At 46.1% G+C, this 144,179-nt stretch overlaps 2 protein-coding genes across 3 annotated transcripts; one reads left to right on the top strand and one right to left on the bottom strand.

The window, feature by feature from the left end:
* The first annotated feature begins 1,977 nt into the window (after positions 1–1,977).
* Positions 1,978–12,209, top strand: SERPINH1 (serpin family H member 1). 2 transcript variants are annotated; one of them, XM_060303725.2, is made up of 6 exons: positions 2,017–2,113; positions 3,583–3,626; positions 6,091–6,746; positions 7,935–8,033; positions 8,148–8,380; positions 11,180–12,209. In XM_060303725.2, exons 3-6 carry the CDS (start codon positions 6,125–6,127, stop codon positions 11,480–11,482), a joined length of 1,257 nt encoding a protein of 418 aa, XP_060159708.1. In that variant the 5' UTR covers positions 2,017–2,113; positions 3,583–3,626; positions 6,091–6,124; the 3' UTR covers positions 11,483–12,209. The 2 variants fall into 2 exon arrangements, with proteins under 2 accessions (XP_030691910.1, XP_060159708.1); XM_030836050.2 differs by lacking the exon at positions 3,583–3,626 and having other exon boundaries at positions 1,978–2,113.
* Positions 12,210–24,781: 12,572 nt separating this feature from the next.
* Positions 24,782–113,546, bottom strand: MAP6 (microtubule associated protein 6). Its single transcript, XM_030836048.2, has 4 exons — positions 111,878–113,546; positions 53,915–54,128; positions 51,412–51,608; positions 24,782–25,908 (listed from the first exon to the last, which is right to left on the bottom strand). Exons 1-4 carry the CDS (start codon positions 112,792–112,794, stop codon positions 24,927–24,929), a joined length of 2,310 nt encoding a protein of 769 aa, XP_030691908.2. The 5' UTR covers positions 112,795–113,546; the 3' UTR covers positions 24,782–24,926.
* Between the last annotated feature and the right edge of the window lie 30,633 nt (positions 113,547–144,179).

A 144,179-nucleotide genomic window follows, 5' to 3' on the forward strand; every position in this document is an offset into this window, starting at 1 on the left:
TTGATGGACCCTTAGCTGACTGGCCAATTACCACCTGAGGGCCAAGCTGGGGGTGGGGTAGAGGGTGGAGTTGGGCCTGGGACCCAGGCGATTTTCTCAGTTTCCTTGAATAGCAAGGACTTATTCTTAAAAACAATACACAGATGAGGCAGAGGGAAGTACATGAAAACCAGGACAGCTGCACCAAAGAGATGGACACTGCCCTGAGGCGAAGAGATTTTGCCAACAATCAGACCTGTCCTAAGAAAAGGATACTGGTCTGCCTCCGAGGGAGGTGAGCTCCCTGTTCTTGGAGGAACCTGGGTGCTTGCCTTTTTGGGGTACTGCAGAGAGGACTTCCGCTAGGGGCTACAGACAGGAATCCATGACCTCTGAGATGCCTTGCAGCCCAGAGTCCTCAATACTTTTATTCTAAGATTCTTTGACTCTGAGAGTAAACATTCTAAGATTCCTTGTATGAATTCAAAGATTTCATGGGGATATCATATTCTGTGATGACTACCTTAAGGTTCAAGTGATCTCTGATTCTTTGACGCTGATTCGAAGAATCTGAAGCTCTTGGGATCTAAGGTTTCCCACAATCCTTGTAATCAGACTTTGAACCTAAGCCAGACTGAGAAGTTAGTCACTCCCACCACTGGGGTAGCCAGAAAGTGCCCTCCCCTCACCTCTGCTGCCAGGGACCTGGATGATTCATCTTTTGGGTGCTGGGCTTCCTTTGCTCCCCAAGATCCAGAGATGCACCTGGAAGCAAGAAGATATTCAGCACAGTTTGTTGATTGAATGAATGAGTGCGTGAGTGAAGTGTCTGTCCCTTCCTCTCCATACTGGGGTCCATGGGTTATCTATGATTTCCCTATTAAAGATCTGGGGGAGGGAGGGGGATGTCCTAAATCATCCTCTACCTTCTCAAGTTCCCTACTAAGATGTGCATACCCCCCTCAGAATGTTCATCCTAAGGGCAGGGACTTTGTCCTGTTCTTGGTTGTGTCTTCTGCACCTGGAACGGAAATGAATACCCCAGCTTAGCTCAGAGCTCAAGAGGCTATCAACTGGGGAAGGGTGGGGCAAGAGGAGTTGATAGTGAGACCTGTGGGAGAGGACCCAGACAGGGAGGGGGCAGGGACGACCAAGGACAGAGACACAGAGACAGAGACAGACAAGGAAAGGAAGCAAGGAATGACATTTCACAAAGGAACTGAGGCCCAGAAAGGAAAGTAACTTCTTTAGGGGCACACAGTATATTAGTTAGTTGACAGCCAGGGTTTTCTTCCTGTGCACCCCTCCAGGCCCAGGCAGACCATGTGGTGTTTCCCTGGTGTCTCCAATACTTTCCTAGGTGAGGGTCAGGTACTGGGACTGGCCCGACCACTCTTCCTGTTGGGTTGGCCACTGAGGTTGAGCTCCAAGGTGTTCAGGATAAACTGCACATGGAGAAGGGTGCTGCCTCCCAACCTCTGACCACCTCCCCTGAGAGGAAGGAGAGGGGCCCTGACTGAGGAGGGGGTGTGTAGGGGAACCCAATTAAGTTTCAGCTCAAAAATGAAGGAATGGATCCACTTGGAGGCAGAGCTGCTGCAGGGAAAGGGGTGCTGGAAGGAATGTGCAATCAGGGGTAGCTGGCTTGTGCAAAGAGCCTTGGGGTGTTAGGGGGCTCCTCTCCGGGGAGTTGGACCCTGGAGACCCATGTCCCCTCCAGCTAAGTGTTCCGAGCTCCCACTAGGGTGCAGAGTCTCAGCTGAATCAAAGGATGCCTGCTCGCTCTGCAGTCGTGCGGGCCCCGGGCGCCCAGCCTCAAGGCAGGGGCTCCCCGGGTGCCGCGACCCCGTCCGATGAGGGGGGCAGTAGGACCCAGGGGCCGGGTGACTGCCCGCAGAGGGAGAGGCGGGAGCCGGGGCGGTTTGGGGGAGGTCTTTGGCTTTTTTTGGCGGAGCCGGGGCGCCCTCCGGAAGCTTTTCTAACTTTCCAGAAGTTTCTCGGGACGGGAGGGAGGTGGGGTGGGGGAACGCCATATATAGATCTGGAGAGCGGGGGCGCGGCGGAGAGTGGAATCCGTTCGCGGCTCGAGTGCGGCACTGTGACTGCGGTCCCGGCGCCAGCACAGCCCGGCCAGGTGAGGGGCGGGGGCGGGGGCGGCCCGGGTGGGGCGGGAGCGGCCGGGGAGAGCGGCGGGAGCTTTGGGGGTGCTCAAGAAAACGAGAGGGGAGAGCGGCCCGCGGGAGGGTTTAGGGGCCACTCCAGAGCCCGCAAACTGGAGTCCCTGGCACTTTGGGGACAGCTGGAGGGTTCGGCATGGAGAACCCGGGGCTGCGGGGTGATGGCGGAGCGAGCCCGAGGGCCAGAGCAGAGATCAGAGCCGGGATGGGGAGTCGGGGCACTCAGAGGGCCCGGAAAAAGTGCAGGGTTCCGCAGAAGTGTGGGGCAGGGGTGCTGGTGGCAGAGAGGAAACAGTGGGGCTGGGAGCCGGGATGCTGAGGCTCGTCCCTCTGCAGGATCAAGGAGGGAGAAGATGGGGTCTGGAATGCCTTCCAGCAGGGACAGGGAGGCCAGGCTGGCTTTGCATGTCGGGGTGCCTCCAGTTGTGGGGTTGAGGCCCAAGGGCCAGTGGACCACCCTCCTCACAGGCTTGCTGGGGGCGCATCTGAGCCTCCTGAGGTAGGGTGGTAGGAAAAGGAGGTGAAATAGCCTTGACTTTTACTTGGCTCTTGGGGTCCCCATGGTTTGGGAGGAGTCCCCCACCGCGGCTCCATTTCTGATCGGCAGCCAGCACCAGTCTCCCCCACTTCCCTCCAAAAAGGGGTGCGTCCTCCCACAGAAGGGACAAGGGGGCGCTCCCTAGAAGGCTTTGAGTCACCCACTCTAATTCTGTCCACCGCCACCTGGTTCCTGGAGTAACTGCAGGGTTAAGGCTACTTAAGAGGCCGGGGTTCCCTGCCCCCAGCTTAGGGACATTCCTGAGACGGCTGGAGTGGTGGAAGAAGAATGAAACCGCTTCCAGCGTGACCAGAAAGGCCTGGCCCCTCCTCTTCCCGGGCTTCCGGCTGGTCCCGCTGGTCTGCAGGGCCCGGATGGAGGCCGGATGGAGACCGAAGGAAAATCAGGGGGCTTTGGTTCCCTGGAAGTCTCTGGCTGGGACCACACCCTACTGTCCTCTGGCAGTTCATCTGCCCATCCCCCCTTCCTGAGGCCTCCGCGTCCCCTCCTTTTGTCTCTGGTCACCGGGATTCCCAGCAGAAATGTTTTTTCACGGGCTGTGTAACAGGACACCACATCCAGCCCTCCAGAGGGGCTCTGTGGGTGCTTCTGGGAGGAAGGAGCCCTGTGCTAGGAAGCCTGACCCCCACTGATCCTTGGTGGACTGGAGGTGGCTCCCTGCCCGCTCTCTGGCCTCAGTTTCTCCCACTGTTTGGTGAAGTGAAGGACCTCCAAGGTCATTGTAGATCTGGGACTGGTTACCTCTTCCTTCTGCCAGGGGCAGTGCAGACAGGGTTCCATATGGGGGCTGGGCCTACCAGGCCCCCTCCTCACCACCACGCCAGCTCTGCCCTATCCCATCCTCCTCACTCTTCTGTTTTCTTTCAGAATGAAAAAGGCAGGCATTGACCTCCCCCTGAGGCAGTTTCAAGGTACTTTAGCCCTCCTCAAGTGTTCGAGAGCCCTTCTGGTGGTCCCCCCCCAGCATCTGCTTCCCTTCCCTCTACTTACAAAAATCTGGAACCCAGTCTCAACTTGGCCTGGCTAGCTGTGGGCACAGCCCTTGGTTCTGGGCTCGTGTATTTTTCTTTATGGGAGTATAAATCTTCTAACCTTAGCCTAAGGGCTAGGATTTCTCTGTAGCAACAGGGGCTGGGCTGTGGGAGGCTGGCTTGCTTGCAGTGACTTGCCTTCCTCCGTTCCTACTGCTGGGTTAACAGGGCAGCCCTTCTCCATAGCTGCACATCTCCCTGCAGAGAGTGACGTTGCGGGCTGGAAGCTAGGGCCAGGGAGGCTCCGTGGCACCCCCTGGGACCTGAACCCAGGCCTCCCGCTTCCCGAATAGGAAGCCCCCCTCTGCAGGCGGGTGCAGATAATTCAGTTTCCAGCCTGCCACGTCACCCGGCGCAGGAGCGCAGCTGTGTGGCTGCCTGAGGAATCCCAAACTAGTCATTTGGAGCTTTCTTAAAAAGCCCCTCCCAGCCCTTTAAGGTCCTGGTTGGCTGGGGGTGGGGCTGTCAAGACAGTGCCTGCCACGTGGCAAGGCTGTGAACTAGACTCCGAGACTGTCTCTCAAGGGGATGCTGGTGGCCTCTGCAGAGGTCCCAGCTCTGGCATCAGCTGTCTGGACTAAAGGCGGCCTTTGAATAGGATGACCATATATATGCCTGTTGTCCTGGCCTAATAATTAGTAGTGTCCCATTTTACACTCTTAAGTGTCTTTTTTTGTACAATAATTATATGGCCGCTCTGCCTTTGAGGCTCCAGGCCTGGTGGGGAAGTAGCTAGGGCTGGGAGGAAGGCGGGCTGGGCCCTGAGATATTCCCTTCCCAATCCGTTCTTTAGGGTGAAATTCTGTCTTACCTCTGCAATCCATACTCTAGGCTACAGATCTCTTTGATACCGCCCCCCAGGCAGCTGCGGGGCTCAGTGGCCTTCCCTCCTCCCACCACCTCTCCCCATGTACCTTTTGCTTCTCCTCTGCACCGCACCTCCAAGGAGGTGGCAGCCCAGGGAGGGGGGCCTTGGCTTGGTTCACAGGATGGCTGCAGCAGTAGAGTCTTCGCAGAAAGCCAGTGCTCCCCAGGCAGGTTCAAGGCCTGAGGGTCGTCCACCAGGATTCTGAGTTTTCCGTCTTCTTGAGGACCATGAGATGGAATCTGCCAGAGCCATGGGATCACCGCGGCTCCTTCCAAACCTTCCCTTTGCCATGTCACCTCCTCTTCCCTTGTGCTGCCTGGAGAAGCGGAAATGACCTCAGATTGGAGGAGTGTGGAAATAAGTCCATGTGGAGAGACTGTCCTGATGGGAGGCCCCAGAGAGGGGAGAGGGGCTTGTCCTAGGGGCCACTGCTACTGCTGTGGTTTGAGGAGGGGACCTGAGGGCAATCTTGAAGCCACAGAGTAGATAGGCACGTGTGGTGATGACTGTCAGATGGGAGGGAAGAATGGAATCTGAGGTGGCCCAGCTTCCTGGGAGAATGAACACACATCTGGCCACCAGCCTCTGGTGAAGGGGTGTCGGTGTCATTGTTCCTTTGAGCTGTGACTTACCCTCTCCCTTAGTATCCTTCCTCTCAGGAAACCTTCCCCCCCACACACCCGCCGGCTCCCCCCGCTTTTGTCCTGGGGATTTCACATCCGCTCCAGGGGCTGTGGGCAGACGGGCAGGCAAGTCCCTGCCGAGACAGAAGCCTGGGCATGGAGACCTAGACCCATACAACTTGGAAAATGGCGCCTGAGGCTCAGAGAGGGGAGCACACACACATGCACACAGGCGAACTCAAGGTCACCCTTGGGGCAGCAGAGCAGAGCATCTGGACTCTCTCATTTAATGAGTGAACCAACTGGCGACTCATTAACATCCCAGGGCAGGAGGAAAGGCATTCGGGGAGGAGCAGGCCTGTACCTCCACCCCACATGACATCCTTTGTGCAGGCCCCTGAGTTTCATGCAGACCCTGAGCCCATCTACCACTTTTTTTTTTCCCCACTGGAAAAGGGCCCCAGGGTTGTATGAGATCAGAGCTAATAACTAAAGGCCCCAGGTTTGGGCAAGTGGCCCTGGTTTTTGTTCATTAAGGAACAGCTGAGGCCTCTTGTGTGCCAGGCACTGGGGATATAGACAGAAGCCAGACTAGCTAGGTTTCCTACCCTCCTGGAGGTCACAGACTAATTAGGGATGGAAACAGTACATAACAAACATAAGTCTAAATGTTAAGTTCAGTGCAAGAAATCAATAGAGCTGAGGTGGGGATTTGCCTGCTTTGGCTAGGGAGTCAAAGAAGGCCTCTGAGAGAGTGGGCAGACGGAGACCCCCAATCTGGGCAACCCGGAGTTAGGTCCGGGCTCCCTAGAAATAGGGCTTCAGGGCCACCCTCTCTCTGCCACCCTCACAGGTCCTCCGTGGTGCTCACACCCCGCCTCCCAGCCATGCGTGCCCTTCTGCTCGTCAGCACCTTCTGCCTACTGGCCAGGGCCCTGGCCGCCGAGGTGAAGAAACCCGCGGCTACAGCAGCTCCCGGACCGGCTGAGAAGCTGAGCCCCAAGGCGGCCACGTTTGCTGAGCGCAGCGCCGGCCTGGCCTTCAGCCTGTACCAGGCCATGGCCAAGGACCAGGCGGTGGAGAACATCCTGCTGTCGCCTGTGGTGGTGGCCTCGTCCCTGGGGCTAGTGTCGCTGGGCGGCAAGGCGGCCACGGCGTCACAGGCCAAGGCGGTGCTGAGCGCCGAGCAGCTGCGCGACGAGGAGGTGCACGCGGGCCTGGGCGAGCTGCTGCGCTCGCTCAGCAACAGCACGGCGCGCAACGTGACGTGGAAGCTGGGCAGCCGCCTGTATGGGCCCAGCTCGGTGAGCTTCGCAGAGGACTTCGTGCGCAGCAGCAAGCAGCACTACAATTGCGAGCACTCCAAGATCAACTTCCGCGACAAGCGCAGCGCCCTGCAGTCCATCAACGAGTGGGCGGCGCAGACCACCGACGGCAAGCTGCCCGAGGTCACCAAAGACGTGGAGCGCACCGACGGCGCGCTGCTGGTCAATGCTATGTTCTTCAAGCGTGAGTCCGGAGGGGCGGGGCAGGGCGCGGTGGGGCGGGGCCTCCTCTCCCCGGAGCCCCGCCCCTGGCAAATCAGGTCAGTGTTCCCGTGCTGAGCACCACAGCTGGGGCTCCTTCAGTCCTCATTAACAACCTGTGGACCCAGAGGGAGGCACTGTTACTGAACTCTTGTTACATACGAGACACTAGATTCAGAGAGGTGTAGTGTTGTGTCTAAAGGAACGGGACAGAGATGCAAGCCCCACTGAAGGACTCCGTAAGATGTGCTCCTGCCGTGTTTCATCACATCAGAGTGTTGTTGTCTTGGAATCAAATTTAGTAATCAGTTCTATCTCAGTTATGAGCTGGAGAAAGGCTCCACATCTGTGATCATTACTAACCCTCAAAGCAACTTTGGGGGCAGGTGGTGTTACCTACATTTCACAGGTAAGGAAACTGAGGCTCAGCTAGGAGGAGAGAGCCCGGACTCAGGTCCAGGTGCATCTTGAATTGAAGATTCGATTTGGGCTTAATGTGTATTTTTGAGTACCTATATGGATAGCACTCTTCCTCTCACGGCATGCTGTGAGGATGAGGTGACCCCTCTTTTACAAATGAAGGGACCAAGATAGGGGTGAAAGGTCTTGCAGCCAGTTGGTGACTGAGACTGAATTTGAATACACGTCTGTATGTGACATAGGGCAGGGCTCATGCCACTGTCACGTATTCATGGTTTTTTTGGGTCGTTTTGGGGGGCACAGAGACAGGGCTTGCAGACAAGAATGAAGGGTGGTCTTGGGGCATCCCCTGCCCGGGGCACAGACCTCAGTTAGCAGGTGGGGTGGGAAGTCTAGCTCAGCGCATGTTACGCAAATGCCTGACAGCTGTCAGGGCGGAGGTGGACGTGGTGGTAGCTAAGCTGAGGGTCCTCCTTCTGAAGGCACCCCCTGTCATGTGGAAACAGGTAGGCCCTAAATGTAGAGAGCCGTATCTTCAGGCAGCATGTCCTGGGGCCAAGACCCACACCCCCAGAGCAGGGAACATGTACTCTGTGGGCTGGGTGCTCGGGGGGAGGTGGGCCGCAGCTGAGCCCAGAAGACTTTAACAAAGGCCTTGAGCAGGGAAAAATCCAGGGTATGCAGTTGAGGGGAGTGTCTTGACAAGATGGGGGCATCTATTTCTGACCTTGTGTCCTACTTCCCACTACAGCACACTGGGATGAGAGATTCCACCACAAGATGGTGGACAATCGAGGCTTCATGGTGACCCGTTCCTATACCGTGGGCGTCACCATGATGCACCGAACAGGTAGGTGCCTTGCAGGGCGGGGTTGGGGGGGCGAAGTGGGGGCTTGAGGGTGCTTGGGGCCTGGCCCGCCCCCGCCCCACAGTGTTCCCAGAGCCGCTTCTGCTCTTCTCCCAGGTCTCTACAACTACTATGATGACGAGAAGGAGAAGCTGCAAATCGTGGAGATGCCCCTGGCGCACAAGCTCTCCAGCCTCATCATCATCATGCCCCACCACGTGGAGCCCCTGGAGCGCCTTGAGAAGCTGCTGACCGAAGAGCAGCTGAAGACCTGGATGGGGAAGATTCAGAAGAAGGCTGTTGCCATCTCCCTGCCCAAGGGTGTGGTAGAGGTGACCCACGACCTGCAGGTGAGGGATGGCCCAACTCAAGGGCCTACAGGGCTTGGAGGGGGGCATGGCTCATGGGGCAACCATTCACCAGCTCAGCAGGTCTGTCCTGAGCCCCTCTGGCTGTCCAGGCAGTACTGGGCTGTGTTGGGGGAGGAGGCATGGTCCCTGCCCTTGGGAAGATGGTGATAACATCAATAGCTAAATATTGGGTTGGCCAAAAAGTTCGTTCAGGTTTTTCTGTAACACCGTATGGAAAACCCAAACGAACTTTTTGGCCAACCCAATATAATTGAGCACGTGCTGTATGCTAGGCACTCTGCCTAAGCACTTTGCATGTATTAAACTCTTAATTCTCAAAACAACTTTATTAGGTAGGACTATCAACCTTATCTTACAGATGAGGAAAGTGAGGCTCAGGAAAGTTAAATAACGTATCCAAATTCACACAGTCAATAACTCAGACGTTTTTGCAGGCATGCCTCATTTTATTGTGCTTCGCTTTACTGCGTTTTTTTACAAACTGAAAACATATGGCAATCCTGCGTCAAACAAGTCTATTGGCTCCATTTTCCAACAGCATTTGCTCGCTTCGTGCCTCTGTGTCACGTTTCAGTAATTCTCGCAATATTTCAAACCCTCCACCAGCAAAAAGATTGACTCCCTGAAGGCTCAGATGATGGTTAGCATTTTTTAGCAATAAAGTATTTTTAATTAAGGTATGTACATTGATTTTTTAAGACATAATACTATTGCAGAGTTAATAGACTACAGTATAGTGTAAACATAACTTTTATATGCACCGGGAAACCAAAAAGTTCGTGTGACTCACTTTATTGCAATATTCACTTTATTGTGGTGGTCTGGAACTGAACCCGCAGTATCTCTGGGGTATGCGTGTATAGACTGTTCAAGCTGGAGGATTGTCCCCCATGCAGTAATAAGACTAATAATGGCTTTCAGCTCTGAGTCACTTGGCTGGAAACTTAACCAAACCCGCTCAACATCATTTCTCCCTCATGACCACCCTGGGTGGTGGGCAGCGGCTCAGAGAGAAGCAGTGACTCGCTAAGGTCACCCTGGCTAGTAAGCAGTGGAGCTGCAGTTAGTTCTCAAGGTGAAAACTCAGGGTGGCCTTTTTGTCAATCAGGAGAGAAAGATTTTTTCCTCTACTCGAAAGGGAAAACTTTCATCTCATTCCTTCCTTGGATTCCAGAAATGATTCCTTGGCAGGTCTCTCACCTACAGAATTGTTTCAGACTTGTTGCTGAGAGAGCGTGGAGAGAGAAAGCTTGAGATGAGATGGGGCTTAGGCTCCAAACTGGAGACTAGTGGAACTTGTGTGGTCTGTACTGTAGACGGCACTGAGGGTTTCCAGAGGAGCCACCTGTCTCCCTCTTGCGCTTGTCCTGACTCTACCCCAGCCCTTTCTCCTGCAGTTGCTGTCATCTGACTCCCTTTCTTTCTCCCGTGTTTTCCTGGCACCCTGGCTGGACACACTACCCGCTATCCTGCAATAGATTGAGTTGGGAAATTCCAAGAGGGTGATTTGTGCAAAGTCAAGGGGACTGGAATAGCTGGGCCTAGAATGCCTGTCTCAGGACACCCTGACTCTCAGATCCCTAGGTCTCGTGCCCGTTTGGCCATGCTGGGGAAGTGCACTGTCCCGCAGAAGCCTGGGCCCTGATGGCTGCTGTTCACTCAGCCGACAGTCCTTTACTGCCACCTCTTCTGCACTGAGAGCCAGGGAGAGCCCTGAATATGGGCCCTGCCTTGAGGGAGCTCTGAGCCAGGTGGGAGAGACAGACAGGACCACACACTGATAGCCAGAGGGAGGCCAGGGGTGCTGAGGCCCAGAGAGGCGCGGCTCCAGTCTTGTGGGATAGGGAAGCCTTCCCGGAAGACGTGGAGTCTAAAGGGACCTACAGAGACAGGGTAGCCACTGAGATGCCATCGAGGATGCAGTTTCAGGGAGGCTGTTGAGTGGAGAGCGGAGTGGGACATACTGAGGGTTAAGGCTGCAGTGCAAGCACAGGTCACAGGAAAGAGCTTGTCCTTGGCTTCCAGGGTGCGGAGTCTTAGAAGAGTGTGTGTGTGTGTGTGTGTGTGTGTGTGCGTTTTGACTTTTTACTATGGAAATGTATAAAGATATATTAAAGAGAGATTAGTATCAGGAACCCTCATGCATCCGTCACCCAACATCGACCATCGTCAGCTCATGACCAATAAGGATTCATTTATACACACCCATTCCTCACCCATCAGATTATTTTGAAGCAAATCCCAGATATCATATCACTCTGGAAAGGTTTTAAGCCCCAGAGTGATGTGGTCATAGCTGTCCTTAGGATAAGTCTTTCTCAAACGAGTATGTCAAGAATTACCTGGAGAGTTGGTTCAAAAGGTTCCCAGCCCACCCCCAGAGATTGTGATTCCGTGGCTCTGGGCTGGAGCCAGGGAATGTGCGCTTCGTGTAAGCCCCTGGGTCACGCTGATGCTGGCGACCCACCACCCACAGTCTGAGAAGCACAGGTCAAGGTGGCTCAGCGGGGCCAGGCATAGATTCTGCCTTTTCCCCCTGGGCCTTAGTTTCCTCATCTGTGACGTGGTGATTGGAAGCTGTTGCAGGGTTTTCATGAGAATTAGGAAAGCAGTGCTTGGCAGTGCCCACGCCATGTCTGGCACACAGAAGGTGGCAGGGAGTGGTCATCTCTGCTCTGAGGGAAGAGACGGGAGGAGACGGCAGGCGGTGTGGGTGGAGGGTGAGGGTCTAGGAGCCTTACCCACCGTGGCCTCACCGGCACTCACCTGGTCCTGCAGAAACACCTGGCTGGGCTGGGTCTGACTGAGGCCATCGACAAGAACAAGGCAGACCTGTCTCGCATGTCCGGCAAGAAGGACCTGTACCTGGCCAGTGTTTTCCACGCCACCGCCTTCGAGTGGGACACAGACGGCAACCCCTTCGACCAGGACATCTATGGGCGTGAGGAGCTGCGCAGCCCCAAGCTCTTCTACGCTGACCACCCCTTCATCTTCCTGGTTCGAGACACCCAGAGCGGCTCCCTGCTGTTCATCGGGCGCCTGGTCCGGCCCAAGGGTGACAAGATGCGAGACGAGTTGTAGGGCCCCAGGGTGGGTGTGGGATGGCACGGGGCAGCGGGAGGCTCCTGAGACACATGGGTGCTATGGGGGTGGGGAGCTGAGGTACTGACCTTGGATGGTCCATGGGGTGGGGGTGGGAAAACAGGGGGGCTGGCTGTGTCTGAGCAGACCTTCCCAGCCAGGATTCACTCTGCCTGGACACAGGCCCCCAGATGTCAGGATGCTGAGCCCAGAGACCCCACATCCTGTGGGAGCTGGGCAGTAGTCGTGGAGCCCTGCTCTCGGCCCTGGGATCCAGGCTGCCTCGGTCAGTGTTCATATTTATAGCTGTGTGCTTTCTCATCTGTGAGACAGAATCGAGCTGGGGATTTAGCCAAGCCCTCATGGAATGGGGGCCCTCTTCCTGATACCACCACCACCTCAGCCCCTCCCCGGCTCCCTCCCAATCTTCTGACTTCCCTCAACTATAAAACTAGGTGCTGCAGCCCCTGGGACATGTACCTGCCCCCTGCCCCTGCCCCCCCCATGGGTCTGACCCCAGTGAGGGGGTCGGGTATAGCTTATGGGGGGGCAGGGGGAGCTCTTGGGCAGACTCCAGTCAGGCATCATGGGGATGAACATTTTTTTTTCCCTTTTATAGATTTTCAAAGATGGGGAGGAAAGGGGGGAAATGAGCCTTTGTTGCTGTCAAACAAAGATCTTATTTGTACAATTGTTTTTTTTCAATAAAATTTTCCAGTGAAATTTTGTCAGAGCATGGAAGGAGATTGGATCAGAGATTCCCATCTCATTCTTCCCCGGGGAAAAGGGCTCCTTCTGTTAAGCCACGTTTGCTACTAATAGCCCTTGTCAGGCCCTGAAATCCTGGCAGATGATACCATGTGGCAGGCCCACTATGTGCTGAATTGGAAATTGTTTTGGCTCGGGCTACCCTGGAGAGATGGTGGCTGCAGGGCCGGAGTGACAGTGCTGGACCTGGAGCCCAGACTCTGCTGTCCTGCTGTGCAGGGCCCCAGGGTCCCAGTCTTCAGCCCCCTAGGCTTTCACTTAAAGCTGACCTCATCCACATCCAGGGCCAGAGGGCACAAGCTCAGGCTGCCCAGCTGGGCAGGACTTTGTGAAGAAGGAGCTTGTGGGAACCTTGCTCTGTGTTTGGGTTTGCAGCAGGAGATGAGGGACCTGATAACAGTCCTCACACTGGTTACTTTTCATGGTCCTTGGGGCTCCTGACATCACAGCTCAGGGAGGGAGAGGGCAAGTGGGATGCACAGGACAGAAGACCAGTGGCCAGGGAGGCAGAGGAACAGAGGAAACTGGATTCATGTCCCATCTCTGCTGTTTGCTGGCTGTGTGAATTTGGGAAGGTCACTACCTCTCTCTGGGCACCTCTCCAGCTTCTGTTTGCCAACAACTCTGCCCTGGGGGTTGTTGGTCCGAGGAGGGAATCCCTGCCTGGCTGGGCAACCTAGTTGGAGTCCTCCAAGGTGTGAATGGGGCTGCAGAAGGGCCAGCTGATTCACTCCCATTATTACCATAATGCAACACAACTGTTTAGAACTCCAGGTCTGTTCTGTGCTGTGAACCCAATAAATTAGATCTCTGCCCTCAGGAGGCTTCATCTAGAAGTGGAGACGTAGGGACAGTGACAAGTATGCTCGGTACACACCGTGTTCCAGTCCCCTGGATCATTCTGTTCCCAGACATGCCACACTTACTCTCCTGCCTCAGGGCCTTTGCACTAGCTGTTCTTTCTGGCAAGTGGTTCTTCTAGATCTTTGCAAGCCTGCTTTTTTGTCGTCCAGAACTCGGCCTAAATGTCATCTACTCCACAAGGGCCTTCCCTAACCACCCAGTATAAGCAGCTCCTCCACAACATCAGTTTCTTTACTATGTTTTCTTGTTTTACTGACTCAGTGCTCCTAAATTATCCACCTATTGACACATTTGGTCTGTCCCCACTACTAGAATGGAAGCTCCACGAGAATAGGGACGATGACTTTTTTAAAAAAATTTTATTTATTTATTTTTGGCTGCATGCGGGCTTTCTCTAGTTGCGACGAGCGGGGGCTACTCTTCGTTGCAGTGCACGGGCTTCTCATTGCGGTGGCTTCTCTTGTTGCGGAGCACGGGCTCTAGGTGCGTGGGCTTCAGTAGTTGTGGCATGTGGGCTCAGTAGTTGTAGGTCACAGCCTCTAGAGCGCAGGCTCAGTAATTGTGGCACATGGGCTTAGTTGCCCATGGGCATGTGGGATCTTCCCGGACCAGGGATCGAACCCACGTCCCCTGAGTTGGCAGGCAGATTCTTAACCACTGCGCCCATGTCTTGTTCATCACTGTATGTCCTGCACTCAAATTCAGTGTCATACACACATAAGGCACTCAAAACATTTTAGTAAGTGAAAGAGCTGTGTTAGAAGGGCACCAGGGCTTCGGGAATCCAGAAGGGTGCTATGGGTGGGTGCCATGACTGCCATGGGGAGATCAAGGAAGACTCCCAGGAGGAAGTGCCATGTAGGCTGCCTTGAAGGGTAAGTAGGCATTTCTTGATCAGAAAAATGATTTTAATAATACCAGCTGGTCCTTCCTTTGTATTTTGCTTCTACTATGTGCCGAACACCATGTTGGTCACTTGATATATATAAATTTTATCCCAGCCTCCTAACGGCTTGGCTAGGTAGGGATTATTCCCATTTTACAGGTGAGATAACCGAGGCTGCGAGAGGTTAAGTGACCTGCCTGAGGCTCCACAGCCAGTGGGGCTGAGTTGGGAAATGCTCCTAGCCAGCTGGAGAGTTGTTCTTCCTCCATGACACACAGAAAGGGCAGGAGAGGAACTGGCCAGATTTTAACAGGAAAGGTACATAACCTCAGTCTGTATACGTTGTCCAACTTAGTCCCCACAATAGCCCAGTTAGGTGGGAAGTCTTCCTACTCACACAGGTATAGTTCAGAGATGGGGAGACTGGACTAGAAGCTGGGACTCCGGGACCCAACGCTCAGCCTGCAACAGCTTCCCCACCGGGTGGGCATGGGCAGTGAAGGAAGGCAGGGCTGAGTGTGGGGCTGCCCAGATGACACAAAGGGGGCCCTGAGGCCACCTGCCTCCATCTGGGCACAGGCGGGAGGGTGGTGGGAGGTCTGTGCTCCCACCTCAGTGAGGGGTGGGGTTGCTGGTGTGAAGGGTGGCAGGGCAGGTGGTGGAGGTGGATAGGTCAAGGTTGGGCTGGGGCTGGACCAGCCACGTCGGCACCCTTGATGGCCCATCACAGCTCTGTGTGGAGGTTTCTTGCCACCTGGAGGCCACTGAAGGGACCTCCTTGTTATTTCCACCACTGTGCTTGTTAAAAGTCTCAGAAAGATGATGACCCTGCTGCACTGTGTGGGTCTTGGATGTGAGTGCAAGTGTGGGGAGATGGGGATTAACTTTTACTGAGCACCGACTATGTGCCCTGCACTGCCGGGTACACATGAGGGAAGCTCTTAATTCTTAGAGCTTCCCTCAGGGGTAGCTATTACCATCCCAAGTTATAGAAGAGAAAACTGGGGTTTAGAGAATAACGTGACCAGCCCAAGGCCACCTAGCAGGTCAGTGACGGAGCCTGGCACGTATGGGAGTGCAGGTCAGCTGGCTGTGGAGGAGAGAGGTGGTCGATACGCGTGAGCTCCGTGCTCCACGGTTTACAGGAGGCGGTCAGTAACCAATGGGATTCTATATAATCTTTACTCCAGTCCCCGCAGCTAAAGCCGCCTTGAGAGTAGCCCTTGTCTGCCCACGCCCTGGCCACATCCCCAAACCCAGCACAACGCCTGGCACATAGGAGGTGCCTAATAAATGCTCATTCAAAGGAAGTGGTCCAGTGGGTGCTCTGGTGCTTAGCAACAGAGGCATTGGAGCCTGGCAGACCAGACTGGAAGCCCAGTTCTGCCACTCCTAGCTGTGTGGCCTTGGGCCAGATACTTAACCTCCCTGAGCTTCAGTTTCCTCACTAGTAAGATGGGAATGACAATAGCAAGTACCTCATAGAGCTGTGGTGAGAACGAAATGAGGTAACCCATGGTACCTGGCAAATAATATGTGGCCGAGAAATATTAACTATTAATAAGAGAAGGTAAATCAAGATCGTACTGCAGAGCTGGGATTTGAACCCAGATCTCCACAACTTTAAAGCCTGATTCTTTCCATCATGCCATACAACCTGGGGGTCAGGCAGAGCTGAAGTGGTCAGGGAAGACTTCCTGGAAGAAGAGGTGCTAGAGGTTGGTAGGAAAGAGGGGAAGAGGCATTCTGGAAGAGAGGCCCAGCGTGAACAGAGGTGCGGCCGCTGGAAGGGCCATGGGAGCTTGGGACACAGCGAGGGGCCCAGGGGAGGTGGGGGTGAGATAGAGGGAGGCCTGGCTGCCAGGTGCTGGGCTGAACTGCTCTGAGAGGGGCTGGGAGGAGGCGGCTGACGGGGAGGCCCCGAGGTCAGTGAACGCTTCTGCAGGAGCAGAGCAGTTGGTTTTGCCACTCCCACCCCTCCAATTTCCCTCCTTTTCCCACAGCCCCCGCTTGACTTATCCCCTCCCCTGGACTTTCCTCCCTCTCCTTTTGCTCATGTGGCCTCTTCTGCTGGTATCATGCCTCCCCCTACCTCTGCCAGTGGAGCCCTCCTCATCCTTCAAAGCCTATCTCAAAGGTTACCGACTCTCCAGAGACCCTTCCTGGGCCCCTGTCAGAAGCGCAGCTGCCTCTGTGCTCCCAGAGCTCTGGGGAAGCATCTCTGGGCGCACGCACCACATTTTCCCTGCAGGTGCTCTCTGGGGGACTTGGTCCTTCAATACCTCTTGCTGTCACCTTTCTTCCTCTCTCTCTGTGACATGGACATGTCTGCTCAGCTCCCCTACGTGCCTACCGCCAGGGTTTCATTTGTGGGGGGAGCACGGAGTCCACATGTCCAGGCATGAGCTGATCCACCTGGCTGTCCCAGCAAGAAGTAGAAAGTGTTCTGACACTTCAAACACACCTACTGAGAAGCGGCCAGCTCTCAGACTTCCTTTTGTTTTTCATGTCATTCCTCTGTCTTGGTGTAAACCAGAGATGACAAACTCAACAGGGGAGCCGAGAGGAGGCCCAACAGGAGGGGAGAGCTAAGCTGTGTTATATAACTTACCAAGACAGGAGTTTGATGCTGCCGTCAACAAATTACATTGTCAGTTTGTCAGCTGAATTCCCAGTGCTGCTAGATCTCAGGTGAAATTTAGGGCACTGATCTCAGGGAGGGAATTAGAGGCCATATGGCAGGATTTGGATGATTTAGAGCTCCCCTAGCTCCAGTAAATCCCCGTGCAGCACCAGCTGCCTTGCCTGAAGACCTTGAAGTGACCTTGTCTTGGAAGTTACCCTGCAAAGTGTTCTAGTTGTTTATTGCAGAGAAACAAGCCACTCCACACTTAGTGGCTTAAAATGACAATTCACTCTTTTTCACAGTTCTGCGGGGCGGCTGAGCAGTCCTTCTACTGGTCTTGTCTGGGTTCGCTCGGGTGACTGTATCCACTGGACGCTGGGCTCAGCTGGGATGGCTGGGCGCTGAGCCTCTCTCTTATGTGTGCCTGCATCCCCGTCTTCTTCCTGGCACAGTGGTGGCCTCAGGATTCTGAGAGGATGAAGGCGGGAGCTAAGCCTCTGAGGCCTGGGCTCTGCAGCTTATATCATGTCGCTTCCATCACACCCTGTTGGTCAAAGCAAGTCACGAGGCCAGCCTGGATTCGAGGGGTGAAAAAGAGACTTCACGTCTGGATGGAAAGAGCAGCGAAATATCATGGGCATGATTTCAATCTACCCCACAGGGGGAGGCCAAGTCTCTTCACGCACCAATCCCATTGTCTCCAGTCCCATAACTGGGATTAGACACTTTCCTGTCTCAGAAGACTAGTTCCAGAGTCAGATGGGGGAGGAGGAAGCAGCCACATCAGAAGAATTGCAAGATTTTGCTAATTTATATCACCAAGGAGTCTGGATGATATATGTGGGAACGTTTTCTGTGGGTGCTAGTGCATGGAGGCAGGAACACAGTTTTCACTGGGCTGGATTTATTAATATGGGTACATTTACCTCAGATTCTAGAGTCAGTGTGCCAGTTTGAGCACCTAGGAGTGGTTTTCATTGTTTGCTTAGCTGGTTGACTGAAACCTGGATTCAACTGAGGCCTATGCTTAATTGATATTGAAATGCCAGAATTCCTTGCTTTAACATAGAGGAAGGAATCCAGTGCTAAGGCAGGGAGCAATCTTGATGTGGATTTACCCTGTGTGACCCACTCACATACTCCCAAGCCAAGTTCCACACTCCCGACTTCCCCTTATAGAGCCTGGAGGAAATTCCCTTCGCCAAGGCATGAAGAAACATGTTAGTGAGGGGAGCATCTCTGAAACATGATGCAGTACTTGTTCTCTGCAGGCTAGGGATACTAGTGAAAGACACTGCCACAGAAATGGGCTCCATGATTTTAGTGGAAATGATGGGATCCCAGGGGAGCAGAGCACAGACAGCAGCACGTGGCCATCTGGGACGTCAGATGCCAAGTGGTACTCAGAATGGTCTAACCCACAGATGTCTTTAGCAAAGACTAATTGTTTAAGGGCCAAATAGGACCAAAGGGACCAAATGGATAGGCAGCCTCTAAGTCCTCCTTAATGTATAACAGAAACAACAAAGCAAAACAACAAACAAAACCCTCCAGGCCTGGTAGCAGAAGCCTGATTTGACCCACTATGAAAGAGAACTTTGGTCCCTCACCCAAAGCCCCTTGAATGGAAGAGAGGTCAGTACCCTTCAGAGCGGCCCCTTCAATAGCACCCCAGATACATACTGTAAATCTTCCTTTTAGCAGCCTACCTTCCACAAAAGGCCCTAGGCCATTTGCCAGAGAACTGTGCTCTGTGAAAGGAAAATACACAGGCTTTTCAGGGATTAGCAGACCTTGAGCTTATCTAATGCTAATTCCTGAGGACATAGAAAGCCACTGTGTAAAGGCTCAGGTGCATCAGGTGACAACTGGAGCTTTGACTCAAGTCCAGGCATGGTGCCTGGACTCATCCTGCAATTGTATTTTTAGTTTCAGGGTGTATAATTGAAATTTACAGCACACATGAGCCTCTAGACCTGTGGAATAAGGGCCATTATGGTAGAAAGGGCCAAGTGGAAGCTTCTGGAACTTTTTCTTCTTACCAATCAATAAACTGGTACAGATCTGGGAGAATCACAGAAATTTGTGCCCTCATCAAAACTTGAGAGATGTAGGCTGGTTTCTATTACATCCCACTTAATTTACTTCTTTGGTCTGTGCAGAAGGCACAGGTCTTGGAGAATGACAGCGAATTATCATAAGCTTACTCAGATGATTCCAGAAGCTACTATTCTAGGTATGGTCTTTTTATGGGAGCAAATACACATATATTTTGTTACTTAATGTGAAACTATTTATCTGAAAAAGAATTTTTTTTTAAACTTCCTCTGTGGAAAATACCAGAAGCAGCTTTCTTTTTCTTGGCAGGGACAGCAATACAGCTTTCTCATCTTGTCTTGAAACTCCCCAAGTCTCTGATTCTCTGTTACAATGTAACCTGTGGGGATTTTGACCATCCTCCCATAATACACAACATCATACTTGTCTGCTACACTGATTACATCATGTTCCTAGGATTCAGAGAGTGGAAAGTAGCAGGTACTTTAGATGCATTGATAAGATACAAATGTGCTGAGAATGGGAGATGAATCCCGTAAGAACACAGGGCCCTGCCCCCTGAGTGACGTTTCTGGGTGTTCAGTGGTCTGGATCGTGCCAGGAAACATATATTAGTCAGGGTTCTCCAGAGAAACAGAATCAATAGAAGATACAGCTATAGATATGTGTATATAGAGATAGATACAAAGAGATGTATTATAAGGAATTGACTCACAGGATTATGGAGGCTGAGAAGTCTTGTGATCTTCTGTTTGTAAGCTGGAGACCTAGGAGAGCCAGTGGTATAGTTCCAGTCCAAGTTTGAAGGTCTGAAAAGCAGGAGAGCTGATGGTGTTTAGTTCCAGCCTGAAGGCAGGGGAAGACCAATGTCCTCGCTTGAAGACAGCCAGGCAGAGAGCAAATTCTCCCTTACTCAGCCTTTTATTCTGTTTCAACAAATTAGATGAGGCCCACCCACACTGGGGAGGCCAATCTGCTTTACTCAGTCTACAGATCCAATGTTAATCTCATTCCTTACAAACACACCCAGAATAATGTTTGACCAAATATCTTGGCACCCAATGGCCCAGTCAAGTTGATACATAAAACTGTCACATCCTGAAAAGTGAAAGGAATTTGCTGTTTTCTGTCCCTAGTAGTAAGAAAGAAGCACACTCGTTGGGCTTCTGTGTATTTTGGTGGCAATGTATGTCACATTTTGGTGTTCCGCTCTGATTTATGGAGTAACTAGTAAGAACCAAACTGAGTTCATCCTCCTGCCCAAACCTTCCGTTTCCTGTTTTCCTATTCATCCACCCAACACATAGTTATTACATATCTATTGGGTGTGTAGGCAAGAATGGAAGATTCTGTAATAGACAAAGAAATCACTGCTATAATAAAAATGATGGACAAGACCAAGTGTTGACAAGAATGTGGAGAAACTAGAACGTTTCATGTGTTGCTGGTGAGAATATAAGATGGTGCAGCCCTTGCCCCCCCAAGAATCAGGTCTAAGCTCACAGAGGATGTTAAACTGGATGGGCTGAGATGGAGAGGGGGGAAAAGTGTAGGTGCTTTGATGGATGAAGGGGTAGACTGGCCTGACTTGGGAATGGGGGTGTGTAGAAAGGGCAGGGAGCTGGGGGGTCTGGATTATGGGGCCTCTGAGGGATGGGCTCAGATGTGGATGGCTACAGGAGTATCTGGGGAATGGCACTAACACCACACAACCTGGGCAGGCTTTGGGAGCTCCGCAGCCAAACATGGTGCAGGGGGTGTGGGGCTGCCAGTGCCCTTCTGGCTGGGCTGGGGCAGCCATAGTGACAACCTATGTGTCTTCTCAGGATGGCCTAAGCCTCCTGGACCTAGGGACAGGGTGAGGCTCTAGGAAAATGACTAATATTAGAGTTCCTGCCCACCCTGGCAGTGAGAGGAGGGGCTCCAACTTGATTTAATTTGATTTATCAGAATAAAGAAATGCCTCATTTCTTACACCCTGAGTGCCATCATGTAATTCACATACAGAATTACAAACTGTGATATATGTGACGTAAGAGGGGGTGGCCATAGAGATAGAGAAAAGAAGGCAGATTCACCATTTATTTAGCTGGTAGAGGGCGCAGGTCTTAGTGACAGATTGGAAGTGGAGGGCTGGTAATTGGTGCAAAAAAATATTTCCAGGTTTCGGACTGAGAATGGCGTGCATTCCCCATCCCCTTCCTCTAGGTGATCCATCCTCGCCGCGACAAAGACAAAGACTACGGAAGGTGCCGCTGTAGTACGATTTGGCCCCATGGTCTGCCCTGAATCCGCACGCACCGCCTCCTCATTACACAAAAATGCCAAAAGGTGTCCAGGCAGTGCGGGGGTGTCCCCGGCAGGTGTTCAGGGCGGGGATCACTGTGCGAGGAGTAAAGTCGCAGTCTTTCCTTGGATCCGCCACAAGGGGCTCCAGCGAGGCCTCAGCCCAGCTCCAAGAGGGCCCCCCAGACCCGCCTTCGGGGGGCGCGCGCCCGCGGGTCCCCAGGCTTCTCTAGCCAGCCCGCTTCTAGGCCCTGGCCCGACCCCGCGCCGAGAAGCTCCGGCAACTGGGCCCGGAGCCCAGACGGGGAAACTGACCTGGCCGCATGGGCAAGACGGCGTGCGCGTGCGAGGACGGCCGCGGCTGGGGACTGGGGCTCAGCGCCGCCCGCCCGGGGGGTATGTCGGATCCCCAGCTGTCAGATTCAGAGCCGGGAGCCTGGTTAACGGCTCTTTGGGCGGAGCCTGGGCATCTTCGGGATCCGAGTTTCGGATGCCGGCGCGCTTCCGAGGCCGCTCCGCGGGGAAGGGGCGCCGCCCTCTCTTCCTTCCCTCAGGCAGCCGCGTCTGGGTGGGGTTACAGGCCGCGGCCCGCCGGGGTCCTTTATCTGGATTCGCCAGGCCGCCGAGGGGCGGGATTGAGAGGGGTGGAGACGGCGCGTGCTGGGGAGGGGCTGGGAAATGGCTGCAGCTGGGAAGAACCAGGCTTAGGATGAAGTCTGCATCTGAGAAGGGCCAAGAGCATCTAGTTCATTTCCCGCCTTTCGCCGCCCCAGCCCAGGGCGGGGACCTGAGCCTACCACCTCTGTCACTGGGCCTTCTTCCAATGCAGTAGAGAGCTGGGCGTGATGCAGGTGAGGCGGTGGCCTGCAGCTCAAGCCTGAGCTGGAGGTTTTCTGCCTCAGTATCACCTCTTATCATCAGAGCCACTTTATCATCAGGAGGAAATTGAGGGGGCTGGCGCTGGGCTGGAGGCCGACCTGCTTCCGCCACTGCCGCCTCTCGGTCATCTGCACTCTCTCCCTCAGCTTTGGACCCTGGGCATCGCTCTCCTTATTGAATCACTCCTGGCACCGCAGGCCCTGGTCTCTCCTTACAGCTTTGGGCGAGACCTTCCTCAGCTTCCTTTGTGCCCTTCTCTTCCTACCTTTAAAAAGTCATCAGAGCCTTGGGCTGGGCCCACTTCTCTTTCCATTCTGACAGTGTCCCTGAGGGAGCTCAGCCTCCCCATGTGGGGCTGACCCCCACACATTGTTTCCAGGCAGCTGTCTCTTCAGAGGGGGAGCCCTGGTAGCCAGTGGCTTTCTGGACATTTGCCCCTGGATGTTGCCCATCACAGAGAGAGCACCATCTATGTGGCCCGTGGGAATGTGTGTGCCACGGGACCAGGTGTGTGGGTCAGGGAGAACTGAAAGGAGGGGCGTGGTGTCCGTACACAATACTTCTTTAGCCTCAGCGTGGTCTTTTCTTATCCGCAGGGCCCTATTAGAATTCACATGGCAGCAAACTGTGTTGGGTGAGCCAGGAAGAATCCTCATGGTGTGTGTGTGTGTGTGTGTGTGTGTGTGTGTGTGTGTGTGTGTGTGTGTGTGTGTGTGTGTGTGTGTGTGTGTGTGTGTGTGTGTGTGTGTGTGTGTGTGTGTGTGTGTGTGTTATAGAGGTGGCTTGTGGGGCAGAAAACACTGGTGCTGTTGGGAGTGGGGTGAGGAGGCGGGACTGGGGCCTGTTGCTCAGAAAACTTCACCATTTGGAAGTCATCAGTACTTCCTGTGATTTCTCTGTTAGAACCACGCTGAGCTTCTTAAAAAAGAGACCTTTAAAAAGGGTTAGTGTTCATAATGGGTCTCAAAGGTCTTAAAGGGGTAGGAGTGTTCCTTGGGAGCCAGCTTTGGTGGGGTCAACAGGTGGAGCTCTCCCCACACCCCCAGGCCCCTGAGGGCTCTGGGTTTTAAAGGGGAGGCTACTGTGACCCACACCAGTGGGATCCTAGCAGGGCCCATCTCTGAGCAAGTCTGAGCCTTAGCCCCCAGCTTCTTCCCAGTAACACGCTCACAGCCTACAGGACTGACTCCCTGACTCCCTCCCTGAGGTCCTGGGGTTCAGAAAATTGGTCACCCCTCCCTGGTCTCCGTTGTCTGCCCCAGAGGCCTGCTACACCCTTTGGTCAGGCCCTCGTGAAAATCAGGTTTCTTTGATTCAAGGACTTCCAGAGGGGGCTTACCCTGGCCCTCCCAGCCACATCCATGATACCCCTTCCAACCCCTGCTGCCTGGGCTGTCTCTACTTCATAGCCACTTTCTCTGAGAAGGCTTCCTGGATGCCCCTACTAGATTTTCTTTCTTCACTGTCCTCTCAAAGCCAGGCCTTTAGTTGTCCTAGGGCCTCATCCCACGCCACCTTTATTGTCATAAGACTGGAACTTCTGTACCACAGTGACCTCATGCCCAGCACTGAGCGAGGCACAAAGTGAGTGCTGAGGACAAGTCAACTGCAGGCATGAATGAGTGGGGGACTTCAGGCGTTGTTTTAAAAGCCCTGGCTGAGCTGTCCTGGATACTGAATGAGGACGAGCAAATGTTAGGTTCTGCCCTCATGAGTGTCCCGGGACCCTTCTGATCAGAGGCCTGGTTTACTCAAGAAGCATGACCCCTGGAGGACCTTTAGGACTGAGCCCTTGGCAAACAACTGTCATCCAGGGTTATCCTGGGCACCTGGGTCCCTGCTCCTGTCTCCTCTGCAGGTTTCAACTCTGAACAGTCAGCTGCTGCAGTTTGGTCCCTGTTGGGTACCTAGGCTTTCATGGAAACTGACCTGTGAAATACTAGAGCTCTTAAAACCCTCAAAGTTTCCTGGGTTCTAGCAGTGTCTTTTGTTTTAATGAGGGGACTCTTGGTGGCTTCTGGATCACTTCAGGATGGGGGCTGGTCACCAGAAAGACCAAGTCACGATTAGAAGCTTGGAATTTTCAGCCCCACCTTCCATCCTCTGGGAAGGGGAGAGGGGCTGGAGATTGAGTTAATCATTGATTATGCCAGCATGATGAAACCTTCATAAAAATCCCCAGAGTCTGAGGTTCGGAGACCTTCTGGGTTGCTGGGGGCACTGGCAGGGTGGTGTGCTTGGCAAGGGCAGGGAGGCTCCGTGCCCCTTCCCCTGTACCTTACCCTATGCATCTCTTCCATCTGGATGTATTCTTTATCCTTTGAGGATAAATCAGTAAACATAAGTACGTGTTTCCCAGAGTTCTGTGAGCCATTCTGGCAAATTATTGAACCCAAGCAGGGGGTTGTGGGAATGCTGATTTATAGCAAGTCAGTCAGAAGTACAGGTGATAGCCTGGGACTTGCAATTGGCATCTGAAGTTGGGGGGGGTGCGGGGGGACAGGCCTGTGGGACTGAGCCCTTCACCTGTGGGAGCTGACGCTGTCTCTAGGTAGATAGCGTCAGAATTGATTTCAATGTAGGGCCCCCCAGTTGGTGTTAGATAATTGCTTGATGTGAGGGACCTCCTCCACCCCCCCCCACCACCTCTGGTGTCAGAAGTGAAGTGTGGTCACAGAGTGAGAGTAAAAGGGAAACATGTGTGTCCCGCCCACACCCTCACGATGGGGTCCTGTCCTCAGTCTCAAGCAACTCCCACCCACTCCCATCTCATAGCGACAGCTCACAGGAGCTGGGAATTTCTCAGATGGCCCGGTTGGATGAATGCAGAGCCCTGAATGCCCACCCTCAAATGTGCATGGCGCGCACACACACACACACACACACACACACACACACACACTCAAATGAAGCCAGACAGGGAGAGGGACACTGCTGAGCCAGAGGGACAAGTTTTATTAGATTCCAGCAAGACTATACAATACATGTTTCATGCAGATTAAATAAGTGTCTTTGCCGCCCCTGAGAGGGAGCATCTTCATTGCTAGCTCCTTCTTTGGCATGTCGAGGGGTGAGCGTCAAGGAGAACTCTCAACATATTCTGCATAGGGCACAGTTGGGATCATGACTGGGGGTGGAGGTGGTACAGTGGGCAGCTGAGGGCTCCTGAGACCTTGAATCTTCAGAGGCTCAGGGACCACAGGACCTTGGTCCTTTGCTGGTGGTGGCACCAGAGGACCTTGATCTTTCAGAGGCACTGGGGGTATAGGAACTTGATTCTTCACAGGCTCTGGGACCACGGGGCCTTGATCCTTGACTAGTTCTGGACCTTGATTCTTCACAGGTTCTGCAATTACAGCATCGTGATCCTTTAGGAGCTCTGGGGCCCCTCCACCTTGATCTGTGACTGGCTCTGGGACCACTGAACCTTGATTCTTTCCAGACTCAGAGAGCACAGAAACTTCACTCTTCACAGGTGCTGTGACCATGGCACTTTGATCCTGCGGTTGCTCTGGGACCATAGAACCTTGATCCTTGACAAGTGCTGGGCCCATGGGGCCTTTGCCCACAGGTTCAGGGGCCGTGGGGCCTTGATTCTTGACAGGTGCTTGGACCCCAGGGCCTTGATCCTTGACAGGTGCTGGGGCCACGGGGCCTTGATCCTTCAGAAGCTCTGGTACCACGGAACCTTGATCTTTACCTCTTGCTGGAACCATAGGACTTTGATTCTCTAGAGGCACTGGGGCCAAGGAATCTTGGTCCTTGACTGGTGCTGAGATCACAGAACCTTCTTTCTTTAAAGGCTCAGGGACCACGTGATCTTGATCCTTAACTGAGGCAGGGACTATGGGGCCTAGATCCTTCAGAGACCCCGGGACCACAGGAGGTTGATCCTTCGGAGGCTCTGGGACTGTGGGGTCTTGACCCTTTGAAGGCGTTTGGATCACAGGACCTTGATCTTTCAGAGGCCCAGGGCCCACGGGACCTTGATCTTTGTCTGGTTCTGTGGTTACAGGACCTTGACTCTTACGTGAATCACTGGTGGGTTCGACCTGGTTCCTGCAGAGGAGAGAGAGGTGGTCACTGTGAGGGCCAGTGCTCAGGCCAAGGACAGGGCAGAGCACAGATTGCCTGATAAGTCTTGGCCTAGTGGAGCCTGGGCAGGGCAGCTCTTGCTGGAGAGTCAGGAGGAGAACCTGATCTCCACGTCCTTAGTACAGAATGTGGGGCTGGGTGAGGAGCAGGCTTGGGAATTGGTCATTCAATGTGCTTGCCAATTGATTATAACCTGCGCGTGGCACGGAGGGCAGCCCCTGGGTGACAGCGGCAGCACCGTAGCGGGACTCAGAGTCCCCAGTGAGCGTCCTAGCAGCCTGTCCACCCCACACTCCACAGGACACGCTTCCTTCCTCCAGAATATCTGGGCCCATCCTGGGGGCCCATCTTAGCTATCCTCTCAGAGGACCCTACAGGCTAGGGTGCTCCTGTTCTCAGGGCCTTCCCAGACTCCTTCCCTCCCCAACCCCCTAGTTAAGTGCTGAGTGGGGAGGGGCAAAGGGTCCAAGGCATGCATGAAAGAAAGAGGGAATGTTCCTCTTCCCCACCTCCCTGAAAAGGGAAAACGTAAAAACGTATTTTATCACCGACATTGCTTACGACAGCCAGCCGGCTGGGGTGACAATAAAAAGCAGACCAGCTTTTAATTGGTTTTATTATTGCTTTTAAATTCTCTATAAACAATGCTCCCCATTGTCGCCTGTATCACATTTGGTAGGTGACTGGCTGGGACTCCCCGTTCAGGCAGTGAAGAGGCCCTGCTCCCCTCGCTCTGTCCCCACTCTGGCTCCCTCTACTCTCCCTGGGCCCTTGCCCTCACTTACTCCAAGGCTCTGGGGCTGATTTCCCGGCAACCAAGAGTCCAGGCCTCTCATCAGAACCCTCACAGGCTGCTCCACCTGCCTCACCGTGGACCCCCGCCCCACCTCTCGGCCCACCCACATCATGGAGAGCAGGTGACATCACTGACACCAAGGGCAAATGTTGCCACACTCAGACCACCCCAGTCAAGATGAGAGTGCATCCTCCTGCCCTGCAGGCTGGGCTCAGCCAGTGTCACAAGCCTATGCACACTTACAGCACATTCTACTTTCCAAATCACTTCTTTCCAAAGCTCATTTCAGCAACCCAGCAATCCTGTGAAGCTCAAAGGGAGGATTAATTACCCTTACTTGTATGATATACAGATGAAGGAACTGAAGTCGAGTGGGCAAGTGATATGGGAAGTGAGGAGACCTGCATGGACTGTAAAGTCTGGGTCTTTCCACTCCCGGGGCCTGTGCTCCTTCCCTTATAGCACCTGCCACATAGTAGGTGCTCAATCTTCGTTGTTATTATTACTCTTTTACACATTGCAGTCAAGTCTTTATGCTTAAAATCATTTCAGTATTTTAACAGTTCCTATAGTTTAAAGCTGGTCCAGTAAGACTTCTACTTGGTAACACTTTCTTAGCTCATTATGGTTTCGTCTCTCTGGGCCCCAAGTGTGTCATCTATTTCATTGGGTAAAATGATATTGACTCAAATTTATGATGATGAGAAATTATGTACATAGAGCACCTTGTACCATATTACTATGTAATCTTATAATTATTTTTCTATTTACTTACACACATCTGGACTATTTTTATTCTGACATGTCATCCTGATCCAGAAGCTTTTTACTATATTTAGCACCTTGAGCCCTTAGGAACTGACATCTCTCAGAAGAGTACACAGTGCCCCGGGCAGCCTGTGCATCCAGTCCCTCTTGATGTCTCTGAGCATCACAGTGGACAGAGAGGGGCCGGGGTGGCTTGCTCGTTCAGCACATCACAGAGCACAGCTGTCCCAGCCACGTGAACCCAGCTGGCTGCCATCAGTAGGACCTTAGTGTCTGTGGAGGGAGCCAGGCAAGGCCACGAAAAACATGCAGAATCCAAGGATGGCATTAAAATACTTCTAATACCTGGTGGTTGGCCAGAAAGGAAAACTAAAAACCTAATTCAGAATAGAATCCAGCAGGACACTGATTAGATGAATCCTATCTGCGAGTAAACAACTTGGGTAGAGTCATCCTGAAAGGGGTGATGAAGCTGAGACAGGAGACAAAAGAGGTGACCAGGGTTTAACTTGATCTCAGGAGCTTGGGTTGCAAAACCTATCCCATTGGCAGGACATGGACTCAGTGTCCCCTGCTGGCACGGAGATTTAAAAGAGGGCCAGACCCACAGCACGGGGTGCAAAGTACAGTTTCCCGATGTTTGGGGCACTGGCTCCCATGCCCTGCCTCATTTTTCTGAATGAGCATTCTCAGCCAGCTGTGAACTAACCTTAAATTTGCTCAGATATACACCCCTATGTTGCTCTGGTTAGTAAACTTGTTTCCTTAGTAAGTAAGTGTCTTTAATCATGGAAATTTTAGAAAAAAGATTAGAAATGATAAATTAAATCAAATCTATATATTACCTTTTTTGGGTATTAAATTTAGGAAAAATCTCTGTAGATTTAGTTTGAAAGTATTTGTAATGTTTAAAATAATTTGGCATATTATATCTAACAGATTAGCTTTGTGATTCCTATAAAAAAGGTGTAATTTAAAAATTAATTTAGACTTGATTTTAAGTTGAAAGATATAAGTTAACTGTCCTGAAGCTCTCATACTGTAAAGAAGCCAAGTCTGGACTTTTGGAAAAGCCACTTGGAAAGGCTATATGGAGAAAGCAAGAGGTACCCAGCCAGTTCCCAGCTGCTCTAACCCCCAGGCGTTCAACTCACCCCAGTTGATACACTGGAAATTTTAGGCAAGGCCGTGTGGCTGACAGGGTCTTGGTGCTCTGGCCGGGTGTCAGGCCTGTGCCTCTGAAGTGGGGGAGCCAAGTTCAGGACATTGGTCTACCAGAGACCTCCCAGCTCCATGTAACATCAAACGGCAAAAGCTCTCCCAGAGATTTCCATCTCAATGCTGAGACCCAGCTCCACTCAATGACCAGCAAGCTACAGTGCTGGACACCCCATGCCAAACAACTAGCAAGACAGGAACACAAACCCACCCATTAGCAGAGAGGCTGCCTAAAATCAGAATAGGGTCACAGACACCCCAAAACACACCACTGGACATGGTCCTGCTCACCAGAAAGATCCAGCATCATCCACCAGAACACAGGCACCAGACCCTCCAGCACGAAGCCTATACAACCCACTGAACCAACCTTAGCCGCTGGGGGCAGACACCAAAAACAACGGGAACTACGAACCTTCAGACTGCGAAAAGGAGACCCCAAACACAGTAAGTTAAGCAAAATGAAAAGACAGAGAAACACACAGCAGATGAAGGAGCAACGTAAAAACCCATCAGACCAAACAAATGAAGAGGAAATAGGCAGTCTACCTGAAAAAGAATTCAGAGTAATGAGAGTAAAGATGATCCAAAATCTTGGAAATAGAATGGAGAAAATATAAGAAACATTTAACAAGGACCTACAAGAACTAAAGAGCAAACAAACGATGATGAACAACACAATAAATGAAATTAAACATTTTCTAGAAGAAATCAATAGAACAATAACCGAGGCAGAAAAACGGATAAGTGACCTGGAAGATAAAATAGTGGAAATAACTACTGCAGAGCAGAATAAAGAAAAAAGAATGAAAAGAATTGAGGACAGTCTTAGTAATTCCTGGGACAACATTAAACTCACTGATATTCGAATTATAGGGGTCCCAGAAGAAGAAGAGAAAATAAAAGGACTGAGAAAATATTTGAAGAGATTATAATTGAAAACTTCCCTAATATGGAAAAGAAATTGTCAATCAAGTCCAAGAAGCACAGAGAGTCCCATACAGGATAAATCCAAGGAGAAACACACCAAGACACATATTAATCAAACTATAAACAATTAAATACAAAGAAAAAATATTAAAAGCAGCAAGGGAAAAACAACAAATAACATACAACGGAATCCCCATAAGGTTAACAGCTGATCTTTCAGCAGAAACTCTGCAAGCCAGAAGGGAGTGGCAGGACATATTTAAAGTGATGAAAGGGAAAAACATACAACCAAGATTACTCTTCCCAGCAAGGATCTCATTCAGATTAAACAGAGAAATTAAAATCTTTACAGACAAGCAAAAGCTAAGAGAATTCAGCACCACCAAACCAGCTTTACAACAAACGCTAAAGGAACTTCTCTAGGCAGGAACCACAAGAGAAGGAAAAGACCTACAATAACAAACTCAAAGCAATTAAGAAAATGGTAATAGGAACATACGTATCAATAATTACCTTAAATGTAAATGGATTAAATGCTCCCACCAAAAGACATAGACTGGCTGAATGGATACAAAAACAAGACCCATATATATGCTGTCTACAAGTGACCCACGTCAGACATAGGGACACATACAGACTGAAAGTGGGGGGAAAAGGATATTCCATGTAAATGGAATTCAAAAGAAAGCTGGAGTAGCAAGTCTCATATCAGACAAAATAGACTTTAAAATTAAAACTATTACAAGAGACAAAGAAGGACACTACATAATGATCAAGGGATCAATCCAAGAAGAAGAAGATATAACAGTTGTAAATATTTATGCACCCGACATAGGAGCACATCAATACATAAGGAAAATGCTAACAGCTGTAAAAGGGGAAATCAACAGTAACACAATCATAGTAGGGGACTTTAACACCCCACTTTCACCAATGGACAGATCATCTAAAATGAAAATAAGTAAGGAAACACAAGCTTTAAATGATACATTAAACAAGATGGACTTAATTGATATTTATAGGACATTCCATCCAAAAACAGCAGAATACACTTTCTTAAATGCTCATGGAACATTCTCCAGGATAGATCATATCTTGGGTCACATAGCAAGCCTTGGTAAATTTAAGAAAATCAAGTATCTTTTCCGACCACAACGCTGAGACTAGATATCAATTACAGGAAAAAATCTGTAAAAAATACAAACACATGGAGGCTACACAATACACTACTAAATAACCAAGAGATCACTGAAGAAATCAAAGAGGAAATCAAAAAATACCTAGAAACAAATGACAATGAAAACACAACGACCCAAACCCATGGGATGCAGCAAAAGCAGTTCTAAGAGGGAATTTTATAGCAATACAATCCTACCTCAAGAAATAAGAAACATCTCAAATAAACAACCTAACCTTACACCTAAAGCAATTAGATAAGGAACAAAAAAACTCCAAAGTTAGCAGAGGGAAAGAAGTCATAAAGATCAGATCAGAAATGAATGAAAAAGAAATGAAGGAAACAGTAGCAAAGATCAATAAAACTAAAAGCTGGTTCTTTGAGAAGATAAACAAAATTGATACACCATTAGCCAGACTCATCAAGAAAAATGGGGAGAAGACTCAAATCAATAGAATTAGAAATGAAAAAGGAGAAGTAACAACTGACACTGCAGAAATACAAAGGATCATGAGAGATTACTACAAGCAACTATATGCCAATAAAATGGACAACCTGGAAGAAATGGACACATTCTTAGAAAAGCACAACCCTCTGAAACTGAACCAGGAAGAAATAGAAAATATAAACAGACCAATCACAAGTGTTGAAATTGAGACTGTGATTAAAAATCTTCCAACAAACAAAAGGCCAGGACCAGATGCCTTCACAAGCGAATTCTATCAAACATTTAGAGAAGAGCTAACACCTATCCTTCTCAAACTCTTCCAAAATATAGCAGAGGGAGGAACACTCCCAAAGTCATTCTACAAGGTCACCATCACCGTGATACCAAAACCAGACAAAGATGTCACAAAGAAAGAAAACTACAGGCCAATATCACTGATGAACATAGATGCAAAAATCCTCAACAAAGTACTAGCAAACAGAATCCAACAGCACATTAAAAGGAGCATACACCATGATCAAGTGGGGTTTATCCCAGGAATGCAAGGATTCTTCAATATACACAAATCAATCAATGTGATAAACCATATTAACGAATTGAAGGAGAAAAACCATATGATCATCTCAATAGATGCAGAAAAAGCTTTTGAGAAAATTCATCACTCATTTATGATAAAAAAAAAAAACTCTCCAGAAAATAGGCATAGAGGGAACTTACCTGAACATAATAGAGGCCATATATGACAAACCCACAGCCAACATCGTCCTCAGTGGTGAAAAACTGAAACCATTTCCTCTAAGATCAGGAACAAGACAAGGTTGTCCACTCTCACCACTATTATTCAACATAGTTTTGGAAGCTTTAGTCACAGCAATCAGAGAAGAAAAAGAAATAAAAAGAATCCAAATCGGAAAAGAAGTAAAGCTGTCACTGCTTGCAGATGACATGATACTATATATAGAGAATCCTAAAGATGCTACCAGAAAAATATTAGAGCAAATCAATGAATTTGGTAAAGTAGCAGGACACAAAATTAATGCACAGAAATCTCTTGCATTCCTATATACTAATGATGAAAAATCTGAAAGAGAAATTAAGGAAACACTCCCATTTACCACTGTAACAAAAAGAATACAATACCTAGGAATAAACCTACTTAAGGAGACAAAACACCTGTATGCAGAAAACTATAAGACACTGCTGAAGGAAATTAAAGATGATACAAACAGATGGAGAGATATACCATGTTCTTGGATTGGAAGAATCAACATTTTGAAAATGACTATACTACCGAAAGCAATCTACAGATTCAATGCAATCCCTATCAAACTGCCAATGGCATTTTTCACAGAACTAGAACAAAAAGTTTCACAATTTGTATGGGAACACAAAAGACCCTGAATTGCCAAAGCAATTTTGAGAACAAAAAACGGAGCTGGAGGAATCAGGCTCCCTGACTTCAGACTATACTACAAAGCTACAGTAATCAAGACAGCATGGTACTGGCACAAAAACAGATATATAGATCAATGGAACAGGATAGAAAGCCCAGAGATAAACCCACGCACATATGGTCACCTTATTTTTGATAAAGGAGACAAGAATATACAATGGAGAAAAGACAGCCTCTTCAATAAGTGGTGCTTGGGAAAACTGGACAGCTACATGTAAAAGAATGAAATTAGAACACTCCCTAACACCATACACAAAAATAAGCTCAGAATGGATCAAAGACCTAAATATAAGGCCAGACACTATATAACTCTAAGAGGAAAACATAGGCATAACACTCTTTGACATAAATCACAGCAAGATCCTTTTTGACCCACCTCTTAGAGAAATGGAAATGAAAACAAAAATAAACAAATGGAACCTAATGAAACTTCAAAGCTTTTGCACAGCAAAGGAAACCATAAACAAGATGAAAAGACAACCATCAGAATGAGAGAAAATAATTGCAAATGAAGCAACTGATAAGGATTAATCTCCAAAATTTACTCCAAAATCTCTAAAATCTCCATATTGAGCTTGTGCAGCTCAATATCAAAAAAACAAACAACCCAATCCAAACATGGGCAGAAGACCTAAATAGACATTTCTCCAAAGAAGACATACAGATGGCCAACAAACACATGAAAGGATGCTCAACATCACTAATCATTAGAGAAATGCAAATCAAAACTACAATGAGGTATCACCTCCCATCAGTCAGAATGGTCATCATCAAAGCATTTACAAACAATAAATGCTGGAGAGGGTGTGGAGAAAAGGGAACTCTCTTGCACTGTTGTTGGGAATGTAAATTAATGCAGCCACTATGGAGAACAGTATGGAGGTTCCTTAAAAAACTAAAAATAGAACTACCATACGACCCAGCAATCCCACTACTGGGCATATACCCTGAGAAACCATAATTCAAAAAGAGTCATGTACCACAATGTTCATTGCAGCTCTATTTACAAGAGCCAGGACATGAAAGCAACCTAAGTGTCCATCGACAGATGAATGGATAAAGAAGATGTGACACATATATACAATAGAATATTACTCAGCCATAAAAAGAAACGAAATTGTGTTATTCGTAGTGAGGTGGATGGACCTAGAGTCTGTCATACAGAGTGAAGTATGTCAGAAAGAGAAAAACAAATACCGTATGCTAACACATATATATGGAATCTTAAAAAAAAATGGTTCTGAAGAAACCAAGGGCAGGACAGGAATAAAGACACAGATGTAGAGAATGGACTTGAGGACATGGGGAGGGGAAAGGGTAAGCTGGCATCAAGTGAGAGAGTGGCATGGACATATATACAATACCAAATGTGCAATAATAGATAGCTAGTGGGAAGTGCCGCATAGCACAGGGAGATCAGCTCGGTGCTTTGTGACCACTGAGAGGGGTGGGATAGGGATGGTGGGAGGGAGACGCAAGAGGGAGGAGATATGGGAACATATGTATATGTATAGCTGATTCACTTTGTTATAAAGCAGAAACAAACACACCATTGTAAAGCAATTATACTCCAATAAAGATGTTGAAAAAAAAAGAAAGATATAAGACAATTTTATAAATTTTGTAAACAATGATGGAACTTTTATTACAGCCTAGTAGTAAACATATTTTTAAGCTTAGTTTATTTTAAATTACTTACAATTTATTTAAAAATATTTAGGGGAATTGAATTAAGTTATAAAATCCTCCTTAAAAGAGTTTGTTAAATTTTACTAGATTTTTAAGTTTGTTACTTTTATAAATTAAGCTCTTGTTTTTAAAACGAATGCAGCCTTGGTTGGTTTTCCTGTGAACAAAACCACTCTCAAGGGCAACATAAAACTCTCATTGACACTGACTGGCCATCACTTCATTCCATGGTGGCCTGCCAGGCTCCCCATCTGTAAAATGTCCCACCACTCACAGTGCCATCTGTGTGAATGAGACAGAGCCACTCCCCCAGGGTGGAAGCCGATGCGTGGTAGGTGAGTGGAGATGGGCTGGGTTCAGTTCCACTCAGCCCACAGGCCAGCTGCCCAGGGGCCCAGCCCAACCTGCACAGAGTCTGAGTCTGGTGCCTTGAGCCAGCTGCAGATCTTCTCAAGACAGCATATGAGACAGGTTCCTTTCACCTCCCAGCCTGTGTACCCTCTTAGAAACTAGAACGACCTGCTGGCTTTCTCTTGGTTTCTGTGCTGCTAATTGCCTGCCAGACCTTGGGCAATTACTCAACCACAATAGACCTCAGTTTCCTCATCTGTAAAATGGGGATAGCAATACAAATGTCAGGGACAACTACGACAGAGGATTAGATGATCCTGTTGGGCAGGGATCTGAAATGATAATTTGTGACATCTATAGAGTGCTTTTGTGCCTTACATGAATAAGTCCATAACCATAATAACTATGTAAGAGTTTATCAGATGATCACGCGCTCATCACTTTAGCTCACTGGAGCCTCCTGGCAGCCCTGGAAGAAGGCAGGGAAGGTGGTGGACAGCCCTGCAGCCTCACCCTCCTGCACTGTCCTCTGGCCACCCCATGATGCTGTTTTGTTTCTGCTGCCTGGATTGCCCTCTTTAACCCACTTTTCCTGTCTGTCCCTGATGGCTTGGCTCAGATCCCACCTTACAAGGTCTTCCTGGATGCACCTCTCCAAATTAGTTTTGTCTGTCTCTCCCTTGCAGCACCATTTTACAGTCTCTCCCCACATTCATAGATACCCTAATCGCATGTCAGTTTTCCCCCCATTCGACTGTGAACTCCCTGAAGCCAGGGGCCATCCACCTGGCCTGCAGCCCCAATGCTCAGCACAGTACCTGGAGCAAAGAAGGTCAAACAGAAAGATGTACAAATTATTGTTGCTGAAACCTGGTTCATCATCTATCCCATGGCCCCAGCCAGAAACTCAGAGTCATCCTAGATACTTTCGACTCCCTCAAAACCTTCACCCAATCCATCAGGAGCCATCTGTTCCGGCACCTAACATTTATTTCCTGAATATTCACATTTCTTTCCCTCCCTCCCTTCCCCCACCAGCTGCGCCATCATCTCTGTGGACCACTGTCACCGTCCCCTAACTGGTATCCCTGGCCCCTCCTCCAATCCATTCTTCATACAGAAATCAGGATGACCTTTCAAAAAAGCAAATCCTTCCCCAGCTGAGGACTCTTCAAGGTTTCGCCTTGCACTGAGAATAAAGAGGTTTTACCCTGTTCCATGGCCTCACCTCGCTGACCAGCCTGCTCCCACCGTCTCCCAGCTCTCTATGCCCCGGCCTTCCATGCTCTGCTCCTTTCCATTTACAGCTTTTGCACATGCTGTTGTCTCCTCCTGTGACCTTCTCTTGCTTCCTCTTCTCCTGTTCATACTACTCATCCTCCGTCTTTCAGCTCCCCTTCCCAGGGAAGCAGATGTGACCAGGCCCCTGCTACAGGCTCTCCTAGTCCCTGACACTTTCTTTCATATCCCTTATCACAGCTAATTACTTGCATTCTTTTCCATTAATGTTTCTCCTACTAGACTGGAGCTTCAAAGGGCAGGACCATGTCAATTTCGTAAATCATTGTACCTAAAACAGTACCTGACCCAGGGAAAGCCCTGACTAGATACTTGTCGAATGAATGAATAAATGAGAGACTTTTCTGTGCCAGGCTCTGTCCTATCTGCAAAATGTAGCGTTCCAAGGTTACATGAGACAACCAAAGTCTTAGGAACTTAGTTTTCTGCCCTTCTTCCTGTTTCCATGGTGACAGGCAATGCCTCCTGGGTACACACACGCTGACCTTGGATCCAAGCTTTATTAGAGTCTGTAAACAGGATTACCAAGCGCTGCCCGAGACTATCTGGAGAAAGGCTGATTCTTGCCATTGCACACAGTTCTAATCCCATAATCCACCTGGTTTTTTTTCTTCTCAGACTCTCCTGATGCACCATCACAGCAGCCCAGAGCTGGGGCAGTGCTCCTGGTGTAGGGCCCTGTTCAGAAATCAGGACCTATAGACCCTGTCCTTGAACCCCCTGCTTCCACAGCTTAGAAAAGCCCTGAGAAAGCAAGAAACTCATATTTCCTGAGCAATAACCATGTGCCAGGCTCGGTGCTGGGTATTTTAACCTAGGTCATTTCTTGGACGGTATAGAGCAGGCTGCTGGAGGAGAAAATGCACTGACTGTGCTCGAGGCCAGAAGAGCTGGGTTCGAAGGCTGACTCAACTCCATCCTAGCCATGGTGTCATCATGGGCATCCAGGCTGCAACGTTTCAGTTTCCTTAATCTATAAAATGGGGATTACAGTGCCCACCTTCCAGGGAGGATTCATTTATGGAAACACTCATGGCATGACCCCTGGAATACAGGTGATATTTAGTATTAACTAAATGTTAGTTAGTTAGTTAACTAAATGTTAGTTAGGGACTTGGTGATCTGGTCCAATGTCTCGCTCTACAGATGGGAAACTAGGCCCAGAGTGGGCAAGCAGCTCTCCCAAAGCCACACAGCTAGAAATAGCAGGTCCAGGACTAAACAGAGACCTCTCAAAATCTCACTGGGTGGGTAGAAGGGATGGAGCAAACTCACTTGAAACAAAGATGGGCAGGAGGTGCTGAGAGGGGCCCTGCAGGAGGAGGGGGGACGGTGGGCCGGGCGATTTCACAGCTTTGTCTCCTCCTGTCTGCCTCCAAGGGCCCTGGACAGGCACCCACGTTTCCTAGACACAGACAGAGCTCCCAACACATTATAAGAGATGCAGTTACCCGAGGGGGGGTGTCAAGGAAACCGTCTTTGAAAGGCTTGTTATTCTTATGAAGAATTGCAGGAGACAAGGCCTTCTCAAAACAAGAACTCGCGCCCCGCCCCTCCCCCCCCACGGGACTCTGTGGCCTCTATTCTAGCGATTATCATGGTGTTCGGTAATTGCCTGCCTCTCCCCCTAGCTCATGGCCTGCGTTTTGTTCATCTCTGCATCGTCAGTACCTAGTGTCTGGCTCACAGTACCTGGCAGCTATCTGTGGGAGTAATGGGTGGCTGGCATATAGCTTTTTCTCTTTATTCTATTTGATGTTTTTTTCTCTTTTATCCATTCATTGGACAAAGTCGGCTGAGCCTGCGCTCTGGGTTAGGTCCTCTGCTGGGGGAACAGGTGGGAATGAGCCCGGGGCCCTGACTTGCGGAGCCCCCCGTGTGGGGTGCACACCACGAACACTGTAAAGCTACCAGTGCACCAGGACCATCAGCGCTGGCCACAAGCCCTCACCTGCCTGAGTTTCTCCAACCGGAGAGGCCTGAAAGTCCTTTCAGTGCGAAGACGTCACTTTGCTCGAGAAGTCCTTTCTCTCTGGGCCCTGAAAGCACAACTCCGCAGAGACACTTCAAAGGCGCCCAGGCTGAAAGGACAGACCTGGGGGTCATCGGGTCTCCTGAACTTGTGCTGCTGTCTCCCGCTGGCTGGCCCCAGCCTCTGCCTGCGCTGCCCCGGTGCGGGGGTGGGGGTGGGGTGGGGTCAGGGCCACACAGCCGGGTGAGGCAGCCCACCCTCTGTAGACTGGACCCTGAACAGAAGCCTGTATTTCTGTCAGCTCCACTCCCTGTGTCCCTGCCCTGATCCGGGTTCTGTGCTGTGGGGCCACCCTTCCAGAGAATGCCATGCTGCCTGACCCAGGACTGATATCTGAAGATACTCCTGGCTTCTCTGGGCAACGCATGTCCCCCAACAGCTCAGAGCCCTCACCGTTCTGACTGCTCTCCTCGCTGCACATCTCCGTTGGCTCCCCTCCCTTGGAAAGTGTGCCCCCAGAACTGAAAGGGATGTCGCAGTTACGGTCTCCAAGAAGCAGCACCCACCGCCTCCGCCCTGGCACCTCTACCGATACGGCCCTCGGCAGCTCTCTCTAAGGCACGTCAGTGCTGTTGCCCAGCACCACTGCCCATCTGCCTAGTAACGCCCTCAGCAACCAAAGGTTCAGGTCCGGGGTTACTCCCTCAGGGAGATCACCCTGACCCTCCGCCTCCAGGGGTCGAGTACTCCCTCTCCTGTGTCCCCGTAACCCCCCTCTGTCCCCATCCCCTCGCCCCATCACAGCAGCCTCCATCAGATGAGCTGCCTACCATTCTGTAGCTGCCTCTCCAGACTGGGGCTCTTTAGGGCAGAGACCGTGTCTGCCTCACTCTCTTTCCTCTGTCTTTCCCTCCCTCCCTCTCTCCTTCCCCACCCTTCGCCCTCCCCTCCTCTTTACTCCCTCCATCTTTCCACAAACATTTAATAAATGCCTACTCAGTGCCAGGCTACTGACGAGAGTGGAGAGCCAGAGCACCCTGGCATAGGGCTGGCACATACAGGAGGCTTGCACCCCAAATGGGAAGATTAAAAACAAAAACTCACACAAGATCAAATTCTAACAACTGCATTTACAAGACACACAAATGCTTTCCTATTCTTAACTGCCTTAGCACCTTTTTTGTCCTCCCAAACTGTAACCTCTCTTTCTGGTTTTCTAAGAGGACTTTACATTCAATGTGGCACATTGTATTCTCACAGCAGCCCGTCACCCAGGCAGACAGGGGTCACTCGTGCCCCCATTTTCCAGAGGTGGAAGCGGGGCTCTGAAGGGTCACATAGTGAGTCGGTGGCAACGTCAAGACCTTAACTGAGGATGACAGACTTTTGGTCAAGCTCTTTCCTTTTTACAACAGTATCCCTCAGGGGTGTGACTTCAACCATAGAGATTCCAAATTTGTCTGCTGAGGTCTGAACTGGGTCTGGCTTGACATGACTCTGACTGGTTCTGCCTGGTCCAGGAGGCTGGAGCCATTGACCTCTGCAGGTCCCCAGTTTCGAGCTCCCAACTGTTTCTCCTGAGAGTTGCCCCTCTGGGACTCCAACAACCAGTCCCCCTTTGCCTCAGCCCTTCCCGCATCCACTACGTGAGGACCTCCCTGGTTTACCTCCTGGTGTTCAGCAGACCCTGGCAAAGAAAATCGTCTCAGAAAACAGGGGCATCCTGGTCTAAGAGTGCCCATCTGCACCCACACCTGTAAACCCTACCTGTATGGCTGCCAGCCAGGCTACCAGCCCGGGGCTACAAAGGGAGTCCACCCACATGTGGCTCATTTGCACAGGAAGAGCAGCTAGGACCATGGCTAAAAAAATGCCTGCCAACACAAGGCTTAATTCTGGGTGGAGGGGCGTGGGTAGGAGGTAGTAACTGTGCTGATCAAACTCAGCATCTGTGACCTTCATCTGACTCACTTTCCAAAGATGATGAGAATACTTAGGGTCACTGAAGGTTTTGGAGCAAGGAAGAGAGAGGATGAAGAGACTGCCCTTTCAGGAATTCTTTACAGTAGGAATCCTAGAGATGGTCCCAAGTACTGGACAAGGAATGGGTTTCAGTCACCCAAACCAGGCTCCAAATCCTGGCTCACCACTTACAAGTTGTGTGACTTTGTTATTTAATCACCTAGTCTTGACTTGTTTATCTGTGAATGGGGATGATGCCTACAACAGACTCTCTAGCCCTATTGTGAGGATTAAATGCGAACAACTGTGTAAAGGTCAAATAAATGCTCCTTCCCTTCCCCTAGGTTGTGCCACCTCTGCATTTTACAGAAGTGGCACCAGACAGCTGGGGCAGATTCCTAGTTCGGATTTTTCTCCACCACTCCAGGTCCCCTGTGGGAAGATGTGTTCTCCTGAAGTACAGGGAGATGGTTGCAGTACATAGCTAGATAGTTTTGTTTTCTGCCCTGTGTTGTTGTTGCTTTTTCTTTCTTTCTTTAAAAATTTTTTACTTTATTTATTTTTTGGCCACGCCATGCGTGGCATGTGGGATCTTAGTTCCCTGACCAGGGATCGAACCCATGCCCCCTGCAGTGGAAGCACGGAGTCTTAACCACTGGACCACCAGGGAAGTCCCTGCGTTTTCCTTTTTACATTTTTGCTGGTAAATACCTTTTCTGGATATAACCTCCTAAGAACTAAATAAATTCCCATTTGTATAAAAAATATTTTAAAAGCTCCCTTGGTTGTTTTAACACCAAGAAGGCAAAGTCAGGGGCATAGCTGACTGTCTCAATGAGCTGCCATGAATCTGACAATCCTGCTAATGACGCTTTTAAAAATGTGAAGTTCTGCATTAAAAGGATCATACACCATGATCAAGTGGGGTTTATCCCAGGAATGCAAGGATTCTTCAGCATACACAAATCAGTCAAGGTGATACACCATATTAACAAACCGAAGGAGAAAAATCATATGATCATCTCAATAGATACAGAAAAAGCTTTCGACAAAATTCAACACCGATTTATGATGAAAACCCCTCCAAAAAGCAGGCATAGAGGGAACTTACCTGAACATAATAAAGGCCATATATGACAAATCCACAGCCAACATCGTTCTCAATGGTGAAAAACTGAAATCACTTCCTCTAAGATCAGGAACAAGACAAGGTTGTCCACTCTTACCACTATTATTCAACATAGTTTTGGAAGCTTTAGCCACAGCAATCAGAGAAGAAAAAGAAATAAAAGGAATCCAAATCGGAAAAGAAGAAGTAAAGCTGTCACTGTTTGCAGATGACATGATACTATACCTAGAGAATCCTAAAGATGCTACCAGAAAACTACTAGAGCTAATCAATGAATTTGGTAAAGTAGCAGGATACAAAATTAATGCACAGAAATCTCTTGCATTCCTATACACTAATGATGAAAAATCTGAAAGAGAAATTAAGGAAACACTCTCATTTACCATTGCAACAAAAAGAATAAAATACCTAGGAATAAACCTACTTAAGGAGACAAAACACCTGTATGCAGAAAACTATAAGACACTGATGAAAGAAATTAAAGATGATACAAACAGACGGAGAGATATACCATGTTCTTGGATTGGAAGAACCAACATTGTGAAAATGACTATACTACCCAAAGCAATCTACAGATTCAATGCAATCCCTATCAAACTACCACTGTCATTTTTCACAGAACTAGAACAAAAAATTTCACAATTTGTATGGAAACACAAAAGACCTCGAATAGCTAAAGCAATCTTGAGAACGAAAAACGGAGCTGGAGGAATCAGGCTCCCTGACTTCAGACTATACTACAAAGCTACAGTAATCAAGACAGTATGGTACTGGCACAAAAACAGATATATAGATCAATGGAACAGGATAGAAAGCCCAGAGATAAACCCACACACATATGGTCACCTTATCTTTGATAAAGGAGGCAGGAATGTACAGTGGAGAAAGGACAGCCTCTTCAATAAATGGTGCTTGGGAAAACTGGACAGGTACATGTAGAAGTATGAGATTAGATCACTCCATAACACCATACACAAAAATAAGCTCAAAATGGATTAAAGACCTAAATGTAAGGCCAGAAACTATCAAATTCTTAGAGGAAAACATAGGCATTAACACTCTATGACATAAATCACAGCAAGATGCTTTTTGACCCACCTCCTAGAGAAACGGAAATAAAAACAAAAATAAACAAATGGGACCTAATGAAACTTCAAAGCTTTTGCACAGCAAAGGAAACCATAAACAAGATGAAAAGACAACCCTCAAATGGGAGAAAATATTTGCAAATGAAGCAACTGACAAAGGATTAATCTCCAAAATTTACAAGCAGCTCATACAGCTCAATATCAAAAAAACAAACAACCCAATCCAAACATAGGCAGAAGACCTAAACAGACACTTCTCCAAAGAAGACATACAGATGGCAAACAAACACATGAAAGGATGCTCAACATCACTAATCATTAGAGAAATGCAAATCAAAACTACAATGAGGTATCACCTCCCACCAGTCAGAATGGCCATCATCAAAAAGTCTACAAACAATAAATGCTGAAGAGGGTGTGGAGAAAAGGGAACCCTCTTGCACTGTTGGTGGGAATGTAAATTGATGCAGCCACTATGGAGAACAGTATGGAGGTTCCTTAAAAAACTAAAAATAGAACTATCATAAGACCCAGCAATCCCACTACTGGGCATATACCCTGAGAAAACCATAATTCAAAAAGAGTCATGTACCACAATGTTCATTGCAGCTCTATTTACAATAGCCAGGACATGGAAGCAACCTAAGTGTCCATCGACAGATGAATGGATAAAGAAGATGTGACACATATATACAATAGAATATTACTCAGCCATAAAAAGAAACGAAATTGAGTTATTTGTAGTGAGGTGGATGGACCTAGAGTCAGTCATACAGAGTGAAGTAAGTCAGAAAGAGAAAAACAAATACCGTATGCTAACACATATATACGAAATATTAAAAAAAAAATGGTTATGAAGAACCTAGGGGCAGGATGGGAATAAAGACACAGACCTATTAGAGAATGGACTTGAGAACATGGGGAGGGGCAATGGTAAGCTGGGACAAAGTGAGAGAGTGGCATGGACATATATACACTACCAAATGTAAAACCGAAAGCTAGTGGGAAGCAGCCCCATAGCACAGGGAGATCAGCTCGGTGCTTTGTGACCACCTAGAGGGGTGGGATAGGGAGGGTGGGAGGGAGGGAGACGCAAGAGGGAGGAGATATGGGGATATATGTATACATATAGCTGATTCACTTTGTTATAAAGCAGAAACTAACACACCATTGTAAAGCAATTATACTCCAATAAAGATGTTAAGAAAAAAAAAAAAAAAGTGAAGTTCTGGACTAAGGCTGCCAGACAGTAATGGCTCAGTCCTTGTCTACCTGGGAACTTGCAAATCAATCTTTGTCCTTCCCCCTACCCCATCTAAAGCAAAGGATGGGATCTTGAGCCATTAATCAAAAATTGGTTTGGTGTGTCCAGAGGGGATCGATGAAAATGACCGTGTAATTGCAGAAATGGAATCTGCACCAGGAGGTTGATTAATAAGGTGCTCAGGGAGGAGGGGCTGGGGAAGGGCTGGGAAGGCGAGGGGGCAGCAAGAGCCAGTACGAGAGGGGCATCATCTCAAGCTGTTGTGTGGCAGAGAGAGTGGCTTTGCCACGTGTAGCTCCAGCCACCACCACTCCGTTGGGACTAAGGGTCGTAAGTAACTGGGAAGTGGTGGTGAGCAAATTACCCAAAAAGTGAACTGTGACAAGGGTGTTCCACGTACAGTTCACAGAGGCCTTCGTATGCACCCTTACGGGGCCCTCATAATAGTCCTCTGAATCACAAACAGGGTTTTCTGTGATCAGACCTCTTACCACCTGCTACCCACACTCTGGAACCAAACAGATTCAGGTCACACTATATTCCTTGCTGACCAAATTCCTACCTTCTGAATTTGGGAGTCGTATAGATCTGGGTAGTGGTTGATACTTGTATTCTTGTTATTTCTTTGAGGCTCAAAGAAAGTAAGAAATTCAGCCAAGGTTACACAGCTACTAACTAGTAGAGCTTGGATTTAGAACCAGGCCTGCTGGCTCTAATTCCCAGCCCTTGTTGCTAAGACATGCCCCTGGAAGATGCCTCTGCCATCACGGAGTTAGCAGCTCTGCACTGGGCGGGGGCTGGGCTCAGCCAGCCTCTTAAGATTACCCTCTAACCACGAGTCAATGATTTTATGAAGTCAGGACTGTTTAGAAAAAGTGGCCATATGACGTACAGAGGAGGCTGGCCCAGAGGCTGGCCATTATAAAAGCAGCGGTTGACTCCTCTGTGCTCAGCCGTTGCCGTGACCTTTCTTGAAACCAGCCCTGTCTTGCGAGCAGAGCCAGTTACTAGGCAGAATAAAGCCTTGCGGAGGCTCAGTGGTGCCTATGGAGGCAGATGGCGAATATCATCAGTCATTCATTCGCTCACTGTTTATTCAGCAAACACTTTAGAAGACATTATCTGTGGAAGACAATGGGCTGGGAGCTAGGGCTACAAAGATGAGCAGAAGGACAGGGTCTTTGCCCTGGGGGAGCATAGTCTAGTGGGGGGGGGGACACACACACACACATATGAGCAGATGACACAGTACGTGTGCTAAGTTCCACGATGAAGAACACACAGGGAGCATCTTACCCAGCCTGGGAGGTGCGGGAAAGGCTTCCTGGAGCTGTCCCCTGAGCGGAGTCTTGAAGGATGAGTTAGCCAGGTGGAGAAGCAGGAGAAGGGCAATCTGAGCAGGTGGGTGAGCGTGGGTAAAGCATGGAGGTGAGAAGCAGCATGGTGCGCTGAGCAGACATAAGCTTCTGCAGGCCGAGAGAGGAACCCACGGACGGTTTAAAGCAGGGCGTGACATGGTCAGAACTGCATGTTCTAAAGATCCCTCCGGCAGCTTAAACCAGTACCAGTGGCGGTAATTTGCGTATCTCAGCATCTGAAGCTCCCTTGGCCCCAGGTAAGATGTCCAGGTTGAAATAGATATACACAATACCAAATTAACAAGCGACTGAGGGCCACTTATATGAGGACAAGGGACAGAGAGTTAAGCTCGGTTCCACTGTTTGAAATAAAATGCACAAGCTGGCGGTCTCTGATCCAACACCTCCAGTGTCAGGTTTGGGCACCTGCTTTATCTTGGTATCTCTAGTACCAAGTATATTTCTTATGAATGAAAACAGTTGGATCATTCTGTATTCAGTAACCCAGTCAGTTAATTTAGCACCCAAAGGAGAAAACCTATATATTTGGCTGAGACAATTGGTCAATTCATTCAGGATGTTTGAGCCAGTTGTGTGTGAAAACCTGACCCAACTCTTACTTCCCCTCATTTGTATCTGGTTCCCAAGACTTGGAGGGGATCCTAGGTGAGCCTGCAGTTTGCCCAAGCAGACAGGGCACCTCGAGGTGAGGATATAGCTTAGGAGTCCAACTCATCTGAAACCTGACTCCCTTCAGGCCGGCCTCCTCCCTTGGGTGAAAGGGAGAAGCAGCCCAGGCTGTGGAGCAGCCAGGTGCAGCTGGCACACACCCTCCTCCCTGAGCTTCCCTCTCCTGTCTGTCACCTGGTGCAAACACCTGCTCCACTATATCAGGAGGGCTCAGCGGGACTGCACAGAAAGAAAGGCTTCGTAAGCAATCGGTAGTTATAAATTATTAGAATATTATTGCTTACGTTTGTGAACTCAAGGTAATTCAGCAGCTGGGATTCTTTAAAAGTGTTCTTCTTGATCAGTGTTTGCCTCAATCAGCTTCATCTATTGTCAGAGTAATTATCAAAAAGACAGAGAACACAGACCTTTCAAGTACTGTACAGGGAAGGCAGAGGGGCCTGAAATGGGCTCTATTTAGTGTCCACTATGGGTTGCCTATAGTCATCAAGTCATTTCATCCTCACTCCTCTCATATGAGGTGGGTATTAGTGTCCCAATTTTTAGAGGAGGACAGTCTGTGTTTGGTGAAAGACACAGACTGGCATAGCTGCCACCGACGTCCATCCATGAACCTGGTAAAGGCCTATGGGCACCGCCACTGTTAACCCGTACTCACATGCTAAGGAAGAAAAAATGTAAGCATGGCCACTCTGTTATTAGAGCTATTCTAGGATGGTCTAGGTGTCATGAGGATCGATGCATCAGTGGCAGTGGGATGGAGAGCTTGGGATCACGTGCCGGGCTCTGCTCGAGGGGAAGCCGAGCAGGGTTGGTTCCATTGGTTGGAAACAGCTGCCTCTCCTGTCGCGGCTCGGCTGTCCCTGCTGCTGTCCCTGCCCTGTGGGCCTCCGGTGGGGCTGCTCTAGGTCTCCCCTTAACTGTAGATCGTCCTCGGTCTACATCCTGAAAGAAACTTTTTATACCTGAGGTCCTGAAAATGTAAACTGCTCTAAGCATTTTAGCAGGGAGAGGGCCTTGAAACGTGATGCTCATGGAGGGAGTCCGCACACAGAGCGCGTCCGCTTGACACTCCCTGAATCTACGGGAAGCAGGCTGTGCAGTTTTAAACCCTAGTGGAAAAAAAAAAAATGAGGGAAGAACTTCACTAAGAACACAAGCTCTAAGGAAGGATTAAACTACGCTTATAATGAATGTAGCAGTGGGGACCTATTTTAAAACTAGAGGCTGGTTTTGACTCCATTTGCTGTTTCAGGGAGGTGATGATAGTGAGGGGTGGAGATTCGCCTCCTGGGCTTGGGCAGCATCAGGGAGCACAGCGGAAGTGAGGCTGAGGCTCCAGGTGAGCCTGACCACGGGGTGGTTCCCACCTTCCTGCTTCTCCGCGGCCCATTCTTGCCCTTTGATTCTGAGTGCGTCTCACCTTCTCCTGGGTTATTCTCAGTGTCTTCATACATGTGTGTTTTCTGGGTGTCTTCTCTCTTTGCCTGTTTCTACTTCTCCTGTCTTTTCATCTCTCAATCCCTAGTTTTGATCAAACAATTCTTAACTGATCAAAAGAGAGCTAATAATATACTTTTAGGTATGTTTTATTATTGGACAGTATTTTGTATTTTCTGCCTCATACAAAAGCAGGCAGGTGGGTGGAATGCTTTCTGTTCATCTGGAAAACAAATATATAGTGTTTTGTTCCACATACACGATCCTTGATTATTCCTACCACGGCTCCTACTCAAAGCCCAGATTTTGAGAAACAGCAACAGAATGAGTCCCAGCCTAGCTCCCAGCCTAGAGCAAGAGAGGACCTGTGGCTGGTGCCCGGTTTGAGGGTGAGGGTGAGAAGCACGATGGCAGGAGCATGCGCAGGTGGGGTACAGCTGGGGGTGTGAATAGACACCCTGGTTAGTGACCTCCCCACCCCACCCCCGACGGCACCAGGACGTCCACGGCACCCTGACCCTCCCAAGGACTGAGCTCACCTGGCATTGGGCTCCCACATCTCTGCTCCTGCAGCCCTTCTGCCTGTCATGACTGGCCGCCCCCCATCCAGCTCTGTTCACTTGGTCGCCGCCTGCCCATCCACTGAGGTCCTCCCTGACCCACAGAATCTGCTAGAACAGACTCCTTCTTCATGTTTCACTGTGATTGGAGGTGGGGTCTCAGCCATCCTGCTTCTCTGCTCCAAGCACAATGCCTGGCACATGAGAGGTATTCAGTCAACATGCACTGGCAAAAGGAAGCGGGATCCCAAAGGATAGAATCTTTTGTCTCCCATTCCAGCAGAAGGACATCCAAGTGGGCACCCTCGGCCCCGGCTCTGAGGTGCCCACCCTTCTGCTCTCCTGCCTGTAGGCCTGCCCCTGCATGCCCCGCATACCCACATGCCACCCACTCGCCAAGCTTCCCCCCCATGAAGACTACAGATTCCCCACTCCCGGTGGGAAGAATCCTGTCTTCCATCTGAGCTCCCAGCTCCCTGGCCTGTTGTTACCTTGTTTGGACTCCCTTACGGCGGCTTCCACACCCCCGTGTTAGGCGCACACCCGACCGTCACGCCATCACCCACACAGCGAGCCAGCCCCTGAGCGTGGAGCCTCCACAGTGACCAGATTAAATAAGTGAAGGCATCTCTGCCATCTCTTGGGAGGAGAAAAGCCATCACAGACAGTCCTGCGGGTTGACGGGAAGAGGGTGGAGGTCGGGGGCCAGCCTCCCAGGGTGGCGAGGTGGTGCTGGCCACTCACCCCCAGCTACATGGGATCAGATCGTTACACTACCTTGTTGGCCACTGGGTCTCCCGGTCCATCGTCGCCTTTCCCAACACTTAGCTCTGACTGCTTGCAATTAGTATCTGAGAGGCAAGTATCTAAAAGAGTCAAGCTGCGTTACGGAGAACCCCAGAGAAACTGCAGGGTGCAGCTCATCTCGTGGAGAGCGGCTCAGATGGCAAAAGTTGGTTCCTTCACCTACTCAGCTGGGCCTTACCAAGGAAATAAGATCAAGAAAGTGGTGTTCGTCTTTAGCATTTATTTATAATTGGAAAAACTGTTTGTTTGTTTTTCTGAGCAAGCACAGACCACAAGCACGTCACAATCAATTGGCTATACATGAATATTTTTGTCATTTTCTTACTAACAGCAGGAATGAAATAGCACCAAGAGAGGTGTGCGCTACACATACATAGACAATCTGTGGTTCGCAACAAAACCCAGGCCACAAAATCGTAATTAGACGCTTCCGGTCTGCCTTGAGAGAGGCAAAGGCGTAACGGGAGCACCAGCAGATAACAAAAAGCTTTAAGGACCCAACGCACAGCTTTAGGGATCATCTTTGCAGGTGAGTGAAGCAGAAGGTGAGAAAGCTTCAGTCCTAGCTCTTTTGTCAGGGGAGTTCAGGGAACCACAGGGAAGTGTACAAAAATGGGGCGAACAGGCATTTGAAGCTTGGCCACCTTCAGAAAGGCAACACTAAAACACTGCTTGTGAAACTGAAATCCGTTTCAGTCAGCGCGTTTGGGATGCAGAACTAGACCGGCTGAGTTTTATTTGTAAACAGTAGAAATCAAAGGAGGTTTCTTGCCAGTGAAGTGACACATTCAAGAGTCAAAGCGAAGTACCAACAGGGTTTTCTCAGTTGGAGGCACTAAAAAGATGGGGAGACTAAAGGCCTGAAAAGACATCCTACAGGTCATCTAAAGCGTCAGGTAGGGCAGGGAAGAAACTCAGTGCCTGGGGCCACAAGGTGGGTGGTTAACTCTACAACTGGGGCAACACAAACTTGAATCAGACACAGGGGTGGAGTCCTACGTATCCTGGTTGTGCTGTGGTGGAGACATTTATACACGCTACCCACTACAGCTGGCCCCGTGTCGGGCACACAGGCATCCAGTAAGCGAATGTTGAGTGAATGGTCCCCTGTGCGTCGTAGAGTCTGATTTACTTGATCTGCAAAAAAATAGATGACTATTCTACGGAGAAATCCAAATCGTGGCTAACATCAACATGTCTGACGAATGCCAGATCTCAAGAGAACGAACATACGTCGGCAGATTCTCCGGACAAAGTTAAGATCATGCTGACCGAGCTCTCAGCATGAGATTATCGTTAAGATCAGATAGCAAATACCTGAATCGGTACCGAGATCTACTCTAGCCCTTTCCAGCTAGGCATCAAAATCTGTGATCCATAAACACTGAAACCCACTAACGTTTTCTACCTTCCTCGGTACTTCTTCCTCACAGTTCCTTCCCTGGGACAGAAAGGAAGATGGCAGAGAGGCCTGGCCAAGCGCTTCATTTCTGCAGGTTCTGCCCTCTTAGGAAATAGGGCCTGCATAGCACAGGCTCAATTAATTTGCAAGAGACTTCTCAATCAGCCCAAAGGTGACAAAGAAAATGGTGTAAATGGGAATTTTGCTGCCTGAATGGTCAGAAGATGAGAGAGCTTGTGGAGGCTCTATTTCCTCCAACTTGAAGGACCTAACGGGACTTTGAGGTAGGGAACCGTGAGAACTTCACTCATTACCACTTTTATTACAAAAGAAAAGTACGCCTGAGCAGAGGCTGGTGTCACACAACAGCCCAGCGATTTCAGAATGACGGCGACAGGAAGCACCCTGGGGATGTGGGAAATAAAGAGTACTGCGCAACCTACACGCCGCCACGGGGTTTGCAAATGTAATTCTTCTAGTAGGTATGTGGGGTCTTTCCACGACTCCCTGGCTAATGCCTACAGCACAACTCTAGCACAGCTAAGGTGGCACTGCTGCCACTGGCAGCTTCGGCCACACAGACAGGAGACACACAATGCAGGGAGAGCTGCTTTTATTCAGAAATGAGGTCAAAAATGCTTGCTAATCACATAGCAGGGAACTGTCCTCGTCTTAGGCTAAGTCACAGAAATTTCCCATAACCTGAAGTTCAGCATCTCCTGTCCTCTCTGAGGAACAGAGCAAGCAGAGCCCAGGCAGGAACAGTAAACATTGTCACAGCAGCCACTACATCTGCTTCCTGCTGTGTGTTTCTCGGAAGCAAGAAAGCCACATTCTAAACACACTCTCTTTACACCTTGAACTTTCTTCCTCAGTCCTCTGTAACCAGTCACTTTGCAAAATCTGCAGCACTGGATAGGCGGAGAGTTAACAGGAAAACAATCTCCTCATTTTCGTCATCTTCCTATGCTGTCTGGAGTGTACCTACAACACCTAACCTTTCTGCCCTGGCCTAGTTTTGGTCATCAGTGGCACATCATTTACTTGGTATACGATTTAAAGCCCACTGATAGGAAACTAAATGCAGTCACGTGTTTCTGACAGAAGAGTCTATGAAAAAATTACTTAAACTTAACAGACACAACTCATTTTATTGACATGAAGGCCAGAATATTTTTGTTTGCTTGTTAAATATTTCCACAAATTTTGTCAATTGCCGAAGCCCAGGTCAAGCTTCTATAGCGCATGAGTTTTGGAAAAGAACACTTTTACCTAAAGTTCAAAATTGATCACTGGCACAGACCCTGGGGAGGAACAGGAGGGGGACGCCCTACATTCATGTCTAAGCACCGCCAGGACGGTTCCCCCGTGGTCCCCGGGCCTCCCTCGGCAGATATATTCTCCCCCGCCAGGAGGCACCGCCCTGCACACAGGCTCTGGCTGGTCCAGGGGCCCGTGGTGCAGACCTGCTCTAGATCTGCACAGGAGGCAGGCCGCCCAGTCTCTGAAACAGGATCCGTCTGTTCAAAGAAACCAAAGAGCTCCTAGGACGTTCAGGACCCATGCAGATGGGAAGCCTCTAATCAATTTTGTGGCCTTTTTTGTTGGTTAGTGAAAAAGAAAAAAGAAAAGGAAGAGAAGAAGCAAGGGAAGTGCAGTGCATTACTCTTTAGCCTCAGCCAGCTTATTGTTCATCTCTGCGCTCTGCTCCTTGTCAGCAGGCGGGGCAGCGCTGGCGCCCTCCGCGCTCTTTTTCTTGGAGGCCCGGCCCAACACCACCTGCTTGTCTTTGGCCTTCCTCGGGGGCTTATGGCTCGCTGAGGTCTTTTTTGGTTTGGAACTCTGGAGACTAGGTTTCTCCACCTGCACGGAGAGACAGACAGACGGCGAACAGAAACACAGAAGGGGAGGGAGTAGGAGGACGAATTTAGAGAGAAGACGTGATTAGTGAAAGGATAACAGTGACAACACAGGACTCGGAGGGGCGTGGCGTGTAAAGCCTCTTCAGGGACGCTAGGGCATCCGGCATCTCCCCTCTGAAGCCCCCCGTCAGCCGTTCTGGCCGCCCTCTCGCTGGCCACACTGGCTCCCGCCGCCAGCCCTTGCGTCCCGGGCCCCGCCAGGCGGACTGTGTTCTGTGATGCACTCCCTGCTGCCCCTGCCCGCGGGAGGACTGTACCTCACCATCCTGCTCAACTCAGGCAGGCACGTGAGTGGCTTTAGGCAATGAGATGTGAGCAGAGGTGATGGGTCACCTCCAGACAGAAGATCAACAGTTGGCCTGTGCTTCCCAATGTGCCCCTTTCCTCTGCCACAGAGAGGCTGCTCTTCACCCTGAGTTCTAGATGGAAGAAGTGCCGAGGAAGAGAGCTGCAGCCCACCCACGGTGGGCCCATACTGGTAAGAAATAAACCTTGGTTGGGCTTCCCTGGTGGCGCAGTGGTTGAGAGCCCGCCTGCTGATGCAGGGGACGCGGGTTCGTGCCCTGGTCCAGGAAGATCCCACATGCCGCGGAGCGGCTGGGCCCGTGAGCCATGGCCGCTGAGCCTGCACGTCCGGAGCCTGTGCTCCGCAACGGGAGAGGCCACGACAGTGAGAGGCCCGCGTACCGCAAAAAATAAAAAAGAAATAAACTTTGTTGATGGAAGACACTGAGATTCTGGGCGGTTTACTACCACAGCAGGAGCCGGCCTTTCCTGTTTCTGAGCTCCTGTGCACAAACGTCCTCACTGAGAGGCTTGGGCGGGCAGTCTCGCCCAGTGAGGCCTTCAGCGCTGTCCAGCCATCCCCTCCTCCCCTCTGGCTGGCTCCCCAGACGGTCTTCCCCAGGGCTGCTGTTCAAGCCCACTTCCCTCTCCCCAAGCTACCTCCTGCCAGTTCTGCCCCCTCATTCCTGGAAGATGGTCTTTTCTTCTCTTTTTCAAGAACTCTGGGCCACTGGGTATGATGCCTCAATATGTCACCCTCCTCCCACCCACCTCTGGATTTACTTTCCCCAGTCTTCCCTCGCTCCTCTACTTGAATCTTCTTTTGTCCAAAGTCAACCCCATGTCCTGGGTCCCACTTCATCTGTGGAAGGTGGACGGAGATGATGTTGGGCCTCACAGGCTGGGTCATCCACTCAATGAAGTCTAGGGGTTTTCAAGTCACCCCTGACCTGGAAATAAGGTAACCGATCGTCCTGGTTTGCCCAGGACTGAGGGCTTTCATGGAATATGGAATTTTCAATGCTTCATCTGGAGTAGTCCAGGCAAACTGGGTTGGGTAGTTGCCTTACCTGTAAACCAGTCCTGGGCCAAAGAGGAGACTCCACTTGACTGCAAGACTTTAGGGCAAAGCAGAGCAAAGGCTCTTAGGTTTTCAGACTTTTACTGCTATTATAGAGAGGAGAGCTGATAATTGCACAATTCCGTATGGCTTGACATCATAGAATAAGCTATGGCATGTATGATTCCTGCCTCAGCAGCAGAGTCTCCAACATGATTCTCCCTCTCATGAATGCATATTGCGATGCAAATAAGGCAAAGCTCTGATGTCACTGGAAAATCCCTGAATCTACTGTAACTTACTTAGGAGTGAAAATCATTCACAAACTGTTTATTATAGTAGCAAATTACTTGGAACACATCTTGCAGCTGATGTGACAGACTGAGAATTGCTGCTGGCTGGAGGGAAAGGATAACAAAAGGCAGGTGATGTTTAGGGATTTGGGAGGTAAAGAAGTGTCCAGTGATTGGAGCTGAGGATGAGGCAGGGGCTGGGTGGGAAAGAAGTCAGGCAAGGAAGCCTCCAAGGCTGGGTCAGCACTTCAGGGGCAAAAGCACAGTTATTTTAAGACAAGGGGATTTAGGGCTCATGTGAGATTTTCTACCATTTTGGGGGGGGGGGGTTCTCAAAATCAGAAGCTAGTTCTCTGGAAACCTACCAGTCTTTAAGCTGTTTTCATTTTAGGTAATGTTCCTTTAAAAATTCACTTTGAATTTAGCAAAGGACCCTGGTAAGAAGCCCCTCTGTCTCTGTGTGCTGTGAAGGAAAGGAGGGGCTTTAAAGAAGCCCTTGGGGGCGGGGCCAGAGTTGGCAGTACCTGCTTCCCCACCCCACCAATCTCTGCTGCAGTTAACCCCTCCATGCCAGACAGTGCTGATGGGTCCCCAGAAGTTCAGTCTCACCTTTGGCGGTTCCTTGAAGGGCTCGCTGTAGAGGCTGCGTATTCTTCTGCGATCAATGACCTTATTGTCAGCTGGGGTTGGCTTATTGGCCTCGCCTTTGAACTGGGCGCTGTAGCTGGTCTCATGAGCCATCTTATCATCCGGGGGCTTGTACTGGGGCTTGGCTTTTATGGGTTTCACGGGCTTGATGTCAGTCCATGCTCTGAATTCATTCCTGCAAATCAAAGAAAGCCTCAGTGATATGATACATCCTATATCCAGAAGCAGCGCTCTCACACAGGGCGGCGAGCGCAGCGGGTTCTCAGTGAGTGCTTGTCGGGCTGACTGATGTGTGGCTGAAGAGTGAACTCACTCTCTCCTCCTGCGTAAGTGTAAGTGTTCCTTCCTGCCCGGTCGAGGCAGGTTGTGACAACAGCAGCAGTAGTTCAGAGAAAGAGCACAGGCTCCCAGCCCCCACTGTGTGACCATGGACAGGCAGTTCTCATCTTTAGGCCTCATTTTCACAATACCTAACATGAGGTCATTCAGTCGTTTATGAGTTCAACACATATGACCGAATGCCGCTGTGTGTGAGGTTAGAGAGCTGTGACTGTTAAATGAGACAACGTGTTGGACATTGTGCCTGGTACGTTGTGGCCAAACGAAAAAGTGCCAGTTCTGATTGAGTTATTTGTAGTGAGGTGGATGGACCTTGAGACTGTCCTACAGAGTGAAGTAAGTCAGAAAGAGAAAGAAAAATACCGTATGCTAACTCATATATATGGAATCTAAGAAAAAAAAGAAGGTTCTGAAGAACCTAGGGGCAGGACAGGAATAAAGACACAGACGTAGAGAATGGACTTGAGGATATGAGGAGGGGGAAGTGTAAGCTGGGACGAAGTGAGAGAGTAGCATGGACATATATACACTACCAAATGTAAAACAGATAGCTAGTGGGAAGGAGCTGCATAGCACAGGGAGATCAGCTCGGTGCTTCGTGACCACCTAGAGGGGTGGGATAGGGAGGGTGGGAGGGAGACACAAGAGGGAGGGGATATGGAGATATATGTGTACATATATCTGATTCACTTTGTTATACAGCAGAAACTAACACACCACTGTAAAGCAAATATACTCTAATAAAGATGTTAAAAAAAAAAACTCTACAAAAAAACCCCACAACTAACCAACAAAACAAACAAACAAAAAAGCCAGTTCTGTTCCTTCCTTTGTCATGATGAAGATGCTCTGTAACCCTGAATCTTTAAAGTTAATACTTCTCTTCAAAATAGCAGAGGGCTTGCTTCTTGTGCTACCTGAACCTTAACAATCTCCATCACTTTAGATGAAAATCCTTATGAAATGTCTAAATGCCTGCAGGTCATAAATAAGCAAAATGTACTGAACACAACCGGATGTCACCATGGGGACTTGTGTTGGGATACATGATGTGTAAGAGAGTCTTGGTGGGTTTGGTGTGAATGGCTATTGGTCCTTACCCTAAACGATCCCTATTTGGTGTTTTTTGAGTCAGTGTGTCAGTTTGCTTCTTCATAGCAATCTCTCTCCTGGTTTCTAATGAGCCATATCTGATCTGTTACAGGACTGGAGAGTAGATGGTGACAGTGTTTAAAACAGGGTAAAATAAATGTCGCTGCTGATGTAGGCCACAGCGTCCATCCTGTTTGTTGAGTGCAAGACATCCAGTACATAAGCTCTGTGGCTCTGAGGTCTTTATCAGTCTCCCCTGATTTGGGGCCATGAGAAGCTGTGCTGTGGGAAAGGAAGAGCCAGTGTACGAATATCTGTGGAGTGAGGCTCTCCAGCACCTTCTCTCATCCTCATGGTAACTCCCTCCTTCAGGGCTCAGACACGAGTGCCACAAACAACAGGCCACAGGGGACAGTAGAGAGAGCTCAGGCTGCCAAGGAGACACACGAATTCTAGCCCTAGCTCTGCCTCTAGGTAGATGCTGAGCAGGCCCCTCCCCTCTCTGAGCCTTAGTTTCCTCATCTGTCAAAAAAAGAATTGACCAGACAATGTCCTTATAATGCCCTTCAGGCTCTGAGGGCCTCTGAGTTGATTAAGCTGGTTTGGTAACACTGAGCCATATCCTGGTCATTTGAGCTCCTGAGGGGCACTGGCTCATGTGTGAGCAGACTGACCACAGTTTCTTAAGAGATCCTCCCGAAGCTTTAGACTTGCCTTTCCAGTGCAGTTGGACCTACTTCTAAATGCCCCACCAACTCAAACTCAGCATCCCTAGAACCAAATCATCTTGTCTCCCCTGCCAAGTTGTCTACTCTTCTTGGATTCCCTCACTGCTCCATTGCACTCATTCATTCATTCATTTATTCATTCGTTTATAAAACATTTACTGAGTGCTTAAGGTCTGCCTGGCAGGATGAACTCAAGGTGTGGGAGAGGGAGGGACTGGAGTTTACTCCAGGACAATAAGATAGGCTCCATGAAGGAGGAGGGAGTGGGGAGCACAGGGGAGGAGCTCCTGCACCAGCCCGGGAGTTGGGGGGCGGGTTCTGGAAGGAGTCATGGAGATTGACAGGGAGCCGGCCGAAAGTGGCGGGGCGGGTTTCCAGGCAAAATGGGGGGCATGCAAAGAGGCTCACGAGAGGCCCGGCCCCCCAGGAGGACCTGCGGGCAGCTCGGGCGGCTGGGTTGAAGCTTGGTGGGGAAGGACAGGAGAGGCTGGGCAGGTCATGAAGGTCCTGCCAGCCACGTCAAGGGGATGGTCTGACTGTAACAAGAAGTTGCCAGATGAGTTCAAGCCATGGATGCGTGTGGCCAGATTCTTCTTGGGGAAGAGAACTTTGGTAGCAGTGTGAATGGGGACAGAGGGGGAGGGGTGGAGTGGGAGGCCAGAAGGGATGTGCAGTGAGCCGGGAGGAAAGCGGAGACCTGAACCAGGATCGTGGCAGTGGGGACGGAACACGGCACTGAGTCGAGGGAAATGGGCGGGACTCGAACATGGCTGAGCTGAGGGAGGCCAGGCTTGGAGAGATATTTGGGTTTGTGGGTGGGGACACTACCCCCCTGAGCCGTGGAACCTGGGAAGAGAGGGGATTTGGGAGGAGGGTTGAGACCCTCCTGATTCTGTTAATGGCAGCCACCTACTCGGCTTCAAGGCTGCCTTTGGAGCCTCTCCTCCCTCCTCCTCCTCCCCCCATTCGCCTCTGTAGCCTCAACCAGTTACCATGACCCGACTTCTGAGCCATTTCGGCTCTACACACAGGCCCAGTGCTGGCCCGGGCTGCCTCTGGGGCTCGGGCCCCATTACCTGCCTGAGGCGCCAGGACTCCCTTCCTTCCTCCCACCCTCGGGCCCTGATACTTGGCCTGCATCTCCCAGTAGCCAAAGCAGCAACAACCTGGCTCCCAAAATACGATGGCAGAAACCCGGATTCTCTGCTCCCACCCCTGCCTGCCTGCCTGCTTGCAGAATGAGGGCTGAGATAGGTATACACTGGCCCCAAGCACTGATTCTGGGTCATTTCTCCCAGGCCAGCTTCTGCAGCTTTCTCTCTCTCTCTCTGCAGCGGCCCCTGTGGGCTGGTAAGTGTCCCTCTGTGAGCATTAACCATGGGACGTGTCCTTGTGGGGACAGCTTGGTCACCCTGGTCTTGAACAACTTTGGTACATCATCTTCACGTGGGATGTGTTAATGAGTTCCATAATAAGTTCACTGTACTTATAACAGGCTGTTAGGTTTAAACCCAAATTCTATTACCTAGAACTTTCTTTGAACTCTCCACAAAACCTTCCCCAGCCACATGGAGCAATTAATCATATGTCATAAAAAAATTATGTACCATTCATTAGTCACCTCTTATAAAGCTGGAAGGTTGTTTTTCTTTTGTATATTCTCTATAATCCTTACAACAACTTTGAAAGGAAGCAGTATTATTTCCCTTTTATGAAAGAGGGTCACCAAGGCTCAGAGAGGTTAAGTGGCTTGCATAAGGCCACACAGCTGGCAAATAGCAGAGCTGATTCTCAGCCCAGGTCAGTCGGGCTCCACAGCCCACATCCTTCCCACTGCACTCGGACAATGTGCTGGAGCTGCAGCGTGCTGGCGGCCCTCACTGGAGCTGCTTGTGCAGGCTGTGGCCTGCTGTCTGCAATGCTGTGGACGGTTTATATGACAGACTGCACAGAGAATACCTGAGCTCCCCCAGCCCTGAGATGCTCCTCCCAGAGCAGTATGGGCCACACTCTCAGGTCAGTCATGTCCAGTTCCTTTTGCCACGAGTTCATGGTCCCCTGTAACCATCAATTCCCCTTTCTGTGCAACCAGATTTCAGCTTGATCATTCATTCATTCATCTGTTTGGCATTTGCCAAACTCCAGCCATGGCTATGGCACGTGGCCCACAGAGAGGAGGAAGCCAAGGTTGAGGTCTCTACAGTTTAGTGAGTCAGGGTCTGTCCATGTGTGACCCTAAGAAAAGGCAGAATGAAGCAAATGGAACAGAGCTCAGAAGGATAGAGGGGAAAGGATGCTTTATTCTGAGGGGTGAAGTGGGGAAGGGGGCACTGAAGGATGCAGATAGAGAAGTGTGTGGGGGGAATCAGGCAGCAGTGAGGTATTTGGGGCAGGTTCACAGAGTGGCTGAACCACTCAGGGAGCGGGAGGGTGGGGCTCTTGGAGGGATGGCATGGTGACCGGGCAGGCAGGAGCTAGAAGCAGGCTGTACAGAGCCTGGAATGCCATGCCTGGATGCTAGTGGGAGGCCTGGGGAGCCGCTGAACACTTCTGAGCGAGGCAGCACTATTCCTATTCCTCCACTGATGGTGTCCTCCTCCTCTCAGACTGTCCCAATTTTAGTTATTCTCCAAGGCCCAGCTCAGGGCTCTCCTCTTCCAGGAAGCCCTCCTGGATTACTCAGCCCAAAGTCTCCCAGCTCTTGGCTCCTGGACCCTCTACTGTACTGTCCAACTTTGTGGTTACCTAGCAGTTTCACATTCTTTAATTCTTTCACGAGTCCGTTTGTCTCTCTCGAGGGATAACATATACAACAGAAAATTCATGACAGAACTCTCCTTCAAGTCCAATCTCATTTGCGTGGCTGCAGAGGGATATTCTTTAACTTACCCTGTATCAGACTACAGGTTAGGGGCCTGGCTGGGCGAGGACCTCAGTCCTCAGTCCCGCCAGAACCCTTCCCTCTCCCGGGCCATCATTGAGAGCCACACTCCATATCTTTCCTACATTCCTCTCAGGATTGAAGGGTTTGGCATTCAGTAGGCATTTACTAGAAACAGCTGTTATTTGATTTCCTTTCTGGTCAGCAACTGGCCCTCCTCCTGAGCCCTTCCTGCCTGCCTAGATGGTGCAGAGCTTGCTCCTTGGAAGCAAGAGAACATCTTATGCTTCTATCCGGTGCCCATCATGCTGAAATGATGATGGTCTCACAAACTTGTCTCCTGCCTTAGCCAGAGGCCATTCTCACCAGGAACTGAGCTCTGTTTATCTGTGTTTCCCTGCTGCCCTGAATAGCATAGAGCAAAACATCCAAGAAACATTTGGAGAATCAAAGAAAATCAAGGGTTCTGTTCTACTACAGAGACTTGTGAAGGCTGCACACACGTGGGGCTTCTATTACTGCTTAAACCATGCCCCTAAAACCCATGAGCCGCAAGTCTTAAGTTCTTTTCGGGAAGAGTTTCCCTCATGAAAGTAAACATGCCAAGTCACCCAAGCTTCCACAGAATCCATCCTCCCTAGATGGACAGGAGGCACCTAGCGCCCCTGCTGAGCGAAGCTGCCTCAGGTGGGAAAGGGGCTGGCTGGGGGCCGTGGAGAATCAGGACAGGGAAGGAGAGGAAAACTTAACAAACACTTGCCCAACACCTACTTGTTAAAAGGCTGAGCCCTTTAAGAATCTAACCCTACTTTAGCCTTTGAACACCCTGTGTGGTCACTGTTATTCACCCCATGCTGTGTGTGAGGAACTGAGCACGGGGGTGGGGGGGGGTGGGGGGGGGTTGGGGGGGGGAACGAAGGGACGCCAAGCCAAGCCAGTACAAGCCAGTATGTAGTCAGGCAGTTACTGGACCGCAGTCTGCCTGACTCAAAGGCCTCGTTCTGTCTGCTTCTCCACACTTGGGGGTGGGTGCGTAACCCACCTCAAGCTCATAGCGACTTTGGATCCTGGCAGCAAACACAAAAAAGCACTGCCCTTCAGCCTGTCTGGTACACACCACGGTGAGGCTCTGGGCAAACTGGGAGGCTCCACATCTGCAGGCTGCTGCACTGGCCTCCCAGAGCTATTCCTCGTGCCAAGGCTTCTCCTGTATCCGGATGTAAGGAAGTCATGGGGATTGGATGGTCCAACCACATTGCCAAGGCCTCACTGTCCCCTAGAAGGACCCCATCACTTGAGGCTTAGGGCATCACGGATGTCCTAATAATCCCTGCAGGGGCAGAGAATGGCTTTGGGACTGTGATGTCCCTCTGTGGGTGAGTGAACTGCACAGAGAAGTGGCCCCACTGCTATGTTCAGGTCTGGGCATAAGGACTCCTTACAGGACTCTGCTGATGGCCCCTGTGTGCTGGAGAAACCTATGGAGGGGAGCCTGGGCCGGTGTGAGCCGTCTCAGTGTGTGGGGACTTGGTGGACAAGATGTTCCTGGGCTGCTCCCTCGGGACCTTCAAATCACAGCACAGTCACGCTTAGAGCAGCTGCTGAAGTAGAGCTTTTGGATTGTGCTGACCAGGCAGAGTTTCTAAAGGAGTCAACAAATGCTCTACCTTCACCTCCTCCTCTGCAGCCCCTGTGCCCACCTCACCTGGGCCCTCAACGCCTCCTCTCCCTGGACCACAGCATCAGGATCCTGGCCCCCATCTCCTCACTTGGACCCACCCAAGACATGCTGCGGGATCAATCTGCTCGGCTGTGAGCGCACTCTCCCCTGTGGGAGCACCTTAGCGGTTCCCAGTGTCCTGAAGGACAAAGTCCCAGCTAAGGTCCCTTCTAGCTGCCACGTGTCACGATTCCTTAGGATGATAGGCAAAGCCCTGGGACTTGGCCCCAGGTGACCACTCCAGCCTCATTTCTCTACCTTCATCAGTCATCCGCATCATCAGTGAGTGAGTGTTTGCGTGCCAGGTTCTCTGACTGCACTGTCTTATGCTGTCCTCACAACGACACTGTGCCACGGGTACCATCACCGACTCTGCCCAGGAGGACTCCACGCTGCCCTTCCCCAGACACAGACTGCACTTTCCTGCTGTGCGGTTCCCCTTCCTGGCACGCTACTCCCTCCACGCCTCCAGTTGCTGAAGCATTACATGACCTTGCGTGCCAGGATCCAGTGCTCTCTCCTCCAGGGAGTCCCCAGGCCCACTGCTGAATCAGGCCTTCCTCCTCTGACCTTCATCTCTTGGTAGCACTCACTGTCTTCCAGCTTGTCCTAGGCCACCTGTGTAGATATCTTCCTTCCCTCCCAGACTGTGCCCCTGTTGAAGGTCAGGACTGTCTTTCTGCATCTGTGTAATCTTCACTGTGCCCTGGACATGGATTCAGAATGCAGCCTCCACCTCACCCCTGTGAACAGCTAAACAGGAAGTCCCTGGGCTGCCCCAGCCAGGGAGGGGGCATAAGGTTGCTACACGAGCATCTTATGGCCTATATACCACTTCTCACAGTATGTCCACAAATTCCTTGACATTCTTCCCTTAGATGGAGTTTAATCCCCCACCCCTTGAATGTGATTGAACTTAGTGACTTGCTTCCAATAAACAGAATAAGGTGGAAGTGATGGTATGTAGCTCCCGAGACTGCACCGCAAAGCCATTGTAGCCTCGTCCTTGCTCTCCCTCTCTTGGATCACTCAGCCTGGGGACAGCATGCTGCCACATCACGAGGACACTCAAACAGCCCCTAGGGAGAGGTCCATGGGGCAAGGAACCGAGCCTCCTGCTAAAAGCCATATGAGTGAGCCGTCCTGGAAGTGGACTCTCAGCCCCAGGCAAGTGTTCAGGGGACCTCACGAGAGGCCCTGAGCTAGAACTCCCCAGCTGAGCTGTTCCTGGATTGCAGGTCCTCAGAAGCTGCCTGAGATCATTAACGTTTGTTGGCCTAAGCTGCTAAGTTGTGGAGTAACCTGTTACATAGCAATCAATTCTAATACAGACCCCGATCAGAAATTACTCTTCCCATTGGAAGGAGTTTTAACAACCCAGGGTTCGGGTCAGCAAGGCAGAGAGCACTGGTGTGAGCAGAGCCCAGGAAGTTCAAGTTCCCAGCAGAGCTGTGGCATCAGGTGAATAGAGATGGTCAGGCTCCGGTGGTAAGAACCTGAGGGGGAACATTTTGCAGCCTTCACTAGAGGTAGCAAAGCCTCCTATGCAGCAAAGCTGGTTGAGAAATACGTGCCTGGGGGCCTGGTCACAAGCAGAAACAAAGAAACTCAGGCCCTCACAGGAGAAAATGATGCCTCAGTACACACAGCACATGACAGGGCTCAGGGAAGCACAGGCCGAGGGCAGGGAGGTGGGAACAAGCATCGAACCTGGGTCAGAAGAGAGTCGGTGGTTCCCTGGCAAGAACACGGGCTCTGGAATAAAATAAACCTGGGTGCCGTCTTGGCTCTAACCCTCCAGTCAGTCCCTCACTTGCTCTGAACTTCAGTGAGCTCATTTGGAAAGGATTTGCTCAAGGCCTGTTTCACAGGATTGGTGTGGGGTTAAATGAGAACGTATTAGTAGCAGAAGACCTGAACGTCAGAATTACCAAGTCTTTGGTGGATAACTGTATCATAATGTATTTGGTTTTCATTACAGAGTCACATGCTCAAGAAATATGATTGAACATCTTCTTCATCGCAGTCACGAGGCTGGAGATGCGGTGTGAAAGCCAGATGCTGCCCCAGCCTCACTGACCTCGCAGTTAGTGGGAAGGTCTAAACAATTACACAGACATCAAATATCTGTCCAGCTATTGTGTTCTCTGACCACTGCAGTCAACGGTTTGGTGCCCAATGTGGACAAAATTTGGACAGAAGCTTCCAGTGGCAGGTTCATTTCTGAATGCATTTCATGTTAGACTTGAACAAAGTAGCGTTCAATGAATGCCTGATTAATTGAATCTCCAACACTGAGGGCCCACTGTAAGCAGATGTTCACTCCTTAAGGCCTTGTCGCACTTAAGCACATTTTTTTGCAGTGACTCAAGGGGAGATATTGAAAGAGCAGTTACAGAGGGAGAGACTGAAGACGGGAGAGAGCTGGGTGATTGATGAAGCCAGGTCCCAGAAGAGGAAGGGGGGAGGCATCAGGAGAATGCAGAGGGTTTGGCCTTGGAGAGACGGTGTTGTAAAAGAAGAGAACAGAGGCTGGTCCTTCATTTCTCATTTGGAAAAGCCTGACATTTACAAGAAACAATGAAACAGAAGTATAGAAGGACAATTTTACTGCTGTGAAGAATATCTACATGTGTTAATTAGTACAAATCTCCTCTTGACAGAAGTGGAGTCTTAGAATAATAGATTATTGCCAACTACGATCATATATAAATTCTACTTCTCTGCCCATAAGCCCCAGATTTATTTATTATGTGTCTAAGTCCTTGGGAAAGATACTTCTTTCCCCATTCTCTTGACAACAAAATTTTCAACAACATTCCTCAACTGCTTTATGAAGGAAGAAAACCACCCTTTTAAATCTTAATGGTTTAAAATCTTCCTGTAGATTTTCATCAGTAATTTATGTTGCCATGGAAACATTGTCTTTGTTCAAAAATCCTGTCCACACTTGTTATATTAAAGTGTTCTAGAAGAAGGGAAGCAGGCTCCTTATTGAACTCAGGTTGGAAGCAGTCAGCGAATGCTGTCGGTTACCAAGCTATTGTCAGGAGTTGGTTAAAGGAAGTAGGATTTGTAGATTAAAAAGAAAAGAACATCCCTGGGCCTGGTGGGTTGCAGGGGGCTTAGAGAGGCTTCTCTCTCCTTCTAGGGGGCGTGGATGATTGCTTTTTCCCGCTGGAGATGACTGGGTCGAGAGGAGTTTTATGATCTATGCATGTATATGTACTGCATGCATCTTGCAGCTTCTTTTGTGTGAAAGGGAATCTTATAAAGAATGCCAACATTCTAATCATTTAGGATTGCTCTTCTTATCCATTAAAACCCAATAAACACATGCACACCATGTGTGAGTTTTTTTTGAAATGAGGAAAGCACACACTGGGCAAAAAACTTGTCAGTATATAAAGTTCGAAGCTTATTGAATGTGAACGGAGAACAATAGGAAAAGCATCCTCCTTTCCCTTCCATGGAAAGATCTAGCATGGGCATCAGTTGGCAATGACAAGTGTCGGGACGTGGGTTCCCCTCATTAGGTAAATGGCTCATTCTGCAGCTAACTGCTGTCTCAGTCTGTCACGGGCTGCATGGGGCTCACAGGCCCCCGTGCACCTGGGAAACAGCGCCTCACACAGAGAAAGCCATGTGCACGATATATATGAGTATGATATATATGAATTATGAGTACAGATAGTTAAAAATGAAAACTGCTCAAAGTAGGAGTCAGTTTGATTCTACACAAATTAATTTAGGTTGCAGTGTCTAGCAGGCACTACGCTAGGAACTGTCGGGAAGAAAAAGGGTCCAAAATAAGAAACCTACAGTTGGCAGAGGTGGAGGATAAGAGTGGGGGAACGTGGTAGTTAAAGTAAGTGCACATACAAATACACCTCACGTAGAAAAGAGTAAGAGCTAGATGAGAGGTTATAAGAAAATTACAGTTCCCCTTCCTTGCTTGCTAGCCCCCACTTTCGCATTATTGTCTGTGTTTATTATTCGCAGGAATGCGGGATGTGCTACAAGACCATAGTTATCTGGTTGAGGCCACTCTCTTCTGGATGGTTGGGTCCCCAAGGACCTGTGTCTGTTACTTGCAGAAAAATGGTTCCTAAGACAGGAAATGGGAACCCTGAGAGTTGCCCTGAAAGGAGGGAAAGACTGCTGCCTCCTTCTGGGTAAACCTAGAATTCTGGGAGGACACGCCTATGAGATGATCTATAAAAAGTGCCAAGGACATTGTATGATACATCCAGTGAAGTGCTCAATAAATCCAGGTTTCCTCATTCTTTGCTCTGTGTATAGGAGGGATTTGATGAATTTTTTTTTAACAAATAAAGCTGGTGCTAAAGATAATATCATTTTATGACTTCTTGAGACCTATGCTAAGTTACTCTTTAAAGTGTAGCTCCATTACAAGGAAATACTAGGAACAACTTCATGTCATTAAACTTGACAATATAGATGAAATGGACAAATTGTTAGAAAGATGCCAATCACAAAAGCTGACTCAAAAAAGAAATAGAAAATCTGAATAAATGTATATCAAGTAAAGAAACTGAATTAGTCACTTAAAATCTTTCCACAAAGAAAATCCAGCCCCGGTGATCTTCTATCAAGCATTAGAATTAAAATTCATATTGTTGAATTCTATCAAACATTAAGGAAAAAATAAACACCCAGCCTAGGGCTTCCCTGGTGGTGCAGTGGTTGGGAGTCCGCCTGCTGATGCAGGGGACGCGGGTTCGTGCCCCGGTCCGGGAAGATCCCACATGCCGTGGAGCGGCTGGGCCCGTGAGCCATGGCCGCTGAGCCTGCGCGTCCGGAGCCTGTGCTCCGCAACGGGAGAGGCCACAACAGTGAGAGGCCCACGTACCGCAAAAAAACAAACAAACAAACAAAAAACACCCAGCCTAACAATCTCTTTTCAAAATAGAGGACGAGAGAACACTTCCTAACTCATTTTAAGATGGGTAAAATCTCATATTACCCTGATACCAAGCCGGTCAAACACGTTTTAAGAAAACTACAGGCCAATATTACTCATGAATATAGATATTAAAACCCTTAACAAAAGATTAGCAAATCAAATCCAGCAACATATAAGAAGATTTAACAAGTGAAGTTTATCCTAGGAATGCAAGCTTGGTTTAAGATACAAAAAAAAAAAAGAAAAATTAATGTAATATGCCATTGTCATAGAATAAAGAACAGAAACCATATGATCATCTTAATAGATACAGAAAAAATGTTGGACAAAATCTAACACCTTTTCATGATTAAAAAAATCTCAGTAAACTAGGAATAGAAGGGAACTTCCTCAACCTAATAGAGGACATCTACCAAAACCCTACAACTACCATCATACTCTGTGGTGAAAGACTTAATGCTTTCCACTTAAGATCAGGAATAAAGCAAGGATGTCCACTGTTATCACTTTTATTCAACATTGTAGTGGAGGCCGCAGCCAGTATAATAAAGCAAGATAAAGAAATTAAAGGCATATAGATTAGAAAAGAAGAGTAAAACTGTCATTATTTGCATATAACATGATCTTGCATTTAGAAAATCATCAGGAATCTACAAAACGTTCTAGAACAAATGAGTGAGTTTAGCAAGGTTACTGGATACACAATGAATATACAAAAATTAATTATATTTCTATAGACTAGTCTCAAACAACAAGAAAATAAAAAATTTAAAAATCCATTCACAACAGCATCAGAAAGAATAAAATGCTGTGGAGTAAGTTTAACAAAAGAAGTGCAATGCCTGAACACTGAAAACTACATAATGTTGCTGAGAGAAATTGAAAACCTAAACAAATGAAGTCATATACAATGTTCATAAACGGGAGGATTTAATATTGCTAAGACGGCAAATCTAGAAATGGATCTATAAATTTCAAAGCAAATATTATCAAGATCCCAGCAGGAGTTTTTGTAGAAAATGACAAGCTGATTTTAAAGTTTATATAGAAATACAGGAGATATAGAATTGATAAAAATTTTTTGAGAAAGATAAACAAAGTCTGAGTAGTCATATTTCCTTATTTTAAAACTTATTATGAAGCTATATTAATCAAGTATGTTACTGGCATAAAAATAGACACATAGATATATGAACAAAATAGAGAGTTCAGAAATTGATCTTTGTATATGGTAGTGTGTTGAAGCTGGCCTATCCTGGCTTACAGAGATGACTGTCAAATTTTCAGGAATCTGGTGAGCTGACTGTTAAACTATTGGTAGCTTGAAATGAGCCATGTAAGAGTATTCATACCAGGAAATAGGCCAACACTACAAATTAAGCCCCTTCTTTTTCCCAGAGAGTTAGTTGTTAAACATTTACCATCATATCATTGCTCACATATATGGTCAATTTATTTTTGACAAAGGTGCTAAGGTAATTCAATAGAGGAAAGGATAGTCTTTTCAACAAATGGTGCTGGGAAAACTGGATATCCATATGGAAAGAGAATTAATCTCAACCACTAACTTACACCACACACAAAAATTAATTAGAAATGTACTATAGACCTAAACTAAATGTAAACCTGAAAATGATACTTCATAAAGAAGACATGGAAGAAAATCTTTGTGACCTTGGAGTAGGCCAAGATTTCTCAGATATGACACAAAAGGCAAAAACAATAAAATTTTAAAAATGATAAATTCAATTCACCAAAAATAACATTTTTAGTCTTCAAAAGATACCATTAAGGCAAGGAAAAGACAAATCATAGTCTAAAAGAAAATATTTGCAAAACATATACCTGATAAAAATTTGTATCCAGAATATATAAAGATCTCTTAAAACTCAATAATAAAAGACAATCAACCCAATTTTAAAATGGGAAAACTACTGATAGACACTTTACTAAAGAAGATATACAAATGGCAAATAAGTACATGAAAAGATGGTCAACACCACATTTTAAGGGGAAATACAAATTAAAACCACAATGAAATATCACCACACTCACTAAAGTGGCTAAAATAAAGATCACTGACTACACTAAATGTTGGCAAGAACGTGGAGCAACTGGATCTCTCATACATTGCTGATGGGAATGTAAAATGGTACAGCTACTTTGGAAAAAACATTGTTTTTAAATTAACCATACACTTACAACATGTCTCAGCAATTCTATTCCTAAGTACCAAGGAGAAATGAACATATACATCTACAAACAATTGATACACAAATGTTAATAACAGTATTATTCATGGTAGCCAAAAAGCTAGAAACAACCCAAATATTCATCAACCAATAAATGAATAAAGAAAATGGTAAATCCACACAACGGAATAACACTCAGCAATAATAAGGAATGAACTAACATGGGTGAATCTCAAAAGTATCATGCTAAATGAAATAGCCAGACAGAAGATATGACATATATGATTTTGTTTATATGAAATTGATAGAAAAGGCAAATTATAGAAACAGAAAGATCAATGGTTGCCTAGGCCCGGGAGTGGGAGGGAGGATTGATTGTAAATGAGCGGGACAGATGACAATATTCTAATATCATCTTTCAGGGGTGGTTGCCCCGATGCATAAATTTACTAAATCTCATCAAACTGTACTTAAAAGGGGTTAATTTTATGTTATGTAAACTATAACTCAATAAAGCTGTTAAAACATCCAGCTGTCTTGTCTTCTTTCCTGACATCCCTCCCCTTGCAGGGAGCTGACCCCTGCCTCCTTTAGTGCCCCGGGACTTCTCTGTACCAGCTTCTTTGTCTGGTTGCTCACACTGCATTCTTGGCTGTTTCCAAGCCCATCTGGGAGGCCTGGGAGGACAGCCAGGGCTTCCAAGCCCTCTCTGTGTCCCAGGTGCCTGGTTTGGAGGCTGGAATGTTTGACCATTCGCCCAGTCAGTGTTGCTGAACATGTAAATAAACACCCTTGTCTTTACTTTTTTAATTGTAAAAGTAACACGTAGCAGTTACAATTAGTTGTCTACTATTCTTTTTCCTATTAATTGGTATGAATCTCTATAAGTATTAGAGATAAAAATAAGACATAATATTTCTTTGCCACTGTGTTTCCCAGCTTGTTCTTTGCCTACCTCTCTATGGCTCTATCTATGTCTATGCAAATCCCAGCTTACATAACAGTGACCTACCATGGCCCCCTGTTTGGACTAGAGCCCTGCTCTAGGGGCCTCAGGGTGTTTAGACAAGTCCACGATGAGAGACCCCAGTGTTCCGCAGCAGTCTCCTGAGCATCACTGGAAAGCTGTGTACATAAGGCCTGAGGAGGGACAAGAGTCAGCGTGACTTCCTCACTTGTGGCTACATCCATATATAAGCTTTAAATTTGCACATGGCCTATTCTATCAATCTTTTCCTTTATCCTTTCACTCTTGAGGTTAAAAACCTTTAAAAACCCTTCTCTATGCCATAATCATATAAATATTTACCTAGAGTTTCTTCTTTATGTATTTATTTTTTACCTTTAAATCTTGGGATTCCATTGGGAATATATTACTATTTTCATGTAGACGGCCAAAACAGAGAAAGAATCACAGTACCCACTATTGTCAAGGATGTGGGGAAAGTGTAGCCTGGTCCAGTGCAGCAGGGCACTACAATAACTGCAGGGCCCAGCAGAGGGTCTGGAACATCATAAGTATTTGTTGAATTTGTGAATTAGTGAACGAGGCCTTTAAAATTGCTATCCTTTGATCTAGCAATTCCATTTCTAGGAATTTGCCATAAAGAAACAACTGGAGGGCTTCCCTGGTGGCACAGTGGTTGAGAGTCCACCTGACGATGCAGGGTACACGGGTTCGTGCCCTGGTCCGGGAAGATCCCACATGCTGCGGAGCGGCTGGGCCCGTGAACCATGGCCGCTGGGCCTGCGCATCCGGAGCCTGTGCTCCGCAACGGGAGAGGCCACAACAGTGAGAGGTCCGCGTACCGCAAAAAAAAAAAAAAAAAAAAAAAAAGAAACAACTGGACAAGAAAGTCTTTTTTTCAAGTATCACAAACTCTGGATTATCATCATGTGTGAAGGCTGCAAATCAATCCTCTGTTTGGAAATACGAATGCATTCCAAGTCTGACAGTGCTGGAGCACAGCTAAATCTCAGAAATTATTAAATAATATTTAGCCTAACAATATTAAATAAGTGATCTCCATGATGCCATTTTTCGTGCATTGGATGTCAGTGTGCTTCTTGTTGCTAACGATTCACTGGAAGCGGTACCCCTTAAGTTCTGCCTTTGACTGCCTACGCTCCATCTTGTCTGAGGTCAGGGGAAGTCTGGGATGCGTCAGGGAAAGAGCAGCCTGGCAGGAAAGGGGTGGGCAGTTGGGTGAGTGAATTAAGGACTTCATTTACCCAGGCAGACTAAACTTTATGGCTTCAATATCATTCTTTCTTTTCACACGGTAAATTCAGTTGCAGGAGGTCTTTCAGCAACCTGCTAGGTCTGAGGAAGCAAGAGACATCCTCAGAGGCATCAGAGTCTGAGAAAACGTGAGGCTGTTTTCAGGCCACACAATCTGGAGGGGTTTCCTCAAAACTGGGGTCGAGAATTGCTTCATGACGCTGCAGCGTAGAACTCAAGTCTTGTTTGTTGCTTGCCTGGGTCAGGGACCAGCGTGACAGTGATTTGGTGTGGCAGGCACCTTCAGAGGCTGGTTGCTAAGGGGCCAGAGAAGGGCTAGGGCCGCATTACATCCTTCTTCCTCTCTGTTCCAGGGGCAGGAGGAATTTACATGTTCGCTCTTCAACCATCAGTGCAGCCCTTAGGGCTGGAGGTTCCCTGAGTCTCAGATTGGGGCAACAATTTACTTGGGGTGTGTCTGTCAGTCAGGGCCAGATTTGAGCCCAGGTCTGTTCAACTCCACCTTTCAACTCCATAAGCTGCCCTGTGAAACCCGAAACACTCCCATTACTCTGTGTGTTGCGTAGGCTTGTCCTTAACCTAGAATTCTTTTCTTCCCCCTTTTGATTGGGGAAACCGCTGTGTCAAGATGCAACTCAAATACAGGCCCCAAAAGAGGTCAGGAAAAGGTCTGCATTCCTGAGACGGGCACGTGTTGGGCTGGGACTAGATCCTACCTGACCCCTGGCCACATCCCGGTCAGCAAACATGATTGAACCCAGCACCTCGCACACAGCAGGCACCCAAACAATATTTCAAGTCCTGTTTCCTGCCTCTGAACCTCTGCTAGCTCTCTGTTCAATAGGCACGCGTGAAGCATCCCTGAGTAAGGTGAAGTATGAACTTGCATTTCAGGAACTTTCTGCAGAAGCCCCACCAACACAAGAAAGCAAAGGTGAATGGCAGGGCCTGAGGAGGGCAAGTGCTCTGGAGCTGAAGGTCCCACAGAGGAATCTGAGGGGGTTCAGAAGGTGAGTAGGGGTTTTCAGAGAAGGGGAGGCACTGACATTTCTGGAAGAAGCATTGAAATTCCTGCAATCCTTTCCCCCTCTGAGCTTTCCAGGGCTCTTGATAGGAAGGAGATCCTGTCCAAAAACTCATGAACATTGTCTATGCACAGAGCCGTCTTAGCGGCATCCTCCCCCAGCAGCCTGGAACGGCAGGTTCTAGCTGGTAAGGTCACGAGCTTTCAGCTGGGCAAGCAAAGCCCTTTGGAACACCTAGTCTTTGGGGGAAGCAATTAATATTTCATAGGCAGCCTCCTTCAGATCAGTGCCCTGCCTTCTCTATCTGACACACTGAGCAGGTCATCAGCCTGGCGACTGAGGGGGAGAGAAGAGAAGGGATGTGTCGGGCCCACAGTGAGCCACATGCTTCAGAAAAACATGCTCTCACCTAAATCCCCAGGCAGGCAGAGGACTCCCACCCCAGCCCCACAGCACATCCTCTCTGCTGCCTTCGTCTCTCGACAAGCCTGCCTCCTCCTCTAACTGGAGGTTCTTGACGGAAGGAGCTGTGTCCCCAGAGCTGAGCCCAGGGCCAGGCACAGAGCAGACACTCAGAAAAGGCTTGTTGGGTGAACACAACTGCATGAGAATCACAGCGCAGCAGAGCCAGACAGGCGCCTGGAGACTCTCACCTTATTTTACAGCAGAGGATTACATGAGGGGCAGTGGAGGCAAAGAAGGTGGAGAGGTGAGGTGGGAACACGTACTGGACTTGGACTTGACTCTGGAGGCAGCAGGAGTCACTAGAGACTTGGAAGCGGGGGAGTGATGTGATGATGTGGCCTGGGAGGTACTTTGGTGGGGTGACTCGGGCCACCTGGGGACAATGAGGGGTTGGGGATATGGAGGGACTGAAGCTGCAGATTCAGGTACGTTTCAGTTAATGATGACAGCATTACAAACTTAGTGTCAACTCTGCTAAGAAATTATTGAATTCCCCACTTAGTGCCTACAGCAGTTATAAGATGGTTTTCCTCTGCTGAGGGCCTGCGGTGTGCCAGATGCTTTGCACTCATTTAATCCTCAGAACTACCTTTTCAGATGGACGTGATTACCTTCCATTTTAAGGGTGAGGACAGGACGCTCAGAGAGGTGAAGTGAATGTCTAAGGCCTCAGAGAGCCTGGGGGCCAGGCACCGTGTCAGCCCCTGGGGAGAGAGAATAAGGTGCTCACCTTTGAGTGAGGGAGAGGAGAAAGATAAGCAGCCTTGAGACCTGTGGTATGAGAGGTGTTGTAACCAAGAAACAAAGGGGCTGGGAGGCCAGAGCAGGGCTCTAATCACTCTTAGGGGGTGACAGATGAAGTCTTATTGTGACAGGTGACAGGAGAAATGCATCACAAGTTGGAAACAGCCCATCATCCTATTAGTACTTTTGTTTTTTTGGAGCAAAACCAGGCTATGCAAAACCTAAAAAGAAATAACTCAAAGCAGAAGGAAAAGTATGCAGAGCATCACTGCATGAGATTCAAAAACCATCTTCACGCTTATAATCATTTAACACAGAGGCTCCTGCGTGTGATTTCCCAGCAATGGGATGAGCCCTGTCTTTCTGCTGCAGGAAACTCCGGGGCCATTAGGGGAGTCCCAGGGATCGTGGGAGAGAGATGGCTGACAGTCCAGCAGCAGATGGCCTCACACAGGCCCACCACTTAATTAGTGAGGGACAGTGTAAGAGAGACACAAGTCAGGGGTAGTGGGGGACAGGGCACCTAGGGTGCTTCTGCAGGACAGCCAGCATCAAAGGGAGTCAGGAACTGAGACGCCCCCAAACAGCCACTACTCTGCACATGTGGCCGTGCCTGTATGTCTCATCTGTGTTCCTATGTGTGTGCGTGTGTATGCTCCGGCCAAACAGTAAGAGGAGGGAGGGTTGGCAACAAAAGGACATGAAAATGAGGAATTTTCCCACTTAGAGATTGATTTGCTTTGAGATTGATCCTGATAATGGTGATGGCAGTGCAGGCAGCTCACATCACAGAGAACCTTCTCAGTGCCAGGGGCCGTAGGAAGTTCATTCTGTGCGTTCTCTCATAGGTCACAGAGGACCTATGAGGCTAGTGCTCTTGTTATCGTTCTCATTTCACAGATGAGTGAACAGGAGCTGAGGGTGTTAAGGGGCACGACCTTGGCTAGCAATAAGTGGAGTTGCTGGAGGTCTTTTATCAAGGGACCTGCAGGCTGAGATCCGCGTGATGAGTGGGGGGTCTCCAGAGAACCCTGCACGGCGCCCACAAGAGAGAGTCCACCCCACACAGCTGCCGGTCCGGACAGCACCGGTCACCACGACTGCGCCAGTCCAGGCTAGAACCCTCCTGCTCCCCTCCCTTGGCTCTCGTTCCCTGAACACCAACCTGGGCAGGTGGAGTGCTGGAGGAGGGGAGCAGGACAGGTGCGACATAAGTCCCACAACAGACTTCCGCTCTGGAGCAGGCAGAGCTGCAGGAGGGGAAGAGCCTTAACTTGAACTAGACTGACCCAAAACTACAACAGGGGAACTGGACTTTTTTTTTTTTGCGGTACGCAGGCCTCTCACTGCTGTGGCCTCTCCCGCTGCGGAGCACAGGCTCCGGACGCACAGGCTCAGCGGCCATGGCTCACGGGCCCAGCCGCTCCGCAGCATGTGGGATCTTCCCGGACCGGGGCACGAACCCGTGTCCCCTGCATCGGCAGGCGGACTCTCAACCGCTGCGCCACCAGGGAAGCCCGGGACTGGACTTTTTAATGACGGAAGGACTTTCATTCACTGAAATCTGATGTACAAGTGACGGGACTTGCCCCAGATTTCATGCCAGGGTACGGGAAGACCTTGTCCCAGAATAAATTTGAAGGGATAGTGGAGGCAAAAATAAAGTCGCCTTACTATTCTGTTCTACCCTATGAGTTACAATTAGTGAAAGGCTACTGTGCTCCAGAAGCTTTCATAGTTGATTCACACCCTTGATCTAATTTAATCTCAAACCAATCCTTCAAGATAGAAGTGACTATTCCTGTTTTACACATTAGAACATGGAGGCTCAGAGAAGAAAAGTACCCCGTCTAAAGTCACAGAGCTGGCAGGTGGCAGTGCCGGGGCCCAGACTCACAGGGACTCCACCCCAGGATCTTCCTCGCATGTCTTTGCTCCGGACGCTGGCAGGTCAACCTGAGCCGAAGAAAGTCGGGATGGGAGCTTCTTTGACATTCTGAACCACAAGTACATTTATTCTGCATTAGCTCTGCTCTCACTCAATAAAGACTTCACTACAAAGGATAAAAGGCTTCGGTCTAAATACTAAGTGACTCAAATGTATTTTAAAATTTTGAGACCGAAGGGACTGGAAAGGAAACAGTTTATTCTGAAGACGCCATCACCTGATTGGCTGTCAAAGGATTACCATAAACGGCAGGGGTCATAACCAAGTAAAACAATGAGAGAGGCTGGATTTGGGTCTGGATCTGCATTCAAGTTGTGAAACAAGGCTGGAGCTATACGGGCAGGGGTGTGCTGGGGTTCTATGGAGTGAGCTCTTATTATAGGACAGGAGAGAATAGGAGGGGAACGACGGCTGAGGGGGGAGAAGAGAAGTCAGGGAGAGTAAATCTCGCTGGCACACGAGCAAGAGTCCCGATTGTTGCTCATAAGATAAATATTTAATTTTAATATCTTCTGTTAATACATTATAATTATCCACAGAAAGGAGCTATCTAGAGAAAGGCAAAGACCAGGATCTACCTTAGAGAAGATGTCTCACAAAAACACATGGCTGAATTTCAGTCTGTGTGTGTGTGAGAGTGTGCCCACCCTGTTGTAATTATAATCACTACCACCGTCTTGTCATTGTTTTCATCACAGCTGATCTTTCTGTCCCACCTGCTCCCTGAAATCTGCCTGCCAGAGTCAGAGAATGAGCAGGTGACTCGGGCTCACACCTCCCACCTTTGCAGGTGAATCGCATGCCTTTGTCTGGTTTTGGTAACAGGTAACACTGGCTTTACAGAATGAATTGTGAGGCGCTCTTTCCTCTACTATTTTTTGGATGAGTCTGTGAAGGATTGGGATTGATTCTTGTTGAACATTTGGTAGAATGCACCAGCTTATTTATTTACTTATTTTTGGTAACCCATTGCACCTGGCACAGAATTGCTATTCATTAAAGGATATTGAAAAACAGAGAAAAAACTAGTGGGGAGACAGAAGAGGGAGGGGCAAAATAGGGGCAGGGGATTAAGAGCTACAAGCTACTCTGTATAAAATAAACAGGCTACAAGGGTATATTGTACAGCACAGGAATACAGCCAGTATTTCATAATAATTATGAATGGAGTACAGTCTTTAAAAATTGAGAATCACTATGTTGAACACCTGAAACATATAATATTGTACATCAACTATACCTCTCTAAAAACTTTTTAACTTAAAAAAGGGATATTGAAGAAATGAATCTGTTCCTACAATTTTGCATCTTATAAAATGCATTATAAATATTTTACTTAAATATGTAAGAGGCTACTTGATACATCATAGAATATTACACAAGTCCAGAATGGAGGCCATTTTCCAAACTATTTATACCAGGACTTGAATTTTATAGTTGTGACTACAATCAGTCCTAAAAATAAACTCCCTCAAATTCCTCTGACTGCCCAGAAATATTCACTTGCCTCAGCCTGTACTGAGTTCCAGCTTCCTTCTTTCTCTTTCCTAAACTCACTCACTGTTCACTAGAAGAACCTATAACTGCACTTCAAATACAAAATGCTTAGCTCAGAAAGCCTTCCAAAAAAGTAGTGATTTTCAGTGTTGCATTAATCACAAGAATTTATTACCTTTTAAAAACAACTGTCCTCCAACTTTGAGTGGCAAACATTACCAGAGAATTGGTTAATAGTGAAAATTCCACTGTCCGCACCCCTGGGATAAAGTCCTGGACTCTGTATTTTAACAGGCTCCTTGGGTGATTCTAACACAGCTGGTCAGAGGAACTCATTTTGGAAAACATCTCTTTAAAGTTACCATGACCGTGATGAATAAAGAAACCGTGTCTGGAGAGGGCTGGGCACAGCCCCAGGCTCAAGGCACATGCTGAGGGGCCAGTGTGACTAGTTTAAGTACCAGCTGAATTACCTCCAAGAGGGTTGCAGCTGGGTAAAAAGTTAATTGTTGGCGGGCTTGTAGGCCATATCCAAGTATTTGGGGTCACTCTTTCACAGTCTCCATTCATTCCCAACAAAGCCTGGCCTATCAGAAAGAGCTTGGGTTTGAATCTCAAACGTGCCATTGACCAGCTGTGTAACCAAGAGAGTCACCTGCCCTTTCTAAGCCTCAGTTTCCTCATCTGTAAAACGGTGGTAATGTCATCTACCTTGCTCTGATAGGGTGATGACTTAATGAAATACAGCAAAAGTATTTTCTTACCTGACCTTCGCCCTTTGCTAACCCCCTTCCCTGCCCCTCCTCCAGATGAGATCATTTAACACAGAGCCAGCAGGACACGGCACAGATGCACTTTCACGACTCTGACAATGGATGACTGTCAGGTGGCTCTCTGAGCTAACAAAACTCAAACATGAAAAGGGGGAAAGAGAGGCAGACTCAAAGGCTGGCGACCAGAAGATCACAGGCTTGCTTCTGAACGCAAACCTCAGCATGAGAGCAGTGAGACTCAACTGAAGGAGAAAACGCTTATATCCTTGGTGCTTTGATATATTTAGGGGGAGACAGGAAGGAATACAAGGTCAGATCTGAAAGCAGATCAATGTAAAGTGATCATTTCTGCTGTCCCAGGAGATAGGCACTGAGTATCCAGTTATGTTACTTAGATGGGATCATACAATTCCAGCCAGCAAATACCACCAGCCAAGGCATTGCTGGCATATTTTGCTGCAATGGACACCAAGGGTGTGAGTGAGTAAATCTCCAGCGATGGTGAAATTACCTCTACGGGCACCATGTAGACATTTCTTACTTTAAATCTGTTAATCAACAGATAGTCTAAAACTATGAGTCTCTTTTGATTCCTTTTATATCCGCTTCCTACGAGAGCTCTGGGGTCCAAATGATTAGTTCTGTGACCTTGGAGGCATGTTACTTTACTTCACTGAGCCTTTTTATTGAATTCTCACTTCAACCCTATTAACTCTATTCCATTTCCAAGAAAATGAGGTGTAGGGGGTGCCTTACCCAAGGTCACCTAGAAAGTGACTGGTGGACTGAAACTGGGCAGGCTCCTCTGTGTTCTCATCCACTCCAATTTTGGGCATTTGCCCAAGGATACCAGGTTAGGTGGGCAAGATCTCCTTCACATGTTCTTCTGGGTCTTTCCATATCCAGCTATCTGGGATTATAATTTGCCAGAGGGAAGAGTCAACGTGTAATTCTCTGTAATTCTTGTGCAAAAGCGTGTAAAGGAATGACTCTCAAAAACAGACAGTAACAACTAAAGCAGGCCCCAGGAACTTTAGCTTCTCCCCCAATTCTTGGAAGTAAGTCAGTATATTTATCCCTCTTCTTCCTTCCTTTCTCACAGAATAAATATGCTTCAGGTACCATCATTTCTGCTTTTTACTATTCTATAATCTACTGTTTGCTAACTGTCTACTATTCAAAAAAGACATAAGGACCTCAGGGGTATACATAACAAATTTTCAGGTAAAGAACAGGGATCTTCTGGACTAGGAAAGAGTAGAAAGAAGAAACTAGAACCAATCAGGAGAATTAATCCTGGGGAAATGTGGTGGAATTTTAGAGCTGGTAGATTCTGGAGATGATTTAATCCAGTATAGTAATTTTACAAATTGGGAAAATGAAGTGGAGAGAGGGAAAGTAACTCCATGGAGTGGCAGAAAAACTAGTGGCAGAGAGGGAACCAGCAAGCAAGTCGCTCGAGTCCTAGCCTGTTTATTTTATTTTCCCCACCAGAATAGACCGATTATTTTAAAGTTGCTAAAATACGTTGTCATTAAAAACGACAAGAGATACTATCTGCATAGAACCTAACAGTTTGCAACGTACCTTTATGTAAGTATTTCACTTGAGTCACCATTTTGAGGGCATTAGAAATCATCCCATTGTGTTCTTCAAGTTCCTTGGTGTTTGCTCATAAATCCCTATCCTGCAGGACTTCTGAAGGCAAATGATCTTTCCAACAGGCCCACCTGCCTATTGTTCTTTAGGTTAATCCTCATATGACTTGAAATTAAATCTCCCTCCTTGGGCAGATAACCTGAGCACACAGGATTTTCCATCAGTAACTACTGAGTGATGCTCAGTAATTCACTCATTCATTTATTCGACATATATTAACCTAGATTCTGTGGACAGGAGATTGGGATACAACAGAGGCCAGGAGAGACCAAGTCCCTGCTGTCTTGGAGGGAGTGACATACATTCCGGTGAGGGGAGACGGGCAATAAGCAGTTATATAATAGGTCAGGTGGTGGTAAGTTCTAACAAGACTAATAAAGGTGAACAGAGAGTCACATATGCCTGTGTCAGTTTGTGCTGTGTTACCTAGGGTCAAGGACAACCTCTCTGATGAAGGGCCATTCGGCAGAGACCTGATGGGTGAGCCTTGGGAATGTGTGGGGAAGAGTGCTCCAGCAGGATGCTAAGAGGCTGAGGCAAGAGGCGTGTGAGGGACCAAGGTCAAGGGAGACGGGAGCAGAAAAGGACAGGCAGATGGGTAGGCCTTGCACATACGAGCGAGGGATATGATTTTATTCTGTGTGAGTCGGGAGTCACTGCAGGATGTGAGGAGACCCCATCTAGTGTTGAGCACCACGATTCACTGGTCATTTTAGGAGGTTAAGAACAGCCACTACTTATGCAAGGAGGAAGCAGGGTGGCCAGGGAGAGGCTACTTCCACAGTCCCCGTGAGAGATTACAGGTGAGTGGGCTGCAGTAGCTGTGTCCCCATCTCCGGGCCAGGCAGATGACACTCTGAGTAGAGACAGGTGCTAAATGAATGAGTAATCTCACACAGGAAGTGTGTAAAAAGTGCTAAGGGCAAATAAATGAGAAGATGGATTCCACTTTATGGGAGAGGGGGCAGAAATGTCAAAGAAGTTACAGTTGAAGCTTGATGATTAAGAATTCACCAAAGATGCAGAACACAGGGCTTTTCAAGGTCAAAATGGTGAAAGCAAATTCACAAAGACCCCTGTGGTCAGAGTCCTGAGGGTAGGGAGCACGGGGGCGCGTGGCAGTCAATGACCAGACGGTGGGGAGCCAGCCCTGCTGTGCCAAGAGCCCACTCACAGTCCTCCACTCCTCAGGCCAAAAGCCACGCTGGGTGGGCCCAGGCAGGACAGAGGCTTGGCCTCCAGGGGCTTCTGACCTGGCTTCAGCAGAACGGACCTTGAGGGGCTGGCGCCGGAGACCAATGACCAGGATACTAGTTCTGTTGGCGGGTGTGTCTTTCTCAGTTTTCCGAGGGGCCGTGGGGCATGTGAGGCTGCTCATCATTGTTGCTGCTACTCTTCTTTTCTAGAACTTTCAGAGGGCCTTCACTCACTTAGGAATGGGCTCTTCGGAGCATAAGGAAAACGTAGAGAAACATGTATTGATTAAGAGTTATGCTGACACTTTTCAAAACATTGTGCAGGAAAAATTCCCCCTTTTCTTTTAGTGGGGGTTTAAGGGCTATGAAAACTGCAATTGTCATTTGTAATCTTTTCGCTATAAAGAGACACCCCTTTTATTATTCTTTCCCGGAGCTTTCTCACACCAAATTACTAATGAGGTAATTACCAACACAATAATTACTGCATGACTACTAGGGGAGTGGAAGGAAAACGCCGCAGCCAGGGTTTGGGTTGTTCTGTCAGAGATCCGATAAGCATGGTTTCTGTGAAAGGCAGTAACTGAAAGTTTTTCAGTTCATAAAGTGAGAGCTACATCACCAGGGTTTTATAAAGTAATTAGTTAAAAGCATGCCTTTTAACCCCAGCCCCCGGGGTTCCGGTATCTTCTTGAGGCAGCCTGGCTGGGAAAGCAAGGGGCCTCTGTAATCGAACAGCTGCCTGGAATCCCCTCCACCCCTCCCTTCCATGAATCCTGCGTAAGCACCTGAATCCGCCGGAGCCTCTTTGTACTAGAGACACAGTGGGAAGTGCACCTTGGAGGTCTTCTGGGAGGATTAACACAGCGACCCCAAGGCCAAACTAGCGCGGCTTACTAAGCCTTCCTCTCAACCTCCCCAGTCAGCACCGGTGGCCACAGCACCATCTGCCGAGACCCCAGTTAGGCAAGGCCAGAGGACTCGGCATTATTCGTAATTCTTACCCACGTATTTTCCCTTGAAAGTGCCCCTATCACTTTCAGTTAGTCTGTCAGTTCGTATTTTTTAAAAAAATCTGAGCTAAAAATAGAAATACCGGGGATAAACATGGAATTCGAAAGATCACACAGCCACACTGGAGGCCAAGCTGGGCGTGGAGCCTGCTGGCCTTCTGAGGGGACTTGGTGCCCTGGCTGTGTTCCCTCCTGAGGCCATCGGAGCATCTGTAGTACCAGCCTTCCCCAGCAGCCAGCCTCAGACAGCCAGGGCAGAGGAGGCAGAGCAGGGGCTGTATCTCTGTCGTCCTGTGTTTAACACCTAGCTCAGCAGATGCTACATGAGGCAGGCAACCCAAACATAATTCTTGTTTAAGAGCTGACATGTAGAAGATACTGAAGCACAGCGAAGGTAATGGTTGGAGTAAGTACCTAAGACTTCTTTACATAGGTATAGTATTTTACTCTTTAGATTCTAGAATGCACCTAGCTTGTTTTCCCTAGGCTGGTATCCAACTTCAGTGTTCCTGAGGATCAGCTAGGGTGGGAATGAGGGGCTTTTTAACATGCAGACTCCTGGGCCCCATCCTCATAGTCTGATTCTGAGCCCCAGGAAGCTGCATTTTAAATAGACCCTCCATGCAGTTCTTTCTTTCTTTAAATTTTTTAAAATTTTTTGGCTGTGTTGGGTCTTTGCTGCTGCGTGTGGGCTTTCTCTAGTTGTGGCGAGCGGGGGCTACTCTTCGTTGCCGTGCGCGGGCTTCTCATTGCGGTGGTTTCTCTTGTTGCAGAGCACGGGCTCTAGGCGCACGGGCTTCAGTAGTTGTGGCTTGCGGGCTCTAGGGCGCAGGCTCCGTAGTTGTGGCGCACGGGCTTAGTTGCTCCACGGCACGTGGGATCTTCTCAGACCAGGGCTCGAACCCATGTCCCCTGCATTGGCAGGTGGATTCTTAACCACTGTGCCACCAGGGAAGCCCACCATGCAGTTCTGATACAGGTCACAGGGAGAGAAACAACTGAGGTATTCACTTGTTCTATACAACTTTGATATAAACAGAATATACACAGATATACACAAGATTTAAACAGAATAAACTTCAGTCAGAGGGTTTAAGTGATTTGCCCAGGGTGGGCAACTGGCCAATGAATGCAGAGCTGGGATTCTCTCCCCTCACCCCGCCCTGCTGAAAAGCCATTTCTTCCATTAGCCTTTGTCAGAACAAGTATTCTTGAAATAATCTTTTCCTCTTAACACCCCATGTGTGCTTCTGTTTTTATTACTTATAGCTTTCCTCCTTGTACAATACAATGCTAGAATAGGCACCTGCCCTGTCTCTGCATTAAGCATGTCTTTTTATTCTGGTGTTTTGGTATCTGGGGACTTGCTGACCCTGGGGAGACTGTTCCCACCTCCACCCCAAGGCTAGCTGTTCCTAGAGAGCAGACAGGCCTTTCACATGCAAACCCCCCAAATCCAGAGCTCACCCCCCCCCACCTCCTTTACTGGGCTCTCATTCCTGGGCCACTACCCTCCTGCCCTAACTACCGCAGGGCCAAGGCACCAGATAACCATGGATCACCTCTGTGCCCCAGAGCCACTGGAATTACTGAAACTATCCAATCCTGACCCTGCTCAGCCTGCTTACTCTGCCTCACCCATTCCTTCTTGTGAAACCCACAACAAAGGCTCCACAACAAAGGCTCCTGCCCAAGCTTTCCCTCACTCCTTCTGCCTCCTGACCAGCCCCCCCCCCCCCCCCCCCCGTGCCTCCCCACGTGGCCCTGCAGTGCATGTGTGGTCTGCCCCTCCTCTGGCAACAAACTGTCTTTTCAATAGCCGTCCTCTGCTGATGTGTTGGCTTATCACACCTGAATAACAATAAAACCTACATTTTCTAGCAGTGTCCCATAGTAAACTAGAAGCAACTTGAGGACAAATTCTGGCTCTCTCCGAACAGCTATTAGACTAACTCAGTGTCTTATTCACTACGGGTGTTCAAAATATATTTGTTGAATTGTTTCTAAAATTTAATCGAGAAGCTTAAATGAAGCTTCAGTGACTTTGTTCATTTTGGGGGTTAGAATTTGAAGTAAAATTTGAAGCTACTCCCAAACTTACATTGTTTCTCTCAAGCAGGAGTGTACAAGTGAACAACATATGGTCACATGATGGTTGGGTTATTGAAATTGTGGGTCAAATCCATTTCATCTGCCTTCACTAATCAAGGTCATTTTATTTATTTATTATTTGTTTATTTATGGCTGCGTTGGGTCTCCTTGCTGCGCACAGGCTTTCTCTAGTTGTGGCGAGCAGGGGCTATGGTTCGTTGCGGTGCACGAGCTTCTCATTGCGGTGGCTTCTCTGTTGCGGAGCACGGGCTCCAGGCACACGGGCTTCAGTAGTTGTGGCACTCGGGCTCAGTAGTTGTGGCTGGCGGGCTCTAGAGCACAGGCTCAGTAGTTGTGGCGCATAGGCTTAGTTGCTCCGCAACATGTGGGATCTTCCCGGACCAGGGCTCAAACCCGTGTTCCCTGCATGGGCAGGTGGATTCTTAACCACTGCACCAGCAGGGAATTCCTCCAAGCAGCACTTAGCCTAAACAATAAGATGTTTGCCTGAGTTGTTTTCCAGGAACTTGGAGTCACCTGTGTCTTTTTCGAGCTGAGTTGATTAAAGCTGGATAGGACCACTGACCATTCAACTGAGCATGCGTGAATGTCCACGCTCCACTCAGTAACCTTTTGAATGTGCCGAGGGCTGAAGCTTAGTTTCGCCTGCGCAGAAGACAGTTGTCGCACCTTTTCCCAATCACCTTTCCCCTGCTCCCCAAGCCTCAGACCGCCCTGCTTCATTATTCTTTACCCCATAAATACCCTGAGCCCCTTGCCTTTGGGGAGGCAGATCTGAGACTTTTCTCCCATCTCTTCGTTTCGCTGCCTTGTGAATAAACCCTCTCTTTGCAGCAAACCTTGATGTCTCAGTGTTTTGGCTTGCTGAGCGTAGGGGAAAATAAACCTAGTTTGGTAACATTATCACAGGCTCCCTTCAATCATGCAAGGACAGTATTTACTGACACTGAGTTGAAAAAGACACATTTCCTGCTTTCTAGTTTGCCATGAAAACAGACAGTTTTTACTCATTAATAAACATGTAAAAGGACAGAAATATTTAAAAGGGCAGAAACATATCCAATAAAATAAACTCAGCTATTTTATAGAGTCTCCAGTGGGCTAAGTTGGGAGTACTTCTGTGCAATGGGATGAGAAATATATGAGCAAGCAAAATAAAAAGATGGAGCTGCAGGTTGCTTGGTGAGAGAAAAGAGAGCACTGGACCAGGAGTCCAAAAAGACTTAGATTTGATTCCCTATTCTGAGCCCATCTGTGTGTGTCACTGGGTGAATCACAAACCCAGATGTCAGCCTCAGCTGCCACATCTGTAAAATGGGAGTTCAGACAAATTACTTTTAAAACTACTTCCAGTCACCAAGCTGCCAGTGGATAAAAATTAAGGCCTTGAAATGTAGTTCTTCTGAAAGAAAGAAGAAAGGAAGGAAAGTAGGAAGGAAGGGAGGGAGGGAGGGATAGAAGAGGTGCAGCAGGGAAAATGACGTCCATCATGATGTTTTGAATTAACAGTGGTAAAAAAGTGAAAGCAGGTGAAATGTGCTGTAATAGAAGAATGGTTAAATAGAAGGCACTATGCCCACGTGACGGAATAGTGTGCAGTCATTTAAATGATGTAAATAAGGAGTTTAATGCTTCAGGAAAATTTGAGGATACTAAGGTAGCCCTTATTAGCCCTTATTTGATCACACTCTCCTCACTCATCGCCCTTATTACAGCTCTCACGGTGGCTGCTATCACCCCTGTGGAGGTCTTGCTCAAGGTCATACAGAACTGAGTGAACCCATGAGAAAAGAGCTGGTGTCAACAACGAATCAATCTGAGAAACACTCTTTCAAATGGCATCTTGGTCTCACCAGCAGTTTGCATATTTCAGTTGGTGATGTCACTTTCCCTCAAATATGACTGGTCACTTGAGGACACAGCACCCGCCACGTGGTGTAAGTGCTCTTGGGGTAACAGGAATGATTGGGCTTGGTTGTATCGGGAAATTCAGGAGGAATGATCCAGATACACAGTTCTTACCCACTATGCCACATTCTATGTTCCATACAGCATTTAAATCTCAATGATCTTTTCAAAAATATCTCAGCAAAACAATCTCCATTCTCTTCTCCCTTTGGAAGTTGCTTTTCTTTATGCACAAGCTTTATCAAAGTTGCTTAAACACACAAGAAATGCCCAATTCAAAAACTGGTGAAACTACTAAAATGGGCACCACTGGCTCAGATGGCACAATAGAAATCACTTAGGAATATCCATTTCGCATCAATTTGTCCTTTTGGCCTCAGCCATTCATTTTCAACCCGGCAGATCTGTGATGCGAATGCAGGGGGGCATCTCACTACACATCCCATGTTTTGTTTTGTTTTTTTCTCTTGAAGCTAAATGCCTGACTCAAAAGAACCTTTAAGAAAGCAGAATACTGAACTGAAAATGCATGATTTCAACCTTACAAAAATATGCATAGAGAAAAAGGCAAACTAACACCAAAATTAAAGCACCCGATTATGAGTGGTGGGATTTGAGGCAATTAAAAATTTCATGTTTGGGGCTTCCCTGGTGGCACAGTGGTTGAGAGTCCGCCTGCCGATGCAGGAGACACGGGTTCGTGCCCCGGTCCGGGAAGATCCCACATGCCGCGGAGCGGCTGGGCCCGTGAGCCATGGCCGCTGAGCCTGCGTGTCCGGAGCCTGTGCTCCGCAACGGGAGAGGCCACAACAGTGAGAGGCCCAAGTGCCGCTAAAAAAAAAAAAAAAAAAAAATTCATGTTTTACTTTTCTACTAAGTTGTACTTTTTTAAAAAAAACCTAAATTTCCTATTAAAGGAGGGAGGGAGAGAAGGAAGGAGGGAGGGAGGAAGAGAGAGGGAGAGAAATGCTAACATTCAAATTGCCTCAAGAGATCCTCCTGGGCGCAAGTCACAGTGCTGTCTGGAGGTTTCCTTCCGGGGCCAGATGCTGGGTTGGCTTTGCTCATGCCTCACCCTTGCTCTCACAGCTGATGGCTTCCCACTCTATTGAACACACATGAGTCTGTCACTTTCAGTTCCACTTGATTTCCATTCTTCCCTCTGGCTGATGGCCCTGGAGCCGTCCTGGCAACCTCCATACTGGTTCCCATGGATACCCTCAACTCCCAGACAGGCAGCTGCTCAGAGCAGATGGTCGCCGGCTCTGGGTGGGGCACAGACTGGGGGACATGGGAGTTACCCAGCACCCTGCATCCTTCTGTTACCCCCCTCCCAACGCACTGCACACGGACACACACACATACACACACACACACACATCTTTCCTTAGATCCTGCTTGGTTCTGGCCTTGACAAGGAACTCATGATGTTTTACGTATCACAAATACTACAACAACAATGCTAACATTTATCGAGCACCAACCATCTGCCAGTCATTGACCTACGAAGTGCTTTGCACACGAAGCAAAAGAAATAATTTACCAAAACAGTTTAAGCAGTTCAGTTTTTCTGACCCAATTCCAACATGACTGTTTGGACCAAGTCTTTTGGGGATTAACGTGACTGTTGACGTGCCTAAGAATAATCTCAGAAACCTACTGAAATTTCAGGTTCCTGGGCCCAAACTTAGAAATTCAGATTCAGAAGGTCAGGCGTAGGACCAGGAGTCTGGGAGGGGGCCCAAGTGATTCCAACGCAGGTGGTCTGGACCACTTGAGAGAAAGCCTGCCCTAATCCAGGGATGCTCAGACTTTAGAGTACCCATGGGGTGTGTTAAAATGCAGTCTGACTCAGGATGTCCAAGGTGGTCCCTGAATTTCTGCATTTCTGATTAGCTTCCAGGTGAGGCTGATGCTGCAAGTCGTTGGAACACACTTTGAGTAGTAAGAAACGAAATGGTCAGTCTTCCAGAGTCTGGTGCATGCAGCACTTACCTGCCAACAGCCCAATTAGGTAAACCATTGGACTTAGCAATTATTCAGTAGTATGGTTCAGAGAGAGAGTGCAGAACACCGACCCCACTTCCTGCCAGGGCAGACCAAGAGCAGGACTACATCCAACACATCCACTGGCACGAGAGTCCTTGGCACTGTGCCAACAGTGCCCAGGTTTCCAGTCACATCCCTGCTATTCCCCAGCAGGAAGTCTATGCCCAGGCCTCCCATACTATCCCATTTCCTGTGCTTGGTTTCTCACGCCTCAAGCCTTTGCACATGCTGTTTGGGGTGCACTTCCTTTACCACGTGACCTCCATTACCTGGCACCTTGCTGACTGCACCACAGCATCATGGCACACCAAACCTCTCACCACACAGCTCCCAGACAGGTCTCCTGAGAATGCAAATCCAATCACTCACTCTCTTGTTTAATATTCTTCAATGCTTCCCTAAAATGCTGGGGATAAGGGGTCCACAAGACCCTTCATGAATTACCTCTACCTTTCTTCTCTGGTTTTCTCCTACTTCCCACCCTGTTCCTCAGAAGCCTGGGAATGAGCTTCCCTCATTCTGTTCCCTCTGCCTGAGATGCCTCCCTCTACCCAGCAGACTTCTATTCAACCCTCAGAACCCTGCTCACACATCAGTCCTTCAGAAGCTTTCTCTGATTTCCACGTCTATTTCAGATGTCAGTGATGTGCTGCAGCCAGCTCATACTATCTGGAGGGAGCCAACTGCTAGATTTTCTGAGCTAGCTGTTAAGCACAGCCATTATAGAAATGTAATTATATCAACATATGATTAAATAAACTATATTAAAAATAAAGGTAACAAACGCTCAAAACACACAACTTTCTAATTATTTTACCACATTTTACTGTTATCTATGCTCTGGGGATGATTTAGATCGACTGTATGCACTGGATGGAAAGGCTACATACCGGTACGCTCCTGCCCACCCTGTAGCGGGTGATGTCAGGTGGGCAGCCTGAAATTAGCCGTGGTGGGATGTGGTGGGATGTTGACACCATGGAAATCAGCAAATGTTACAAATCAGCACTAGCTTTCTTGTTTTGCTGACTGTCCAGACTTAAGGAAGCGATAGGGTAAATGTTAATGAAGCAGATTAAACTTAGAAGTGTGCTGTATCTGTGGCTGTTCCATTGTGAACAGCACAAAAAGTTGAGGAAATATTTTTCCAGTATTCAAAACTATTAGCTGAGCAAAGACGCTCACAGCAGTGACTACTGAGTGAAGTTCTGACGTGTCTTTGCATCTTCATTGCTTCCCTTTCACCTCCTCCTTAATATAAACAAGAGTAGCAACCAACGTTTGTCAGACCTACACTCGTGTGTCAGTAACATTAGTGCCTTCTTTGTAAAGTCAGATAGTGATGTCTGGTCTGTGACCTATTTGTTGGTGGTGGAATTATAAAAACTGATGGTGGATTTTTGCTAAGAAATATAAAATCATACTGAAGTTATAGGTGTTTGGAGTTTTCAATAAAAATATTGTGTGTTTTATTATTATTTGTCAAGTGTGTTCACATCCTTTATGTCAATAATACAGAATGTATTTTTTTCCCTTGGGGACCTGGTTGTTAACCATTTTCCAGCACAACACTGCAGATGCCCCTGCTTTGTTTTCTTACAGCAGCCCAACCTTGCATTTTTTTAATACTTATGAGCCCACAGTCTATAAAATCCCTGATTTACATATTTGTTTCTTCACCCAGAATGAAGACTCCTTGACAGCAGGGACCTCGAACTTTCTATCTTCACAAACCCGCTGATTAATAAGGTTCTTGGCACAAAGGGGGGCATTGGTAGGTGCTGAAGGCAAATCTGACTTCATCTACCAAATCTTTCTTGAAACCCACACGTGATAGAACCAGCCAATTCTGTGCACCTGCAGCAATTTCCACACGTCTCACACGTCCCTCCTGGCGGTCCTAGAGATGGAGCTCAGAGTAGGCCTTTGACTGTATGCAGAACCAAGTAATAATAATAAACCCCGACATTTCCTGCATATGTTATGTGCCAGGTGCTTCTCTAAGTGCTTTAACTTATTTAATCCCCACCCCATGAGGTAGGTGCTGTTATGATTATTCTCATTTTATAGATGAAGAATGTGAGGTCTAGTGAGGTCAAAAAGCATGTCCAAGGTTAAGGAGCAGAGCCAGGATTAGAACCCAGGTCACCTGGCTTTAGGCATCCAGAAATGAGTGGATGGATGGATGGATGGACGGACGGATGATTTGCAAAGCAGCTCCTCTCCTAGGTAGCTTCTGATTCTATATATTATAGTTTACGTTTTCAACACACTGGAAAACAGGAATTCTTATTCTTAGAGGCGCATGGCTATAAGCTTATTTCTTTCTTTGAGGTTCCTCTCAAGAATCCTGCCTGGCCCTGAGCTTTTCTCCCTGCTTGCTCTGGAAGTGCTGAGCAAGGTACCAGGACCCTTGTCAGCCAGTTTCCCACAGATGGCCTAGCAAGTACTCTGCCCAGGGCCTGATTTTGCAACTGTACAAACCGCTACTCCAATGGGGGCAGGATAATCTAGGGAGGGGAAGATACAGCTTCAGAAGACCTGCTCTGGGGTGTAAATTATGCTTCCCATTATTAGCTATGAGACACTGGGAAAGGAATTCAACCTCTCTGAGTCTCAGATAACAAACGTCTACAACAGATTTGGGAAGACTAGCTATAATGTATACCAAACTTTTACTATTATTTCTACTACTACAACTACTACTGCTGATAGTTAATATTTATGATACTTGTATTATGTGTCAGGTACTAATCCAAGTGGTTTACATATAGTAACTAGTTTAATTCTAAAAATAATTCTTCAAGGTAAATACCATTACTATCCCATTTTATAAATGAGAAAACTAGGTTTAAATAAGTTAGCAACCTGCACAAAACCAGAGGTATTAAGTCACAGAGCTTGAATTCAATCCAGACTTGCTAGATACCAAAATTAACCACTATATTATACTTCCTTGGCCTCTATACTAGTCTATGGAGAAGCTTTGCAATGGTGTACTGGTGTTCCTAGACAGTGATATAAGATAAAACTGAATATATAAGAGGGAGAAAGATTGTGAAGACAGAGAAAATACTGTCATTAATTGCAGATAATATGATCATCCAAGAATGGAAATTTGGTTGAGTATGCTAAGTCCTCCCCCCCGCTTAAAACACATAGAAATGCTGGATAAATTATAATAAAATATAATAAAAATCTTTTTTACATTCAGAGATGAGCTCAAAAGAAATAAATGGGAAACCTCAGATGCCAAAAACAAAGGCATCCCCACATCAGAGCAGTAAGCCTGAGAAGTGACACCACTACGGCCGAGGGGAACCCTTGGACCCCAGTATCAGCTCTAATGGTAAGGCAGTGGGAGGAGACCAGGTCTCTGGAGCCTGGGGAGTGGAAACTGAAACTCCAGCATGAAGCAGGGCCACAGAGGCACTCCTGCTGTGTAAGGGAGTTGCTGGCCTAGAGAAGTAACAAGGAAGCCCCTTTCTGCTAAGGGTCTAGGTGGGGGTGATGGCAGGGGTGGGGAAGTCTGTCACAACTAATCAACCTGCTCAGCATGGGTGTGGAGTCCCTAATTGTGCATAATTGCTCTAGCAGGCCACTTTTACAACCCACAATAAAAACTTTAAAAGCATATGAGGAAAGGGTTTGCCATGATGATTAGTGTCCTAAGAACTTGAAATAACATCATGACCTGAAAGAGACTATTTAATAAATGTTTAAAGACACAAAGAAAAAGAAATCATAATGAGACCATAGGGCACTATGAAAAAAAGAATAGCATATTTGAAAAAATGAAATAGAACTTCTAGAATGAAATACCATAGACATGAAAAACTCAGTGGATGAGGTAAAATCATATATGTGAAAATTAGTGACAAATTCAGAAAATTATCCAGAATTAAGCACAAAGAGATAAGACATATGAAAATAAGAAGGACTTTCAAAGACAAGGAGGATATATGAGAAGAAACAGTGTATGTAAGTTCTAGGCGAGAGAACAGAGAAAAAGGAGAGAGGCATTATTCAGAGATACAGCCTGAGAAATTCATGGAACTGAAGAAGTGATGCATCTTCAATCTCAGGAAAACAGTGAGTCTCAAGCATAAAAATAAATCCATGCCTAGATGCATTATAGTAAAGGGTAGAACAGCAAAGACAAAGAGAACAACATTTAAATAAAAACAAGGAAGAAAGATCACACAGAAACGAATGACTGTTAGAGTTATGGCATACTCCTCACAGGTAACGACAGAGCCCAGCAGACAGTGGAATGAAGTCTTCAAAGAGCTAGAGAAAACGCTTGTCTACCTAGATTCTTCACTCAGCTATCACTAAAGCATGAAGTGAGATAAAGATATTTCAGACAAAGGACATACTCCAGAAGGCAAGAGTGATAGTCAAAAAACAATGGTGAGCAAAATATTGCTGAATATTAAGGCAAGTCTAAATAAGAATTGAATATAAAAATGTATGATTAGGGCTTCCCTGGTGGCGCAGTGGTTAAGAATCCGCCTGCCAACGCAGGGGACACGGGTTCGAGCCCTGGTCCGGGAAGATCCCACATGCCACGGACCAACTAAGCCTGTGCACCACAACTACCGAACCTGTGCTCTAGAGCCCACAAGCCACAACTACTGAAGCCCATGCACTTAGAGCCTGTGCTCCGCAACAAGACAAGCCACTGCAATGAGAAGCCCGTGCACCACAACGAAGAGTAGTACCCACTCGCTGCAACTAGAGAAAGCCCGTGCGTAGCAACAAAGACCCAACGCAGCCAAAAATAAATAAATAAAAATTTAAAAATGTATTATTGATTATTTCTATATGAAATGTCTTATAAAGCAAAGATGAGCTAAAATATAAGACAACAAGAACATGCAGGCTGGGGGGGGGGTGCTGATCAGAGGTATAAAGTTTGACTAACTGGAAACTGAGATATACAGATTGAAAAAATAAGGATAGCCGCCCAAAAACTACCCAACAACAATAAAAAACAGAAATAGAATGTATAACTATTACACAGAAGGAAATACAGAAAATTTTAATCAATTCAATAAAAGGCAGGAATAGATCAAAGCAGGAGCAAAGGAAATCATGGCAAATAGAAAATCTAAGACAATCAGAAGAGAAAATATTAGAATGAATGGGAGAATACAGCAAGTTTATAGGCACAAGGTAAGTATACAGCAATCAAATTGTTCCTATGCATCATCAACAACCAATTAGAAAACATAATGGGAAAACAATCTTATTCACTACAGCAACAAAACCTAGAAAACATCTAGAAAAAACAAAGAGAAAAGGACCTTTTTGAAGTATATAAAAGAAAACCTGTGAAAATGTAATGACGTATAGTTATCCCTCGGTATCCGCAGGGGATTGGTTCCAGGACCTCCATGAATACCAAAATCTGAGGACGCTCAAGTCCTTTAGATAAAATGGTGCAGTCCAGTCTGCCCTCCGTATGCCTAGGTTCTGCATCTGCAGAATCTTGTTTACACATAGAAGTACTCAGTATTATTCAAGATCAATTTTCAGATTAATCTATAACTTTAACCCAAGTCCAATCAAAATCTCAACAGTAACATTTGTGGTGGCTGAAAACTGAGTCCAAAATAATTATGAAAGGGTAAATGTCTAAGAAAGATGAAGACAATTCTAAAAAAAAAACAAAAAACAACCAGACGGAGACTTCCCTGTTAAAAATCAAAACACATTGCAAGGCTATAATAGTAAGTGCGGTGTTTGTGAGGAACAGAAATGTAGGTCATTGAACAAAATAAAGAGCCCACAGCAGATCCACACCAGTGAGGGAACTTGCTATGAAACAGAGGGAACTTTTTAAATCGGGAGGAAAATGACCCTTCAAACAAGTGGATTTGGATCACTGGCCTTCTACACAGAAGAATGTGAAACATATCCCTATCTCACACTATACAGAAAAACTAATTCCAGATGTATTAGAACCCTCAATGTGTGAAAATAAACCTTGAAATTATCAGGAGAAAATATAAAAGAATGTGTCTCTCTCTTTGGGATAGTGAAGTATTTTTTCAATTAGGAATAAAAACATAAACCATAAAGGCAAGGACTAAATACACTGAATACATTAAAATGAAAAATTTCTGTGTGACAAGACACTCTGTAAATAAAGGTAAAAGACAAGACACAGGAAAAAGGATTAATAATCAGAATCAATGTAGATCAATTAAAAGAAAAGACAACCTCTTAACAGGACAACAGCCATAGGGTATGAATATTCAGTCCACAGAAGAGGAAGGCACATGGCCAATAAACACATGAAAAGCTTCTTAATTTCACTGAAAATTAGGGAAATATGAAATAAACAATATACCATTTCCACACTATGAAATTGCAAAAATTTTAAATTCTGACATTAGAAGAAAAAGGGGTATTTTTATACACTATTCATTGAAGTATAAATGAACCCAGTAATTTTCTAATATCTAGTAAAATGTGTACAACCCAAGATTCAACAGTTTCATGTTTAACTCATAAATATATTCACAGAGAGACATAAGAAAATTCATTGCAATATTATTTGTGATAGTTAAAAATTAGGAAAACCTAAATATAAGATAAGTAATAATATGTAAATATGTAATATATTCATATGCTGGTAGATTATACAGCCATTAAAAAGAAGGAACTGGGCTTCCCTGGTGGCGCAGTGGCTGAGTCCGCCTGCCGATGCAGGGGACGCGGGTTTGTGCCCCGGTCTGGGAGGATCCCACGTGCCGTGGAGCGGCTGGGCCCGTGAGCCATGGCTGCTGCGCCTGCGTGTCCGGAGCCTGTGCTCCGCAACGGGAGAGGCCACAGCAGTGAGAGGCCCGCGTACCGCAAAAAAAAAAAAGAAGGAACTATATGAGTGGATGTTTACATATGCATGTTTGTATTTTTTCAAGATATATAATGTTGCATGAAAAAAACAAAGTCACAAAATGATACATAGCGTTGGAGGTCATTTAAGTAAACACACACACACATACAGCAATGCCTTACATAGTTTATGGATAAAGAGGTGTGTACACCAAAAGTGGTGACCTCCTGGGGAGCAGAGGGAGGAACAGAATGGGTCTTTTGGCCAGGTGGGCAAAAAGACTTTTACTATGGAAGAAAAAATGTTTTAACACAAAAAAGACAGGAAGTAGATATAATAATTTTAAAAATTCTGGGTAGTAGCAATATGGGTGTTATACTATTCTTTGTAGAGTATTTTTTAAAGTTCTAAAAAAGAAAGAAAAGAGAAAGTGCTTTGAAGATTTCTCAGACAAGATAGCATCAGCTATTTAGCAGGGAATAAGAGCAGTATCAAATGGATGAAACCAAATCCTTAGCCACAAGCTCCCTCTTCAATGTCATTGGATTTTCCAGTCACGGTCGTGCTCCCTCCTCTACCCTGTGTTGTCTACTGCAAGCCAATGACAAGGGCTCTCTGGTACCATGCACTGGGGGTCTTTGAGTCTGGTCCTTTAGCACTGGGAAGGACTTGAGAGGGGACTGGGCCAGGCTTCTAGAGACAGGCGAGGAAAATGAAGCCAGAGGAGAGGCTTGTTCAGGGTCACACGGGAAGGCAGACGTCAAGGCTCATCTTCATCCTTCAGGGCTCGGCTCAAATGCTACTTCCTCAGATGACAGCTCCAGCTCCTGGTTTAGGTTAGGCCTGTCAACTCTCATTAAGTGCTCTGTTAGCACCTTGTGCTTTCCTTGCCTAAAATTCCTCACAGCTGTGTTTAATACTAGTTATCAGAATGCATGCTTAACACCTTATCTGTTGTTGTACTGCTCACCCATGATGAACCGCGTCTGTCTTGCTCATAGCGGTAATCCAGGAACGTAAGTGAAGAGCCTGATCCCGAAGTGACTGCTCTCCCGGCCTCTAAAGTGCTGTGCATTTAGGTTCCACGCTCATTTCTGAGTATAAATATTTAAAACTGCAGGACCTAATGGTTTACAAAACATGTTCACATCCACACAACCTGTGACATAGAATACTGCCCATTTTCTGGAGGAGGAAATTGAAGCTCAGAGACTTGAAATAACTTCATCAAGTTTGCATAAATAGTAAATGGAAAGGCTGGGATTTGAACTGAGGTTTATCTGATGCCAAGACATTTGGTTGATCCACTGCACCATGGCTACCAGATCAGTATCAGTGATTATTATTATTTTTTTAACATCTTTATTGGAGTATAATTGCTTTACAATGTTGTGTTAGTTTCTGCTGTATAACAAAGTGAATCAGCTATACCTATACATATATCCCCATATCCCCTCCCTCTTGTGTCTCCCTCCCACCCTCCCTATCCCACCCCTCTAGGTGGTCACAAAGCACCGAGCTGATCTCCCTGTGCTATGGGGCTGCTTCCCACTAGCTATCGATTTTACATTCGGTAGTGTATATATGTCCATGCCGCTCTCTCACTTCGTCGCAGCTTACCCTCCCCCCTCCCGGTGTCCTCAAGTCCATTCTCTACGTCTGTGTCTTTATTCCTGTCCTGTCCCTAGGTTCTTCAGAACCATTTTTTTTTTTAAGATTCCATATATATGTGTTAGCATATGGTATTTGTTTTTCTTTTTCTGACTTACTTCACTCTGTATGACAGACTCTAGGTCCACCCACCTCACTACAAATAGCTCAATTTCGTTTCTTTTTATGGCTGAGTAATATTCCATTGTATATATGTGCCTCATCTTCTTTATCCATTCATCTATCAGTGATTATTAATTTCCCTTACATTCCTCACAATTTCTTCAGAACTCTTCCCTCTTCTATTGCCCCCAGCCCTAAACACCCTTCTGGTTAAAAGCACTCATGCTTCTGCCAGTGCAAGATCTTCTGCCTTTTCCTCCTTTTCCATCATCATCATCACCATCTTCCTCCTCCTCATGTATCTCCCTGCTATTAAAGTAGGAACAGACACAGAGTAAATCAGGATGTCTCAAACTGTGGACCTCACAGTCATATCCCCAGAGCTGAGCTCAGTGTCTTATACATAGGAAGTACTCAACAAATAGGAATTGAATTAAACTGAATGAATGAATTGAATATGAATGGAATTGAATCCATTCACTCACAAAGTAATACTCTCTACCAAAATTCCTCCGTCTAGGTAGAGATTAAGGTAGCACTCATAAAGTATCGCCTTCTCACAAACGTTGTTTGAATCAGGACTATCAGGATGTGCTAAAAAGGCTCCCCAGAGAATGGTGTTAGAGTAGATTCTTAGTAGCTAGAATCACCAAGCCTCTCTCCAGTTCATAGCCAGCCTTTGGCCAGCTCTGGAGGAATGCTGGATCAGGCGCTTCTTTGAGGAGTCAGAACAGAACTCCCACGGCAGGGCTCTCTTCCATACTTTTCTTGGATGCTGAGTCCTAGGCAAGTGGATTACGTCCCTCTACAACTTTTAATACCACTATTTCCTTGTCTATTTCTTTTAAAGCCTGTTTCAGCACCTGGGGAAACCCCAAACAGATGGTCATAGCAGCCAGAGACTAATAATATTTCACAATGGAGACTCCTGTACCTTGTGTCCTTGGTTGCTATGAGAGATGGGTTGGTTAACCATTATGCATAAAGACAAAGAGACTCTCACACGTACATCAGTGCCCTGTTGCTTTTCAGTGGTAAGGAAGCAAGAGAGTGACTATGTCACTTGGGGAGAATAAATGATGTGCTTAACAAGGCATGGTCAAACCAAGTATTCTCAGGCACTCTGTTCAGGAGGTGATTGGCTACTTAAATACAGAGTCTGAACCTTGGTAGCACAATATTCCGTCCTCAGTGATATAGATCAGAGATTGGCAAACTATGGTCCACAGACCAAATTTGGTCCTCAACCTGCTTCTGTTCAGCCAGGAGCTAAGAACGGTTTTTGTAGATAAATGTTTGCAATCAATATGATGAAAAAGATCACTAATTTTGAACCCGATTTCAGCAAATGTTATTCCCCTAAAAAATCCATTCTTCGGGGCTTCCCTGGTGGCACAGTGGTTGAGAATCTGCCTGCTAATGCAGGGGACACGGGTTCGAGCCCTGGTCTGGGAGGATCCCACATGCCGCGGAGCAACTAGGACCGTGAGCCACAACTACTGAGCCTGCGCGTCTGGAGCCTGTGCTCCACAACAAGAGAGGCCGCGATAGTGAGAGGCCCGCGCACCGCGATGAAGAGTGGCCCCTGCTTGCCACAACTAGAGAAAGCCCTTGCACAGAAATGAAGACCCAACACAGCAAAAATAAATTAATTAATTAATAAACTCCTACCCCCAACATCTTCTTAAAAAAAAAATCGATTCTTCTCATTAGTAGACCCATATTGCAAAAGATTATATTCTATTATTATTATTATATTTTGAATTTCATCAATAAAAATTTTGGGGAAACTTTTTCTTTCTAGTTATATAAGGTCCTGTAAAGCCTAAGATATTTACTATCTATCCCTTTACAGAAAATTTTCCGATCACTGGTCTAGACCTTTTCAGACTTGCCTCCTGCCATATCATTCCTCACGCTGGGAACATTGGCCATATCTGAATAGCTGTGGTCCCAAAATGCACATCTAGTTCCACATGCTCCAGCTATCCCTTCTGTCGGCAGTGTGTCACCTCCCTGCCCACTGATTGTTTTGTCTACTGACATTGGCTGATCCTTCAAAGTTCAGCTCAGATGATACCCTCCTCTCTGAGGTCTTCCCTGATCCTTCAAGTCAGACTAACAACACTCACAGAAAATCTTTTATCTGAGTAGTTCATGGTTCTGCTCCCAGAAATACAGACTGTGTGCACAGAAGGGCAAAATTACCTCTTTATATTAGCCAAGTGGTGCTCGAACCCACTGGGGAGATGGATGATGAGGATAGCTGTTGTTTACTGAGCACTCACTATGGGCTAAGCATTATGCTAAGTACTGCACATATATCATTCATTCATTTGTTCAATTAAAACCTACTAAGCATCTCCTAAAGACCATGCACTAAGCTTGGTGCTTGGGGTGCAGTGGTAAATATTACAGGTAAGAGAGTCACAGACTTGGGCTTCCCTGGTGGCGCAGTGGTTGAGAGTCCGCCTGCCAATGCAGGGGACACGGGTTCGTGCCCCGGTCCGGGAAGATCCCACATGCCACGGAGCGGCTGGGCCCGTGAGCCATGGCCGCTGAGCCTGCGCGTCCGGAGCCTGTGCTCCGCAACGGGAGAGGCCACAGCAGTGAGAGGCCCGTGTACCGCAAAAAAAAAAAAAAAAGAGTCACAGACTTAATGAAATGTTAAGTCTTTCAACAACCTTGCAAGGTAGGTGTCATTGTCAACCAGGAAACAAAATCAGAGAAGAGAGGTTAAGCAACTTGACCAAAGACATACAGTTAATAAATGGTAAGCAGGATTTGAACGCAAAGCTCCAAATAAAGCTAGATATCTGGGAGGGGCTGGAATTACTATTAAGTATTGTATTCTTTTTTTTGTTTTTTTGTTTTGTTTTTTGCGGTACGCAGGAGAGGCTCCGGACGCGCAGGCTCAGCGGCCATGGCTCACGGGCCCAGCCACTCCACGGCACGTGGGATCTTCCCGGACCGGGGCACGAACCCGTGTCCCCTGCATCGGCAGGCGGACTCTCAACCACTGCGCCACCAGGGAAGCCCAAGTATTGTATTCTTAAAAGGCCTTCTTCATTCTTATCTTATTGGTAAAGACCTCTAGGAAGGAATATATAGTTCCTAATCTTTGCCTTCCCAGTGGAACTAACTCCATGCTTTTGACACACTGCACAGGTCAACAACTCCTCAGGAAGTGGTCCCTGATTCAGAATGAATCAGACCCCCCTTTCCTCTATATCCCCTCAATACCTTGTGCATATTTCTATTATTGTACTTGCTACCATTACTAGAATTTTCTTAATATGTTTCTCTCACTAGGAACTATGGAAACTTAATATGTTTCTCTCACTAGAAACTATAGTTTCTCTCACTAGACCAGGAACTCTTTTAGGACAGGTACTATGTAATTCATTTCTAAATCCCCAGGTTCTAGCAGAGTGCCTGATACAAGATGTGGCAGATGTTAAATGAATGAATCAATGAAAGACTTTTATTGGTAAACCACTCTGTTCTGTTCTCTCAGTGATAACAAAAGTGGGCAGCACTTACTGATGGGCATGCACTCCTAAAAGCATTAGCTCCCTCCACCTTCATCATGACTCTATGAACTCACTACTGTAATTATCTCCTTTTATTGATGAGAAATATGAAGGCTTTCTCAAGGTCACACAGATTTTTAGTTAGAGAGAGATGATTCAAACCCAGTTTTAGTGGTTACCAAATCCTTTACTGGCCACCAGGACACTGCCCAGGACTCATACAACCATCTCTTCCATGAATCTTCCAACAGGATTAACCAGCCCTTGTTGTGGCCCTTGAGAACTCTGGCCCTGATTAAACCTCACTAGGCCCTGCCTGGTACTTATGATACTTGCATCCATGTTACCTCCGCCACAAGACAGCAAGCCCCTGTATGGGGGACCGTGTGCTCTGCACCTTGAATCCTCATAGCCCACAGCCCCAGCCATTGCATGCTCCTAAGATGATGCACTGAACTTGAAATAAAAATGATATTAAGCCCACTACATTATTATTATGCTATTATGATCAAATAAATCCAACCTAATTCCCTGCTTTTATAGCATAAGCCTCTTTCACAATGGACTAAAAGCCCCGAAGCATAGGAAGGATTTAGAAAGAAGATGGAAGGTGGGCAGGAGGGAAAATTGTGAGCAAAATCCAGCCATGGTTACGTGTGGAGCTTGTCATGGCTCAGCTCAGCCTGTGATTTGGCTAGATCACCCGCTGGGGACCCTGAGATTTTAAGGTACAACCAGAACTGAGAATCTGCAGGAAAAAGCATCAGGTGTTGTGAAGGGAGCAGTGGGAAAAAATGCTGGATGCACCAGGTAGGTCAGATCCCGGAAAGCCTTGACCACAGGCTGAGCCGCCAAGGCCTTGCCCTGGAAGGGAAGGGGATCCATGGAGAGTTCAGACAAGGAATAGTGAAACCATCCATCCCTCTCCCCCTGCAGAACCAGGTGGTGAAGGAGGATGGCGTGGGCTTAGGAGAGTGGGAGTTGGGGGGCAGGTAGCAGCCCTCCCAGGAATGGCATGTTGAACTGCGGGGACATGGCAGGGGTCGGCTTGAGCCCACGAGTGAGACACAGCTGGAGGCCGGAATGAGGAGAACCAGGTTCCTGAGCCAGCCCAGTCACCGACTGGTTGTGTGACCTCAGTCCCCAGACCTCCCTGACTCTATTCTTCATCTTTAAAGAGAGAGATGTTTACCTTAAAAGAGATAAAGTCTAAATAAAAAAATATGTTAAAGCAATTGGCATTGTGCACTCAGCAAATGAGGCTGGAATTCACTTATGTCTCTGTTCTAACGTTCTGCTCTTCTGCTTTCTGCCATTGTCTATCTTTCGCCCATTATCACGGTTTAATAGAGAACGATTCTTAGGGGCCAAGAAGATTGCAAAAAGGCACTCTAGGATGTGCCACAACATGGGCCAGCTTTTTGAAGTCATTGCACAAAGTAAACAGTGACCACAAGCAACAGCACAGTGGAGGCACTTATGGTGGCTTTTGTGGTTTGGGGCTTGGGTCCTATTTTCCTACCGAAAGAGGTTCCATCAGGCTTGTTCCTGCAAAGCCTCTTCATTCAGTTTGAAGAGAAACACACACTGACAATGGACTATGCCGGGATAGGGAGGATGGAGAAGACTACTATTATGTTATACATGTGTGGATAGCTTTTGTGGGACTCTGGCGGGCCTATGCTCTCGCTCTCGGATGGGAACAACACAGACACACATGCTCCTTCCTCGCCTGACTCTTCTTCTGCTCATCCCTGATATGTCGGGGAGGCTGGGCTGTGGCCGCAGCATGTTATTCTTCTCACTCTCTTTCTTCCCACCCTCCCGGACCCCTACGGGTTTGATCCTCACTGACAGCTCGATATCCAGATATTTCTTTTCTGTTCTGCCTTTTCTCCTGAGCATCAAACTTATATCTCCGTTTACTTAGTTTGTAATTTGTTTCTTATTTTTTGTGGAGTTATAACAAACAGAATAAAGCCCATAAATCTTAATTGTCCGTATGTATAGACCCACATGACCACCATCCAGATCAAGAGGTAGAACATTTCCAACATCTTGGTCAATTACCCACCCCACCCCACCCCAGAGATCATCACTATTCTGACATCCATCACCATCACTTACATTTGCCTGTTTTTGAAATTTCATATAAATGGAATCATTCGGTAAGTACACTTATATCTGGTTTCATTCATTCATCATTATGTCTGTAAGATCTATCCATATTAGTGAGTATTTCAGTAACTTTCTTTTTCTGCTATGTAACAGTGGATCTCAACCAGTGGCAATCTTGGCACACCCAGAGGGCTTTTGGCGATGTCTGGAAAGATTTTTGATTGCCACAACTTGGAGGGGGATAATGTGGGGAACGCTACTGGCAAGGCTTGGAAAGAGGCCAGGGATGATGCCAAACACCCTACGGTGCACAAGACAGCTCCTCACAACAAAGAATTATCTGGTCCAAAATGTCAGTAGTGCCGAGATTGAGAAACCCTGTGTATTCGTTTGCTATAGCTGCTCTAACAAATTACCACAAACTGAATGGCTTAAAACCACATGAATGTATTCCCTTATAGTTCTGTAGTTAAGAGTCAGAAATGGGTCTCACTGGCTAGAATCATGGTGTCAGCAGAAGCAAAGTGTTCCTTCTGAAGGCTCTTGGAAGAATCCATTTCCTTGTCTTTTCCAGCTTCTTAGAAGCTGGTGCATTCCTTGGTGCATGTCACACTTCCGTCTTCAAAGCCAACAATGGCTGGCCAAGTCTTTATCACACTGCATCACTGTGACACTGCCTCTTTCACTTATAAGGGTCCCTGCGATTACAATGGGCCCAGTCTGGATAATCCAGGATACTCATCCCACCTCAAGAGCCTCAACTCAATGACATCTGCAAAGTCCCTTTTGCTTTGTAACATAACATATTCACAGGTTCCAGGAATTAGGATGTGGACATTCTGGGGTGGGGGAAGGGCACCATGATTCTGTCTACCACACCCTACCAGGAGACAGTCCACTGTATGAATATAGCACAGTGTATTTCTCCTATTGTGGATGGACATTTGGGTTGATTTTACTTTCTAGCTATTATTAATAAAGCTGCTACACGTTCTTGTACAAGGCTTCTGCACTCATTTTTGCTAGGTGTATACTCAAGAGTGCGATTGCTGGGTCATAGAGTAAACATATGTTGAACTTGAATAGATAATGCTGAAGAGTTGTATGAGGTGACTGTAGCAATTTACACCCTTTACCAGCAGTGTGGGTTTCTATTTTCATTTTCTATTGAACACCTCCATGTAGTCTTTCTAAAGACACCTCAAATTCAACTTATCCAAAACTCTGCTATCTAGCTCAGTGAATGACTGTTTCCCCAGACATCCAAAGCATCTAAAGGAAACATCGTAGCCTCTTCCCTCTCCCTTTCTGCCGACTTTCAAGTAGCCTTATGTTATTCTGTACCATCAGTGCTTGTTTACATCCTTTCGTGGCTGGAGGTCTTCATCATCTCTCACCTAGACCACAGCTTCCTTTCTGGATTCCATGCTCCCAGTCTAATCCCCTCCAATCCATCCTTCCCACTGCTGCCAAAGTCACCTTTGCTAAAAACCAAAACCTACTCCTCCTTCTTCATTTGCTCATAGGATAAAGGAGCTGGCCCAGCCTACCTACCTGGTCCACCTCTCGCCATTCTAGCCTCATCCAATGAGACCTCTACGTTTTACCTGCACAGAACTGCTGACAATTTCTCTTCTGTACTTTTGCTCAGACTGATCCCTTCCCCATGTAATGCCCATTCATCTTTGAAGATTCAGCCTACCAGTCCCTTCTCTACTGAACCCTTTCCCTGATAACCCTCAAATCAAGTAGACTTAGCCTCTCTCTCCTCTGCGCCCCACCAAACCCTGCATAGACTTTTTGTTAGGGCACCTATAACTTTTCAGCTCACCTGTCTCTCCCTAATAAACGTAAGTCTTCCAAGAGCAAGGACTACTTTGTCTTCCTAGGAATTAGCCAGATATAGAGCAGACACTAATCAATATTCAGTGGATTGAAAATGGTTTGAGACAATACATGTTAGTATGACGTGGAGGAAGTGCCCTGTGTAGAGAGAGATTAGTGTTAGACAAAGTCTATGCCTTCAACAGTTTTAAAACCTAAAGACAGACAAGAGGCCTTGTGGGTCCTCAGCTCTAACAGGGAAGTAACAGGACCACTTCTTCAGAGCTACTATAAAGACTACAGGCGAAAATGCGTCTAAAGTTTCTAGCAGCCTGCCAGGCATATAGGAGGCACTTGATTAAGTACTACTATTGTTTCTAACGGTGAAAACTAGCATCTTTAGTGAACCTCGAGAGAATTTTTAGTTTGCTGGTCACGGTCCATTTGCAGTTTTCTTCATTTGGCGGAGAATTAGAAGCTCACCTGCCTAGATGTCTACAACTGACCTAATTTGAAAAGCCAAAGCTGTATTGATTACAGAGATGGCTCTTTAATCCCAGTGGACATAGTTGGATTATTTTAGTTTTATATCCTGGACACAGTGATTCTTTGTGATTATAGATTTAGAACTATCACTGGCTTGACTTTTTTTGAAAGTTCGTAGATGCATTAGATGCCTTTTTTTTCTAGGACAGCAACCAAGGATTAATTGTGCGTATCTTATCTCCTCTCCTCTTTGTGGGTTAGTTTCAGTAACATTATATCTAACTGCTCAAGGTCAACCAATGATCTAGAAAAATGCTTTGCACACAGTAATTCCTCAGTAAAAATTTCCAGGGCAGCATAAGGCTTTGCTGAGTTAGGTGCCCAATGTGGTTTCCATGATTAGTCTCTCTCCTGCTTTTCTTCCCTCCCTTCCGATCACTCTTTTGTCTTTTTCATGGTTATCCCTTCTGCTGTCAGTACCCCAAATACATGTATCCCTCAGGGCTCCACTCTCTGATGGCTAATTTTCTCTACATCCTCTCTAGGGATGATTTCACCTCCTCCCATGGCTTTAATAATATCCATAGGGCTTCCCTGGTGGCACAGTGGTTGAGAATCTGCCTGCTTATGCAGGGGACACGGGTTCGAGCCCTGGTCTGGGCGGATCCCACATGCCGCGGAGAAACTAGGACCATGAGCCACAACTACTGAGCCTGCGCGTCTGGAGCCTGTGCTCCGCAACAAGAGAGGCCGCGATAGTGAGAGGCCCGCGCACCGCGATGAAGAGTGGCTCCCGCTTGCCACAACTAGAGAAAGCCCTCGCACAGAAACGAAGACCCAACACAGCAAAAATAAATAAATTAATTAATAAACTCCTATCCCCAACATCTTCTTAAAAAAATAAAAATAAATAAAATAATAATAATATCCACAGGATGTTTCAAATCACAGCCCGATCTCTCTCTACACTTCAGATCCATTTACTCAGCTGCCCCTTGAAATTTCTTGTCAGATATCTCATAGACAACTCAAATTCTAGATACTAAAAATAAGCTCAACTTCCACTCCTGACTTTCTTCTCCTCTACATTCATCATAGAATTCTAAATAAAAGTCTGTTGCTTTCTTTTTTAAATATCTTTATTGGAGTATAATTGCTTTACAACGTTGTGTTAGTTTCTGCTATACGACAAAGTGAATCGGCTATATGTATACATATAGCCCCATACCCCCTCCCTCTTGAGTCTCCCTCCCACCCTCCCTATCCCATCCCTCTGTTCCAATGACTAGGACCACTACCAGTTAATTACCCAAACCAGAAAAGAGTTATCCTGGATTTACCCTCTTCCTTGCATCTCAATTGGTCATTACGATCTGTTTTTCAGTAACTGTATGGACTATGTTACAAATCTCCAGTCCCACAGCCTCAGTTCAGGCTTTATCGTTGTCCCTGGATTATTCCAGTAGGCTCGTTACTGAAAGGCCACCCTTTCTCTAACCTCCCCTGGTCACCGGTCAGTGGGACATTAATAAAATTTAAATCATATTAAACTATCATGTAGTTCCTCTACCTAGATTCCTTCAGTGACTCATTTCTTTAAAAAAAAAAAAAAATCCAAACTCCTCAGCCAGGGATATAAAACTGTTCCTAACGTGACCTATGCCTACCTCTCAGAGCATAAAAGGTAAAGGAATAGTAAAAATAAGAGCAAAACTTACTGAAAAGGGAGATGATCGACAAAACGAAAATTTGATTCTTTGAAAAGACTAAGCAAACCTCAATAAGACAATTATGAAAAAAAAGAGACAAGTCACCAATTAATATTAAGTATGAAAGGGGATGTAACTGCAGATAAGTGGAGATGATTTTAAAATCCACAAGATAGTGCTATGGTGACTCTTACGTCAATAAATTTAAAAATTAAAAAAAATTATAACATTTCCTAGAAAAATATAAATTACTAAAATTGGCTCAAGAAGAAATACAAAAGCTGAATAAATGAATAACTATTAAAGACATCAAACTGGTAGTTAAAAACTAGTCTCTTCATGAAAAAGACACCAGGTACAGAGAGCTTTACAGGAGACTCTTATCAGATATTTGAGGAGGAGTACTTGTTATAAGAATTGTTCCAAATAACTGAAAAAGAGCAAAATCTAACTATCTAACTTTATAGACATAACCATGATTCCAATACTGTACCCGACTGATATAAAAAAGGAAAAAATTTTAGACTAATTTCACTTATGAATAGATATGCAAACATTTCAAATAAAAAGTAGCAAAAGAATTCAGCACCATAAACTATATTTTTAAGTAAGATTTATCCTAGGAATGGAAAGATGGTTCAGTATCAGAAAAATCTATTAGCAGATTAAAAATAAAAAGCATAAGACTTTCTCAGTTGATGTCAAAAAAATCATTTAATAAAATTCAATACCAACTAATAAGAACCTGCTGTATAAAAAGTAAATAAAATGGAATTCAAAAAAAAATTCAATACCAATCCACATTTTTAGAAACCCCTAACAAACTAGTATAAAGACAAGTTTCTTAACCTGATATGACGCTATATTATAATGACACAGAGCAATCCTCATTCTTAATGATGAAACTTAAGAAGCATTCCCATGTCTCAAGACAAAGAAGCCTATTATCAAAACTATATGGAGGGACTTCCCTGGTGGTGCAATGGTTAAGAATCTGCCTGCCAATGCAGGGGACACGAGTTCGAGCCCTAGTCCGGGAAGATCGCACATGCTGCGGAGCAACAAAGGCCGTGCAGGAAATGCAAATCAACACTACAAAGAGGTAGTGAGCCTGTGCTCTAGAGCCTGTGAGCCACAACTGCTGAACTAGAGCCCGTGCTCTGTAACAAGAGAAGCCACCACAATGAGAAGCCCACGCACCCCAATGAAGTGTAGCCCCCGCTCTCAGCAACTAGAGAAAGCCCGTGCAGCAACAAAGACCCAATGCAGCCAGAAAGAAAGAAAGAAAAAGCATTAAAAAAAAAAACTATATGGATATCCTCACCAGTGTAGCAATATACATACACACAAAAAATATATGAATATCAGAATGAAGACAATAAACTGGTATTTGCTAAAAGTATACACATTATCTCCACAGACAGTCCAAGAGAATCTACAAACAAAATTAGAGTGTGGTAAAGTTGTTGAGTACAATAAAAACATATAAAAATTAATACATATGAGCAATAACAAATTAGAAAATGTAATAAGATATATGCTTGAAAATAGGAAAACTAATTTTAAATAGCTCAGAAAAAAAGATGATAGTATGGCATTAGCTCAGATTAATGGAATAGAACAGAGATCTCAGAAATATATTCAAGCATACGCGACCCTTATGTGATAGAAGAGATATCAGTGGGGATATTAATGGGGAAAAGTTGAACTGTTAAAAAGGGTATTGGGGGCTTCCCTGGTGGCGCACTGGTTGAGAGTCCGCCTGCTGATGCAGGGGACACGGGTTCGTGCCCTGGTCCAGGAAGATCCCACATGCCGCGGAGCGGCTGGGCCCATGAGCCATGGCCGCTGAGCCTGCGCGTCCGGAGCCTGTGCTCCTCAACGGGAGAGGCCACGGCGGTGAGAGGCCCGCGTACCGCAAAAAAAAAAAGAAAAAAAGGGTATTGGGATAAATGACTTTCCATATGGGAAAAAGGAAAATCAGTTCCCTGCCTCATTCCATACATAAAGTTAAATCCAATTATATTACTAGAGGCTTAAATATAGAAAAATAAAACTTAAAAACTATTGTGTGTGTATGTTATTTTTGTGGAGAAAATTACAAAATGTAAGTGAAGGACAAAAAGACAAATAAATGGCAAGCAATACCACGTTCGTATATGGGAAAACTCAATACCTTAAAGATAGCAAATCTTCCCAAGCTGTGTCTTCACAAGCAAGTCTGAAGTTAACCTGCATAAAAATTACCTAGAGTGCTTCTTAAAATATAGATTCTTAGGCTCCATTTTAAAAGTACTGAATCAGCACGTCTGAGGATGAGGCCCGGGAATCTGCATTTTAGAAAGCTCTCCAGATGATTTTTTTGTGTACTAAATTTTGAGAACCTCCGTCTTAAGGGAAGAGGTCATAACCTGAATTGCACATGAGACTTATCTGGCACAGTTTGAAAAGATTCACATGCGCAGGCTATACCCCAGACCAATTAAATCAGAATCTCTGGACAAGGCAGCTATGTAACAGCATTTTTTTTTTTTTTTTTTTTTTTTTTTGCGGTACGCGGGCCTCTCACTGCCGTGGCCTCTCCCGTTGTGGAGCACAGGCTCCGGACGCGCAGGCTCAGCGGCCATGGCTCACGGGCCCAGCTGCTCCGCGGCATGTGGAATCTTCCAGGACCGGGGCACGAACCCATGTCCCCTGCACCGGCAGACGGACTCTCAACCACTGCGCCACCAGGGAAGCCCTGTAACAGCATTTTTAAAGTTCTCCAGTGATTCCATTGTACAGCCAAGGTTGGGGACCACTGCCCTGGGTGAAGGTGCACCTAGAATCAGGTCTGTAGGGTTTGCTGCCCTTCCCCATTTGAACATTCACTTCTAGTGCTAACCCAGTAGGAATCCCCCTTTATTTTGATTAAGGAAAACACAATTTCTTTACATAGGGTTATCACTTTTTGGTATCTCCAGTATCCTGTCTGATACATTGCAGGGGCTTGGTGGTCATTTTCCAAAATTAATTCAGCTAAATGAAACTGAATGAAATGAATCGATATGTAGGTGAATAAATTTTTCATCTAACTTTAAAACTTTCACTGGATTCAACAAATCTATATGATAGTTAGGCACAATGTTACACTGTGAGAGGTACAGAGAGGAACAAAATACAGCCCTTCCCTTCAAGTGTTCCTATCTGGTAGGGGAGGCAGCCAGAGGCAAAAGTATCTTACAGTCAAGCAGACAATGACAAGTGTACAGAATACGAAAGGGGAATAAGAGAAAAATTAGTCCTGCATGGCAGGACCTGGAAGGCGTTGTTGAAGACTAGTATCTGAGATTGGCCTTGAAGTATGGCTGGGATTTAGTTAGGAAGATCCTAGGGAAACGGGCAGTTGCCCTGTAGGCACAGGGCAGTTCTGTATAGCATAAGCTAAGTCAGATGGGCCTTTCTCTAACCTTTATGGAAGACTGCAGGGTAGATAGGAAAGGCTCTTTTTCTTTCTGATTTCCTTGTTACCGCTCTCATTTTTCAAGTACTATTTTGCCTCTGGTTTATTAATTCTACTTCCTGGTGCCCCAGCTGATTTCTTCCAGGAAAAGTTGCTCATTAGCATTTCTATGGGGAGCACCTGCTACCCTATCTATCACTCTTAACCGACGGCTGGGGCAATGGGGTTGGCTGCGAGAGGAATTTTAATTCCCTCCTATGACTCATCTATTTCCTAACTGAGAATGCTAGGTCTAAAGTCACAAATAGCTGCGCAGTAAAATCCATCCTTAACATTAAAAATAACAAAGACATGTTTCTCAATTTTATAATGTCATTTATGTCATACGAATGTATTGAAAATCAACTTCATGATTGAGAATAATTCTAAAGATACCTCAGATACCGCTTGAATGCAAAAAGTGTCAGGCTAGTGTGGATAGGTTATGAATTAAATGAACTGTTGAACAGGGAAGGTTTCTCAAAACCATAGCGTCAAAGGACATTTGATGTTATCTACTGATTGTACATTGCAGGAGGAAACCAAATAGCATGTATATGACTCTGGATGCTGAATATATATTTTATATTATGTACCAATATATCAAGCTGATGGGTTGTATATCCTTTCTCTATTTAAGCAAACTGCTCACACTGATGTTACATGACAGATGTCATTTGTAAAGCCCATGAGATGAACCAGTCACCATGGTGTAAACCACCATGATTTATGTAGAGCGGCAGTAGAAAAGGATTTGTCAGATTATCAGTGAAATGTAGCCCAGCTTGGCTTCTAAGGTGATGTAAGGCTCATCTACAGAAGACATGGAACATACTTAAATTCAGGAGATATTTAGAATCCTAGCAAGGAAAAGGATGTGAGAGAATAGGGGGGAAGAAACAATCAATGTTCCAGATAAGCCTATAATTTCCAGGCATTTTTTTCTTTATTGTATACTTAATTAATTGATTATCTTATTTCTTCATATCTACTTTCACCCAAAGTGCATTTCCCTATTATTAGTTAATTTTTCTTCTGGAACAAAAAATAATGTTAAATTTCACATCAAATTTGTCGAGTACTTAAATTGTCCATTAAAGAAATTGATGTTTCTTAGCAATACTCATTCTCTTAGTGCTTCAAAACCCTTCTGATGATACAGCAAAATGGAACGGCTGATCCCAAAGTCATATGCATAATTAAATTTTACAGATGACTCAAATTAGAAAAAAATGTTTTTTGAGGTACACAGAGATTTTTCTTGACAGGTTGATGAAATTCTGATAGCTATGAAAAATAATCATTCTTACCAGCTGCAAGAGCATAGCCTGCCCCTATTCAATCAAATCACTTGCAGGATGTGTGTAATTCTAACTGTAAAGCATGACATGCTTACTGCACAGTTAAGGTGTTGTTTGGGAGGAAAGAGCCTACACAGAACAAAGGTACAACCCAAAATATTTGGAGTGAGTTGTGTCTGAAGGGTGGTTTACGCCCTGACTGAACCATCATTTACGAACAAAGCAAGTCCTACCAGCCTGGAAACATAAACTGAGTAGGATCATCAAATGAGATTTGAGAATCTGGATCTCTCTTGATTGGCATTGACTGTATTGAGGTGAGGAGAGGTAGATTCTGTCTGGTAGGTGGTAAGGTTCCACCTGCCGCAGGGTGGTAGACTGCGAGTAGGATGATGAAGAGGCCAGTCCAGAAATCTGTGATGTTAGGCCAACCTTAGGGTTCTTAGGGAACAAAGGTAGGGCCTTGTAAACAACAAAGCCATGACAGAGTCATAAGATTGTATCCTGGCTTTGTTTTTTTATTCCCCTTGCTTATTTGTTTCCTTTCTTTTCTTTTTGATTCTCCTTGGTAACAGCATAAAGATTTTGTGAAAATTCCACCTTCTCATAGCTAGAACCAAGGAAAAGGATCCATGTCCTTGCCTGACCCAGAGCTTTAAAAGGAAGTGGTGTATTCCTGGGGGACCAGTGTGGTCATGATAACAAGACACCAAGAGACAAATGCCAGGTGGGAGGTAGAATTCAGGAAGAAGGAATAGGGGCCAATTGATTAACTGCCCCTTTTCATTGGGAAATGCTTTCCAGAGGTAATACCTGAGTGGGGGGCAGATTTTGCCTTAACAAGAGAGGATGTCTATCAATGCTATTCTTCCTCAGCGTAAGAGGGAGTGTTTGTCATATTTAATGGAGAAGGACATCAGTCTGATGAGGCTATATATACAGTCCTGGCAAAAGACACTAACTCTGCAGTCCTCCTGTCCACACCCTCCTGCAGGAAGGAGGCAACTGGCTGTGGCATTGATGAAGGACCCCATAAGCCACATTTTGAACACCTCTAGCTCAATTACTCATCGTGTACATCTTCTTCCCCAGAGACCCCAAACCCAATGCCACATATTCAGAGTCAACAGTGATCTGTCAGCTAATTGTTTCCATTTGAAACATAAGGGCAGGACTGAAAGCTAAGCATTCAGAAATACATATTAAATGAATGAAGGGTGAGAAAGCAGACTGGAAGGACTGAGGCTGCAGCAGAGGGAGAATTCTAGAAAAAGAGAGAGAGAGAAAGAGAATGAATGAATAAATATGCTCTGTGGAAGGCATTCATTTAAAGGGAATTTAAATGTGCTGAAGAGGGGGTTCTTGGTGGTAACAGAATGAGAACCACATTTGGCAAACATGAAAGGAAAGGAGATGCATCAATAGGGGAGAAGGCTGGAAGTGTCTGGGAAGTGGAAATCAAAATAATGAGGCATCATGTAGAAGGCTGGAATGGAACCAAGATGTACTAATTACCTACCATGTGCCAGGCATAATTCTCCTCCTGAATCATCTCATTTAATCTTCAAAATGTCTAGCACAGTGCTTAGCATATAGTAGGTGCTCAAAAATATGTTGAGTATTTAATATTAAATCAATACATGAGCAAACAATCTAAGCGAAGAATCTATTATCCATCACGTCTTACAGATAAGAACCCTAGGCCAAGAAATGTTAAGAAATTTGCCCAGTGAGTCACAGCTAGAGGTGTAAGGAATCTGCCTTCAGCATAAGTGGCTGAAAGAGGAGGGTGCTCTATAAGGGACCGGCAGGGAATCTAGAAAAGGGTGTGGTGCTTGGTGGTCTCCCAGGGATTGAGACAGAGGGGGTAAGAATGAAGGGCCAAGTGAACCGGGCTAGGGAGGAGGGGAAGGGGGAGAGATCACTCTTCTTTGGGGAGGATTGGCCATGCAGGAAGGCACGGAGGCCCTTGGGCGGCAGCTGAGCCAGCAAGGGGCAGCATCCAGGCTAATGCAGCCAGTGAGTTGGGTGGGGCAGAATGGAAGCACAGCCAGTGAAGAAACTGCAAAGGTCTCTGTTGGGCAGGCAGGGACTCGGGTTGGGGCAGAGATGGGGAAAAGATGGCTGAAGTGGTTAAGTGAAAGACTTTGGCAAGATGGGATGGATAATACTAACAGCTTTCACAAAAGAAAGAGCCAAAGAGCAGTCGGCCAGGGCTGGGGAGGGGGAGAGGGTGTGTTCTGGGCTGGAGGGGGAGGATGACAGGGAGGCCTGCGATGCAGAGAATCTGTGGTAAAGGGTAAGGATGACCAGCCCCGTGGCCTGAGCTACGGGCTGCGTCTCACCTGTAAGAGCTGCTCACGGCACTCGCCACCTCTTCGCGGATTTGCCTGTTGAGGGCGTCGGCCGCCGCACGCCCCTTGCCCCCCTCGGGGCCCGTGGCCTGGACCTGGACCTGGGCCTGGGCTGCGGGCAGCAGCGTCTGCTCGTGCCCCAGCCCCTCGGCGCGACGCACCATCCAGGCGGGCCCAGGCTTCTTGCGTGTGTCGCGCTCTTCCGCACTGGTTGATCTTCCAGCCGCAAGGCCACCTGCTCCTCCAGGGGCCGCCTCCTGCTCCTGGGCCTCGGCGGCGGCCTGCACCGGCCAGCGCTCCTGGCTCTGCGGCCGGCGCTGAGGCGCCCCGAGCACAGGCGCCGCCGCCTGGGAGGACGTGGGGATATGCACCGGCTTGGGAATCCACGGGTGGTCCCCGCGTCGCGGCAGCGGCCAGGCGCGGAAGTCCTTCTGGTACTGGGTCTCGCGCTCAAAGGGCGCGTCCGAAGGCTGGTACTCGCTGCGCGGCCGGCAGCTCGGCTCCGGCCGCTGCACCTTCCAGGCGCGGTAGTCCTGCCGCATCACCGAGTCCGCGGGGCCCGCGCTGGAGGTGGAGCCGGAGCCGGAGCCCGGTCCCGGGCCGCTCCGGCCAGAGGTGGCCCCAACCTCGCGTTCGCCGCTAGGCCCCGGCGCCGGCCCTGTTGCCCGGGCAACCACATCCCCTTCGCCTTGGGCCGGCTGCGTTTCTATGGCGACCGCGCGCGCCGAGGGGGGCGCGGGCGCCTGCTGTGCAGGCTGCGCCGGCTGCTGGTGCGGCGGCTGGGCGCCCGGGTGCTCGGTGGCCTCCGAGTACTTGGTGAAAACCAGCGGCACGGCGATGTCTGCCTTGTCCAGCTGGTTCCAGAAGCGGGCGATGCAGCAGGCGCGCGTGATGCACGGCCACGCCATGGTGCTCGCCTCAGAGCTAGTCCTCCCTCTTCTTGCTCGTTTCTAAAGCAAGTCCCTAATCTTCCTCAGCCCCCTGGCCCTCGTCCGGCCAATCTGGTTCTCACCGTGTTTTCCTTGGTGGCCTGAGCTACCGCCCCCTCCTACCTCAGAGAGCACCCGGGAAGGTTGCGCGGGCAGAGCTATCACTGAGAAAGTCCGTAAAGTCCCTCGATGCCCGGCTGTAAACGCCTCCGGGAGCCGCCGCACAGGTCTCGGGAGCGCGGTCTGCTGTAGGCTGCGCAGCGTGAGACACCGCGTCCCGGGTCCCCAGGCGAGGGCGTCTGGGACGCGCCCCTCCCTGCGGCTGCTGCGGCGCTCAGACCCCTGCCAAGCAAGGCAACGCGAGGCGAGGTGACTGCAGGCTTAAGCCATGGCGCAGAGGAAGGGCCGGGCAGTGTGGCCGCAGGGGCCGCGTACAAAGCTCTATCTTCTTCTCGCCGGCGTCCAGTCGCAGCCGGCCACCTAGCAGGGTTCAGAGGAGATCACCTCTCGAGGAGACCGAGCATTGCTGCCGCCACCGCTGCTCCCAATGATGCTGCAGCCGCCGCCGCCGCCGCTGCTGTCTCTGCTGCGGGGAAGCGGCCCCACCCTTTTCTGCCGGTCAGTAGAGCGGGGGAAAAATCCAGGAAAGATGCTGAGAGATAGCGCGATGCAGAAAAAAAATCACCTGCTGTCGTCAGCGCGCGCTGCTGGGAACTCGCCCTCTCTCTTTTCCCTCCTCCCTCTGATCTGGCAGCTCCTCCCTCTTCAGTTCCTAGGCAACAACAGAATCTGGGGCCTAGGTAGGTTCAAGTACCAGGCTCCTTATGACTTGCTGTCCTTACACTGGTTGCTTCCCAACTGGGAGCCTCAGGCTCCTCTTCTGTGAAATAGGGTCAAACATGTGGGGGGGGGGATTCAGTTTAAAAATACGGAGGAAACCCCTAGTGAAATGTCTGTCCCAGAATATAGGTTTTTTAAAAAGGAAGTTCCTGTTATTGGCCAAAGTCTCTGGCCTGGATTTGAACCCCTTTGGCTGGCTTCTGATCCAAGCACTTGTCAGTCTTATCCACAGACCTTGCTCAGATGTGGGAAGAGGAACCTGCAGACTGATGGTACCTTAGCTGTTCCCTTCCTAGGGGACCCTTGGAGGAAGGGACGTCTTACAGCTTCCCAAGAACCATCCAATCCCTGTTCAGCCCAGGGGCCACACTGGAGGGGAGACAGTGAGAAGTAAATTCTTGAAAGGGGCCTAAGTGGGGAGGTCAGGGAGGGTGGGAAACAGCGAGATCGTGTCCTGGGAAAGGGTAGGCCTGACATGCAGTGGCTTTCTGCTGTATTCCTGACCCCTAGCCTTTGCTTTTCTTCTACCTGGGAGGCAGAAAAATTTTGGGGTCAGATGTTCCTGCTTTGGCTCTGATACTTCCTACCTGTGTCACTTGGACAAGTTGGGTCATCCCTGAACTTCAGTCTCCTCACCTATAGAATGGAGGAAATAATAGCTACCTCAAAGTGGTTTTGTGAAGATAGCTAAGGACTCAGAGCAGAAGCTATGAGTCAAATCAGATCCCAGAGGATTCAAATCCTGGCTTTTCATGCCTTAGCTCATGGCCATGGGCACATCACTGCAACTTTCTGACCTTTAGTTTCATCTTTGAATGGGGGTGCCAGCTCTCAACTCACAAGGTTGTTCTGAGAATTAAAATGAGATAATCACTAAAAGTGCTTACCACAATATCTGGAATCTACTAATGGCTCAATAAATGGTAGCTATTAGTATTCACAGGACCCACCCTGGGAAACCCATAGGTGGAGCTTCCCAAGCAGGCCAGGCACTTGGACACCTTTTCCAGGAAGACCTCTTGTTCTTCTGAGTATCTCCTTTTGGTATCTCCTTGCACTGTTTTCCACTCCCTACCCCTAGCTACATTCACTGGCCTACAGCTCTGTTTCTCTCCAATACAAACAGAGTTTTCAGCCTCAGTTAAGCTGGGGGCATTGGTATTTATGGGGGAAAAAGTCATTTATGTGTTTAGATTGGGAATTGATTGCAAAATACAGCTTTTCTTTTAAACCTTAGAATCAAACAGGATAGATAGCTCTAATTAGTCAATTGTCTGCTGAACTTCCTCCTACTTGGGTCTTGGCCTCTTGGTGATTTGATTTGAGTTCCACAAATAAAATGATGCCTGGCACTGTTTTCAGTCATGAGGAGATACATTTCTATAAACAAAATAATCTGATCTCTCCCTTCCTCTCCCCAATTCTGCAGAACTCCCTGGGATTTGGCTTCTGTCTTTCCAATAATCATTTCCAAAGGTAAAAAAATGGACTAGCAATTGGAGTTGGAGGTCATTAAGAGTCATTGAGATTTTACCCTTCCTTAATTTAGATGCCCACTCTGTGCCTTGGGCACCGTGGAACACAGATGAATTCTAGCTCTGGGGGAGCCCTCAATTACAGGTGCATTATGAAAGGACTGGGAGATAGATACATAAATAAATAATTAGCAAATAGTATGGTCAGCATAAGAGAGGTTCATTCACAAGGTGCTGAATGAATGACTAACAACAGATGAGTAGGAACTCTCCTAGCAGAAGTGTAAGTAAGAGTGCTCCAGGCAACTTTACCATCAATATCACCTCCCACATTTGGATTTTCTAAACACGTTCAATCGTACAACCTTCTTCAACCATACAATGGCTCAGTGGGATAGTCAAGTCTAATGGTTATCTGTTACGTGGCTTGCTTAGCACCAATTCTGATGATAACACCTCATTATTTGATTTTGGAGACTGCTCCTTTTCTAATTTCAGTCCATATGATTTGGGTGGGGTTAACTTACTCAGTCCACTTCCAGATGTGACTATGTGACCCACACCTGTTTGCCAGTCACTGCATCACGCTGGCCAAAGTGACTAGTTTACTGATTGACATGTGGTCCACATTGGACCAATTGGAGGAAATCCTAGACTTTAGCTGAAACTATCTGTAAAGAGCCACTCTCTTTTCTACTGAATTGCTACATGCGAGACCATGAGGCTACTGTTGTTAGTGACCATCTTTGCCATCACTGGGGGATGCTGCCTGCCTAAGGCTGACTCAAACAGAGAAAATCAGAAGAGGCTGCAAGATTCTGATGATATCTATGGAAGACTGCAATTTGCGCCCCAAGCTCATTCTCTCCTTCTTCCTTTTAGGAACAAAACCCTCCAAGTTTTAGTTGGGCTCTTGGTTACCCAACCAGAGACAACATTTTCCAACTTCCTGCAGCAAAGAGCAATCATATGTACTTCCAGGCCACTTCCTTAAAGAAGTTGCTTGGGTTCAGCTTCATCTAGTGTAGAATGTGGACACAGTAGAGGTGAATTATCATCTGGGGGTTTCAGTGCCTATGACATGGTGGATAAGAACGTTCAGGTGCCAGGATCCACCCCGGGTATGGGAGGATAGAGAACAAGATAGAGGAAACCTGTCTTGGATGACCTCCTAGCACTGAGCTCTCCCAGCAGCCTTGGACCACCTGCCTTCTTCTGCACTGTTATGTGAGAAAGACACACACTTGTCTCTTCTTTGAACCATTGCTCTGGGGTCTCTGTTTCAGTCTTTTAGCCATTTGAGCATGTGGATCTGGCCATGCTTGAACTAATTTGAGGAACATGAAGACAGTGTGGAACTAAGATACATGTAAGATGGGAGAGAGTGATCAGAGTTAAAAGTATTCCAAAGTCCTTATTTGTTTGTGAGGAGAAGAGTTATTGATTAACTTATTAACCTAAAATGTTTATTAACTTAAAAATGCACATGGAAGGAAAGAAAAGCAGATATAGAAAACCTTATTAAGGCCAGAAAAAGGGTAAAAATAAGCAAAGAAAACACATAGCAAATAGAAAATAGAATACAAGGTGGTAGGAATATTTCCAAATATATTAGTGATTGAGGTAAATGTCAACGATCAAAACTTTCCTGTTAAAAGAGAATGTCAGACTGGAGAAAAACACAAAACAAAACGCAACTATACATTGTATACAGGAAACATATTTAGAACATAATGACACATAAATATGGATAAAAAGTGATGGAAAATGTGTAGCAGGCAAATACTAACCAAAAGAAAGCTGATACCATTATATTAATATCAGACAAATTGATCTTAAAGCAAAAATCATAATTGGGGATAAAAATGAACCGTCATCACATAAAAATAGAAGAAACAATTCACCAGAAATATATGACATAGTTTGTATCTAACAATATAGCTTCAAAATATATACAGCAAAACTTGCTAGAATTTTAAGAAAAAATGCACAAGTCCATTATTATCATCAAAAAGAGAGATTTAAAAAAAACACATCTAAGTAACTGGTAAAACAAACATAAAATATTGTTAGGAATGTAGAAGATTTAAACAATTAATAAGCTTGATCTAATGGACCCCGCATCCAACAATTAGAGAATACACATTCTTTTCAAACTTAAATGGAATATATACAAATTGACCATACAGTAGGCTGCAAAACAAACATAAACAAGTATCAAAGACTCCTACAAATCACTTCTTCTGATGACGGTGCAATGATATTAGGAACCAGTAACACCAGATAATCACAAACCTCCACATGTTTAGAAATTAAGCAAAAAAAAATACTTCTAAATAATTCATGGGTTTAAAAAGAAATTATAATGGATACCAGAAAATATTCAGTGCTGAAAGAAAGTGAAACATTATACATCAAAGTTTATGGGATGCAGCTAAAAACAATATTCGTAGGGAAATTAATCACCTAAATACATACTTTGGAAACAAAGAAAGATTAAAAATACTCTACTGATCAGATTCAGGAAGTTAGAGATCATCCAGAGCAAACATAAAGAAAGTAGAAGAGCAAAAAAAAAAAGAAAATGCAAGGTAATTAAATTAAAAAAAAACTTATGTTAGAGAATGTCAAAAAATTCAAAAGTTGCTTCTTTAAAATAGACAAACCTTTGACAGATTCATCCAGAAACAAAAACACACAAGTAAGCAAAAGTCACACATGAACAATTTTAGGATAGTAGGAGGGACAATTGTAGATATAGCAGAGATTTAAAGACTCATCGGCAAATACTAAGAATTACTGTCTGCTGATAAACTTGAAAAACCTTGTGCGGTAGGAGCCTCCAGGATGGCGCACAATAATCTTGACCTGGAGTGCGTAGCTCTGTGTAGTCCGCTCCCACACTGCCTAGTGCTAACCCGAGCAACCAATAGGATATTGTGAAAATGATGGTGTGTGAGTTTCGAGGCCAGGTCAGAAAAGACATTGTGGCTTCATCTTGCTCTCCCTTGGATACCCACCCCGGGGAAGCCAGCCACCATTTGGGAGGATACTCAGGCAAGCTCGGCTGCAAATGATGAGGAACTGAGGCCTCCTGCTATCAGCCATGTGAGTGGCCCAAATTAGAAGTGGATCCTCCAGCTCCAGTGAACCTTCAAATGGCAGCAACCCTGGCTGACATTGTGACTGCAGCTTCATGTGAGACACCCTGAAGCAGAAGCACCCAGCTAGTCACTCCTGACGCATAAAAATTATGTGAAGTAATAAATATTGTTATTTAAAGTGCTAAGTTTAAGGGTAACTTTTAAATTTTTAAATAAACTTTATGTACTTATGTATTTATTTTAAATATACTTTATTTCTTAGAGCCTTATTAGGTTCACAGCAAAATTGAGGATAAAATACACTCAGTTCTCATATACTCCACTCCCCATCGCCACACAGTCTCCCCAACTATCAACATCCTGCACCAGAGCAGTACATTTGTTACGATTGATGAGCCTACATTGACATACCAACACTCAAAGTTCAGAGTCTGCATTAGGGTTCACTCTTGGTGTTTTCCAGTCTATGGATTTTGACAAATGTTTAATAACATGTATCCACCATTATAGTATCTACAGAATACCTTAAAAATCCTCTGTGTTGGGCAGATTCATCCCTCCCTGCCCCCCTGCTCCTGGCAATCACTGAACTTTTTACTGTCTCCATGGTTTGCCTTTTTCAAAATATCATATAGTTGGAATCATTCAGTATGCAGCCTTTTCAGATTGGCTTCTTTCACTTAGTAATATGCATTTAAGGTTCCTCCATGTCTTTTCATGGCTTGGTATCTCATTTCTTTTTAGCACTAAATAATATTTCATTGTTTGGACATACTGCAGTTCATTTATCCATTCACCTACTGAAGAATGTCATGGTTGTTTCCAAATCTTGGCAAGTATAAATAAAACTGCTATAAACATTTATGTGCAAGTTTTTGAATGGATATACATTTTCAACTCATTTGAGTAAATACAAAGCAGCATGATTACTGCATCATACAAGAGTATATTTAGTTTTGTAAGAAATTGCCTGTCTTCCACAGTGACTGTACCAATTTGCATTTCCACCAGCAATGAATGAGAGTTCCTGTAGCTCCACATCCTTGCCTTGGTGGCTCCACATCCTTGGTGATGTCAATGTTCTGGATTATGGCCTTTCTAATAGGTGTGCAGTGGTATTTCGTTGTCTTAATTTGCATTTCCCTAATGGGATATGATGTGGAACATCTTTATATATGCTTATTTGCCATCTATACATCTGCTCTGGGGAGCTGTTTGCTCAGATCTTCTGCCTATTTTTTAATCAGGTCGTTCATTTTCTTATTGTTGATTGTTAAGTGTTCTTTGTACATTTTGGATAACGGTCCTTTTTCAGATATGCCTTTTGTAAATATTTTCTCCGGGTCTGTGTCTTATCTTCTCATTCTCTTGACAGTGTCATTTGAAAAGCAGATGTATTTAATTTAATGAAGTCCATCGTATCAATTCTTTATTTCGTGTCCTCCTATGCTATTTTCAAGGAGGTTTATGGTTTTGCATGTAGGTCTATGATCCATTTTGAGTTAATTTTTGCGAAGGGTGTAAAGTTTGTGTCTATATTCATATTTTTGTGTGTAGATGTCTAGTTGTTCCAGCACCATTTGTTGAAAAGACGATCTTTTCTCCATTGTATTGCCTTGGTTCCTCTGTCAAAGATCAGTTAACTATACCTACATGGGCTATTTTGGGGATCTCTATTGTGTTCCATTGATCTATTTGTCTCTTATTTTGCCAATACTACGCTGTCGTGATTACTGTAGCTTTACAGTTAAGTCTTGTAGTCAGGTAGTGTCAATCCTCCATCTTTGTTCTTCCTTTTTCAATATTGTGGCAACTGTTCTGGGTCTTTGTCTTGCCATACAAACTTTAGAATCAGTTTATTGATATCCACAAAATAGTTTGCTGGGATTTTGACTGGGACTGTGTTGAAGTTTTAGGGTAATTTTTATGCAGCAATACAACTAACCCACCCAGGGGAAATAGAAAGTTTTCTTAGGAAAAAAATGTATCTTACTAAAACTGATTTTAGAAGGAATAGAAAGCTTGAATAGTTCAATAAGTTGAATCAGTAGTTAAAAATCTACCCACAAAGGAAAACAAAACAAGACAAAATAAAATACCTGATACACTTACCTTACAGGTGATTCTCACAAAACTTTCATAAAACAATCCCTATGCTATGTAAATTATTCCATAAAACAGAAAAAAAAAGGGAGAACTTCCCATCCCAGTTTGGAAAGCCAATATAATCATTGTACCAAGATAGACAAGGATAATATGAGGAAGAAAAAATTATAGGCCAATCATAGCTGTAAAAATCCTAACTGAAATGACAGCAAACAATTCAAAATTCTACATAAAATTACTAAAATTTCAATATTAGTGTTTAATCCCAAGAATGAACATGTTTTAATAACAGAAAATCTGTAGATATAATACTAAACGCTTCTAGATTAAAGAGAAACATCACACAACCATCTCAAATAGATGTAGTATTTTGAAAAACATGATAAAAGTTGACACCCATTAATTAATTTTTAAAAACCCTTAGCAAGCTAGAACGTTCTAATATGTCAAAGGATATCTACCAATAGCCTACCAGAAATAGTACACATTATAGTGAAATATTGGAAGCCTTCCCTCTGTCTTCAGGAACATAACCAGGGAGAGTTGATCCCAGTCATTAGGGTTGGCTGAGAGAGTCTGGTGGTTTTGGATTTCCAGTTCTGAAGCTAGGTAATGACTGGAGTCAAATACCTCGGTGCTTTTGCTATGGCTGGTATGACTACAGAAACAGGAATTGTACCAAAATCGTGAAATCTTTGAATCCTGGAATCAGAATAAAAGAAGGATAGAATCTTAGAATCATAAAATATTTATTCAGAGTCCTAAATCTCATAATAATAGAATGATACCATCCTAGAATCCTAGAAAAATGAATGTTAAATTCCTAGAATCTGGGAATAATTGAATATTCTTCTAAACTATTTATTTATTCATTTACTTGTTGCAGGCTAAGAAATTCTTCCTTTATTGAGCCAAAATAGGAATTCTTGCAATTTCTTTCTTTCCTTGAGACCACCCATGGCAGCATTTTAAAGACATATTCAAAAACAACTGTTATATCCCCTCATCTTCTCTTCTCAGGGTAAATATTCCTAATTCTTTCACTTATTATCATATCCAAATATTATACTAAAAACCAGATACTTTGATACTCTATTGATCTCCTGTTACTCATCAAACTTTCGTCCACTATTTTAACAACTATTGATGGCTCTTGCCTGAAATAACTATTATTATGTTGTTTGCCAAATAGCGATTTTCTAACTCCATCATTCCTTATACGTTTATTAGTTGACATCATTGTTTATACCCGTATGGATTCGTGAATTCTTTTTTTTTTCCAGTGGGTTTAGTTTATTACTATCACTTTTTATTTTGATGCTCAAACTGCTCCAGATTTTCACAGCGGGAGCCCCTTGGTATGACTCTGCAGCTCCATTTAAATAAATGATACAGACACATCTTACGTTCCATAGTGAACACACACCCTGCCTTCCTTTCTCCAAAGTTACCTCCAAAAGAAGATGGTGTAGATGTATGTTTTTGTACATGGATTACATACACATGTACCTACAATAAATGTGGTATTTTTTCCTGAATGGTATCATACTTAATGAAGCCTTTTCAATGTGCCTTTTCCCTAATCAATAGGAATTTGAGAGTCATCCATGCTGATACAGCTAGATTTAGTTAGGCTGTTTCAACTGCTCACTAGTAGTCTGTTGCATGATAAACAACTTAAAAAAATCCACATCTCCATTGATGAACAGTTAGGATGTTTCCATTTTTTAGTTGTTACAATTGGTACAGGGTGTTTTTCCTTATGTCTGTCTCCAGTGACCATATGAGAGCATTTCTCCAGGGCTGACAATCCAGAAGTAAAATTTCTTGGTCATACTATATGCTTCTTTTAATATAGAAGGAACAACTTGCTCTCCAAAGTGGTTTTACCAATTTACACTCCCACCTGTGACATGTGAGAGTTCCTATTTCTCAGGATCCTCACCAATATTTGGTACTACAAGACTTTTTAACTTTTGCCAGTGTGAAGGCTGTGAAATGTTATATTAGGGGTATTTAAATTTGAATACTAGGGAGGTTAAGCACCTTTTCATGTGCTTATTTCCTGTTGGAGTTTCTGTGCATTACCTGTTTGTCTATTAGGTTAACTTTAAAGAATTATTTTATGAGTTCTTTATACATCCTGCATATTAATCACTATGGCTTGTATGTATAGCAAATATCTTCTCCCAGTGTGTAGCTTATCATTTAACCTTGTTTATAGTATATTTTGGCATACAGAGGTTTAAAATTTTAACATAGGCAAATGTACCAGTGAAATCAAAGTTTATCCAACTTTGTGGGTTGTAATTTCTGCATCTTTAAGAAATCTTAGCTACTCTGACGTTAAAGATAATCTCTTATATTGTCTTTAAAAGGTTTTGTCTTTATATTTTTAATCTATCCTCTGTGTGTGACGTGAGGGTGTGTAGCAGACTCCCATTCTTCCTTGTTTACCACACCCCAACTTATTTCAGTTCTCATTAACAGTGTACTTCCTTCCTTTTATGACTTCCTTACAGCCAGAAGTGGTCATGTAACCTGATTCTGCCCAATGAGGTATAATCAGAAGACTGCTTACAAGAAGTGGCAAAAATGCTGCACAGAGGACCCTGTACCCATCACCTATCATCTCCTGATGGTAACATCTCAAATAACTATACTACATTACCAGAAGGAAATTGACATTAACACCATAAAATTATTATTTTTTTAACATCTTTATTGGAGTAAAATTGCTTTACAATGGTGTGTTTGTTTCTGCTTTATAACAAAGTGAATCAGCTATACATATACATATATCCCCATATCTCTTCCCTCTTGCGTCTCTCTCCCTCCCACCCTCCCTATCCCACCCCTCTAGGTGGTCACAAAGCACTGAGCTGATCTCCCCGTGCTATGCAGCTGCTTCCCACTAGCTATCGATTTTACACTTGGTAGTGTATATATGTCCATGCCACGCTCTCACTTTGTCCCAGCCTACCTTTCTCCCTCTCTGTGTCCTCAAGTCCATTCTCTAAGAGGTCTGTGTCTTTATTCCCATCCTGCCCCTAGGTTCTTCATAACCATTTTTTTTATATTCCATATATATGTGTTAGAATATGGTATTTGTTTTCTCTTTCTGACTTACTTCACTTTGTATGACAGACTCTAGGTCCATCCACCTCACTACAAATAACTCAATTTCGTTTCATTTTATGGCTGAGTAATATTCCATTGTATATATGTGCCACATCTTCTTTATCCATTCATCTGTCAATGGACACTTACGTTGCTTCCATGTCCTGGCTATTGTAAATAGAGCTCCAATGAACATTTTGGTACATGACTCTTTTTGAATTATGGTTTTCTCAGGGTATATGCCCAGTAGTTGGATTGCTGGGTCGTATGGTAGTTCTATTTTTAGTTTTTTAAGGAACCTCCATACTGTTCTCCATAGTGGCTGCATCAATTTACATTCCCACCAACAGTGCAAGAGGGTTCCCTTTTCTCCACACTCTCTCCAGCATTTATTCTTGGTAGATTTTTTGATGATGGCCATTCTGACTGGTGGGAGGTGATACCTCATTGTAGTTTTGATTTGCATTTCTCTAATGATTAGTGATGTTGAGCATCCTTTCATGTGTTTGTTGGCCATCTGTATGTCTTCTTTGGAGAAATGTCTATTTAGGTCTTCTGCCCATGTTTGGATTGGGTTGTTTGTTTTTTTGATATTGAGCTGCATGAGCTGCTTGTATATTTGGAGATTAGTCCTTTGTCACTTGCTTCATTTGCAAATATTTTCTCGCATTCTGAGGTTTGTCTTTTCATGTTGTTTATGGTTTCCTTTGCTGTGCAAAAGCTTTTAAGTTTCATTAGGTCCCATTTGTTTATTTTTGTTTTTATTTCCGTTTCTCTAGGAGGTGGGTCAAAAAGCATCTTGCTGTGATTTATGTCATAGAGTGTTATGCCTATGTTTTCCTCTTAGAGTTTTATAGTGTCTGGCCTTACATTTAGGTCTTTATCCATTTTGAGTTTATTTTTGTGTATGGTGTTAGGGAGTGTTCTAATTTCATTCTTTTACATGTAGCTGTCCAGTTTTCCCAGCACCACTTATTGAAGAGACTGTCATTTCTCCATTGTATATTCTTGCCTCCTTTATGAAAAATAAGGCGACCATATGTGCACGGGTTTATCTCTGGGCTTTCTATCCTGTTCCATTGATCTATATTTCTGTTTCTGTGCCAATACCATACTGTCTTGATTACTGTAGCTTTGTAGTATAGTCTGCAGTCAGGGAGCCTGATTCCACCAGCTCTGTTTTTCTTTCTCAAGATTTCTTTGGCTATTTGAGGTATTTTGTGTTTCAACACAAATTGTGAATTTTTTTGTTCTAGTTCTGTGAAAAATGCCAGTAGTAGTTTGATAGGGATTGCACTGAATCTGCAGATTGCTTTGGGTAGTATAGTCATTTTCACAATGTTGTTTCTTCCAATCCAAGAACATGGTATATCTCTCCATCTGTTTGTATCATTTTTAATTTCTTTCATCAGTGTCTTATAGTTTTCTGCATAGAGGTCTTTTGTCTCCCTAGGTAGGTTTATTCCTAGGTATTTTATTCTTTTTGTTGCAATGGTAAATGGGAGTGTTTCCTTAATTTCTCTTTCATATTTTTCATCATTAGCATATAGGAAGACAAAAGATTTCTGTGCATTAATTTTGTATCCTGCTACTTTACCAAATTCATTGATTAGCTCTAGTAGTTTTCTGGTAGCATCTTTAGGATTCTCTATGTGTAGTATCGTGTCATCAACAAACAGTGACAGATTTACTTCTTCTTTTCCGATTTGGATTCCTTTTATTTCTCTGATTGCTGTGGCTAAAACTTCCAAAACTATGTTGAATATTAGTGGTGAGAGTGGGCGAGCTTGTCTTGTTCCTGATCTTAGTGGAAATGGTTTCACTTTTCACCATTGAGGATGATGTTGGCTGTGGGTCTGTCATATATGGCCTTTATTATGTCCAGGTAAGTTCCCTCTATGCCTATTTTCTGGAGGGTTTTATCATAAATGGGTGTTGAATTTTGTCGAAAGGTTTTTCTGCATCTACTGAGATGATCATATGGTTTTTATTCTTCAATTTGTTAATATGGTGTATCACATTGATTGATTTGTGTATATTGAAGAATCCTTGCATTCTTGGGATAAACCCCACTTGAACATGGTGTATGATCCTTTTAATGTGCTGTTGGATTCTGTTTGCTAGTATTTTGTTGAGGATTTTTGCAGCTTTGTTTATCAGTGATATTGGCCTGTAGTTTTCTTTCTTTGTGACATCTTTGTCTGGTTTTGGTATCACGGTGATGGTGACCTTGTAGAATGAGTTTGGGAGTGTTCCTCCCTCTGCTATATTTTGGAAGAGTTTGAGAAGGATAGGTGTTAGCTCTTCTCTAAATGTTTGATAGAATTCGCCTGTGAAGCCATCTGGTCCTGGGCTTTTGTTTGTTGGAAGATTTTTAATCACAGTCTCAATTTCAGTGCTTGTGATTGGTCTGTTTATATTTTCTATTTCTTCCTGGTTCAGTCTCGGAAGGTTGTGCTTTTCTAAGAATTTGTCCATTTCTTCCAGGTTGTCCATTTTATTGGCATAGAGTTGCTTGCAGTAATCTCTCATGATCCTTTGTATTTCTGCAGTGTCAGTTGTTACTTCTTTTTCATTTCCATTTCTATTGATTTGAGTCTTCTCCCTTTTTTACTTCATGAGTCTGGCTAATGGTGTATCAATTTTGTTTATCTTCTCAAAGAACCAGCTTTTAGTTTTATTGATCTTTGCTATTGTTTCCTTCCTTTTTCATTTATTTCTGATCTGACCTTTATGATTTCTTTCTTTCTGCTATCTTTGGGGGTTTTTTTATTCTTCTCTAATTGCTTTAGGTGTAAGGTTAGGTTGTTTATTTGAGATATTTCTTGTTTCTTAAGGTAGGATTGTATTGCTATAAACTTCCCTCTTAGAACTGCTTTTGTTGCATCCTATAGGTTTTGGGTCGTTGTGTTTTCATTGTCATTTGTTTCTAGGTATTTTTTGATTTCCGCTTTGATTTCTTCAGTGATCTCTTGGTTATTAAGTAGTGTATTGTTGAGCCTCCATGTATTTGTAATTTTACAGTTTTTTTTCCTGTAATTGATATCTAGTCTCATAGCATTGTGGTCGCAAAAGATACTTGATATGATTTCAATTTTCCTAAATTTACCAAGGCTTGATATGTGACCCAAGTTATGATCTATCCTGGAGAATGTTCCATGAGCATTTGAGAAGAAAATGTTTTCTGTTGTTTTTGGATGTAATGTCCTATAAATATCAATTTAGTCCATCTTGTTTAATGTATCATTTAAAGCTTGTGTTTCCTTATTTATTTCATTTTGGATGATCTGTCCGTTGGTGAAAGTGGGGTGTTAAAGTCCCCTACTATGATTGTGTTACTGTCAACAGCTGTTAGCATTTGCCTTATGTATTGAGGTGCTCCTATGTTGGGTGCATAAATATTTACAGTAGTTATATCTTCTTCTTGGATTCATCCCTTGATCATTATGTAGTGTCCTTCTTTGTCTCTTGTAAAAGTCTTTATTTTAAAGTCTATTTTGTCTGATATGAGAATTGCTACTCCAGCTTTCTTTTGAATTCCATTTACATGGAATATCCTTTTCCCCCCACTTTCAGTCTGTATGTGTCCCTAGGTCTGAAGTGGGTCTCTTGTAGACAGCATATACGTGGGTCTTGTTTTTGTATCCATTCAGCCAGTCTATGTCTTTTGGTGGGAGCATTTAGTCCATTTACATTTAAGGTAATTATAGATATGTATGTTCCTATTACCATTTCTTAATTGTTTTGGGTTTGTTATTGTAGGTCTTTTCCTTCTCTTGTGGTTCCTGCCTAGAGAAGTTCCTTTAGCATTTGTTGTAAAGCTGGTTTGGTGGTGCTGAATTCTCTTAGCTTTTGCTTGTCTGTAAAGGTGTTAACTTCTCTGTTTAATCTGAATGAGATCCTTGCTGGGAAGAGTAATCTTGGTTGTATGTTTTTCCCTTTCATCACTTTAAATATGTCCTGCCAGTCCCTTCTGGCTTGCAGAGTTTCTGCTGAAAGATCAGCTGTTAACCTTATGGGGATTCCCTTGCATGTTATCTGTTGTTTTTCCCTTGCTGCTTTTAATATTTTTTCTTTGTATTTAATTGTTGTGATGAATATGTGTCTTGGCGTGTTTCTCCTTGGATTTATCCTGTATGGGACTCTCTGCACTTCCTGGACTTGATTAACTATTTCCTTTCCCATATTAGGGAAGCTTTCAACTATAATCTCTTCAAATATTTTCTCAGTCCTTTTCTTTTTCTCTTCTTCTTCTGGGACCCCTGTAATTCGAATGTCAGTGAGTTTGTTGTCCCAGAAGTCACTAAGACTGTCCTCAATTCTTTTCATTCTTTTTTCTTTATTCTACTCTGCAGTAGTTATTTCCACTATTTTATCTTCCAGGTCACTTATCCGTTCTTCTGCCTAAGTTATTGTGCTATTGATTCCTTCTAGAGAATTTTTAATTTCATTTATTGTGTTCTTCATCATTGCTTGTTTGCTCTTTAGTTCTTCTAGGTCCTTGTTAAATGTTTCTTGTATTTTCTCCATTCTATTTCCAAGATTTTGGATCATCTTTACTCTCATTACTCTCAATTATTTTTCAGGTAGACTGCCTATTTCCTCTTCATTTGTTTGGTCTGGTGGGTTTTTACCTTGCTCCTTCATCTGCTCTGTGTTTCTCCGTTTTCTCATTTTGCTTAACTTACTGTGTTTGGGGTCTCCTTTTTGCAACCTGCAGGTTCGTAGTTCCCGTTGTTTTTGGTGTCCTCCCCCAGCGGCTAAGGTTGGTTCAGTGGGTTGTGTAGGCTTCCTGGTGGAGCAGACTGGTGCCTGTGTTCTGGTGGATGAGGCTGGATCTTGCCTTTCTGGTGGGCAGGCCCATGTCTGGTGTAACACCATACAATTAAATAGGCTACATATAGACCTCACTTGGATTTTAGCAGTTTTTGCATGTAGTTATTTTTTTTTAATTTATTTATTTTTGGTGAATTGGGTCTTTGTTGCTGTGCGTGGGCTTTTTCTAGTTGTGGCAAGTGGGGGCTACTCTTCGTTGTGGTGCGCGGGCTTCTCATTGCAGTGGCTTCTCTTGTTGTGGAGCACAGGCTCTAGGTATGCGAGCTTCAGTAGTTGTGGCACATGTAGTTGTGGCTTGCAGGCTGTAGAGCGAAGGTTCAGTAGTTGTGGCGCATGGGCTTAGTTGCTTCGTGGCATGTGGGATATTCCTGGACCAGGGCTCGAACCCATGTCTCCTGCAGTGGCATGTGGATTCTTAACCACTGTGCCACAAGGGAAGCCCCTGCATGCACTCATTTTTAAAAAAATATCTCCTGTGTATAGTCTATGACATTTTATCACATGTATAGATTTGTACAAACACAACCATAGTCAAGATACAGGACTGTTCTATCACCACAAAGCATCTCTCTCTCCTGCTACCTCTCCATAGTCACACCCTTCCCTGATCTTCCTGGTGGAAAATGCTCAGAGAGGAGGGGTGGCAACCACTGGTCTGTTCTCCATCTCTAAATTTTTGGTGCTTGAGAATGTTATCTATATGTAATATGTAGCATATAATATTTTGAGACTGCTTTTTTTCACTCAGCAGAGTTCCATGAAGATCTACCCAAGTTGTATATGTCATTAGTTTGTTCCTTTTTATTGCTGAGTATAATTCCTTTTGTTTAACCATTCACTCATGGAAGGACACTTGGGTTGTTTCCAGTTTGGGGAGATTACAAACAAAGCTGCTATGAACATGCTTATACAAGTTCTTCTGTGAACATGTTTTCATTTCTTTAGGATAAGTGCTCAAGAGTGCATTTACAGGTTGGATGGTAAGTGTATGTTTAATTTTTTAAGAAACCACCATCTGTTTCCAGAGTGGCTGCATCATTTTTCATTCCCATTAGTGGTGGATGAGAGATTCAGTTTTGTCACTGTTTGGTGCTATCAGCGGTTTTCATTTTAGCCATGGGTGTGTAGTGGTATCTCATCATTTTGATTTGCATTTCCCTAGAGGCTAGTGATGTTGAACATATTTTCATGTGCTTCTTTGAAATGACATATTTAAAAGTCACATCTTTCACTGTACTTATAAAAAAGATTGTTGAATTTTGGCATATACTGATCTCTACTCAGCAGCTATACTAAACTCTTAATTAGTTTTAATAGTTTCTAGATGATATTGAACTTATTGTTCACAAAAATGACAATTTTGCCTCCTTCCTTCTTACTTATACCTCTCTTCTTTCTCTTATCCAGTTGTTCCTAATGTACCCCTAGAATTATTATTCTCAACTTTAATGAAAATGTTTCCACCACCTTACCATTAAGCGTGATGTTGATTTTTGGCACAAGATATTTAGAATCCATTCATCTACTCCAATTTTACTAAGAATTTTTTTAAAACATCAAGAATATATGGTGAATTTATCAAATGTCTTCACAGTCTCTTCAGAGATGATCACATCTTTTCCACCTTTATCTTTCAACATATTTAATTATAATTTAGATTACTAATATTGCTGTATGGTGAGGCAAAAAAAAAGAAAAAGAAAGAGAGAGAGAGAAAAGAAAAAGGAAGCAGTCCAAGCTAGTTTGTAAGGTTTTTTTTTTTTTTTTTTGGCTAAACCACGTGGCACGCAGGATCTTAGTTCCCTGACCAGGGATCGAACCCAGGCCCCCTGCTATAGAAGCGCAGAGTTCTAACCACTGGACTGCCAGGGAAGTCCCTGGACTGTTTTCTTTTTGCTGCACTTGTTTTGGTCACAGTCGCCAACAGTGTTATGATAACTTTACCAAAAGCATTTGGATACTTTCCTTTTCTGTGCGCTCTAACAGTTTAAATGGAACTGCAGTCATCCCTTTCCTAAGGACTTGAGATAACTTACCTGTGAAGCGTCTGCATCTGGGGCTTTTGGGGGGCAGCTCCTTGCCATCTGCCAGAGGGATCATGTCATTCCCCTATTTGAGACTCTTCAATGGCTTCCCAGTGCCCTTAGAATAAAATCTGACTCCTAGCCACGGCTTTCCAGCCCTGCAGGACTGGCCCAGATCTGTTAACAACCTCCTTTCATATAGTCTCCTGCTTGCTGTTCACTGCACTCCAGCCTCACTGGTCCCTTTTCTGATCCTAAAACATATCAGGCTCTTTCCAGCCCTGGAGCCTTTGCATTTGCTGGCTCCTCTGCCTGGAATGTTCTTCTTTTAGCTCTTATATTGCATGGCTTATTCTCATCCTTCAGGTCTTGCTTAATATCACATCTCAGACAAGTCCTCCCTCACCATCTTATCTGCTGTGAGGTCCTTTACTTCTCTCTCATCATTCTGTTTCCTTAATGTATCACTCATTATGCTCTGTTATTATCTTGCTAACTTTCTACTTGCTTATTTTTTGCTACACCACCGTCTATTCCACTGTCGACTATGAACCCCTTTGAGTTCCCTGGAAACTTGCCTGACTTAGGTACTCTGTTTCCATTCTCTAGAACTCTGTTTGGCACATAGCAGACAGACAAACAAACAAATGAATAAAAAATACTGTTGACTGAATGAATTAATCAGAGGACCAATGAGGGGACCACCGTTGTCAGAAAACAGATAAGAAGGAATCACCTAGGGTGGAGCTCAGGTTTGTACAGGTTTAGGTGACAGCAAAAGAGCCAGGTGGAAAGTTCTGATAGGCATTTGGAGATGTAAGAATGTAGTGAATTGAAATGTCGATTTGAGAGTTATCCTTGACCATCTGTTAATGCACTTAATTACCTGCCTGCTCATCCATTAATCCATCTGTCTCTTCATTCATCTATCCATGCATTGATATATTCATTCATGGATTCAGGCCACAAACTTTTGAATAAACCGTGAGTAAACCATGAGCCAAGCCCTGGGCACCAGGGTTACATTGACCAATAGATAGTCTCTGCCCTCAAGGAGAATAAGTCTGAAAGGGATGGGAGAATAGGGGACATAAGTAATAACAGACTCTAGTAAGCACTGCTATGAGGTAGCTACAAGTGCATAATACAGAACATAGTTGAAAACATACGGATAAAATAAAGAATTTAATCTTGAGGGTATGCCCGAAATTAGCGAGCCGTGGAGAGGAGTAGCTTATGAGAGCCGACAATCAAAGGAAGAGGTGGTTCACGGTGATAAAAGGAGACGTGGGAGAGAAATTTTATCATAGTAGAAAAAACTTGGGCTTTAGAGTCAGAATGACCACACTCCGAATCCTAGCCCTGCTTCTTACCTGCTGGGTAAATTTGGAGAAGTGATTTATTCTCTCTGAGCCTCAGTTTTCTCCCTGAAAAATAGAGGTAATAGTGCTACCCTCATAGAAATGTTGTAGGGTACATCCTGCCTGATACACAGTAGATGCTCACGATGGTGGTTGGATGATGATGATAATAGTGGTAATGATGGTGGTGATGGTGATGACAACAGTAATGGTGGTGGTGATGGTAGTGATGGTGGTGGTGATGATAGTGTTGAAGATGGTGATGCTGGTAACTGGAAGGCAATTTAGATCAGGGGTCCCCAACCCCCGGGGCCTCAGACCAATAGCGGTCCGCCGCCTGTTAGGAACTGGGCCGCACAGCAGGTGAGCGGTGGGCGAATGAGCAAAGCTTCATCTGCCACGATGCACCCCATTGCTCGCACTACCGCCTGAACCATCCTCCCCCCTCCCCCCCACCCCATCCGTGGAAAAAATTGTCTTCCACAAAACCGGTCCCTGGTGCCATAAAAGTTGGGGACCGCTGATTTAGAGACCTTACTTCTTGCTTGTTGAGCAATATTTGACTTGGATTTCTTGAGGCGTTGCCCCTTGTTAGGAGAAAGCGTCATGAAATTTTGATGGACAATAGAAGGGTGGGCCAAGTTTGTGCTGCCATCTTTTGAAGGATGACTGTAGTTTTGGTGGAAGCTGGACACAGGCCATCCACTTTCTGCAAGGAAAATGCATCAGCTACAATCCATTAAGCTGCTTTGCTGACTCAAAAGTTTTTATGATGAGCGCTGAAATTAAGTGATGATATTTTTTTCTATTTGAAAAGATATGCCTTCCTGCTGGGCTTAGATAGTAGGGTCAAGTATGATGGTCAGGGGAAGGAACTGGTTTTTAGTTAGAATCAATTTTCTCTTGATGAATATGGGGGACTGTGGCTTGTAACTTTGCCAAGAGGATCCGCATTTTGCCTTCTGCAGCTCTGCAGAGTGGAGAAGCACCAGGGATACTGAGGGTGGGAAGGGGGAGCACAGCCTGTTGGAAAAAGATAGCTATTTCTGTCAGGCAGGGCTTAAAGGGTGATAGTGTCACCTGCTTAAAGCACCCACCACTGTGCCCAGCACCCATCAACTATGTCGCAAATAGACGTCTCAGGGACTTCCCTGGTAGTCCAGTGGTTAAGACTCTGCATTTCCACTGCAGGAGGAGTGTGTTTGATCCCTGGTCGGAGAACTAAGATCCCACATGCCACGCGGTGTGGCCAAAAATAACACAAAAACCAAATAGACCTCTCATCCCCTCCCTCACATAGGCTGGGCATCCTGGTGCCCTACTGGCAAGGACCACCTAAAAAGGGCAGGAAGCCAGGACATGAGAGCCAAACTCAGTGACTGGTGAGATTGTGGGTTCCGAAATGGCTGGGGGGAAGGAGACTACTCTTTAGCAAGTGCCTTCATACTGCCAAGCATCGTGCTAGGGGCTTCATGTTTGATCCTTACCATAGCCAAGAGTTAGTATTATCAACTCATTTTGCAAATGAGGAAATCAGGTCTCAGAGAAGGGAAGTGACTTGCTGCAAATCATCAAACTAATTCAAGGTTGAGCCAGCACGTGAGTCCAGGCCTTTCTGACCCCAAAGACTCCACTCTTTCCATTATATACCCCAGTGAGGTTGGAATGCTGGGGACGTGGGGTTATTAAAAATGGAGTATCGGAAAGGAGACTGAGGTGTGGGACAGCCAACAGCTCTGATCTCTCCCCACTTATCTCAGGGCGTTAAGTTCTTGGAGAAGCCAAACTTCAAGAGAGCTAGGTCTGAGCTGGCAGCACATGCGGGGGAGGGAGCATGGGAAGCAGGAAGATACGAGGGGAAGGTGGGAGGGGTTGCTCAGAATTTCCAGGATCTCCTCCTACCCAAAGCCTCTCTCCACCATTTCTCATCCCCAGATCCTCCACGGCACAGTGCAGGCCGGGAGCCACCCTGCTCTGGTGTGAGTTCAGCCCTAAGCTCTTTGGGGAGCCAGGCCTCTGCAGAGACCCAGGGACCTCTTAACAGTCTCATGGCCTCATGGCTTGGGGCCCATGAGCTTTCCAGGATCTTACACAAATATTTAAGCCCTGAGAAGAAAACTATACTGGCTCTAAAACATTAGCAGATGAACAGCAACATCAAAATTAATAAATGTTTAACTAAATGACGACAAATGCAGTATTATGCCAACTAGTCACAGGCATCCCAAACGAATTCTTAGTTAGAATAAAGTACAAGTTACAAAACAAAATAATTCACTCTTCACAAAACTCAAAATTATAAAAATCCTTTGCAAAACTTTTACTGAAGTAAATGGTATTTGATGCAGGATCCGTTTATAATGCTTGTCACAGCACGTTTATTATGCTTACCAGCCTATGAAGGCCTTAGAAGGCCTCTGCTGGTCTTGCAGGGCGGGGTCCCTTTGGGTCACAGCAGTGGGCACAGAGGAAGGAAGCTGCAGCTGGTTTCCTTATAGAACTGGGTATCACAATTCAGTAGACAGGGACGTAGCTGGAGGCCATCTGCCATCAGCAGATGTGGTCTCCTAGGAAACACTGGAGAAGGACAAGGAGCAAGGCAGCTGATTGGCTACACATAGGAGACCAAAACACCCATCTGTCATCTGCTCTGCCTGGGCCAGGAGAGCAACATGCTCAGATGTGGGTTTTAGCAGCTCCCTCTGGCTGCTGCTGTGTGGAGAAGGGGCTGGTCAGAGCAGAAAAACCAGGGAGGAGACTGTAGCAGGGTCCAGTGAAGAGGTGATGGTGGTGTGGCCTGCAGGAGGGGCAGTGGAGATGGAGGAAAGAAGATGGGTTTGAGAGATGTGCATAAGATAGAAACAGCAGGACTTTCTAAATACCTGAATGTGGAGAGCGAGAGGAGGAAGAGGCCTGGATTGGAGGAGGGAATGAATGGTGGTGCTGACAGCAGCAGGGGATGTGCTTGGTGCTCTCCATTGCAGGAGAGCAACGTCTGGTACATGCCGATGTCAGCTGGCATCATGCGAACCTAGTAGGCTGGAGGGGCTTATGGGATGTCCAAAGGAAGCTGTCCGGGATGCAAACTGACGTAGTGGCTTCACAAGGTGGGCCCAAGGTGCGGACACAGATGAGGGCACACACAGGGGTCAGGCAGAGCATGTTTATTTCGCTGAAGGACCATAGGGCAGAGCCCTCTTCCACCCTGGGCTTTCACTTTATACACCATTCATTCGTCCATCCACGAAACCTCTTCCGATGTTCACAGTCTGGTGGGGAACGAGATGTGAATGAGGGCAGCTGAGCTACGAGGTGGACAGGGCTCCCCCTGTGAATGCTGTGGTCTCTGCTTTATCTGTGGGGTGTGGTGGGGTCATAGCAGGCCTCGTGGAGGAGGAGGTATTGAACGGGTTCTGGGAGGTTGGGTTGGGTACATACAAGAGAAAGTTACTCTGGGCAGAGAGAAGAGCAGGCTAGCTCATGAAGCACAGATTACTGGCTAAGGGTTTTGCCGTGGCTGTTTGGGATTGGAAGAGAAAAGAAAAAGTTCTGAATTAAGACTTACTGAGGGGCTTCCCTGGTGGCGCAGTGGTTGAGAGTTCGCCTGCCGATGCAGGGGACACGGGTTCGTGCCCCGGTCCGGGAAGATCCCACATGCTGCGGAGCAGCTGGGCCCATGAGCCATGGCCGCTGAGCCTGCGCGTCCAGAGCTCTGTGCTCCACAATGGGAGAGGCCACAACAGTGAGAGGCCCGCGTACTGCAAAAAAAAAAGACTTACTGAACCTCTACAAGGTGCTGTATTAGTTTCCTATCGCTACTGTAACAAATTACCACAAATTTAAAACAACACAAAGCTGTTCTTTTACACTTCTAGAAGTCGGAAGTCTGAAATCAGTCTCACTGGGCTAAAGTCAGGGTATCAGCAGGGCCGATTCTTCCTGGAGGTTCTGAGGGGAGCATCTGTTCCTTTGCCTTTTTCAGCTTCTGTATTCCTTGGCTTGCGGCCCCTTCCTCCGTGTTCCAAGTTCGTCACTCCAGCCTCTGCTTCCATCATCACATTGCCTTCTCCTGTGACTCTCACCCACCTGCATCTCTTTTATAAGGACTGTTGTGATTATATCAGGCCCACCTGGATAATACAGATTAATCCAGGATAATGGCAAACCCCTTACTTTAATCACATTGGCAATGTCTCTTTTGCTATGTAAGGTAGCATTCACTTTCTGGGGGCTAGGATGTGGTCGTCTTTGGGGGCCATTACTCAGCCTACCATAGGTGCCCAGCACCTTCATCATCCCCAGGGTATGGAGAGCACACTCAGGCCCTGAGGAGCCTGTCTGGCCCAAGGCCCAGGCTTTCAGTTTCTACTCCAGGCTGACTGCAGAAATTCTGTGTGGAATCTGGCCACTGTCTCTGAGCTCAGACTGCCTAGTTTCTAATTAAGTTGTACTGCAATATTTAGGTAAACGAGGTAGGTGCGGAACAGAGGAATAGAACAGAGCTAAACAGGCTCTTTACAACAGGACTTCAGCATACTGTGTACTTTGACTCTCAAACCTTAACTCGTCATGAAACCTTTTTGAGATAGCAGCGCTCCACTGAACACAGTCTAGGCAGTGCTGCATAGACCAGGCTACTGTGTTGACTGTTTAGCCTGAAGGGGAAAAAACCTCAGGGGAGGAGGTGTTTCCTTCAGCTCTGAGAAAGGTGAGAGTGGGAAGGAGAAAGCCTCAGTCCCACATTTCTTTACTCAATAAATGCACCTTCTAGGTGCTGGGTATATATTGGTGAGTTGTATAATTGTGTTTCTTGCCCTAAAGGAGCTTACAACCTATGTAATGGATAAACGTAAAAATGATTGATTTCAACACTACCCCTTGAGATAAGGGCTGTGGAGGAAATGTCCAGGATGGAAGGAGAGGGAATAACAGGGTGTTCAAACGTGTCATTTAAATCAGAACCTGAAGGAGAAGGAGACAGCAATCCAAAGGCTGGAGCAAGAACACTCCAGGCAGAGAGGACAGCATGAGTAAAGGCCCTGAGGTGGGAGGGTGTGTGACGTATTTACAGAACTGAAAGGATGAAAGGAGGGCAGTGTGGCTACAGCACATGAACATGGGTGGAGAAGAGGAGAAGGTTGGCAGGAGAAACTACCAGAGAGGCCAGATCACATGGGCACTTGTGGGCCAAGGCGAAGAGTTTGGAAATTGTTGTGTAACTGTTAAGCAGGGAAGTTGCAAAATTAAAAAAAGAAAAAAACAATAACAACACAATGACAACATTGTTTGGAGAATAGACTGTAAGAAGCCAGAGGGTAAGTCTTGCTCCTACTGTGTTCCCAGGGTCCAGAGCGGTGCCTGGCAAATAGGACGTGCTCATTTAACAACTATTGGTTGAGTGAATAAGTCAGTAAGAGAAGTAGGAACCTTAGAACAGAGGCTGTTGTGGTAGTCCCTGCAGGTGAAGGACAATGGATATGGGAAGATGTGGGGGCATTCAAGATGTATTTTGGAACTAGAAGTGACAGGTGTTGCTGATGGGTTGAGGGTAAAGGGAGTGGTAAGGGAGGAATCTAGACTGTCTCCTGGGTTTCTGTCTCAAACTCCTGGGTAGATGATGGTGCCATTTTCTGTGAAGGGGAAGATTGGGAGAGGTTAAGGAATATTGGGAGTGGGAGTGAAAAAGAAAACCAAGAGTCCACTCTTGCACATGTTAGCCCTGAGATGCCTTTGAGATATCCAAGTGCAGATATCAAGTTGGCAGTCTGGAGGAGAGGTACAGTATGGATTTATAAACGTGGAAGTCATCATACACAGATGGGTATTAAAACCATGTCATGATCAAGATTGCCCAGGTTGCGAGTGGGACTGAAGGGAGAAGATGGCCAGGACTTAGGTGGATTCAAAATGGTGGTCTTAAGTTCAGACAACACTATAAAGCTACAGTAATCAAAACAGCGTGGTACTGGCACCAAAACAGATATATGGATCAATGGAACAGATTAGAGAGCCCAGAAATGAACCCACACACCTACGGTCAATCTTCAACAAAGAAGCCAAAAATATACAATGGAGAGAAGACAGTCTTTTCAGCAAGTGGTGTTGGGAAAGACAGACAGCTGCATGTAAATCAATGAAATTAGAACACTCCCTTACACCATACACAAAAAGAAACTCAAAATGGCTTAAAGAATTAAATATAAGATATGATACCAAAAGACTCCTAAAAGAGAACATAGGCAAAACATTCTCCAACATAAATCGTAGCAATGTTTTCTTAGGTTGGTCTCCCAAGGCAATAGAAACAAAAGCAAAAATAAACAAATGGGACCTAATCAAACTTATAAGCTTCTGCACAGCAAAGGAAACCATAATCAAAATGAAAAGACAACCTACTGAATGGGGGAAAATATTTACAAATGATGTGACCAACAATGGCTTAATTTCCAAAATATACAAACAGCTCATGCAGTTCTATGTCAAAAAAAACCCAACAACAACAACCCAATCAAAAAATGGCAGAAGACCTAAACAGACATTTCTCCAAGGAAGACATACAGATGGCCAACAGGCACATGAAAAGATGCTCAACATCTCTAATTATTAGAGAAATGCAAATCAAAACAACAATGAGGTATCACCTCACACTAGTCGGAATGGCCATCATCAAAAAGTCGGCAAATAATAAATGCTGGAGAGGGTGTGGAGAAAAGGGAACCCCCTTGCACTGTTGGTGGGAATATAAATTAATACAGCCACTATGGAGAACAGTATGGAGGTTCCTTAAAAAACTAAAAATATAACTACCATACGACCCAGAAATCCCACTCCTGGGCATATATACAAAAAAGATGAAAGCTCTAATTCAAAAAGATACATGCACCTGAATGTTCATAGCAGCATTTTTACAATAGCCAAGACATGGAGGAAACCTAAGTGTCCATCAACAAATGAATGGATAAAGAAGATGTGGTACATATATACAATGGAATATTACTCAGCCATAAAAAGAATGAAATAATGCCATTTGCAGCAACATGAATGGACCTAGAGATTATCATACTAAGTGTAGTAAGTCAGAGAAAGACAAATACCATATGATATCACTTACATGTGGGATCTAAATAAAAGATACAAATGAACTTATTTGCAAAACAAAAACAGACTCACAGACATAGAAAACAAACTTATGGATACCAAAGGGGAAGGGGGGGGAGGGATAAATTAGGAGTTTTGGATTAACAGATACACACTACTATATATAAAATAAACAACAAGGTCCTACTGTATAGCACAGGGAACTATATTCAATGTCTTGTAATAACTTATAATGGAAAGGAACCTGAAAAACAATATATATGTATAACTGAATCACTTTGCTCTACACCTGAAATTAACACATTGTAAATCAACTATATAACAATAAAAACAAACAAAAAGGTAGTCTTAAAAACAAACAAAACAAAAACCAAATAAACATAAGCGTCATATTAGTGTGATGATCTGAAGAAATCTGTTTAACCTCTGTGAGTTTGCTTCTTTCTCTGTAAAATGAGAAGAATTCCTCCTCCTAGGACCATACTCCGAAGAACCAGACACACAAGTAGGGGCTCAAGAGGGGAGACAGCCCTAAGAGGGCTTAGAATTCCCCATCCTGAGAAAGCTGGAAAAGGGACAGACTTAGCTATTCTGCAGCCAAACCCACCAGAAATAGACCACTTAGCCATCTCTGTGAGCAAGTTCCCCTCACTGCTTTGCCTGTTATCCAGGCTCCTTCCCCCCCCCCCCACCCCCGCTTGCCAGCCCTGCCCTAGAAAGGCAGTCCATCCTGCTTGCAGATTCTCAGAATGGCCACCAGAGGGAGCGCCTCCTCACGGCTGGCACAGGCTGGCTCTCTCCCCTTCCCCTCCACCCCCAAACTCTCCCACCTCCTTGCCCTCCCTTTCCCTTTACTCGCTTTCCCCCTTTCGGCTTTGTTGTTGTTTTGTTTTAATTTTAGAAGTATCTGCCAGTTTTAATAAACACAAGAGTCCAAAGAGAATTTGGACAGCTCCCAGATCTTCTGTATTGTTACTGCCTTTTATAGTCTAGTTGTAATTACTAATAATCCTGTTTGAAGACTTGTTAGAGTCTTGAGAAATTTTGACCATTTAATCTGGGTCTTAGGAGCATCATTTCTTTGTCTTGAAGGAGAAAATGACTCCACTGAAGACTACTTTCTAATCCAGAAATTTTAGAAATACAGGCTCAGTGGACAGACAGAGGGGCTGAGGCTGGAGCCCACAGGGCTGCTTTTGCAAACCACTCTGAGCGAAGGTGGGATGTGAGAGGCAGGTGGACCACAGGTACTAGAAAGGGGTGGACGTGCCACGAGACTCGACGTGGCGTATGCAACCTGTGGGCGGGCCCAGCAGCACCGAAGGCTGGACGGGAGCACAGCGCCCAGACCCTGGCCGGCAACCAGGCTGCTGGCCTAGGGACAGGGGCAGGGGTTGGGGGCAAAGGTTGAGGGGCGGCAGAAATGGGGATCGGGTCAAGGGCCAGGGACTCGAGGTCAGGGTCAGGGTGGGGGGCAGGAGGGTTGGAGGCAGGGGTCAGAGGCAGGGGTCAGGAGGGGCGGGCGCGGGCCCCACACTCATGAATCTGCCCAAGGAACTCGACGCTGATGCCCTGGTGTTCCAGCCGCTTGCTGGGGTTCTTGAGCGCCAGGCTCACCTTCCTGGACACCGTCTTCCAGTCGCAGAAGAGTAAGTACCTGTCCTTCCTATCCTCCGTCTTGTGCTCGGCCCATTTCCGGCTGTTCGCATCTTTCAGGAGGAAGTCCACCTCCACGCTCTGCCGGAAGCCGCAGAAGCCCACGTCCCCGCTGAGCGCCCGCCAGTGGAAAGGCGGGAGGGCTGCACGCGGCGCTGACACCCGCGCTAACCCGTCAGCGCAGAGCCCGCGTGAGGCCCCACCCGCGGGTTCGTGTGGCGGGGACCGGCCAGCCCGCCGCCCGGCCAGGAGTAGCGCCTGCCGCTTTGGCCGCTCCGCCAGACGCGCCGGCCTCCCTGTTTTCTGTATTTTTTTTTTTTTGCGGTACGCGGGTCTCTCACTGTTGCGGCCTCTCCCGTTGCGGAGCACAGGCTCCGGACGCGCAGGCTCAGCGGCCATGGCTCACGGACCCAGCCGCTCCGCGGCACGTGGGATCCTCCCGGACCGGGGCACGAACCCGTGTCCCCTGCATCGGCAGGCGGACTCTCAAGCACTGCGCCACCAGGGAAGCCCCTTCTGTATTTTTTTAATCAAAACTTTTCTCTCATCTTCTCTGGGCTAGACTCTGTCTCTCATACTGGGGACACACAATTCCTGAGCTTGAAGATTTCGTGGACTGTTCAAGAAAGGAAACCAGTCATAATCATGGAATGGAGAGTGTGATGTAGCGGAAAGAAGGCTCTGGAGCCAGAAAGACCCAAACGGAACCTCACTTCTGCCTCCTGTGAACTGAGAGCTCTCAGGTAGGTCACTGTGCCTCTCAGAGCTGTGATGGGACCAACAGCTACGTTGGAGAGTTGTTGTGAGGATTATGTGAGATGACAGTTTTCATGTGTGTAAATTAGTGATACCAATAGCACCTACCCCATAGGGTTGCTTTGAGAATTAAATGGAATAATGCACATAGATTGCCTATTTCATAGTGGGCACTCAAAAATGTTAGTTGTTTAATAAGTATTAATATAAAGAACAACTCATAGTAGGCCCTTAGTCTCAGTTCTTTCCCCTATAGCTCTAACCCCATCTGTTCTACAGATGTAGAAACTGAGGCCCAGAAAGGGTCTCTGCTTCCTCAAGGTCACCTAGGGAATGAGAAGCAGAGCAGGGACCAGTCAATACCTTTCTTTTGTGCCCAGCATAAAGCCAGCAGCAAAGACAGAAATCCTGGGCTCTTAGGGTCAAACTGTCAAAAAGGGTTCCCTCCTTCTTTTGCTAAAGGCAGGAGGCCACCTGGATGGCAGAGCAGACAGGACCTTGCCCACATGCCTGGGAGCTCAGCACCCAGCAGCTGATGGAGCCCTCTGCACAGCACCCACCTGCTGCACTTGGCTTTGGACTCAGGTCCATTTGGTTATTTCTAGTTGGACAGTTCAGCCTGCTTGCTGGGAGCTCAAAAGAAGTCAAGGCCTTTTACCAATTAGTTATAATTGAGTTCTTAATTCCATGCTTGTCTCCCTCCATTCTCCCAACACTTTATGCTCCAGATACTTTCATTCATTCATCCAATAAATATTTGAGTGTCTATTATGTGCCAGATCAGGGAGCTCTTGCCCGTTATAGGCTTGAAAGGACAAGGGGAGGAGCTATCACTGGAGCCTGGGGGGAATGGTGAGATGGAGAAGGTCACCTGACAGGATCTATGCAGCCAACCCTTGAGACCCAGAAGGGAGGTAGTGGTTGATGAGGAGCATAGGAGAACACACGACCAAGGAAGTGCATGTCTCAAAGATAGGCAGCCTGCTGTACTGAGAACCTAGTGTTAAAATTAACAGAGAGCTGGAAATAATAAGAAAGAGTCAAATGGAAATACTAAAATTTTTAACAACCAATGAAGAACTTCTCAGGGCTCACCAGTAGGCTCAACACATCCAAAGAAAGGATCACTGAACTTGAAGATAGATCAATAAAAATTACCTAGATTGAAACACAAAGAGAAAAAGGAGAGAAAACAAACAGAATAGAGCCCTAAAGTGTTGTGGTACAATATTGAACAAACATCCATGTAACTGAAATCCTGGAAGGGGAAGAGATAACAGAGCAGAAGAAATATTTAAAGAGATAGGCTGAACATGTTCCAAAAATAATGAGAGATGAAACCATAGATTCAAGAACACAGAGACTCTCAACAGGATAGTTGATTTTTTTGTTTTGTTTTTTAAATCTAGACACATTATATTAAAACTGCTGAAAACCAAATGTAAAGTGAAAATCTTGAAGGCAGCCAGTGAAAAAGGTACAATATATTCAGAGGAACAAAGAATTGCATCTTTAAAGAGCTGAAAGAAAAAATATTGTCAACTCAAAAGTCTTTATCCAGCGAAAATACCTTTCAAAAATTAAGGCAAAAATACAGATGTTTTTAGACAAACAAAAACCAACAGAATTAATTCCCAGTAGGCTTGTGCTATAAGAAACATTAAGGGAAGTTTTTCAGGCAGAAGGTATACGATACAAGATACAAACCTGGGTTTACACGAAGAAATGAACAACTCCAGAAATGGTAATAATGGAGACAAATCCAAAATACTTTTAGGGCTTTCCAGGTACACAATCATATCACCTGCAAGGGATGGATTTACTCCTTTTCTCCCCAATTCTTATGCCTCTTATTGATTTCTCTTCTCTCACTGCTTTGCCTAATGTGTCCAGTACAATGTTGAATAGTAGAGGGCCTCTTTGGTTTATTGCTGATCTTATGGAAATGCCCTTAGTATTTCCCCATTAATTTGGATTCTAGCTTTAGGAACAAAGTATATATATTTTACAATATAAAGAAACCACTCATCAATTTTACTCTGTGGTGAGTTTGGTCAAGAGCCTTTCCAGCATCTATTGAAATAACCATGTGATTCTCTTCTTAAATCTATTAATCCGATGTACTATAGTAGTGGTTTCCCTAATCCTACCTGTTCATGGTATATGATGTGATGTTGGATTGTTTCCTGAAATTTTCTACTATAATATTTCTAATATTTTATTTAAATGTTTTGCTTTAATATTCATAAGTAATGATCAGTCTATACTTCTCTTTTTTGTGCTGCTTTCTGAAAAATTGTGTTTAAATATCAATGTAATACTTGCTACCTAAGAGAGAAATTGGAAGTTTTTCTTCATTTTAAAAGATTTGAAACAATTTATGGAGCATTGGGGCTATTTAGTCTTTGCAGATTTGGCCAAATTCTCCTGTGGAACTGTCTGGGACTGGTGCTTTTTTGTGGGGAAATTCCTTGGTAATATTCTCTGTTTCTTCTATGGAAATTCATCTGCTTAGGTTTTCTATCATTAATTGGCTCAGTTTGGTAAATCGTATTTCCCTCGGAAACAGTCAGTTGTGTCTAAACATGCAAATGTTTTTGCATCAAAGTTTGCAAAGTAGTTTCTTTTGATTTTGATTTTATTATTTTATTTTATTATTTTATTTTGTCCACTCCACACAGCTTGTGGGATCTCAGTTCCAGGGATCGAACCCGGGCCGTGGCAGTGACAGCGCCGAATCCTAATCACTAGGCCCCAGGGAACTCCCTCGTTTGATTTTTAAAATTTCTTCTACATCAGTTATATCTCCACTATCCTTTCTTACTTTGTGAATGTGTGGTTTGTCCCCTTTATTCTTGATTACATTAGCTAGTAGTATGTTTTTTCATTAGTTATTTTTAGAAAACTAAAAATTTAATTTATTCATTAGAGCTATTCTTTTTCTAACCTCTCATTAATTTCTGCTTTTATCATTATTATTTTCTTCCT

This window comes from Globicephala melas, chromosome 8, assembly GCF_963455315.2.
Source record: "Globicephala melas chromosome 8, mGloMel1.2, whole genome shotgun sequence".
Taxonomy (NCBI): domain Eukaryota; kingdom Metazoa; phylum Chordata; class Mammalia; order Artiodactyla; family Delphinidae; genus Globicephala; species Globicephala melas.

Excerpts from the sequence above, each read along its gene's own strand:
- SERPINH1 (XM_030836050.2), top strand. The coding sequence starts at position 6,125 with ATGCGTGCCCTTCTGCTCGTCAGCACCTTCTGCCTACTGGCCAGGGCC. Across the intron at positions 6,747-7,934 it reads CAATGCTATGTTCTTCAAGC|CACACTGGGATGAGAGATTC; the intron begins GTGAGTCCGGAG and ends TTCCCACTACAG. Across the intron at positions 8,381-11,179 it reads AGGTGACCCACGACCTGCAG|AAACACCTGGCTGGGCTGGG; the intron begins GTGAGGGATGGC and ends CTGGTCCTGCAG.
- MAP6 (XM_030836048.2), bottom strand. The coding sequence starts at position 112,794 with ATGGCGTGGCCGTGCATCACGCGCGCCTGCTGCATCGCCCGCTTCTGG. Across the intron at positions 54,129-111,877 it reads GCCGTGAGCAGCTCTTACAG|GAATGAATTCAGAGCATGGA; the intron begins GTGAGACGCAGC and ends TTTGATTTGCAG. Across the intron at positions 25,909-51,411 it reads AAGCTGGCTGAGGCTAAAGA|GAACCAGGTCGAACCCACCA; the intron begins GTAATGCACTGC and ends TCTCCTCTGCAG.